This window comes from Oryctolagus cuniculus, chromosome 3, assembly GCF_964237555.1.
Source record: "Oryctolagus cuniculus chromosome 3, mOryCun1.1, whole genome shotgun sequence".
Taxonomy (NCBI): domain Eukaryota; kingdom Metazoa; phylum Chordata; class Mammalia; order Lagomorpha; family Leporidae; genus Oryctolagus; species Oryctolagus cuniculus.
In genome coordinates, this window is record NC_091434.1 from 69,344,260 (window position 1) to 69,488,438 (window position 144,179).

The 144,179-nt window shown below is 41.4% G+C and overlaps 1 protein-coding gene across 7 annotated transcripts; it reads right to left on the minus strand.

Moving 5' to 3' along the window:
• Positions 1–17,992: 17,992 nt before the first annotated feature.
• On the minus strand, positions 17,993–86,300 carry DYNC1I2 (dynein cytoplasmic 1 intermediate chain 2). Of its 7 annotated transcripts, none has more exons than XM_017342926.3 (17): positions 86,090–86,300; positions 82,986–83,102; positions 77,866–77,983; positions 55,856–55,946; positions 51,493–51,552; positions 49,477–49,592; positions 35,530–35,625; positions 35,153–35,315; positions 34,942–35,041; positions 34,337–34,462; positions 33,304–33,450; positions 32,826–32,939; positions 32,381–32,514; positions 31,440–31,584; positions 22,715–22,855; positions 20,797–20,922; positions 17,993–18,621 (listed from the first exon to the last, which is right to left on the minus strand). In XM_017342926.3, exons 2-17 carry the CDS (start codon positions 83,091–83,093, stop codon positions 18,508–18,510), a joined length of 1,899 nt encoding a protein of 632 aa, XP_017198415.1. In that variant the 5' UTR covers positions 83,094–83,102; positions 86,090–86,300; the 3' UTR covers positions 17,993–18,507. The 7 variants fall into 7 exon arrangements, with proteins under 7 accessions (XP_017198415.1, XP_008256965.1, XP_008256961.1 ...); XM_008258743.4 differs by lacking the exon at positions 86,090–86,300 and adding an exon at positions 85,846–86,048 and having other exon boundaries at positions 17,993–18,618; XM_008258739.4 differs by lacking the exon at positions 86,090–86,300 and adding an exon at positions 85,846–86,048.
• Positions 86,301–144,179: the final 57,879 nt, after the last annotated feature.

Genomic DNA, 144,179 nt, shown 5'->3' on the forward strand with positions numbered 1-144,179 from the left:
CCTCTGCCAATCCCAACTCGGCTGCCCACACGCCGAGTACGCTGCTCTCCTCCAATCAGGAGCAAGTCCTACAGTTTATTGGTTGAACTGGAGGCACCTGTGTAGAAGCTGTTTACTTCTCTCCCAGCGCCATATTGTGGGAGAGCAGATGCATAGAATAAGTCTTAATTCCAGTAACTCAGTCTAGTCCGGATTGCTCCCCACATGTTGACTCTGGATTCCAAGCCATCCTCCTTTTGTTGTAGTAATATTTGCCTGCTTTGAGTTATGATTTCCTCATTTTATTTTCCTATAGCTTCGATCCTGTTTTGTCTTTTTAACGTGATACTTTAAAAGTTTATTTATTTATTTGAAAGGCAGAGTTAGAGAGAGAGAGGGAGGGAGGAAAGGAGAGAGGGAGGGAGAGAGGGAGGGAGGGAGGGAGGGAGGGAGAGAGAATGATTATCTTCCATCCTCTGATGTGCTTCCCAAATGACAACAGCTGGGGCTGGGCCTTACCAAAGCCGGGTGCCGAGAGCTGCTTCTGGGTCTCCCACGTGGGTGCTGGGTCCCAAGCACTTGAGTCATCTTCCATTGTTTTCCCAGGCACGTTAGCAAGTAGCCAGGACTCACACCCGTGCTTATATGGGATGCCAGCATTGCAGGTCGCAGCTTAACCTGCTATGTCACATTGCCAGCCCTGATCCTTCCTGGTTTCTACCTTTCTGGAATTCCTCCAAACTTATATTCAGTTGGTAGCCCTCTCATTTTTCAGTACTGTAGCAGATTTTCTTCTGCTTTAGCACTTTATAGGATTTACGGTTGGAAAGGGGTAGTAGATACTTCTGTCTACTATCTTAGCTCCAGTCTAATGCCACTTTAAAGCAAACAAAACAAAACAAAACAAACCCCCCCCCCAAAAAAAATAAAACCACCTCTTTATCCTGTCCTAGTTAGTTTTCTTTGAAAGAACTAGTGTGTAAATGATTCCTGGGATGGTCCTATAGATACTAAGCTATTCACAGAAAGTATTATTTACAACCTATTTTTTTTTTAATCAAAATAGCAAGCTCCTTGTATCCTAATTGTGATGACTCTGTCAATACTAGTAACCAATCTCTAGAAGGCAATAATACACTGAGGGTTCATAAAACAGTCTTCAGTGATCATTAATTTTATTTGCATTGAAAATACCACAGATTAAGTTTAACAAAGCTATCTTAAAAAACAAAAACAAAAAAAAACAAAAACAAAAAAAAACCCAAAACTCAGTTGACTTCAGGAGAAGAGGAAGCCCAGAACTGCCAGTAGCTAACTGACCAATTTTAGAGGACCTCTTGAACCATGAACTCTGAGCCTTGGCCTTCTTGTAGTTTTGTCTTTCCCAAGGGGGAGAGTCTACAGCATCAATGGGATATGGCCACCTGGAGCCAGTTTCATTTCCTTCTAGGTCATGGTCAAGGCACCTGTGACTCAGAATTTCCTACCTAACAGTTCAGCTTGCAGGGCCTGTCCCCTATGTGCACAGTCCCCAAAACTCAACCTAAGTTGAGAAGGTGGCCAAGGGTTGGCTGTTTATAGGCGTGTGAACAAAACTTAGGCATGTATGCTAACGAGTCAGCAAGTGTCACTCTGAGGCTCTGCAGAGCACTGGGGGTGCTGGTGTGAGCCGGCCAGAGGAGGACAGTGGACTGCAAGCTGTTTCCCCTGGCTGCTGCCTTCTCACATGGAATTCTGAGAAGTCTGAAAACTCTAAAATCCAAGCAGAATTGGCACATTGTTAACATCGCTTTTTTCTAGATTTATAACATTGACATAGTTGGGCCTACTGCCTCAGTGCTTATAAACTTTAATGGAGAGCCAGGAAAGAGAAAGGTAGTGATTTCTCAGTGGGTTCAGGCAATACACTTGCTAAATGAGATGCCATAACTGAGTTCTGTTTAGTTGTAGGTAAGTCACTTCTGGCTACCACTGTCTTTTTTATTTTAAAGATTTATTTATTTATTTGAAAGGCAGAGTTAAGAGAGGCAGAGGCAGAGAGACAGAGACAGAAAGAGAAGTCTTCCATCCACTGGTTCACTCCCCAAGTGGCTGAAACTGCTGGAGCTTCGCCAATCTGAAGCCAAGGAGCCAGGAGCTTCTTCCAGGTGCAGGGGCCTAAGGACTTGGGCCATCTTCTACTGCTGTCCCAGGCCATAGCAGAGAGCTGGATTGGAAGTGGAGCAGCTGGGACCTGAATTAGCGCTCCTATGGGATGCCAGTGCTGCAAGTAGAGGCCAAGCCCGCTATGCCACAGTGTCAGCCCCCTATACTATTCTGAGTAAAAGGTGAACTAATCTGTATTCCCACTAACAGTGTACAGGAGTTCCCTGTTCTCCGCATTCTCACCAGCACTTGTTGTCTTTTTGATAACAGCCATGCTAGCTTGGGTAAGATGACATCTCATTATGATTTTAGTTTGCATTTCCTGATACCTAATGATGTTGAGCATTTTTCATAAATTTGTTGGTCATTTAAATTTCTTCTTTTGAAAGATATTTGTTCACATTGTTTGACATTTTTATTTGATTTTTTAACTTGATTTTTCTGCTGTTGAGTTTTTTGGTGCCTGTTTGTTCTAGATGCTAGCGCTTTGTAAGATGAATAGTTTGCAAATATTTTCTTCCATTCTGCAGATTGCCTATTCATTGTTTCCTTTGCTGTTGTCGCTCCCCAACTCGCGGAGGAATGACACCGGACCCTGTGCTGTTCTTTTTGCCCGGCCCTTCCTGGGTTTGCTGCCGTTCCCCCACTCACGGAGGAAGGACGCCATCCCAGGTTTGCTGCCGGTCCCCCCCACCCCCCGCCTCCGCGGAGGGGCGGCACACTGCCGGCTGGCTCTCAGGGGTTCCTCAGATGTTTCCCTCAGATGTTCCTGGTGCATGTTGTCTCTCTCCTCCTTTATAGTCCTCTTCCACCAATCCCAACTCTGCTGCCCACACGCCGAGCACGCTGCTCTCCTCCAATCAGGGACAGAATCAGCTCCTGCAGCTTGTTAGTCAAATTGGTGAGGCAGCTGTGTAGAAGTTGTTTACTCTCTCTCAGCACCATATGGTGGGAGATCAGATGCATAGAATTAGTTCTAGCAGTTCCAGTAATTTAGTCTAGTCTTGGTTGCTCCCCACAGCTGTGCAGAAGCTTCTTGGTGTGATTTAATCCTGTTTGTCTATTTTTTGTTTTTAGTTGCCTGTACTTGTTGTCTTACCCAGAAATCATTGCCTGTATGAATGTCCTGAAGTACTTTCCCTGATTTTTTTCTAGTATAGTCTTAGGTCTTGTATTTAGGTCTTTGGCCCATTTTGAATTCACTTTTGTATAGAGAGATAGCATGTGTCAAGGTGATCCATGTGTGTTGATTTTTGTAGTGACAGATCGGGATCAAGTTTCAACCTTTCGCATTTGGGTGTTATTTTCCGACCACCACTTACTGAAGAGGCTGTCCCTTTTCCCAGGAATGTTTGGTGCCTTTTTTTAAGCTATTGATTGTAGATATGTGGATTCATTCTGGAATCTCTGTTCATTGGTGTATATATCTTTTTTATGGCAGTACCAAGCTATTTGGGTTACTATTACTCTGTAGTAGTCTTGAAATTAAGTATTGTGATACCTTTAGCTTTGTTGTTTTTGTTTAAGATTGCTTTGCTATTTGGGATCTGTAAAGAATGTCATTGGTATTTTAATGGGGATTGCACTGAATCTGTATAAATCACTGTGGATAGTAATATTCTTCCGACCCATGAAAATGGATGGTCTTTCTACTTTTTTTGGTCTTGTTCAGTTGCTTTTAGTGTTTTGTAATTTTTTTTTAAATTTATTTATTTGAAAGGTAGAGCTGGGGGAGGGGGGATGTTCCATCTATTGGTTTACCTCTCAAATGACTGCAACAGTTGGAGCTGGAACAGGCCAAAAAAAGGAGCCTGGAAGTCCAGGTCTCTCATGTGGGTTGCGGGGCCTAAGTACTCCAATTATCTTCCACTGATTTCCCCAGTGTGTTAGCAGGGAGCTGCTTTGGAAGTGGAACAGCACTTATATGGCATTTATATGGGACGCTGGCATTGCAGGTGGTGGCTTCACCCACTGTGCCGCAATGCCAGGGCATGTTCTGTAATTTCCATTTTAGAGGCCCTTCACTTGGTTGAATTTATTCCAGTTTTGTAGCCATTGTGAATGGGATTGTTCTTATTCATTTGTCTGTTGGAGTCTGGGTTTTTCTTCATATAGAAATATGCATTTGCAACTGGATAATTCAACTCCCCTCTCCTATTTGATATGCCTTCTATTTCTTTCTCTTGCCCAGCTACTCTGATTCAAACTTGCAGTATTATATATTGAAAACAAGTGGTGAGAGTGGACATCCTTGTTGGGTTCTAGATCTTAGAGAAGAAGCTTTTCCCAATTCAATGTTTTTTTTTTTTTTTTTTTTCCTGTGGGGTCTGTCATAACTTTATTATGTTAATGATGTTCTTTCTATACCTAATTTGTCCAGGGTTTTGATTATGAATGGATGTTGAATTTTATTGAATGCTTTTTCTGCATCTACTGAGATGATACAATTCCTACCATCCATTCTGTTGATGTGATATGTTGATATGCATATGATCTCTGCATGCCTGAAGTAAGTCACAGTTGAATGATCTATGTGCTGTTGCACTTGATTTTCTAGTATTTTGTTGGGAATATTTGGATTTATTTTAACAAGGGACATTGGTATATAGTTTTACTTTTTTTCTGTATTGTTGCCTGGTTTTGGTATCAAAGTAATGCTGGCCTTATAGAATGAGTTTGGAAGGGTTCTCTCCCAATTTTTTTGGAATGCTTTGAGAATTAGTACTTTTTTAAAATTTTTATTAATTTTTATTTGACAGAGTTAGAGAGAGACAGACAGAAAGGTCTTCCTTCCATTGGTTCACTCCCCTAATGGCTGCTACGCTGATCCAAAGCCAGGAGCCGGGTACTTCCTCCTGGTCTCCCATGTGGGTACAGGGACCCAAGCACTTGGGCCATTCTCCGCTGCCCTCCCAGGCCACAGCAGAGAGCTGGACTGGAAGAGGAGCAACCAGGACTAGACCCCGTGGTGCCAGTGCTGCAGGCAGAGGATTAGCCAAGTGAGCCACGGCGCCAGCCGAGAATTAGTACTTTCTTAAAAGCTTGGTAAAATTGTGCAGTGTGGCTATCAGGTTCCAGGCTTTTCTTTATTGGGAGATTTGGGATCACTGATTCATCACCTGTGATTGGTTTTCTGTGTCTTCATAGTTTAACTTTGGTAGTTACATGTATCTAGAAATTTATCCATTTCTTTTAGAGGTTCCAGTTTGTTGGTTGTTCATAATAGTTGCTCCTAATAGTTCTTAATGATTTTTTTTATAAAAAAATGGTATCAATTATAATTTTTCCTTTTTAATCTCTAATTTTGATTTATTGATTTTATCTTTTCAAAAAACCAACTGTTTCAATGATCATTTGCACTTTTTTTTCTCCCTTTTATTTATGCTCTCATCTTTGTTATGTCTTTATATTAACTTTAGGTTGGCTTGTTCTTGTATTTGTAGGTCTAAGATTAGGTTGATTTTTCTTTTTGCTTTCTTGATGTGGACACTTATTGCTTTAAACTTTTTTAGTCCGGGTTTGGGTACATCACATTCTATTTTCATTAGTTTCAAGACATTTTTAAATTGCCTTTTGATTTCTTCAGGAACCCATTTTTATTCAGTAGCATGTTGAGACTCCATGTATTTGTATAATTCCTAAAGTTTCTTTTTAGTTTTATCACATTGTGGCCAGAAAATATACATGATATGATTTTGTCTTAATTTGTTGAGACTTATTTTGTGGCCTAAAACAATCTAACCTAGAGAGTGTTCATGTGCTACTGAAAATAATTTGTATTTTACAGCTGTTGGATGACACTTTCTGTAAATAACTGTTATGTCCATTTGGCCTTAAATGCAGTGTAACACTGATTTTTTTTTTTTTTTGGATGTTCTGTCCATTGATGATGGTTGGGTGTTAAAGTTTCCTGCTATTATTGTATTGGAATCTATCTCTATTTAGCTTTAATATTAATCTTATAAAATTGGGTGCTTTGGCATTAAGGTGCATATATAGATTTACAATTGGTATACCTTCTTGTTGAATTGATCTGTTGATATAACAACTTGGGTTCTTTTTATAATTTGTTTTAAAGTCTAATTTGTCTTAACAATTAGTTATTCCTGCTTGCTTTTGGTTTCTATTTGCAAAGAAAATCTTCCCATCCTTCTACTTTGTCTATGTGTGTCTTTACTGAAGTGAGTTTCTTGTAGGCAACTGGGTCTTGTTTCTTTTTCACTCAGCCAGTCTTTTTCATTGGGAAATTTGTCTTTACATTTCCAGTTACCAGTAGGTAAAGACTTAGCGACGTATTGATTTTCTTCTGTATGTTTGGGATATCCTTTCTTCTGTTCTTCCTCTATTGGCAATTTTCTGTATTTATAAAGGTTTAATTTTTCCATTTCTTTTGTGTACCTGCTCTTCTTGTGGGCTGTATCCTTTCACATTTTCATATGGTAGTTATCTCTTTTGTTTCTGGAAGTAATAGGACTCCTTTATAAGGCCAGTGTGATGGTGATGAATCCTGTTTTCATCGGTCTTGAGAAGTCTGGAATTCTCTTTCATTCACGAAGGATAGCTTTATGGGGCCTGGTATTCTTGGCAACTGTATTTCTTCAGAACTTCTAATATGTCATTCCATTCCTTTTTGTCCTACTAGGTTTTTGCAGAGAACTTTGCTGTTAGGCCAGTAGGGTTCCCTTACATGTCAACTGGCACTTCTGCGGTTTTTAGAATTCTCCTTGTTGTGTGGTTTTGGTAGTTTTGACTTTATATATATATAGGATCTTTTCTGGTCATGTTTATTTAGGGTCCTGTGGTCATTATGTACATAATTGGACATCCAAATCTTTCCAAGATTGGGGAAGTTTTCAATTATTATTTCATTGACTAGGTTTTCTATGCTTCTTCTCTTCAGGTATCCCCAATTTTTAAATATTTTTAATCATGTTCCAAAGGTCTCTTTTTTTTCTATTTTAAGACCTGTCTTGAAGTTCTGATATTGTTTCTTCAGCTTCATCTGGTTTATAGAGTATTTCAGTATTTTTTTTAATTTCAACTCAAGATTTTTTGGTCCAAGAGCTCTCCTTGTTGAATTTCTCATTCACATCATGTAGTGTTTTCTTGGTTCTCTTAAACTATCTCTATGCATCTCTTTCAGTATCCTTATCAGACATTTCATCTATCTCATTTTTCTCAGGAGTCTGTTATGGAAGCATTATTGTGTTCCTTTGGAGAAGTGATAATGCCTTGCATCTTCGTATTTCTTGTGTCCCTATGTTGATATTTGTGCATCTGGTGGACTAGCTATCACTTAAAAGGTGGCTTTTGTGGTAAGAGGCTTTTTCCTGAAGATGTGCCTTCAAGTCGAGGTTTAGCAGGCTATTTTGGCTTTTGTCCCAGTTAAATGCTGTAGTGTAGTCTTCCATTGTTAATTGGCAGTGGTGGGGGTTTTTTAAGTCTTAGCTGGGGCATGTAGATCCCAGTGATCAGACATGGGGTGGTACTGAGGTCACAGAAGCATCAGCCCAGAGTGTGAGAACTCGTCTGAAGTCTGGCAGGGGCACACGTGGGTCTCCGCAGCAGCCCACAGTGGTGGTGGTGGCAGGGCCGGAGTCCTGGTAGCACCAGCCCCAGGTTTCTATGAAGTTCTTGGCATCTACCTAGCTTTTCTTCTCCCCAGTTATATTCTTTGTGCTACCTAGCATTGGAGGAGGAATGAAGTGGGTCATTTTTCTACTGCTCAGGTGTTACTTGTGACCTGAGGCCACAATATGTGATACTGGCTGGGATATAAGTCCACAGGTCTCCACTTGGCACTGAGGCAGATTCAGAGACTCTACTCACAGGTACAGGCCTGGGAACAGGGACCATTAGCATCTGCCCAGTGTTGGGCACTAAGATGAAGTCTTGTGATTTTTGTGTCTATACCTCAGTAACTGGAGTATGGTTCTTTGCTGTCTGCCCTAGGTTGGAGGAAAGGTAGTCCCTTGGCCACTCAAGCTCAGTAACACCAGGGTCTCAGTCACCAGGGTCTGCACAATCTCAGGCCCACGTGAGGCTGGTAGTTGATACTGGACAAAATGAGTCCCTCCCACCAGGGTGGTCTTCACCCAGTGGCCAAGGCAGAGCTTGAGGCTCCCTCTGTGCACAGTGGCCTGGAAATACAAGCCTTTTCTTCTGGTGCTTTGTCTCAGTATCTAAGCTCCAAGGCAGTCCTGTCCTGCTCCCTGTGAACAGCAGCCTTCCTCCACTGTTACAGCAGGGTGGAGGAAGGGTAGGAGACGAACCTTGGCCACCTGGCAAAGGAGGATCCAGAAGCTTAGGCTGCATATACTGGCCTGGGGAAAGGGGCTATAGGGCACTGCCTGGTAGACGATTTAAAATTTAGACTTAATTCCTTCTCCTTTGTTCTCTCTATGCTACTGCTACTTGAAAGAGATGACATGGGCAACTCTTTTCTTACTATATAAAACTAGGCACTGTGATCTCTCACCTGACTTTCTTTGCTGTGGTGAAGGTAGTTTGGTATGTGAAGAGGTGTTCAAATCAGTGTCTGACTGCTAGTGTCTTATTTAGCTGTCGTTTTGCTCTGCCCTCTCAAATCAATTTTGTCTTTAGTAATTAATAATCAGAAGAGTTTCAACATCATAGGGAGCTAGGATAAATGAGAAAAAATATACAACCATTTAGTAAATGCTAGCAGTTACTACTGCTTGGTCAGAGTATACATCAGGTTGAGGTTGGCATTGTGGCATATATATTAAAGCTACTGTCTGCAATGCTGGTATCCCATATGGGCACTGGTTCAAGTCCTAGCTGTTTCATTTTTTTTTTTTTTAAGATTATTTATTTATTTGAAAGTCAGAGTTACACAGAGAGAGAGAGGTCTTCCATCCACTGGTTTACTCCCCAGTTGGCCGCAATGGCCGGAGCTGTGCCGATCTGAAGCCAGGAGTTTCTTCCGGGTCTCTCACGTGGGTGCAGGGACCCAACGGCTTGGGTCATCTAACACTGCTTTCTCAGGCCAAAGCAGAGAGCTGGATCATAAATGGAGCAGCCGGGACTCAAACCAGCACCCACATAGGATGTTGGCACTGCAGGTGGTGGCTTTACCCACTACACCACAGCGCCGGCCCCTGTTTTACTTCTGATCAAACTCCCCTGCCAATGGCCTGGGAAAGCAGCAGCAGATGGCCAAGTGCTGGAGCCCTGCCGGGCCCCAGCCACTGCAGCCATTCGAAGAGTGAACCAATGGATGGAAGATATCCCTCTCTCTCACCCTCTAACTCTGCTCAAATAAGTAAATAAATCTTTAACTAAGGAGAAAAAAAGAAAAGAATGTACACTGCTCTGTTCTTTGTAAGGCAGAGGATATGCTAACTCTGGAAACAGAGATAAACATTTCCATTAAGTAAGACCTTTGAGTAGGTACTCATTTACTCCCCACTCTATTTCTTTGAAACTTACCTTTTTTATTCTGCTTCCATGAAACCAGTGTAAGAAATTGTTCACAAGGGACTCGTAATGGGTCAAGGTGGCCTGTATTAGAGATCTCTGAATTTCTAAGAGCCAATGTTAAATCTCTAACAGCCAGGACATAGAGTCTGTAACTTGTGGGAGCTATGGAAGATCAGTTGCTAAATCTCATGAATGTTCTTTACTCATCACCCCCTCCACCATTAAAATGCCTCATATTTGTATGGTGCTTTATAGCTTCTTATCCATTTTTATATATACTCTGGTTTAATATTCTTAACTGCCTGAGAATCAGCATATAAGGAAATAGGCTTAGAGGGGGTGAAGCCATTTGCCCAAAGGCATGATTAACTGTTTCAACACAAGTTGACGCTTAAGGTCCAAGGTTCTTAGCACTTTGAAATAGAATGTTCAGGAGCCGGCGCCGTGGCTCACTAGGCTAATCCTCCACCTAGCGGCGCAGGCACACGGGGTTCTAGTCCCGGTCGGGGTGCCGGATTCTGTCCCGGTTGCCCCTCTTCCAGGCCAGCCCTCTGCTGTGGCCAGGGAGTGCAATGGAGGATGGCCCAAGTGCTTGGGCCCTGCACCCCATGGGAGACCAGGAAAAGCACCTGGCTCCTGCCATCGGATCAGCGCGGTGCGCCGGCCGTGGCGGCCATTGGAGGGTGAACCAACGGCAAAGGAAGACCTTTCTCTCTGTCTCTCTCTCTCACTGTCCACTCTGCCTGTCAAAAAAAAAATAATAATAATAAATAAATAAAAAAATAGAATGTTCAGGACCACCATATTTTGAAAGGGTTTATCTACCAACCAACCACTGAGGGTGAGTCAAGGCTTTCCTCTAGCTGTTAAAATTCCTACTGAAACATAGCATCTTGCATCAATTAACCTTTTAGAGCTTTTAGATCCATGTGGATGTATTATTCCAGTTATTCTCTTGTTATTCTGGTATTCTACAGGATTCACTTTACACCAAAAGGATGAAGGTCTGGAGAGAAGAACTCCCCTGAGCTGAGGACCAAGAGACCCAGGGGCAGGGAAGTCTTCTTTGTATCACACTGTGCTCCTTTTCTGCTTTCCAGCACAACATGCAAAGGCCTTTTTCTCATTTGATACACCTAAGTAGCTCCTGACTTTCATGACAACAAAGGCATTTCTCATTTCTTGACCCAAGTTTTTTGTTTTTTTTTTTTTTTTTGAATAATTGAAAAGAGTTCTAAGCCTTCACATGTGACACTCCAGGTACTGCCTTGGAAATATCTTGGAAATTCTGAGTGGGTCATTTGTTTTTTATTTAGTGTAATTTGCAACTTTACAATGTAATGAGAGAAAATATCCCTAAGAAAAGCAGCTCTTTTCAAGGGCAGTTAATATTTTTTCTCTCAATTCACTATTGCAAATATCTGAAGATGCTGAAGGTTGAAACTGATATAAAGTGAGAAATGATTCCTTGAACACCAAGCCACTTAGAAACTGAACTCTTGTAACACTGCACAGGAAGCTACAGAGAATGGCCCTCTCTATTCTGTATTCTTTAATAAAAAATCCCTTATTTGTATAATACTTCTAACGTAATTTACAAAGGTCTCCACATACACATTCTCTCTTGTAACTGTCACCGAAAGCAAGTATTTTCCTCATTTAACAGACAATATTACTGCTCCATGTCCCAGATAACGTTATTGGGGTTGTGGAGAATCAGGAATAGAACTTGGATCTTTGGATCCCACTGCTCTTTTCTCTTGTATACCAGGCCACACTTGAAGTCTAAGAGATTTTGTTCCAAAGCATTTCTGTTACTTTCTTTTTTTCTACTCCAAAGTTTTTTTTTTTTTTTTTTTTTTTAAATTAGTACAAAAGTTCACAAAAGATAAAATTACTTGCTCTCAAAGCCTTGCCAGTGGTATACCTGATTTCTGGAGTCACAGTGTCGGGTCTCTGTATGCTCAGTGCAATACAGGTGTATTCTACACCCCATACAATTGCTGCCCCACAGCTTTCTGACCAAATCGAGTATATTATGAGAGAGGCAGGATAATACATTACCAGAGACCTGCATAAGTGACCTCACAAAGTGAAACAGACCTTTCAGAAAGCTTACCTGGGTGCAAGCTGTTCCATCCTCCGACTGGGAACTGGTAATGGAATATTAAGAAGCCAAAACTGAGACTCCTGCTATGAAACTAACAACACAAAATACTGTAATTTTATAAAAGTTTGTAAAAGGTTGCTGATTGGCTATGTTGAAGCTATCAGTGGCTAGAAACTACATACTGAAAACTTAAATACCTGACATCCACTCAAACTTGTAGAAGTTAGGGAATTCTGAAAGTGGGGCAGGCGGAAAGAGAATCTAAACACCTCAGATCTAACAGGTCTGAGAGCACTGGCCTGCTGTGAAAAGCACTGCACTGTGCTGACTGCTCAGAGGCTTGCACTTGGTATTCTGCTTAGGAATGAAGGCTCTCCAAAATGGAGTCTATAATAAGGTTCCCTACATATGAAATTAATTTCAAAGTTATAATACAGTAAAAGCAAATTATCATTTGTGGAGAGGAAGACTATAAATTGATTAAAACAATGTTCCTAATTATAATTCTCCACTTCAAAAGAAATAGTGAACATGAATATTCTGATTTGGGGACAGCCTTCCAGTTCTTTAGTAGCACAAGACGACTCCAGATCTGTATTCCGTATCTTAAGTAAATCATTTCCTAGCACTGATAATTTTTAATGAGTCAAAAATCCATGCATCTATAGCCAACTGATTCTTAACCAATGAACCAAAAACATACATTGGAAAAAGATAATCTCTTCAGTAAGTGGTGCTGGGAAAACTGGATGTCCACAGGCAGAAGACTGAAACTTAACCTCTGCCTCTCAACCTAGACAAAAATCAACACAAAATGGACCAAACACCTAAAAGTAAGACTTGAAGCTCTGAAACTACTAGAAGAAAACATAGGGGAAATACTTCAAGCCATTGGCATAGCGGATTGAGCCGCTGCCTGTAGCACCAGCATCCCATATGGGCACCAGTTCAAGTACCGCCTGCTCCACTTCTGATCCAGCTGCCTGCTAATGTGCCTGGGAAGACAGAGGAGGATGGCCCAAGTCCTTGCGTCCCAGCACCCACATGGGAGACCCGGAGGGGGCTCCTGGCTTTGGCCTGGCCCAGCTCCAGCCTCAGCCGTTGTGGCCATTTGGGGAGTGAGCCAGCAGATGGAGGATATCTCTGTCTTTCCTTCTCTGTAACTCAGCCTTTCAAAATAAATAAAATAAATAAATAAAAAATGGTGTAGGTGATAATTTTTTGGATAACACTCCAAAGGCACAGGCAACTAAAAGCAAAAATAGACAAACAGGATTATATTGCATCAAGAAGTTTCTGCACAGCTGAACAGTGACTATAACCTACCTACCCAATGGGAGAAAACGTTTGCAAACCATTCATCTGACAAATATATAAGACACCCAAAAAGTTCAATCAAATGCACTGAAAAAATGGATAAATTATATGAATAGACACTTCTCAAAAGAAGAAATTACAAAGGCAATACATTTATGCAAAAATTATCATCATCATTAGCCATCAGAAAAATGCAAACCAAAACCATGAGATGTTTTAATACCCCACATGGAATGGCTGCTATCAAAAAGACAAAATATGACAAATGCTAGAGAAATGTGGAGAAAGAAGAACTCTTGTATACTGTGGTTGGGAATGTAAATCAGTACACTCATTATGAAGAACACTACGGAAAGGTTCCTCAAAAACTAAAAATAGATCTACCATGAGGCATCTAACTACAACTGAGTATATATCCAAAGTAATGAAATCAGCACAAAGAGATACTTGCACTCCCATGTTTATTGCTGCATCATTCAGAAAATGTACACACACACACACACACACACACACACATACACACAGGATTATTATTCAGCCATAGAAAAGAATTATCATTTGCAGCAAAATGTCTGGAACTGGAAGACATCATGTTAAGTGAAAATTCAGACACAGGAAGACAAATACGCACACACATACAAAAAAAGTTGATCTGAATGTGGAATTGTGATTACCTGAGGCTGAGGAGGGACAAGAGGGACAGGATGGGGAGACAGGGGTCTTGGATAACACATCAAAACACAGAAGGAATAAGTTCTAGTGTTCCACAGTGGGGTGACTATAGTTCAGAGTAGTCTATATATATTTTATAGGAAGAACTGAAAGGGAGGAGCTCAAAGCTACCAAAGATAAGGAAGTGAAAAGAAGATGGAAATGCTAATTACCCTGATTCGATCAGTAGCTTCTGTATACATGTGGCTAGCAGGTAAAGCTGCCGCCTGCAGTGCCAGCATCCCATATGGGTGCTGCTTTGAGTCGCAGCTGCTCCACTTCCTGTCCAGCTCTCTGCTGTGGCCTGGGAAGGCAGTGGAAGATGGCCCAAGTGCTTGGGCCCTGGCACCCACGTGGGAGACCCAGAAGAGGCTCCTGGCTCTGGATTGGTGCAGCTCCGGCTGTTGCGGCCAACTGGGGAGTGAATCTGCAGATCAAATACCTCTCTGTTTCTCTGCCTCTCCTTCTCTGTTTAACTCTTTCAAGTAAATAAATTTTTTTTAAAAAAGAAATATATTATACCCTGTAACTATAAATAATTATTCCATGTTAATAAAAAATGTAGAGTCCTACCTGGGAGTATTTTCCCCAAACCTGGAAGTTCCCTTAGGTGGCTACCAATCAACAAGGTGCTAGCAGGAAAGCAAGAACTCCTTTCTTCTTAAAGCTTGGGTAAAAACAAAAATCTCAGTGGGAACTCCATCATCAAAGGAAGCAAAGCCCTTGGCTTGGTAACTGAGTTATGCCCAGGATTCAGGCAAGACACCACCAGTAGGGATGGCAACAAGCAACTGGAACTATAATTGTAGTTTCATTACATATAATACAGCTTTTCTGTTTAGAAAATCATTACTATGACAACACTGGAATATTAGGGTTGTGGAAGACATTTAAAAATGTATTTTTCAATAGAAAGGAGAGAACAGCAGATCATATTTTCATCCATTCATTCAAGACCTTCCTTTCCACACATTACAGGTGCTGGAGACTGTAGTCTATCTGTAGTGCTGTGGAACACAATGGAACAACACTGCGTGACTAGGACCAGTCACTCCTAATACTACGAGTCCTCCCCCTAAATGTTAATTCATGCATTCCTTCAAGACACAGTACCTCAGTATTACTGCAACAACATGTTATATGAAGAGATTTTCCAAGCTTTGTTTGGAACTGAATCTGTTAAGAGAAAGAAAGCTTCTAGCAATGAATATTTGGTTTAAACGGCATAAACATGATTATTCTGGGGATTTACTGCAAGTTAATATCTGCAAAATGAAGTGTTCTTTCTCAACACAAACAGGAGTAATCATCTTTAACTTTCCTTTCAAAGGAGAGAAATACAGAAATTAGAAAGCTATAGTTTCCCACTCAGAAAAAAAAGCATAAATGAAAGAAAATAAGGTGTAAATTCTATAACTGACTAGTTTCCAAAATTATAAGGCTTCCATTTCTAAAAATATAGACACTTGTAGTTATTTTCATGTTACCAGCAAATTCCACATCAATTTTAACAGTATTTTCTGTTCTGCTATTTTATACAGTCTTTTTTTTTTTTTTTTTTTTTTTTTTTAACAGGCAGAGTGGACAGTGAGAGAGAGAGACAGAGAGAAAGGTCTTCCTTTGCCATTGGTTCACCCTCCAATGGCCACCGCGGCCGGCACGCTGCGGCCAGCGCACCGCGCTGATCCGATGGCAGGAGCCAGGAGCCAGGTGCTTTTCCTGGTCTCCCATGGGGTGAAGGGCCCAAGCACTTGGGCCATCCTCCACTGCACTCCCTGGCCACAGCAGAGGGCTGGCCTGGAAGAGGGGCAACCGGGACAGAATCCGGCGCCCCAACCGGGACTAGAACCTGGTGTGCCGGCGCCGCTAGGCGGAGGATTAGCCTAGTGAGCCACGGCGCCGGCCATACATAGTCATCTTTAAAGACAGTAAGTTTGTGTTCCAAACTAAAACTGAGTATCAGTCCACATTTACATATTTTTAAAAAAGACTTACTTATTTGAAAGACAGAGTTACAGAGGTAGAGAGAAAGAGAGGGAGGGAGGTCTTCCATCTGGTGGTTCACTCCCCAGATGGCTGCAATGGCCAGAGCTGTGCTGATCCGAAGCCAGGAGCCAGGAGCTTCTTCTGGGTATCTTGGCCCAAGGAGTTGGGCCATCCTCCACTGCTATCCCAGGCCATAGCAGAGAGCTGGACTGGAAGAGGAGCAGCCAGGACTAGAACCAGTGCCAATTTGGGATGCCAGCGCCTTAGGCCAGGGCATTAACCCACTGCGCCAAAGCGCCAGCCCCCACATTGACGTTTCTGAGGGCAGAAGTTATTTCCAGAAGGTGAAAACCCTTTGGTGTTAATTATTTTGCAAATACTTACCAATTTTTTTTTCATAAGTGAATACAAATTGAAGTCAGTTGTTGGTTTTTTGTTTTGTTTTGTTTTGCTTTGTTTTGACAGGCAGAGTTAGACAGTGAGAGAGAGAGACAGAGAGAGAGGTCTTCCTTCTGTGGGTTCACCCCCTAAATGGCCGCCATGGCAGGAGCTACGCCGATCCGAAGGCAGGAGCCAGGTGCTTCCTCCTGGTCTCCCATGCGGGTGCAGGGCCCAAGCACTTGGGCCATCCTCCACTGCACTCCCGGGCCACAGCAGAGAGCTGGACTGGAAGAGGAACAACTGGGCCAGAACCAGCGCCCCAACCGGGACTAGAACCTGGGGTGCCGGCGCCGCAGGCAGAAGATTAGCCTAGTGAGCCATGGTGCCAGCCGGAAGTCAGTATTTAATGTCATGGCTGTTGATTTCCAACCTAAGTCACCATTATGTTTTAACATTTATGTTTATCTTCTGTTTAGTCATTTTTACAAACTGAGGGCAAAAATACAATAACTTTATTATAAGAAGTATATGAATTTTTTAAAAGATTTTTATTTGAAAGGCAGAGTTAGAGAAAAAGAGATACCTCTTCCATCCTCTAATTGACTTGCCAAATGGCTGTGATGGCCGGATCTGGGCCAGGCTGAAGCCAGGAGCCTGGAGCTCCATTCGAGTTTCCTACATGAGTGGCAGGGGCCCAAGCACTTGGTCCATCATCCACTGTTTTCCCAGATGCATTAGCAGAGCTGGATTGGAAGTGGAGCAACTGGGACTCGAACTGGTCCTCATATAGGATGCTGGTGTTCCAAGTGGTGGCTAAACCCACTGTGCTACAATGCTGGCCCATGAATTTTCCTACGTATCAGTGTGACACTGCTGAACTTGAAATTCTGACTCAGGCATGGCTACCATGAAATGTCTTTGGTTTATAATGGGCAATTATTCGGGGGGGGGGGGGTGTCCATTTAGGAAAATATAGTATGTAAACGTGGAGAATTACCTGATATAATTAGAGATAATAATTTTAGAGCTGTAAGAAATTCAGATACCATCTAACCCACACTTAATTCCTAGATAAAAGCACAAAGCACAGATGGGCCAAAATCACATTTCTCAGAAGTGCCAGAGCTAGAACTTGAGTTTGAGTCTAATATTCCCAGTCAATTATTCTTTACTGCAAACAGTACTCATAGTTAAGTTTTTTTTTTTAACTTTTATTTAATGAATATGACATAGTTAAGTTTTTAACAAAACAAAAATGCTCAAATTCTGATTTCGAATCTTCCTAGTTCATTTCTTTTGAATTATGATAGTTAAACTTTAGAAGGACAAAACGCTCAGGATCAAGGAATGGACAATTTAAAGTGGGTAAAATCAAGATCTGATTATGGCCTTTTCCTTTAGTCCTCAAGTCAGCTGACTTCAACACTAATTCTTAGATATTTGTCACCTACCTTTCAGAGGTGTAGATAAGGTTGTGCTAACAGATCAAGATGTGGAGTTGATTTGATGGCAAACTGAAGGTTCATTTGAGCACTTTTCATGCATAGTTACTGCAGCCATGAAGTCAGCTTCTCCTAAAGGAGGTTTTACTCTCAGAGAGCTCACAAAAATAGTAATCTCCATCAGTGACAATAATAGGCAGCTTTCTACTTACTCTTTAAAGTACGCATATCTTAGGTGAAAGCAAACAAGATGGTAAAGCAAACACTACCCCAGGGCGCATTTTTTCACTGACGGATTAGCTAAGTATCAGTTCATAGTGTACTGGGAGCTCTACAGTATCCATGGATGGTATCTTTAAAGCACAAAGCTTTACAGGGTTTCAGGTGGCTGTTCACATTCGGAGCTTAAAGAATAGCAAAGAAAGACACTGTATAAGAGAGATGGAAAATTTCAAATTACAGAAAGTCAAAATGAAAATTTGAAAAGTTAACACATATTTGTTTTTATTTATGGATAACTATCACATGAGTTATAAAGGCGAAAAAAGATGTCATAATGGAACTTGGATGGGTGTATACATGCCGTGGTTAAGAATAAACTGCTCCTACATATTATGGATAGTGAGAACCTCAGTATTAACCGAGAATTGTGATTATTTAAAAAGTATGCAGAACTCATTTAATCTGTGCTTTAGAAGTAACTGCACATAGTGTTAGAAGGAGAAAAGAATGAAAAAGAATACTACCACAGATATACCTGTGTCAAATTCAGAAAAAGCTGCATTCTGTAAAGTCAGTCAGCTGTATTAAAAATGACACAAATCCAAAACAAGGTGTATGTTATATAAAAAGGGACATTGTTAAGAGTTCCTTGCTGCATTACATCCATGGTTTAATCCACAAAATTCCCTTTTAATAATCATTTGGACAGAAGCATGCAAATAGCTTAAGAGTCTTTCCCAAATCCTCTAAGGCTACCCTCTTTTTCAGGAACTAAGCAGGTATTCGGGTAGCTGCTTCCTCTTCTGCATCAGCTCGATTTGCATTAATTTCTGCAAGTGTCCGGCCGAACCGTGCCCATTCATCATTGCGGGGAACGGCAATCTGCTGTTAGAAGAAAGACAATATTTGTGTACTCTGAAGTAAAAGATCATCTTACCACTATTCACTTGGTTTTCAAATAGTTTTCCTATCCATTAAAAAGTAATAATTGACCTGAATGGCCTTTCCATAATTACAGGGAATATAACAATGATTTACAACATTTCAAAATGAAAGACGGTGTTTGTAAAGTGTGTTTTGACAGCATCAGAAAGGACTTTGCTGTTATCACCATCAGTGCAGGAGAGTATAACAATGATGCTTTGTAAATACAGCTGCTGTGCACCGTCACACGGATTCTGCTGGTGGGGAAGAATTCCTGAAGAAAAAGTCTTCCTTATTCTTGCACACTTCTTAGCATGAAACTGTTTTTGAAGCATGGTTCATAACAGCTGGTTTCTAAGTGCTTTTGTTTGGAACCTAAGACAAGCTCTCTGATACCTTCATTTCTTCAACAGAAGGGCATGCTGTTCTCTTCAGGGTTGTACCCTTAGCAAAAGGGGAGAAGCAGCTTAGGGGCTTTGGCTCCACAGAGGCAATCCCATGATAAAAATGGGTGATAACTGCCATTATAATATAGGAGCTGGACACTGCTAGTTAGGGCACAAATCACTCAAGTGCGGCAGATGCATATGCCCGCTTCTAAATCTATACTATCCATTAAGGTGGCTTACTAGCCATAAGGTGACTATTTATATGTTAATTAACTAAAATTAAACTAAAAAATGCAATGCTTTATTTAGCTGTCTCAACTACATTTTAAGTATTCAGCAGCCGAATGCAGCTAATGGCTACTTCACTGGATGGTGTGGATATGGAACATCTCCAGCTGTGTGGTTCTACTGGCTGTTCTAAATAATTCAATCTACCTCCCTCCAAATCCAACTGATAGAGGCTGTGGGGTATCCAGGCAAGATGAGAGATCATAAGACATCACAAAAGAAAAAGTAACTAAGGCACTAGGTAGGGTTGAAGAGGAGGAAATCAGTCTAGGCGTTGTGTACAAAGTCAGAGCCCCAAACATGAGAGCTCTAACTTTTGCTGGATTCAGTTAATATTGATATTGGCTTTGCAACAAGGATCAAGACTCACAATTCTTTTTGTTTTTCAAGTAAATAAATAAATATTTAAAGAATTACAGTGAGAAAGGGAGAGACAGAGATCTTCCATCTGATGGTTTACTCCCCAAATGGCCTCAATGGCTAGGGATGGGTCAGGCTAAAGCCAAGAGCCAGGAGCTTCTTCAAGGTCTCCCACGTGGGTAGCAGGAGCCCAAGCACTTGGGCCATCTTCTGCTGTTTTCCCCAGGCCATTAGTGGGGAGTTGGATCAGAAATAGAGAAGCCAGGACATGAACTGGTGCCCATAAGGGATGCTGGCATTGCAGACAGCAGCTTTACATGCTACACCACAATGCCAGCCTCAAGATTCACAGTTCAAGGACAGGCATCTGGTGCAGCCATTCAGACGCCAGTTAGGACGCCTGCCTGTCTGCCATATCAGAGTACCTAGGTTCGACCTCTTAGTTCCGTTTCCAATTCCAGCTTCCTGCTAATGCATACCCTAGGAGGCAGCAAGTGATGGCTCTAGCACTTGAGTCCTGTCGCTTCTGTGAGAAGCCTGGATAGAATTCTGGGCTCTTGGTTTTGGTGGGGCCCAACCCTGACTGTTGCAGGCATTTGGGGAGTGAACCAACAGTTCGAAGATCTCTGTGTCTGGTCTCCCTCTGTGTGTCTCTGCCTTTCAAATAAACATAATGTTTTTAAAAAGATTCATGAATTACATTGAACATAGTTATCAGGTAACAAAGGACAGTACTTTTTGTTTTTACCACCTGGCCCAAACAAATCTACGTATAAAGAAAAATAAAACCTCAATATCAATTATGTGAAAGCCTAAAGTCCATCTATAACTCCCAATTTCTTCTTTTGCCTAAAGAATTGACGTCTAGCAACACAAGCTTCAAGAAACAAGGTACTTCCAACATATTATATTACCCTCAAAATCTGTCATACAGGGATGCAAGACATCTAGTGCATAAAGAAAACTAATCTCAAGGTATGCCTCTGTGGTGGAAAGTATGGTTTACACAATTCATGAACTTCTAAGATTTAGCCACAGAGCTACTTTGACTACAATGCCACTAAACAGATGTCAAAATTAGAAGCAGCGAGCCCCATACCTCTCCCACATCATATATAACAATCTGTCCTTCGGAATCGCCCACGGCAATCTCTCTTCCCGAATGGGTCCATCTTACGCGATTAAGAGCAGGATTACCTTCCACAGAAATGCTGGCTGTTGGTACCTAAAGTCATTTAAAATACAGTGCAGTGTTAAAAGTTTCATCAAGATTTCTATAAACATGTAAAACAGTAATTCTTATTTCAATCTGGCTATGTTTTTTAAAACAAAGATGGAAACAGATAAAAAATTTTCCCAACTTCCTTGCTGTACAGTGATATATTTTGAATGGCATTTATAGTCAATTCTTGAAAAAGGTCTGGGAAAATAACTTAAGCCCTTACATAAGAAATTCTCACATGACTGGATACATCGGCTTGAAATTTTTTCTCTTTAATAAACTTTAAGAGTTGTTTTAACTTCTTTAAGAAGTCAAGCTGTTTGAAAACATGGCCAAAACTCATTTAGAAGAAAACATGTCAAAAGCTCCCATAAACAGGTTATGTTTCAATTTCACAGGAAGGGAATTACTTTTGTACATAGTATCTCTGCCAGCTGAAATCTGTATTTTATGCACACTTGCTGGAAACACAGTGTACTGAAGGTGCAGTACGAGTCTCTAAAGCCCCTTATTCCCATGAACTGGCTGGAGGGAGGCAGGGTGATGGTGCCAACACAATGGAATAAGGCCTCTGAAATCTGATCACGCCTCTCCTATGCTCAGGGGAAAGACATATTTGCCACACGTGAAGCAAACACTCAGTGTATAATTCAGACTAAAGGTACAACAACATTAAAAAAAAATTTGAAATGAGGCAATAGTAGTCCATAGAACTGACATCATTCAATCCCAAATGACTGAATTAACCCTCTAAAATACCAGTCCTGTTATAAAGAAAACTATTTTGATACATTTTTTGAGTTCACTATTACCAAAATCATCCACATTTAATCGTAACCAAAAATTTCTAAGACCAAAATCTAAACTAATAAAACTGGTACCATTCTAGCTAACTGGAAAATGTATAACCAAGTCCAAACATCTGGCTAGGACTTCTTACCTTTTCCTGGCTATATCTGAATGTTCCTCCCCAAACTGCTACACTAGTAGTTACAGTGTTAAAATTCTTACATTCCAATATATCACTTCCTTGACCTTATAACTTATACTTTAAGGAATTTGGAGAGATGCTACCAGAAGAGACACGGGAGGAGGCACCAAGTGACTCTGTCCTCCACAACTGTTAACAATAGAAATGTTAACTTCACTCCCAATAGCAACAGGGAATCCCAAGAACATTTTAAGTCTAAGTTAGTAAAAATATACATTACTAAAAAAAATGATACTGTTAAAGTTCACTGCTAATGATTTTAGGGTAACGATTAGAAAATTTGATGGCTTCCATATTCACTTTAAAGTGACAACACTGATTTCAATCCTTCACTGAAATAGTCATCAAATATATTTTTCCTTCATTCAGACAAGTCAGGGTAAGCCTAATGTTTATGGATGATAAGCAATTCTATCAAGGCTAAGAGATCATTTAAAAATTCAGAATTAAAAATAAGATACTTCCAGCAGTCTCAAAACTGCCTGTTTCCTTGCTTATAAATGCAAACTGTTTCAGCTCCAGCTGCCTTATGACGGAGACTTTAGCAGGACATTAGAGATGTGACAGAGCTTGTCAGAAGGAACAGGAAAGGCCCCAGTGCTCTTGGCAACATTATTTCTCCCATCAGCTCTACACAGCACACTGCTATTTAGGGTACAAAGCTGATTTGGTTCCTTTGTGATGAAGCTACAATCATACATACAGCCCTTTTACATTTCTTGGGATAAAAGGAATTTCACAAATTATTCAATAAATCTCCAATTTTCTATTTTTCAGTACAGTTTTTGTTATTTTCCTGCTCACCTCTGTATCATTATTGAGATTCCACAAATCCAATCTCCCCATGCCATCCACACAGGCAAATAGGGCTGGATGGGTGGGTGACCACATAACATCATAAACATAGTCTGAATTGTCTTCAAATGAGTATAAAGGCTTGTTATTCTGAAAGGGAAAAGTTGATTCTTAGCATAGTCAAAATATGATATACACATATATCATTAACTTACTTATTGAAAAATATGATACACATTCAATATCTGTAACATTTTATGATATTTAATTCAGCCTAGAAGTTCCTATACTTGGTTTCACTACAGAATCACTGGGAGTTATAAACTAAGAATTGACTAGTGAATTTCATTTTTTTTTAACTTACAGATGATTTAATGTACCAATTTTCTTTTTTTAAAGATTTTATTTATTTGACAGGCAGAGTTACAGATAGAGAGAGAGACAGTGAGAGACAGAGACAGAGAGAGAGAGAGAGACAGAGAGAGAGGTCTTCCTCTCCGTTGGTTCACTCCCCAAGTGGCCACAACGGCCGGAGCTATGCTGATCCGAAGCCAGAAGCCAGGAGCTTCCTCCTGGTCTCCCATGCAGGTGCAGGGCCCAAGCACTTGGGCCATCCTCCACTGCCTTTCTGAGTCACAGCAGAGAGCTGGACTGGAAGAGGAGCAGCTGGGACTAGAACCGGCACCCATATGGGATGCTGGCGCCGCAGGCAGAGGATTAACCTAGTGCGCCATGGCGCTGGCCATACCAATTTTCTTAAGAAAAAAATATAGCATACTTAAAGGGCCAGTGCTGTGGCTTAGCAGGCTTAGCCTCTGCCTGCAGCACCAGCATCCCATTCGGGTGCTGGTTCAAGTCCCAGCTACTCCACTTCCAATACAACTCCTTGTCAATGTGCCTGGGAAAGCAGTGGAAGATGGCTTGGGCCCCTGCATCCATGTGGGAGACCCAGAAAAAGCTTCTGGCTCCTGGCTTCAGTATGGCTCAGCCCTGGTCTTTGTAGTCATTTGGGAAGTGAACTAACAGATGGAAAATCTTTCTGTCTCTGCCTCTCAAATAAATAATTTTTTTAAATACTTCAAAAAATTGTCAATGAGAGAGTTCTGGAAAGACAATAGTGGTAGCATACTTTTTGAATCATCTGTAACTCTCTCCACACACCAGATAGAGAACAGTAAAACCCAAAGATTCACAGACAACGTCTAGAACATGGGGAGATAGGCCTCCAGAGGTAAACAGGTGGAAACCTCTGACAACTGTATCAGCATCTGTGGGGGAAGAAGTGGTTAGGAAGGTAGGACTGACAGCTGGAGAACTGAAGAAGCCCACCCCCAACAAGCAGATGTTCACAGGGCAGCATAGCAGGTCAAACTCAGAATGGCAACAGAAATTGAAAGGAGTGTGGCACAATCACACTTATAAACAAATGCAAGCAGACTGCAATGAGACAGAAGTAAGGTCTGACGATTCAGGCTGGGCTCTAAAAACTCTCAATACTGCCAAACCAAAGCTCCTGTCTAAGCCCAGGTCTCCTTGAAGAGAAACTGCAAGGAGTAAAACCCAAAATGTGAAATAAAGGACCGGAGGAACAAAGGAACAAGAAGGCTTGAATAAAAGTGGTGGAGGGGAACGGAAAAGGCATATCTCAGAAAGTATAAGGTATTTTACAGATATGTTGTCATTCAGAAAGTACAATACACACACACACACACACCACCACCACTCTACAAGATTAATCACTGAAGAAAGAGTTTAACAAAGACTCATACAAGGTAAGCCATTCTTCCCATTCCATCCTAAAAATACAGAAAAGCCTATTTCACCAGCAGACGATAAACAACAGTAAAGGATCTCAATCAAATCCGATACAAAATTAAAATTATTGTGATATCAGAAAAAGTAAATGGAGAAAGAAAAATCTTTTCAACAAATGGTACTGAAACAACTGGTATTACACATAGAAAAGAATAATGGTAGACCCCTCTTTCCTCAAACCATACACAGAAATTAACTATAACATCTAAAGAGAAGAGCTAAAACTATAAAACTTACAAGAAAGCAAAGAAATAAACATTTGTGACCCTGGTCTTGGCCATGATTTCTCAGATATGAAGCTAAAAACACAAGTGACAAAAAGTAGACAAACTGGCTTACATAAACGAAACACTTTTGTGTTTCAAATTGTACCCTCAACAAAGTGAAAAAGCAACCTACCCAATGGGAGGAAATATTTGCAAACCATAATTTATTTGATCAATGAGTTGTATCCAGAACTCTAACAAAAGCCATTAAGCACATGGCAAGATGCCCAACATCACTGGTCACAAGAGGAAGGCCAATCAAAAGCACAATGAGATACCACCTCACACCACTGGGATGGCCAGAATAAAAAATAACAGTAACAAGTGAGGCTATGAGAAACCAGAACCCTCAGACCTTACTAGCAGGAATGTAAAATGCTACAGCTACTTTGGCAGATCCTCAAACTGCTAACTGGTTATCATAGAACCCAACAGTTCTACTCCAAGTATATACCTAAGAAACATGAAAATGTACACATAAACACTTATATATGAGTGCTGATCACAGCATTATTTATAATAGCCCAAGAGTGAAGCAATCCAAATAATTCATCAACTGATAAACAAAAGGGAGTATATTTATACAATGGGATGATATTCAGCCATAAAAAGAATGAAGTTGATGTTTGCCACAATGCGGATGGCCCTTGAAAACATGTGTATGTAAAGTGATTCCATGAGATGTCCATGAGTTGTCTGTAAAGCCTCATCTACAGAGATAGAAAGATTAGTGGTTTCTAGGAAATGTATAAGTAGAAATTAGGAACAACTACTACTGAATATAGAATTTCTTTCTGAAATTTGGAAGTGTCCTAAAATTAGATACTAGTGACAGTGTATACATCTATGAACACAGTAAGAACCACTGAACTCTACATGTTAGAAAGGTGAGTTGTAGGGCCAGTGTAGGGCGTTAAGCTGCCGCCTACAACACAGACAATCCATATGGGTGCCAGTTTGAGTCCCAGCTGCTCCACTTCCCATCCAGCTCCCTGCTAATGGTCCTGGGAAAACAGCAAAAGATGACCCAAGTGCTTGGGCCTTGCACCCATGTGGGACAACTGGATAGATCCAGACTCCTGGCTTCAGCCTGGTCCAGCCCTGACTGTTGCAGCCGTTTGGGGAGTGAACTAGCAGGTAGAGATCTTACCCTCTCTGTCTCTCCCTCTCTCTCTAGCTCTGCCTTTCAAATAAATAAACTTTGAAAAAGGTGAATAGTATAGTATATGAAAATCTCAATAAAGCATTTTTCTTAAAAAAAAAAATGAAGTGAATTTTTAAAAAAGTGATAGAAATAATTAGCACTGACACATCTATAAAGCCACTTTAGAAAACTGCTTGGTGTTATCAACTTAAAGCTTAATATATGCATAGCCTGTGACCAAGTATTTCCACATCTAGGTACATGCCAAACAGAATTAAGTGTGTATAGTGATCAAAAGACAAATACAGGGGCCGGCGCTGTGGCGCAGCGGGTTAACACCCTGGCTTGAAGTGCCGACATCCCATATGGGCACTGGTTCTAGTTCCGGCTGCTCCTCTTCCAATCCAGCTCTCTGCTATGGCCTGGGAAAGCAGAAGATGGCCCAAGACCTTGGGCCCCTGCACCCGCATGGGAGACCTGGGAGAAGCTCCTGGCTTCGGATCAGCGCAGCTCCAGCCATTGCGGCCATCTGGGGAGTGAACCATCGGACGGAAGACCTCTCTCTCTCTCTCTGCCTCTCCTCTCTCTGTGTAACTCTGACTTTCAAATAAAAAATCTTAAAAAAAAAAAAAAGACAAATACAAGGGTGGCACTCTGGTGCAGTGGGTTAGGCTGCCATCTGCAGTGCCAGCCATCAGTCCTGGCTGCTCCACTGGTGATCCAGAGGCTGCAGTTGTAGCTCAAGCAATAGGGTTCCTGCCACCCACAAGGGACACCTGAATTGAGTTCCCAGCTCCCAGCTTCAGCTCCTGCTGGGGGCCATCAGTGGCACTTGAGGGACTGAACTAGCAAATGCATAAGTAATGGTTTTAAAAAGCATGGAAATACAAAGTAGTCAACTCACAAAGACAGTACCCATTCAAGCATTGTCCAGGAGAGGGGAAGTGTCAGGCAATCGCTTTTGAGAATTACTATCCCAGGACAAGGCTCCGTCTATTCGAATGAATCAAGCTATCTTAGCTTGATGCTATTAAACATTCAAATTATAAAACTTCTTTTGTTCTAATTCCTTACTCCCTAAGCAATCTACTGATTATAATTTGCTTCCCATGTGGGTTGTCTACAGGGTAACAATGAGCTGGGCAGGTCAGCATTGAGTATCTGGGCCTTCTGGCAGTTATGTTTCTCATTGTAAATTAATAAATTGACATTCTTCAACATATCAATGTCCTAGGAGCCTGTTAGTTCCAGTCAGCACTCCCTGTTTAATCAACTCTAGTGGACTGATGAAATTAGGCTTCTCACTATGCAAAGGAGAGGCTGGACACTCGCCAGGGGCAAGCTGTTGAGATAAGTGCTACTTTGTGGGACTGGGTCCAGTTCAGTCCCCAAGAGATACCCCAACTTCAAAGCATTCATTTTAACTTGTCTAATAAATGTACTGTTGGAATTTTACCTCTCTTTTAATGCTGGTACCCTCTAAGAGTTAAACAAGTAAGCTATTTTAGGAGGGGCTTTGAGACATCAGATTGTGGAAAATTTAAAGGTACTTATGAACTATGAAATTCTGAAAACTGCTTATTATAAGAAATTGTAACATCAACCATCTTGTCTTCTCTGAGACCAGAACATACTATATATACATTAAAAAGTTTTGTCTCCCGGCCGGCGCTGCAGCTCACTTGGCTAATCCTCCGCCTGCGGTGTCAGCACCCCAGGTTCTAGTCCCGGTTGCCCCTCTTCCAGTCCAGCTCTCTGCTGTGGCCCGGGAAGGCAGTGGAGGATGGCCCAAGTGCTTTGGCCCTGCACCTGCATGGGAGACCAGGAGGAGGCACCTGGCTCCTGGCTTTGGATCGGCGCAGTGCGCCGGCTGTGGCAGCCATTTGGGGGATGAGCCAATGGAGGGAGGACCTTTCTCTCTAACTCTGCCTGTCAAAAAAAAAAAAAAAAAAAAAAAAAAAAAAAAAAAAGGTTTGTCTCCCAAATAAATAATTCCTCCATTTTAAGAGTTACCTGAAAGAAGTATGGGTAAATGTAGGGGAACGCTGAGCTAATTTACCAAGTCTACCTGTACTCAAACTCTTTTAGAAGCTTCAAGGCTATCCTGAAGAAACTTCCACTCTTCACTTTTTTGTGCTACCATTTTTCAGACCTGCTGAAGTATCTTTGTTGTGAATTTTTTAAATTTGCTATTTTGAGATGATAACAGTGTCTTCAAAAAACTATTAGATAGCAATGTCTTGATTGGTATAAACTTGACCTATATGTGAAAAATAATCTATTGTTTGCTTTCTACACTAAAAATAGCTGAGCTCAATAACGTAGTGAAAATAATTTGATGAACTAGAACTCTGACTGTTTTAAATTCCTGAGCAGATAAAGATTAGAGGCTGGCCACAGATGTAGGTTCCTTTAAATTTGAGAAAATGCCAAATCGAGATTTCTAGGGATTTTCAATGAACATGCAGAAAGGATTTCTAGAGGCAGGTGTTGAGTCTAGCTATTAAGATGACTGGTCCCTTATTGGAGTACTTGGATTTGATGTCTGCCACTGGCTCCAGCTTCCTGCTAATGCAGACCTTGGGAGACAGCAGTGGCTCAAGTTATTATGTTCCTGCCACCCAAGTGGGAGACCTGGATTGAGTTCCCAGTGCCTGGCTTCAGCCTCCCAGGACCATCTGTGGGCATTTGAGGAGTGAAGCAGTAGACGGGAACTCCCTCAAAAAAAAAAAAAAATAAAATAAAATAAAATAAAAAATAAAAAATAAAAATAAAAAAAAAGTTTCCTTCTATTCATTATTACCATACAGAGTCTTCATCAGGTTTTTAGCAGGGCAGAAATAAACAACACAACTAACCAGGATGTGCAAATTTAGGAAGAATGTCAAGATGCAATGACACAGGGGCCATGGGATAGCCAAATATAGTTACTTAGCAGATTATTGCTGCTTTACCTCTACCTTTCACAGAGTGGAATTATTTGTGTACAGAAAAGTCAGAATAAAGTAAAATTCTTCTAATAAAGTTGTACAGGGAACCTGGAGCCTAATTCTAGGCTGTTCCATCCTCTAACCTCCACTGGGAAAGTGGTCAGAGGGAGCAGAGAGGCATATTTCACAACTGAGCGAACATATGGATAAGGTTCAAGAAGAAAGCAATGCCTAGCCTAATTAGTAAGGAAAGAGATACACTTGTCTGTCATTCTTATTTGGAAGGCACTTCTATGTTGAGATACAGTAAAACACAAAAGGAAAAGTATCAACCACTAATCTACTAGCTATATAGTTCCACAAAAGCAAGTACTGATCAGTCTGCCAACACAGAGAAGTTATTTTCTTGATTAGGCAAGATGATCTTCAAATTTTTAAATCCTGTTGTTAATGTACATAAAGATGGATGCCGCCAATTCAAATCAAAAGGAATCTGGCAAACAAAATCCTTGACATTTTTTTTTAAAGAAATCTACAAATAAAAAAAGATTCTTTTCAATTTTTTAAAAGGAAAGCTGGCCAAAAGCTAACAGAGATGCAGTGTCTCCTGTGACTATACATAGGACTGCTCAGCTGATGGCATATCCAGAAATCTAATAGGTTACATGGCTCTTTGAAGACTATCAAGAAATAGTAGGCATCGCCTTCCCAATTCTGTATCTTGCTTTGGGTTGACCAGCTGGATGGTGCATTTCTTAGACTGTAGTTTTGACAATCTTCTTCTTCCTCTACCTTTGTGAACTTATAAATCTCATTAAAAAAACAAAAAATTCAACAATCCAAGAAACAAAACAGATGACTTTCTGAATACACTTGGGTTCTGATTCTCATTAAGAGTAAAAATGGCAACTGAACACTGGTAAGTCTACTATATCCTGGACACTGTTAAGTACTTTTCTACATGTCCCTTACATTAGACTTCAGGTAAGTACTCTTTTTATGCTAATGCCAAACCTGCAAATACTCAATTGTAAAAGGCAAGCTTTTAAAGGTATAGTTTTCTAACTCACTTTGTATTCAACTGAAAGGAAGCATCAAGAAAGAACAAGAGTAAACAGTGAGCTCATCCCAGATTTCTGATGCCAATACTTGATAAATAAATAGTAGTTCACTTTAACAGCCAAGAACATCTCTGAAGACCACTAGGTAGGTATTTTCAAAGAAACTGAAGAACTAAAGATGGTCTCTAAACTATGTTTCAAGATAAATTATTCAAAAACCCAGTATTTAGGATGAAGTAAATAAAAATAGGGGAAAAGAGAAGCTTAACATTTAACTTAATTTAAATAGAATTAAAATATACTGAGTATGTTGTTTTACCAGCAACAGTGTGATACCGCCAACAAAAAAACAAAACAAAACAAAACAAACCCCTAGATAGCAAAGTTAAGGTGCTTTGACTATATAATGGAGTCAAATGAAGCCACCAAGTTTCGCACAAGAGGTAACGTTCCCTATTTGGATTTGTTTGAGACTTTCAATGGGGCAGGGCAATGTCACATCTATCTGGAATTGCTAGAGAATCAGGAAGCATTTTGTATCATAAACGAGTTTTTCAAATAACTTAATTTTATTAAAATCAAAACTATTTAAATTCCTTATCACAGATTAACAATGCATCCATACCTTTACACGCAATGCTTTTTTTTTTTTTTTTTTTTTTTTTTGCCAGGCAGAGTTAAACAGTGAGAGAGAGACACAGAGACACAGACAGTGAGAGAGAGACAGAGAAAGGTCTTCCTTCCATTGGTTCACTCCTCTAATGGCCGCTACGGCTGGTGCTATGCCGATCCGAAGCCAGGAGCTGGGTACTTCCTCCCTGTCTCCCATGTGGGTGCAGGGACCCAAACACTTGGGCCATCCTCCACTGCCCTCCCGGGCCACAGCAGAGAGCTAGACTGGAAGAGGAGCAACCGGGACTATTATCTGGTGCTCCAACCGGGACTAGAACCCGGGGTGCCAGTGCTGCAGGCGGAGGATTAGCCTAGTGAGCTGCGGAGCTGGCCTACACAATGCTTTCTTAACTATTCAAATTTATTATGTATAACTTTATTGTGCAGGACTTATTGTAAGTCAATTTCTCTCTTTTCTCCTATTTTCCATCAGCCCTGTGAACTACTATAGTTCTGAATAAGCCCCTAAAAACTCTCCCAAGAGCAAACACATGGCTTTTGCGTTGGGCTGAATGACAACTGTACGAGGTGCTATGTGAGACATTCAGGGGCTTTTTTTTCCCTAACCTAGTTCAGGGTAAACAGTTCTGTGTTGGAAAAGCCTGACTGGTGGGAATAATGATCTTTGATTATGTCTGGACTTTTCATATTTGCCAGCATGGTTTTACAAAAACTACAACATCTAGTAGCTTACCTATGTTCAGTGTAACTTCTAATCAGGTTTAATTTAACAGTGAATCATTCTAAGCTCTTTAAAAAAGCTTTTTATCTTTCCTTTGAAGTATTAGAGCACCACCTTGTGTTAGAAACCCTAGCAAATGAGCAGACATCTGTATTTTTAGGTACCTTAGTTGTCCAAAGTTTTACTGTCCAGTCAAATGATGAAGTGACAAAAAGATGCGAGAAGTCTACTGCTCCAACAGCTGCATGACAATGGATGCCAGTGATTGGTCCTTGATGTCCCTCAAACATCTCACTGATTCCAGCTTTGCTGTTTCATAAAAGAGAAAACATTAGGGAAATCTGTTATAAGCAGACCACTTACAGACACATTTTATTACAGGTTTTTATATTGGATCCTGACTTAATTTAACTTTGTGCTCACGGCACATCAGGATAACTTAAAATCGTCCAATATGTAAGTGGTGGAATAGAGACAAAGGGATGCTACATGTATGAGACACAACCTGGGAAACTTTTAAATCAAAAAATCAAGAGCAGTGAAGTGAAGGTGATCTGTATCTGAGATGAAATCCAGACACTCGATTTTTTTAAGGAAGCAATTGATAAGGTACAGCTAGACAATTTCAAAACCGATTGAACAGCAGGAGAAATGAGGTCAATTTAAACGTGGCCGTGACACTGCTGTGCAATTATCAGGAGAACTGAACTAAAGCTCACAGAACAAATAAGCTGAAATGGGAAAACACTTAAAAATATTATTTACAAGTCTGAGGATCAGTATATGGTATGTACATATTATATGTATCACTGTGGATGTATGTACATATTATATGTATCATTGCTGAATGTTCCCTTACCAGTAACTTCTATGAGTGTGTGCACACAAAAAACCACAATATACCACAACCTACAAAGTCCAGCACACATCATGAATCCAAAATGATGAAAAAAAAGTGTAAGTTTTAATTTATATGCCTGAACTCAATCTGTCACAAATAACAAGTGGCTCCAGCACAGATTTCTACTTAAATAAGGGGCAATTTGTTTCAATGAGATCACTCAAGGAGAATGTTAAATAACTATAAATTCCAGTTGGGGTTTACCTGCCATGGCGGCAAGCTGTGTACACAGAACCTTCTTCACTCCCAACAACAAAGTTGTTGACATCTCCAACAGGGAAGGACATGGATGTCACAGCTACTGCTTTTGACTGTTTATGAACCAACTCCATGCTATCCTAAATGGGGAAAATACAGGAAGTCATTTTGTAAACTTGCAACCTAATTGTTGCAGAAAAAACTTGTAGTTTTAAATGGTTTGTAAACAATTCTTTCATTAAACTATTTATAGAGTATCTACCTTAATTAAATGAAGCAAGTTTAAAAATAAAATATATGTATGATAAACTGCATTTAACATGCATTTAGGTTTATAAGCTGTTACAAATAAACTTATAATACTATCACAAAACATAAGCTGCTGTTTATATACACACATTTTTAAATAAAATTTTCCTCAAAATCTGACAGTTTTCCAAGTTTAACCTACCTGTGGATGAGAAAGCATGTCCAGACTCCATGAACAAATTTTTCCATCAGTGGAGATACTAATTAGATTGTGAGCATTTTGTGTTCCAACAACATTTACACAATATACAGGGTGCTAGAAACATTAAAGAAGGTTTTCAGAAATTATTTTACCAAAAAGTAAAATAAAACTTTCAGTCTAGTCACAGGCAATCTATTCCATATCAAAACAGATTCCTAACTTAAGGACATTTTTAATGTGAAATTGCTGCTATTCTGTTGATTAACAAAAGGTAGGTCTCAGAAGAGAGAGGAGTTCCTGATAAGCTCATCTGTTTTTATCTCTAAAAATACAGAAAAAAGATCCTGGTTCTTGTTTGCTAAGTGGGGAATTCAGACATCAAAGGAAGCACTTTCTGAGACTACTCTGAGGACTGACACTAAGTAGTTAATGGTGAAGGTTCACAGAAGTCTAATGGAAAACAACTTTATTTACTCACTGTGTGTGCAGCAGCTGACAGTGGAGTTCTTTGCACAGGAGTCCTTTTATTGCTACGGTTATCCCAAAGCACAATTTGGCCTGAATATGTACCACCAACAACAAGATTTGGATGAAATTTTGCAAATGTAGCAGACATCACAGCTGACTGCAAGAAAGATTTTTACACTTAAGGTTCAAATGACAAAAGTATGACAAGCTATAAATATAAATCTGTTCCCCAAAATAATTCCCTCTTCACTGTAGGATATTAGAAGTTACAAAAAGAAATAAATTCATTAAGAGTTTTCATTTTGTTTCCGAAATATATATCTTAAGAAAACTTTAGGCTTAAGAGTCAGATATAATGACTGTCGACATAAATTTATTTAAGCAATTTATCAAAGAAAGCAAACAATTATTTCCTTTGATTATAATATTCAAGTGATACCTGAACCTGCTTTGGCCTCTGACTGTAATCTGACAGTAGAGTATGTACTCGTTTTGATTCAGTTAAGTGTTTATTCAAGATTATGATACCATTTTAAAATTTTAACTTATGTTAAAAGAAAAGGCTTGCAAATTCTAAGCATCTAGAAAGTCCACTTAAAAAATCTGCATCTGCTTCCTACTTCAGCCATATGTTTCTACTTAAAACTATCTAATTCCAACTCCTCAGGCCATGTATAAGTAACCCAGTGGGCCAACATCTAATTGTGTATTCAGCAAATAAGTTCCTGGGAAACTCCCTGAAGAAAAGACATTTTAGAAAAGATGCCTTTTATATAATCAATCACAATAACAGAAAATCACAACTGCAAAGGACTTTAGGTGTGATTAAGCATTTTAAGAGATGTCAGAAAACCTACAAAAGACAGATCATGTTGAACTAAAAAGTCTTCGGTTTTCTGTTAACATCTGTTTGCAAATATGGAGTTGTGTAGTAAATGCCAATCCAATGAAATCATTATGTTGACAAGAAAAGAAAAAAGGCACTTGTCTAAATGCATTAATGTTTCTTAAACTTGAGAAAGACTGTTAAAAGACCATCTTACCTGGCAGTGAAACACATACTCTGGGGTAGTTTTTTTGTATTTCATATTCCATACCAGGGCCACGCCATCAGGCTCATGAGGAGCATCTTCATTGTTATTATAGGAAGCCACGAGTAACTCTGGGTACTGCTCACAAGAATTAAGGCAAAAAGAAATGCCAAATGTAAGAACTGTTGTATGTTACTACTTGTTCAACTGTCTTTATCAGTATATTCTGAAAATGGAAATATCTAACGCTTTACCAAGAAAGGATCTCTCTAGACTTATGCTCATTGGTCTCATGCAGTTATTTTACATGCTTTAACATTCAAATATTTAATTGAATTACATTTTCAAATTTTACACAAAGGATGGTATATAACTGAAAATTGTAACATAAGGCTTGGGCACAAATAGAGTTCTAAGTTTTAAATGCAAAGAATGCTGCCAGTCCTTTTTTGCAAAGTACACAAAACAAAATGAATAGGGTAACTAGAACCATCAGTCATCATTATTTTATTTTAATAATATATATTGACTTCATTACACAAAGTTCTATAATTAAAACTACCCACTAATTATAATATAAAAACAAATAAATAGTAACCAATTTTGTTATATTTTACCTGAGAAGACCAATCCAAACAACTAACCACCCGATGCTTTGACCAACGTTCATCAAAAAACTGTCGACTTAGTGATAGTTTAGCACCTGCTTGAATCTCTCTACAGCAAAAGATCAAATCCAAAAAAGGTGATGTTATAACTTATATGTCAGTCTTAATCTGAAAGTAATTTAACACTGCTGAAGCTATAATCTTTGCAATTAAACATTACCCTTCCTTGTCTTCCAAATCTCTCCCACTGTAGTCAAAGAAGATGTTAATCTGCTCAGAAAGAGCTCTTTCTACAATTCTTGTGGAATGGTCAAAGAAACTTAAAAATTCCTCAGAGTGCAAGATTTGTTGCTTTTCTTCTTCAGTCAGTTCATGAGGGGGTGCTGGAAAACAAACGTTTTGGTTTTTTTTTTTAGATCTGATTTATGTCAGTCAAATCATGTCAGCTCACTTTCAGAGATGAGATTAGGGAATGCCACTCATTTTTCTATAACCAGACTTACCTCTGATGTAAAGCATTACTACTACTTTAATACATAAATAAGAAATCTTGCTAGAAAGCACCATGATTTCTAGAGTTAAATCATTTAAGATAACCTTTATTATCGTTTTCTTCATCCTTCTGCACAATTTTCTCTTCCTCAGCTTCAACTGGTGGTTTAGGAGTTACTACATCATCTTCTTCCTCTTCATCTAAAAAAAAAAAGAAATTATTTTTATGAATACAACCAATAATTTGAGGTAGTATTTCGAAAGGCATCACAACTTTTAAGATAAGAGCAAAGTAAACCAGTGATAAGACACAAGCACAAATAACATGATTTTACTAACACAACTGTAAAGAAAGAATTAGGTGGAACCTCCTGGACCTCATCAATTGTCATACTAAATTCTGTGGTTATATAAATTGAAGTAAGATACACAAGCAACTAGGATGAATTCCTCATGGAAGTCTCCAAGAAGCTTGTAAGCATTCATCGTTCTAGACAGAACATTCAACTCCTGCATGGTTTCATATAGCATGCTGACACATTAGTGCTGTAGAATGAAGAAAATCAAACGTCTAAAATAGCACACAGAGCTGGCTACTTACTTGTGATCTGACACCATCAGTGTCTAATGGGTCTTCATATGGCATAAAGACAGTGTACATTAACTCAGGTTGCTATCTGAGAGGCAGATTTTAAAGATAATATCTATGAGCCCACATTTTCTATTCTGTCATTTTAAATGAAAGTCAATTATTAACTACCATATATGATATGGTAATATGGTAGTAAGTACATAAAATAATGTTTTCTTAATTTGAGTAAAAATATACATTGAAATAATATACAATGTTTACAAAGGCTTTATAAATTATTAAATCTCTTACATCCCCAAACCAGGCAATAACAAAATAACTTATTTTAAAATGTCATGGAACATAAAATCCTGCTAATCTTTTCTTTCACTATATACTTAAGAGGATTTTGATGCAAAGACAAAAAACAAACAAAACCCAAAACCAAGCGTGTTTTTATTGTCCACACACGTGTTATCTGTCTATAAGGGACAGGCAGCAGGCATCTAGAGCAGAGTGCACCTCAAGTAATGAGTCTATTCACTAAGGAGACTTTACTTGTTATAGTCATTTCCCCAGCCCATGTTCAAAATTATCTAAAACACACATACATAGGACATTCACAAAAGAATGGTCAAGGATGGGAACCAGCTGCCAAGTCATGGTCCCAGCAGCCAGGCCAGCTGACCAGACAGCAACAACCAGATGGCACTGCTGCGACTGAGTCTTTCTGCTACAAGGTGGCAATGGGATGGCATAACATTCTTCCGCCTGACTGCTTCCAATCCTGCTTCTCTCCCCAATGGCGAGCCCGTGCAATTACCCGCACTCCAGGAGGCCTACAGACAAGTCTTTACCCTGCAAACAAAATGCAGCTTGTAGGCCACACCAGCTGCCAAACCACACACATAGTGTTAGGTTTAGAGAGCTATGAAAATCTTTCTAACTCTATAGTATAAGCAATAAAAATATAACTGTACCTGTGGAAAGAAAGCAAGCTTTAAATGACACCGTATAATGCACACAATGATACAACCTCCAACTTAATCAAAATGATAATGACGTATGCCAATCCTGCATTACTTGAAATTGAGCGATTTTTACGTTCTGACAAGTTTACAGAACTAGGATAAATGGCACGAATGATTTCAATATATGCTCATACTTTTGAACCAAATGGTGAAGGTTAAAATTTTTCCTTTCAAGGGCCTCAATCAGCCACAAAGGAAAACAGTAATCACTGTCTTTTCAGCCAGCCCAACCGCATTTGTCAGCCCTTTCTCCGTCAATGCAGCCAGAGCAATCAACCTGCCAAACATTCAGAATGGAAAAACAATCTGAAAATACAGGGTATAATGCACCTGCCAGTGAAAATGGCCATTTCAAGAAAAGCTAGTGATCTCAGTGACCCTGCTGAGGAGGCGGTGGTGCAAAGGGGAAAGAACACGTAAAAGAATTCTTGGTGATCGCCACTCTCTTGCACATTGACACTTCCTTACAAAGCATGCCAATTACAGCTTTTGTGCTACTTAAAAAAAATGAAAGCTTTTTGGGGCAAAATAATCACATAGAGAAACAGAAAGACACTACTCCTTTTTAGATGAATTCTCATACAACGGGTTATTAATCTGAAAACAATATAACTGGTGGCAATTCTATATTGTATTGTTCAAACATTAGCATGAAATTTTGCCATAAGTCATCTGCAGGTATAATGTAATACAATGATTTAATGACATTTAACTTCAAAGTTGACTTTTAGAACAGGACATTTCAATTAAAACTCAGTATGAGAATATATATATATATTTTTTTTTTCTATTTTCTGCTGATACTCTGTTATCCTAATCAATTTTGTTTGCTAGTAGGGTTCACTGAACATAAATCCTAAAATCAAGGATAGAGTTTGAGTCACCCTGGACAGGTCATTCTTGAACACTGTGAATTACAAATTATAGCCTCCTACCTCTTATTCCCGTTTCTTTTTTTTTTTTTTTTTTTTTTTTTTTTTTACAGGCAGAGTGGACAGTGAGAGAGAGAGACAGAGAGAAAGGTCTTCCTTTTGCCGTTGGTTCACCCTCCAATGGCCGCCGCGGCCGGCGCACCGCGCTGATCCGATGGCAGGAGCCAGGAGCCAGGTGCTTTTCCTGGTCTCCCATGGGGTGCAGGGCCCAAGCACCTGGGCCATCCTCCACTGCACTCCCTGGCCACAGCAGAGGGCTGGCCTGGAAGAGGGGCAACCGGGACAGAATCCGGCGCCCCGACCGGGACTAGAACCCGGTGTGCCGGCGCCGCTAGGCGGAGGATTAGCCTAGTGAGCCACGGCGCCGGCCATTATTCCCGTTTCTTAACTTTCTTGTATTATATGGCTTCCAAGTATCACTGCCAATGACAGGTGTCAAATTCCTGTCATAATGCATATGGGTCAGTACTTTAGTGCTAAGTGACCTCATAATCTACATATTTAACAGTAAAGATCTTGTTTATAAGACAGTCTTCCTCTTAAAATTTAAAATGTAGATGAAGTATGTAAGACAGTGATCTGTATCTGTCTATATACAGCATTTGCTCTATTTGTACATTGAAATTATTTTAGTTGTAGGTGGATGATGAGTATCAATTATTTAAACACTCTCAGTATTTTCTTATAGAATATTTGTACATGGATTAAAAGGTTTTTTTTCAAACTATAAATGGCACTTAAGCCCAAGCTTCCTAACAGTGATTAAGGTAAGGGATATGAAAACAAATGGTATGCTTTCTTAAAAACTGAAACAGTATTTGTTATAAAGTTGACCATAAACAATTATCAACATAAACCAAATATTTGGCATAAACGCCTAATAGCAGATTAAACAATGTTCCTCTGAAGCAAATACACTTCTCTTATTATAAACTGATATGACAGCTACTAAGGAACTATGAACATGGCTAACACCGTACTCTCACAGTTTCCAAGATTTTCTAAGCTAGTCCTGATTACATGTGTTTTTTTTTTTGGACAGGCAGAGTGGACAGTGAGAGAGAGAGACAGAAAGAAGGGTCTTCCTTTGCCGTTGGTTCACCCTCCAATGGCCGCCGCGGCCGGCGCACCGCGCTGATCCGATGGCAGGAGCCAGGAGCCAGGTGCTTTTCCTGGTCTCCCATGGGGTGCAGGGCCCAAGCACCTGGGCCATCCTCCACTGCACTCCCTGGCCACAGCAGAGAGCTGGCCTGGAAGAGGGGCAACTGGGACAGAATCCGGAGCCCCAACCGGGACTAGAACCCGGTGTGCCGGCGCCGCTTGGCAGAGGATTAGCCTAGTGAGCCGCGGCGCCGGCCCTGATTACATGTTAAGCTACAGATACCTAAAACTGGAAGAGACTAACAGAGCAGGAAGACTGAAAAATGGGACCGCCATGTCTCTTCAGTTTATTGATACATATTCATTACAATATGCTGAGTGGTTAATTCCATGTATTTTTCTGATGGGGATTCTAAAGTTATACATTCAGCAGTAAAGAGTGCAGAAAAGTAGCAGTTTTAAATGACAAATCTCTTGTCAATGAATGCTAAGACTAGGTTTAATGAGCCATTGCATTTTTACTTTGAGTTAACATCAAAATTGTAATGTATCTTGGTAGGATGGGAAAAAATGCTGTTCTGTAAATTAAGCTGTACCTGGATACAAAATCAAATAATGAAATTCCAGTTGTTGGAATACTCTGCTACAATGAAGTAGGTTAATCAAAGTTAAATCTTCTGTGAAATGGGTGGCTTTTGTTAAACTGAAGGAAGGAGTCTTCAGAACAAGTTTTCCCATCTATATTTCACATTACATTTAAAACACATTTATGCTAAGATTAAGTATACTTTGAGTTATTTTACAATATTACAACACATTTAAAAGATATTGGGGCTGGTACTGTGGTGCAGTGGGTTAATGCCCTGGCCTGAAGCACCGGCAACCCACATGGGCACCGGTTCAAGACCCAGCTCCTCCACTTCTGATCCAGCTCTCTGCTATGGCCTGGGAAAGCGGTGGAAGATGGCCCAAGTCCTTGGGCCCCTGCACCCATGTGGGAGTCCCAGAGGAAGCTCCTGGCTCCTGGCTTCAAGTCAGCGCAGCTCTGGCCGTTGCGGCCAGTAGGGGAGTGAGCCATCAAATGGAAGATCTCTCTCTAAATAAATATATTAAAAAAAAAAAATTCTCACCCCATTACCTACTACTTTCTCTCTAGCTCACTCTATTGCAGTCATAAGAACTTTGTTAAAAAAAAAAAAAAAAAGATGTGCAAAGTCTTTGAAAATTCTTACTAAAATACGGCTACTTATCAATCACTCACAGGATGTTTAATATGAAATGAAAAACAAATCACATCACTAGTGCACTGTTGTTTAGGAAATATATTTATCATCTATCAATTCATTATGTAGTTTTATTTTCATGGTGTAGGTATCAATGTTTTAAGATAATTCAATATCCAATGAAGAATTCTTAACTTACAAAGTAGCCTGATTATTCATAATACAAAGGAAGTTGAGGCTGTGTTCTATCAATCAGGAAATTTCCTGCCATAAAATATGATTTGAGGGGCCAGTGCTGTGGCACAGCGGGTAAAGTTGTGCCTGCCATGCTGGTGTCCCATATGGACGCTGGTTCAAGACACAGCTGCTCCAGTTCTGATCCAACTCTCTGCTATGGCCTGGGAAAGCAGTGGAGGATGGCCCAAATGCTTGGGCCCCTACACCTGCATAGGAGACCAGGAGGAAGCTCTTGGCTCCTGGCTTCGGATCGGCCCAGTTCCGACTGTTGCAGCCATTTGGGGAATGGACCAGTGGATGGAAGACATTTCTCTCTCTCTCTCTCGCTCTCTCTCGCTCTGCCTCTCTGTAACTCTGCTTTTCAAATAAATCAATAAATCTTTAAAAAAACATGATTTGACTTACAGAAACTCAAGTTATGAATTACTTCATGAATACCTATGAGAATATTAAGGGAAAGTGCTTCAAGCATTAACTTCAAAACACTGACTGTATAGGAATTATTTTCCTTATCATCTCCCAAAACATTCTTAATCAGTCTGTTTGTCCATAACTGCATATTCTTATATTTATTCTTTAAAACCAACTGCATATTTAGGAGAATCCTCATTGTGACAGTTTTATGAACATGTCAGTGAAATCCATTTCCATTCCTTTTTTTTTTTTTTTTTTTTTTTACAGGCAGAGTGGACAGTGAGAGAGAGAGACAGAGAGAAAGGTCTTCCTTTGCCATTGGTTCACCCTCCAATGGCCGCCACGGCCGGTGCGCTGCTGATCCGATGGCAGGAGCCAGGTACTTCTCCTGGTCTCCCATGGGGTGCAGGGCCCAAGCACCTGGGCCATCCTCCACTGCACTCCCGGGCCACAGCAGAGGGCTGGCCTGGAAGAGGGGCAACCAGGACAGAATCCGGCGCCCCGACCGGGACTAGAACCCGGTGTGCCGGCGCCGCAAGGCGGAGGATTAGCCTAGTGAGCCACGGTGCCGGCTGAAATCCATTCCTTTTAAGACATTTAGAATGGATGCAAAATCATTTGGAGTTCCTTAAAATGCTTTATCTTTAACAAGGAAAATTATGTAGCTGATTTTTTAATCAGGAAATATTCTGAATACAAATGTGATGCTAAATTGGAGGAAAATAAGAAAAGGATTAATAGTTTAACTGTACCATTCAGTTTACTTTAACATGCATTTTGTCTCTCTAGTCTTTATATAAAATTTGGACCTTTTTTTTAGCACTACTGACATTGTTTATGGATTCTGTTATCTGTGATTCCATCAAATACAAAATTTTCTGAGGCCAGTTTAAGATACGCTGATCAAAAAGTCTTATTCAAGGGTAAGAATGAATGCTTCAATTTTTAATTATATTTATATTCTTATAGGGTTTTTTTTTTTTTTTTTTTTAACTTTGAAAGTTAGAGTTACATTGAGAAAGGGAGAGGGAGAGAGCGAGCGAGCGAGCTAGCGAGAGATCTTCCAACGGCTGGTCCACTCCCCAGACGGCTGCAAAGGCCAATACTGGGTGAAGCCAGAGCCAGGAGCTGCATCCAGGCCTCCTGTGTGGGTGACAGGGGCCCAGGGACTTGGGCCATCTTCCACTGCTTTTCCAAGCCATCAGCAGGGAGCTGGATTGGAAGTGGAGTAGCTGGAACGCACAGTGCCCATATGAGATGCCGGCATCAAAGGCACCACGTTTACCTGCTATACCACAATGCCAGTACCTCTTACAGATTCTTGCAGGGTTAAAATTTATTAAATTTTCTTTTTTTTAAAAAATTTTTATTTACTTATTTGACAGGCAGAGTCACAGACAGTGAGAGAGAGAGACACAGAGAGAAAGGTCTTCCTTCCGTTGATTAACTCCCCAAGTAGCCGCAATGACTGGAACTGTGCCGATCCAAAGTCAGGAGCCAGGTGCCTTCTCCAGGTCTCCCATGAGGGTGCAGGGGCCCAAGAACTTGGGCCATCCTCCACTGTTTTCCCACACCACAGCAGAGAGGTGGACTGGAAGAGGAGCAACTGGCACTAGCACCGGTACCCATATGGGATGCCGGCGTTGCAGAGGATTAACCTAGTACACCACGGCGCCGGCACCTAATTTATTAAATTTTCTTTCAAAATTGTCAATCCATTTCAGACACAGGCAATACTGTATTAACCAGAAAGCCCACAAAGGTAGTTTAATTGGGAAGTGTAGATTCCAGATGATCATGCGATAAAAGATGAAAAGCTTTTATATATAATTTTCCACACATTATAAATGCTAATCATCCTCTTCCGATCCAGCTCTCTGCTGTGGCCTGGGATAGCAGTAGAAGATGGCCCAAGTCCTTGGACCCCTGCACCCATGTGGGAGACCTGGAAGAAGCTCTTGGCTCCTGGCTTCAGATCGGCGCAGCTCCAGCCATTGCGGCCAATTGGGGAGTAAACCATCAGATGGAAGACCTCTCTCTCTGCCTCTCCTCTCTGTGTGTAATTCTGACTTTCAAATAAAAATAAATAAATCTTTAAAAAAAATAAATGCTAATCAACAGGTACCAAGGAAAAATTTCTGGTGACCAAGCCAACACTAATTAACACCCCCCTCATAGATAATAAAGTGGAGTAGAATAAGGAAAATGGCACTGCTTGGAAACCATGCAGGGGTCTGGTTGTAGCTCCTGAACTTAGGCTTATCAATCAACTTCCCCGGACCTCAGTTTTCTCAGATGTAAATAAGCTGATTAAATAATCTTCTTCCTTTAAAAAAAGAAAAGGAAAACCCACACCAAAGAGGTGGAGAAAAATAATGCCATTTTCAAGAGTTAAAAATTTTAAGAGGTACTGGAATAAAAGTAACTTTTCCAGGAATACATCTCTGGGCACCAGCTCTTGCCAGAAGCTGTTTACCTACTGTGAAGGAAATTGACTGAGGTCACATGGTCCTAGTCAATTTCATTCACGGTAGGTGCTTTAAGACAGCAAAGCACTTCAGTTCACAAACAGTACTACCAACTTAGAGAGTAAATGTGAAAGCAAGCAGATAGCTAGAATAGAGAAAAGAAAAAGTGGAATAAAACTTCCTTTTAAAAGCATAGGTTTAGCCGGTTTTTTGTTTTGTTTTGTTTTGTTTTTTAAGACAATTATTTTATATTTATTTGAAGGGCAAAGCAACAGAAAGGAAGTGAGCTAAGAGATCTTCCATCCATTGGTTCACTCCCCAAATGGCTCTAACAGCCAGGAGCCAGGAACTCTATCCTGGTCTCCTTCATGTGTGGCAGGGGCCCCAAAACTTGGCACACAGTCATCTTCCTTTCCAGTCACATTAACAGGAAGCTGGATCAGAAGTGCAATAGCCAGGACTGAAACCGGCACTTCTGATATGGGATGTGGGTGTAGCAAGCAGCATCTTAAGCGATTATGCTGCAAAGCAAGTCCTAGCCATTTTTTTAATGGAAAAAAAGCCTAAGATCAATTTTTATCCTTAATTCAGTAACTCATATTACTTCTGCATTCATTTTACTGCCTAAGTTTAATTTACTCTGTTACACTCCAATTGTGGTTTCTCCAGTTTTTTTGATGTGTTTTCTGTTACACAATTCTTAAATGAGAACCAACCAGACTGACTTAAGAACTATGACATTAAAACAATGGGTTTGAAGTGCTTTCATTACAAGAATCTTAAAGATTTTTCTTTCCCTCTTCCAAAAACTTCCACAAATTGAGAAAATAAATTGTAGAGCCCCAGATGTGAAAATAATTGCAATGATCTAGAAAGGAAATTATTTCATTTCTATAAGTAGTTCCAAAAGTCAAAGATGGCCCCACAGTATCAGGATACAATTTTCGTTGTCCTTTGACTTACATATGTCAACCTGTAACTACCAGGACCACAAAACCAAAGAAAATATAATCTAGCACCTTCTTATTTAGCATATAATCAATATACTTGTAGACTCAGACTACTTGCTAGACTACAAGTGAACATACCAAGGCCTTTAAAAAATTAACATCAAAGTCCAGACTACCAGGAAAATATAGAAGATAGTGGTGCTGACGTAGACAAACCAAGTAGACACTGGGCTCCGGTCATCAACCTTATGGCTTTCCCTTTCTGTCAGTGAGGAGAAGAAAAATCCCGTGATGATGTCCACGACATACTGTGCAGGTGTAGATATGCTCTTTTGTGCTCTCTGTACCCTTCTGTATGCTGTGAACAAACTGAACCTACCGGCATCTGCTAAATACATTCTCTCAGTGTTTCTAACCATTTCCAAACTTCATGTTTAAAATGGTGACCAAGAGTGCCCACTCCGTATTGGGTATATCGTGAGACAATTTATCCATAATCCTCTCACCAAAGGCCTGAAAGCTAACTCTACACATGAAGAAGCGGAACCTGACGTGCCTTATCCAGGGTCACCTAGCTGGTAGCTCTGATGCTACACCAAGCCCCTCTGGTTCCTTCTCAGGTGTGTTTTTCTCTCCTGCTTCCACAGAAGCAGCAACTTTCATGCCTTTGTGGTAGGAACCCAGAACAAATAAGTAGTTCAGTTTGGATTACAGTTCTGCCCAAAGAGGTGCAGATGTGTAAATGAAATACTGCATTCCCTCCTCTTAACCTGTGTTTCATTTTTAAAAATGCAGATCATAGCACATTAAATTTATTGCTTTAGAGCCACAGATTGAAAAACACTTCAAAAAAGAATAGCATGATTTGGTTAGCTTATCGACTGGTGTATCTACATGAGGAAAATACTTTTAGTGATAGTCTCATAATAATGAATAGCTAAAAAGAATATATTTAACAGATGCTGGTAGGTTCAGTTTTGTTCACAGCATACAGAAGGATACAGAGAACATTAAAGAGCAGGTCTACATGTATGCAGTATATCAAGGACATCATCATGGAATTCAAGTCAGCAATAAAGGTGATCTATAATGGTTTCATTTCTGAACCTGAGTAAATAATGATTAAAATGTTACAATTGGGGTCCAGAGCCGTGGCTCACTTGGTTAATCCTCTGCCTGCAGTGCCAGATTCCCATATTGGCACCAGGTTCTAGTCCCAGTTGCTCTTCTTCTAGACCAGCTCTCTGCTGTGGCCCACGAAGGCAGTGGAGGATGGCCCAAGTGCTTGGGCCCCTGCACCCACATGGGAGAACAGAAGGAAGCACATGGCTCCTGGCTTCGGATCAGCATAACTCTGGCCGTAACGGCCATTTGGGGAGTGAACCAACAGAAGGAAGACCTTTTTCTCTTTCTCTCACTGTCTGTCAAATAAATAAATAAAAAATTAAAAAAAAAATGTTACAATTAAAACCAAGAACTGGGGCTGGTGCTGTGTCTTAGTGGGTGAAGTCGCCACCTGCAGTGTTAGCATCCTATATGGTCGCTGGTTCGAGTCCCAGCTGCTCCAATTCCAATCCAGCTCTCTGCTGTGGCCTTGAAAGCAGTGAAAGATGGCCCAGGTCCTTGGGCCCCTGCACCCACATGGGAGACCGGGAGGAGGCTCCTGGATCTTGGTTTCAGATTGGCACAGCTCCAGCTGTTGCGGCCAATTGGGGAGTGAACCAGTGGATGGAAGACCTCTTTCTCTCTGCCTCTCCTTCCCTCTCTGTGTAACTCTGATTTTCAAATAAATAAATAAATCTTAAAAAAAAAAAAAAAGAACTGAGGCTAATTATCTTTTCATCCAATTTCATCAAATTATACTGTAGCATTAATACTTGAGAATAATCTGTTTTCCCAGTAGTTCCAGAGTAAAAGCATGAAAATAAATGTCCTAAGTAGACAAAATCATTCTCTTGAGTAGGGAAAAGCACTTACTTTCTTCACCAAGTATTTACTGAGTACTTACTAAGACTAGGCCTTAAAGCTATGAAAACCAGTCCTGATGTGCATACAAAATTTGGCAAAGATGTATGATAATGCTAAAAACCTTACTTTGATCAATTTTAAGCCAAAAAAACTCCACAGTTTACGTTTCACTTTTGGCTTAGCAGCTTATCTAACAAATCATGATTTTTTTTTTAAGATTTACTTTATTTATTTGAAAGAGAGTTACAGAGAGAGGTAGAGAGAGAGAGAGAGAGAGAGAGAGAGAGAGACAGAGGTCCTCCATCCCCTGGCTCACTCCCCAATGGCTGGAGCTGAGCTGATCCAAAAGGCAGGAGCCAGGAGCTTCCTCCCATTCTCCCACGTGGTTGTAGGGACCTAAGGACCCAGAACATTCTCTGCTGCTTTCCCAGGCACATCAGCAGGGAGCTAGATCGGAAGTGGAGCAGCCAGGACTGGAACCCGCATCCATATGGGATTCAGGTGCTGTAGGCTGGGGCTTTAACCCACTCTGACACAGCACCAGCCCCCAAATCATGATCTTTTTAACAATTACTCACAAATAAAAATGGAAAACCAATTTTTCTGAAAATGTGTCTTATATCAGCTATCCACATTCAAATTAGCTCAAAGGTAATATATTACATGCTCACATTTAAAATTTTTAGGCATCTCAAAAAATAGGCAATTAAAAATGCAAATTTCTTTTTTTTTTTTTTTTTTGACAGGCAGAGTTAGTGAGAGAGAGAGAGAGACAGAGAGAGAAAGGTCTTCCTTCCGTTGGTTCATCCCCAAATGGCTGCTACAGCTGGCACGCTGCGCCGATCCGAAGCCAGGAGCCAGGTGCTTCTTCCTGGTCTCCCATGCGGGTGCAGGGCCCAAGCACTTGGGCCATCCTCCACTGCCTTCGTGGGCCACAGCAGAGAGCTGGACTGAAAGAGGAACAACCGGAACAGAATCTAGGGTGCCGACACTGCAGGTGGAGGATTAGCCTAGTGAGCCTTGGTGCCGGCCAAAAATGCAAATTTCTAACAGTACATGTGTAAGTACATATACACATACATACGTAGGGTTTTTGAAAAAAATACATTGATTGCAAAAAAAAAAAAAAAAAAAACATTAACAATGGGTAATGCAGAGCTGTATCAAACATTTACTCTTTTTGGCCTGTCTGTACTTTCTGAATTCTCTATGACATACTACTTTAACAATTAGAAAAAATTATGCTAAAAAAATTAAAGTCATCACTGAAGCTGAATATAGGTATATCACAATAGGCATTACCTAAAATACCTTCATTTCAAGCAAATCACATTTCGTGAGTATGATGTTAAGACTGAAAATACAATTTCCAAATTATTTGATGAGGAAAAAGCCCCATTTATTTTTTAAAATGAATCATTGTGCCCTCATTCTGGCTATTTTGCTCACCTTCTAAGTAAACATATGTAATATTGCAGCTCCAAAAGACAGACATGAATACTACTCACCAAATTAATGTATTACTTAATATTTTCTGGAAATTACATGTATAAGTCAATTTTTTCCCCTTCTTTCTTTTTTCTCTTAAAAGTTGCTTAAGCTTCGAGTTTACCATCCATGGTTTTTTTCCATCAGGATAAAGAATTTTACAATGACAAAAATCTTACCAACAAACCAAAGGTATAGCCAAAGTGAAAAAAAAATCCATAGAAATGAACATTTACAAAAGCAAATAAAAAATAACTTGGACTAAAGTATTACCCTGATTTCCTAAAAATTTTCAAAGCATTTTTGTATCTGGTATCAACTCCTTTTGGTAACAAATGAAAGGAAAAGTTTAAGTATTTATTTCATTTCCATCCTTAGAGGGCAGGAAAAGGAGAGTTGTACAAGTCATGATCCGCTATTCAATCAAAAGGTTATAAATATTTATAATCCTAATTTTCTTTTGAGGTATAAGCAAATATGAAACTTGAAAGACTGTCTTTTGTATTAGCTAGGAATTTCACTGCCCCCACCTTTTGCTTATCCATCTTTTCTTGAGTTTCTGCAGTGAACATTATTTTTGTTTCTTCAATAGTAATTTAATTGAAATTTTAAAAATAAATCATTTGATAATAAAGTTTTCATGATGGGTTTTCTATAATTAAGTAGAAATAAATTTTCTTAGACAAGTAGGAAAAAAATGTTCCTTATGCACAGACTATTACAAGCCAAATTTACTATGGGCCTACAATATCTTAACTACAATTCCGAAAGTGTCAACATTTCTAAAACCCAAAACTCATTTGATGGTAAACCCTGACATGACCAGAGATAAAGCTATTTATAATCATTACTTCACTTGTGTTCATATTTTTTGCTGCAAAAATCTGCATGTCCATGATGTTGAACAATTAACATATGGCACATACTTTATTATTTTTCTCATACATAAATGGCTTCAGGAATAGAAAACTAACAGGAATCTCATGTAAACATATTTTATGTATGATATAAACTCATTAGCCTTGTTGAGAAAGATCAGAACTATCATATTACTTTATGCTTTAACATTGCTGTATTTTAAAAATCCATCCTCAGCCTAAATGGTAAGAATCAAAGAACTCTATATTCAATAAAATGTCTGTGCATACCTACCGGAATCATACACAGATTAAAGGCCACTATGTAATCAACAGCATCTATACATCATAAAGCGGGAAGTTTGAGAATTAGATCTAGATTTGTTCATTATTATGAAAAACTACAACAGCTCTTGAGAACACAGTATACTCTCCAGAAAATAATTTACATTACTTTATTTACTCTGGGAACACCTTCTCATTTGGGGAAGAATTATACTCAATGACAGGAATAGAACATTCTTAAGCTGCTCTACTTCTAAAAGGAATGCGTAACAATAACAAAATGAAGACTGAAAGTCTTTGTATCAGCAAAATTAAACAGCATACACATAGCTTATACTGTTAACTTCTAAAGGAAGAACATTAAAATTAAAAAAAGGGCTCAAATACAGAAATTATGACATTATTTTAATGTTTTCCCTAAGAAAATATGCCAAAAAACCAAAAAATTGAGAGAGACAAAGAGAGAAGAAATTATCCATTCATTTAACATAGAGGCTTAGCGACAATCATCATGGAGTGATACTCACCTTCTTTGGGCTGAGCCATCACTGGAGTCTGAGTTTCCTTTGTATATGTCACAATTTCTCGAGGAGGAAAGTCAACTTGTGTAATTTTGGCCATTCCAAGTTTAATAGGTCCTCGTCTAAATACAAATGTTTTTAAATATAACAAATGAAACATTTTAACTACATCAAACCATGTTATTTCTTAAAAATTAAACATTCATGTGCAGCCAATATTATAATTTAGATCTGTTTTATTCAGATATTTTAGATAAATAATGAATTTGATTTATTTTAAAGCAAGAGTTAAAAGGTAGAAAAAAACAAGATATTTCTGAATCATCCAGGGTGTTTATTTTTCACTTTAAAAAGACAAATAAATAGTTTCATAGAGTAAATGCATGGGCAATAACAGAGTGAGAAGACAGAAATTTTATAATGGATTGCTAAATGAGGCTGGTGATAAGAACTGTTTTTAGCAAAAATATGACCCTGGACTTTTCCAGATTTGTTTATATGGATCTCATTCAGATCACATTTAGTTCCCTTCACCTTGACAGATCTTTTGAATATCATATAACCACTAAAGTCACTTCTGTTTCAGTTATATGGAGGGACTATATTTATATACATATATATATATATATATATATATATATTTTAAATAGAAGAAAACAGTCATGGCTGAGGAAACTGGACCAAAATAATAATACCTCTTATTGGCCAGATATTTTTACTCGGCAATTGTATTAGCTGTTTAAATTATAAACTAAAGTATGCTTCCAAACTTCCAAAGATCTGTTATGAAACTGTCTTAAGAGGATATCTAAGAAGACATTATTACAACTTCTAGTATATCAAATAAGATATCTGAAATATATAATTGATAATACAGTAATTTTTAAAATAAACATTCTTTTCAATTATTTAGTAACTAAATCCAAATCCTGTACAAAAGAAATTATAATAAAGTTAATACATTTAAATCTTTTTCTCTAAAATTTAAGGCCCTGAGTGTGGATGTAAGTTTTAATTATGTTTTCAACTTTAAAGAATACCTTAGCCATAAAGAAAAAAAAAGCATAATCAAAGAATTACTGAGAAAATTTAAGTATATCTGAATCAATCAAACATTATAAGAATAAAATCTAAAATAAGAACTTCATGTTCTGGTTGTCAAAATTCAAATCATATGAAAAATAAATCACTCACATATCTGGAAAAAATAATCAAGCCAACAATATTAGGAACAAGTTACTAACTTGTATGCATACAGAGTCTAGTAGACAAAACCACAATATTAAAATTGAATATTCTAAAATTTTAAAGGAAGAGTAAGGTAGGAAGGTAATACCTAACTTATCTAAAAGCCACTTTTACTTAAAACAAGGAAATATTGGGAGGGGGTAACAGAAAGCCTCAGGACATACAAAAGAGAGGCTTTCCTCAGTTAAAGTATAAGAAGCTCACATATTTTTCTTATGTGCCCTAATTCAAGGCTTATTTACTCTTATTTTACATGCAGTTCCAAAATACATGGTCATATGTTTTAGAAGTCGAAAATTATCAGGGGAAATGAGCAACAAAAAACATTTATATGTATTAGCATCTAGGTAAATGAATGAACCTGGGGCCATAGTATAGAGATCAACATCTCAGTTTCCATCAAAATGTTAGAAATCATCAGTGAACTGAATACAGGCAAATACATTTTCACATCAAGTAAGCCAGAAAAGGCTTAATTACATATACTGTATTAGAAAAAGTCTGAAGACTTTAAGGCATCTTAAAAAACAACAAAAATGGAGAACTAATAAAAGGAATTGGGACACTGAAGAGAGTAGACTTAGGGTACCTAGAAAATCACATAAACAGACTATTTCTTTTACTAATGATACAGGATAAAAGAGGTATCACAGTAAAATATAAGTCTTGTCTATGTATTACAATATCAGGAGCTTAACCAAAAGCAAATTAGGACAATTTCACATTCAATAAAATTAATTATAAAAGAGGGTAGGTAATAAATCTATTCAATACCCCAAATCGGAATCTGAGTGAAGCTGAAGAACTGATGGATCTGTATCCCAATGCAGCGTCCTAAATGGTTGTAGGACAACCATGAAGCATTAGTAAAAAAGGCCATAAGTTAGTCAAGCAAATACATTCTATGAATAGCTAAAGCTAAAGTACTGTTCACAATTAAAAACCATATGTTCTGGTTAGTACAAAAAACCCACGAAAACACCAGGTATCACTCATGCATGCCATACGCACAACATGGTTAAAGATGCAAGCATATAAAACCAGAACAGTTAAATATATTTTCAGATTCTGAGAAACTAGTAGTGCATCATAATGAATATAAACTGCTAAAGCAGACAATAATCCAAATATTACTTATGGATGGTAACAAGCTTGGCTGTAAAAGCGTTAACATTGCAAGATTTCTAATGAAAAAATTAGTAGAAACATCTCAGTTAACATATTCTAATCTTGCCCAAAGCATTAAATGTGCACAGGAAATTGTCATATTGGTAAAGGAAATGAGTCAACACATAAGCCTCCTAGTAAGAAAACCAAAGACTATCCCACTGGGATACAAAATAGCTAAAGTTTCTAAAATGTGACCCTTCTATAATTTGTGGGTTAAGCACTGCCTTGGGCTTACATGTCATCTGCTTTAGAAAACAACTAAAGATTTTTATCTCTAGGAAAAAATAGATTTTTTTTTCTGAAAAAAATATTTTATGCTTAAAGGATTTACCTAATATTTGGAAAATATCAATCCTTATAAATAAATATTTGGTGGTGTTTTAGAATTGCCTACTGGGTAAATAACTTGTATGAGATCTTTTACACTTAAGCTATATCTAGCTATTACTAGAACAAAAGACATTTTATCACACTGGCATTAGTATAGGTTAGCAATATATAGCTATGTATAGTACTGTTATAGTCCATATAGAAACATTAAGTACAGCACTACATTTAATACTATCATATTTGTCAAATGTTTCTCATGTTATAAAGCAAAACTAGTTCTAATTACTATAATATTTTAATACAATAATTTTCCATTTCTCCTGCCCAAATAACTTAATAAACACAATCTGATGAATTCAACTTCAGAAATATCCTGTTTTAAAAATATAAAGAGCAATCGCAGAATTCAAATAGGGTTGTGTATATGGAGGGGAAAAAAAGAAGCCACAGTGAAGATCTACTCTGTACTAAGCAACGAACAGTGACAAACTTAGGCTTTGTTAACCCAAAAGGAGTTCCTATGAGATGGTCTCCAAGGAATGCTCTATCAACAGCCTTTACATTATATAAGAGCTCCAGCTGTTATCAACGACATAAAGTTCCTTGTTGAGGCTATTATTTAGTCTAAAATTAAGCAAGACTTTACTTCAAAATACAGTCAGTACTTAATGCACATTACAAAACATACGTGATTATACTTATTAAAGTCATCTTCCAACATATAAAATAAAATTCCAATGTAATCCAAACCCTGAGAAAGAAACTGACCAAAAAATGGGAAAAAACACCAAGAGGAATGGATTACCCTACTGAATAACTTTCACCTACATTTTAGAGACAACACAAGTAACTGAGACAGTGAAGCACAAACTTCATGACATGCAACTTCCTAACCTACAAAGAGAAATAACATTTCTCATGGCCTTTTATATTTATTCACAAATATCCACCAGCCCCAATGGAAATTCTTGGCATTTAGAGTGATACAGACATGTTTAGATATCATATTTTGTAATGCCTCATCAATCTTATCCTGTTCCTTCAGTGTGCTAATCTTTGATTGTCTTGGCCAACTAATGGATCTGAGTGGCCAGGATCATATGCCTTACACACTTCCATGCATTTTCCTATGATCAATCTTATTATTCTTCCATTAGCATCATGCCTATTCATTATTAAGTTAACTTGGGCATTCTTTTTAAATGTTATGTATTTAGAAATGCATTTTTCTCATTATCAGTATCACCATCAACAGTGTAGTTCTCCACTATGAAATCTGGAGATGATATAGTGGAATTTATAGTTTCCTGTTTGTTTGTATGTGTGTATATAAAATAAATATACTCAGCCCTCTTGAAAATTAGTGTTTCAAAGTGACTCTGTAATCTCAAAGGAGACGATGTAGGTATTCAGATTAAAAAACTATAAGGTCACCTCATTCAAGGATTTTTTTTCTCCCATTAAACTTAGAATTAATTTTGTATTCATTTTTCTAATTAGAACAAATATCCCTTGAAATACATTATGCATTTTCTTATCTTACTATTAATGGTTAAACCAAAACCAAACATAAGTTAGCATATTAGTCTTATAGCTTCTCAATAAAGTGAGCAGTTATCTTTAAATTAGTGCACTAGACTACAAGCAACAGCCCATGAACATTTTCTTTTCTGAGGTAACCCAGAGTGCTCAACACAAAGTTGATAATTTGTTGAATATTTGTTCTAAACATGAAAAGATATTTTTGTTAGCAGTTTTTAATTTCCCTGTACCCAGTTAAAGGTCCTCTAATAATCTCTAGATTGCCCAGGAAACTCAAGAGGGCACATCATAATTTATAATAATTTTAAAATCAAGTAGATGTTACATAGTACTTTTGAAAGCAAATTTGCTGGCAATGCATTAAAACAATTTTTCTCCTATCAAAATCAGCAAAAATGAATTCATAAAGTATCTATAAAAATCACATATAATGTCAAATAAAGAAACTTAATAAATATTATACTCTTAACTTTGGAAATATTTTTATTATGGTAATATTTGTTATAGAAAGAAAAAGAACCCCTCACTTGAAAATACCAGTTGTTTATAAGGTATTTAAAGGAATACAGACATATCTGTATAAAAATACAAATGTAAGAAACAAATTTATCCATAACAATGGATTTAGACTAGTCTTTAATCTGTAATACACACTATCTTACAAGCTATTATTTTATTTTAGATTACTTCTGAAAAGGAAGTTTTGATTTTTCTTTTAAATAAATTGTCACTTATCTACAAGGGCCGGAGTGCTTAGATTGGTAATTTTGCTTCTGGGTGCAGAATACCTTTGGGAAGCACACCTTAAATTCAGACTGGCATCTTTACCGACCTTTTCACTGTTAACAATCTGATTATTCAGAAACTGATTAGATATTGAGTTTATAGATCATCCAGTCCCCTTGTTTCTTTTTTCTTGCCTTCTCTTGTAGACACTCATTACTTATTTGTAGTGTAGATCAAAGGGGTTCAAGCATAAAAAAGATAAACCTTCTAACTTCTAACCTCATGAATGTCACAAAAAAGATAATGCTTCAGTCAGTGGGACTCGAGAACAAAAACGATATGTTAACCAAAATGCTTTATGAAAAAAGGCTGAATAGTAATTCTACATATATAAATACATACATTACCCTGGCCAGTTCTGAAATGAAAGTTCAGAAAGAAAGAAAAAAAATCAAGAGGGTGATGCTATCAAATTATCAGAATTAACTGGCCAAACAGAGGCAAAATAAACCACAGTGTCTTCAAATTGGTAATCAGTTCTGAGATGGAGATGTTAATCAATATCTCCTTAATTTCTAAGTATGTATTAGTTCTCATTAAAAGGTGTGTTAGGAGACTTTCTTGGAGAGGAAATTTTTCCTAGTCCAAACTAGCTATATTTAATTTCATTCCAGCTGTAAAGTCAAAAAGTACAATGATGTTAAGTGAAGATTTGCTATTATTGTGTGTCTGTGAGACAGAGAGAGAGAGAGAAAGTAATAAAACTTTCCAATATATCTTTGGAAGAAAACTGATTCTTATTAAATTTTTGAAAAATTTTTGAAATATAGTTTTACAATAAAGATGCAAACTCAGCGTAACTTGGCAGTAAACACTCCATATTTTCTTAGCATTTAATTCTTATTCTTGGTATTTTATAAATTAATAGTTTCTATCTTAATTAGCAGAACTAATGACTTAACAGAACAGAATTGGGCTATTTAATTGAAAATGTTTAGACTTTCCAATTACTGTATGAGGGATTAATGACAGCAGAGAGGTTTTACATTATTTATACACAAAATATTCACACACAATAACCAATATAAAGTTTGCTTAAGCAAAAAAATTAACACATTGGCACTTTTAAAAAATAAATAATTTGTGTAAGATCATTCAACTATGTAGTACTAAGTTAACTATGATAGCTAAAATACTGTAAAAAAAAAAAAGCCCCTCATTCAATTTACAATAGAGAACTTCTATGCTATTTACATTTTAAAAATGTGGGATCATGTACACACAACTATTTACAGTCCCTCTAAAGCATCAGCAGTATACAGGCACTGACTGCATCCTACAATGAAACATTACAAGGAAATTACTGTACCTGGATCCCACGGCGCCATCTCCAGAGTCCTGGCTTCCAGCTTCACTTGGCGTGCTCACAGATTTGGAGGATGGAGACATAGGAGGAGGGACTAAATAGTGAAATAGACAGGTATCCGCTGTTACTACACGGAGAGGCTGCTCAGCTTATGACGTTTCAAAAAATAATTTACGTGAAGTAATCAACAAAAAAGAAAATAATGGCAAACCAAAAAATGAAAATACATGGATGAAAATGAATAGTAGAAAAAAAGGGGAAAAGACAAAGTTAACAATGCATGCTGAAGATTTGTGCAATTTCTCTGGCAAAATGCATTTGGGATCTATGTTAAAAAAAAGAGGGGATGCAAAATTATGGAAGGATGCATCTTTATCTCATCCATCACCAAATGTGGCCACTAATTTTCAAAGGAGAACATTCCTTTTTCCCCTTTCTAATTTCTTACTTTTAAGACCACCAGGTTACAAGCATTATTTACAACTGCTGACAAAAATTAAATCCCCAAAATATGATTCATGAAATCATTTCATCTCCGGTTTCCCAAGATTAAGTTTTAAATGTTAATTTTTGTCTAAAAATTTTTTCCTTCAAAAAATAATGTCTAAAATTACTTTGTTTCCTCCCTCCCCCAAACCAAAGAAACAGCAATTTAGAGAATGAACAGAGCTAAAGGAATGGCTCCTTTAAAATGCCCATTAGTTTCCAGCAATTTGGGTGAAAAATGCAAACAGGCTATAAAACAGCATGCCTTCTAGACATGATGCACAACATAAAGTGATACATGCAAATTAAACAAGGCAAGACTTATGGTAACTTCCTTACCCCAGTATTCAGAAAAAACTGAAGTGTACAGACAAAGATACAGACACCCAAAATATTCTTAATCCCTTCTTATAGAAAAATACATTTTTCATAGTACATAAAATAAACAGCAAATGCTTTCCCCTAAACTGCCAGCTTTTAATATTATAGAATAACAGCTAAAACGTGCACTTTTCATGCTACGACATTTATAAAACTTTTTGATTACCGTTAACAGAGAGGATAGGAGGATCATTACTGCCATCTTCTGGTTAAATTTTATCATACATGTCCCCAATCCCAAGTATCTTTTTAAAATTAATTTCTCAATGTGCAATACTGTAACTAATAGAACTTATAATAAATTAAAATTCTTCAACAATCTACTGAAAAGAAGGTCCTAGTCATGTATGAACTGAAGAAATACACATTTAAAGTGTTTTTAGAATACTCTCATTCACTAAATCCTTTAACTTATGTTTAAATGTCTATACGTGCTACAGCTAAAACAATGGATTTGGTAACCTAACAAAATATACTCGTATGATGAACTGAATCTTAAATAGATACAAAACTTATCCTCATTTTTTTCAATGCCAAATTCTATTGGTAGCTAGTAAGACTAGAAGAGGAAAAAAAATCCTAGTTAGAATGTTTATTTCCTGAGACAGGATTTGATTGTTTAAATTTCAAGACTATAAAACATTATCAATGTTTCTAACATTCTGATTAAATCTATCAGAAACAATAACAAGACCAAAGAGTCTCACATAGTTGCGTGGGGATGGCACTGTGCTAGCTGCTGTATGCCTAATTCAAAAGTGCCTAAAAATGACATGGATCTGAACTGGAGGAATATTAATGTCCTCTAACTTTCCTTAGCTTAAATTTCCCCGTCTTCAGGTCCATGTCTCCCTGTAAGGCTTCCCTTAGGCCAAGATCCAGCTACAGGAATAAAGAGTAATACCTAAGAATGGCTTGCGTACTGTACTACAAACACAAATAAATGTATATTAAATTACAGTGAAACACCATGTTTTCATATTAAACATTTTTAAGAAGAAATTTTGGATTCTTTACATTATGTACTTCATTTTCACATTCAGAAAAATAATTTTTCCAAGTATATTAGATAGGAATTTTACTATTTCCTCCTATCAGTTTAATCATTTGTGATAAACTACAGCATTCTTCTCCAGTCTAATATTCTTTTTCCCTTTTCTGGTGACTTCAAGTACCAATAATTCCACTCAAGAAGTTCAAAAGTATCTTACTTGATTAAGACAACATTAAAAAAAAAGTTTATCACAATTCTTTAGGGAAATAGGCTAAATAATAATCATATATATATGATACTTTAATCTAGCCAGTTCTGAAATTAAGCTTTAAAAAAAAATAAATCAAGAGAGTGATTTCACCAAATTATCACAGATACTCAGCCAGGAGCAAAATAAATCAACAAGATTCTAAACTTGTAATTAGGTAGATATCTCCATCCCACACCTATGCTTGTTCTGCCAAAAGATTGTTTCAAGTCAACTAATAGAGAGGACTCATAAAGAACTCTTGGTTCTGACCTACCAACTTTATCTTGCAATAGTTATATATACCACACAAGGAACAAATTCAGTAAGTGGAAATCACTATCACTGCAAAAGGAGAAACGTTAATTTTTTAAATTCAGAACAATCGAAAAAGAGGGAATCCTCCCAAATTCTTTCTGTGAAGCCAGCATCACCTTAATCCCTAAGCCGGAAAAAGATGCAGCATTGAAAGAGAATTACAGACCAATATCCCTGATGAACATAGATGCAAAAATCCTCAATAAAATTCTCGCCAGTAGAATGCAACAACACATCAGAAAGATCATCCACCCAGACCAAGTGGGATTTATCCCTGGTATACAGGGATGGTTCAATGTGCACAAAACAATCAATGTGATTCACCACATTAACAGACTGCAGAAGAAAAACCATATGATTATCTCAATAGATGCAGAGAAAGCATTTGATAAAATACAACACCCTTTCATGATGAAAACTCTAAGCAAATTGGGTATGGAAGGAACATTCCTCAATACAAACAAAGCAATTTATGAAAAACCCACGGCCATCATCCTATTGAATGGGGAAAAGTTGGAAGATTTCCACTGAGATCTGGTAACAGACAGGGATGCCCACTCTCACCACTGCTATTCAATATAGTCCTGGAAGTTTTAGCCAGAGCTATTAGGCAAGAAAAAGAAATCAAAGGGATACAAATTGGGAAGGAAGAACTCAAACTATCCCTCTTTGCAGATGATATGATTCTTTACTTAGGGGACCCAAAGAACTCTACTAAGAGACTACTGGAACTCATAGAAGATTTTGGCAAAGTAGCAGGATATACAATCAATGCACAAAAATCAACAGCCTTTGTATACACAGGCAATGCCACGGCTGAGGAAGAACTTCTAAGATCAATCCCATTCACAATAGCTACAAAAACAATCAAATACCTTGAAATAAACTTAACCAAGGACGTTAAAGATCTCTACGATGAAAATTACAAAACCTTAAAGAAAGAAATAGAAGAGGATACCAAAAAATGGAAAATCTTACATGCTCATGGACTGGAAGAATCAATATCATCAAAATGTCCATTCTCCCAAAAGCAATTTATACATTCAATGCAATACCAATCAAGATACCGAAGACCTTCTTCTCAGATCTGGAAAAAATGATGCTGAAATTCATATGGAGACACAGGAGACCTCAAATAGCTAAAGCAATCTTGTACAACAAAAACGAAGCCGGAGGCATCACAATACCAGATTTCAGGACATACTACAGGGCAGTTGTTATCAAAACAGCATGGTACTGGTACAGAAACAGATAGATAGACCAATGGAATAGAATAGAAACACCAGAAATCAATCCAAACATCTAGGCAACTTATATTTGATCATGGATCCAAAACCAATCTCTGGAGTAAGGACAGTCTATTCAATAAACGGTGCTGGGAAAATTGGATTTCCACGTGCAGAATCATGAAGCAAGACCCCTACCTTTCACCTTACACAAAAATTCACTCAACATGGATTAAAGACTTAAATCTATGACCCGACACCATCAAATTATTAGAGAGCATTGGAAAAACCCTGCAAGATATAGTTACCGGCAAAGACTTCTTGGAAAACACTCCAGAAGCACAGGCAGTCAAAGCCAAAATTAACTATTGGGATTGCATCAAATTGAGAAGTTTCTATACTTCAAAAGAAAGTCAGGAAAGTGAAGAGGCAACCAACAGAATAGGAAAAAATATTTGCAAACTATGTAACAGATAAAGGGTTGATAACCAGAATCTACAAAGAAATCAAGAAACTCTACAACAACAAAACAAACAACCCACTTAAGAGATTGGCCAAGGACCTCAATAGACATTTTACAAAAGAGGAAATCCAAATGGCCAACAGGCACATGAAAAAATGTTCAAGATCACTAGCAATCAGGGAAATGCAAATCAAAACCACAATGAGGTTTCACCTCAACCCGGTTAGAACGGCTCACATACAGAAATCTACCAACAACAGATGCTGGAGAGGATGTGGGGAAAAAGGGACACTAACCCACTGTTGGTGGGAATGCAAGCTGGTTAAGCCACTATGGAAGTCAGTCTGGAGATTCCTCAGAAACCTGAATATAACCCTACCAGTCAACCTAGCCATCCCACTCCTTGGAATTTACCCAAAGGAAATTAAATTGGCAAACAAAAAAGCTGTAAGCACATTATTGTTTATTGAGGCTCAATTCACAATAGCTAAGACCTGGAACCAACCCAAATGCCCATCAACAGTAGACTGGATAAAGAAATTATGGGACATGTACTCTATAGAATACTATACAGCAGTCAAAAACAATGAAACCTGGTCATTTGCAACAAGATGGAGGAATTTGGAAAACATGCTGAGTGAAATAAGGCAGTCCCAAAGGGACAAATATCATATGTTCTCCCTGATCAGTGACAACTAACTGAGCACCAAAGGGGAAACCTGTTGAAGTGAAATGGACACTATGAGAAACAGTGACCTGATCAGCTCTTGTCCTGACTGTTGAAATACAATGTAATACTTTATCCATTTCAGTATTTTTTTTGTTCTAGTACTATTGGTTGAACTCTGTAATTAACACACAATTATTCTTAGGTGTTTAAATTTTAACTGAAAAGTGATCCCTGTTAGGAATTTGGAAACATTATGCTGAGTGAAATAAGCCAGTCCCAAAGGGACAAATATCATATGATCTCCCTGATCGGTGACAACTAACCGAGCACCAAAAAGGAAACCTGTTAAAGGGAAATGAACACTACGAGAAACGGTGACTTGATCAGCCCTTGCCCTGACTGTTGATGAACAACTTAATACGTTATCCCTCTTAGTATTTTGCTTGTTCTACTTAATACTTTTGGTTGAATACTATAATCAATACACAGTTATTCTTAAGTGTTGAAACTTTACTGAAAAGTGATCGGTGTTAAATGTAAGAGTGGGAATAAGAGAGGGAAGAGATGTACAATTTGGGACATGCTCATTTGGACTTGCCCCAAATGGTAGAGTTAGAAACATACCAGGGGATTCCAATTCAATCCCATCAAGGTGGCATGTACCAATGCCATCTCACTAGTCAAAATGATCAATTTCTCTTCACAATTGATCATAATGATAAGAGCCAAAGGGATCACATAAACAAGACTAGTGTCTGCTAATACTAACTGATAGAATCAAAAAGGGAGAGAACGATCCAACATGGGAAGCAGGATACACAGCAGACTCATAGAATGGCAGATGTCCTAAACAGCACTCTGGCCTCAGAATCAGCCCTTAAGGCATGTGGATCCGGCTGAAAAGCCCATGAGAGTATTTCAGGCATGGAAAGCCAAGACACTCTGGCAAAAAAAAAAAAACAAAAAAACAAAAAAACAAAACAACAACAACAAACAAAACAAAACAACAAACCTAAATGAAAGATCTCTGCGAGTGAGATCCCAGTGGAAAGAACGGGTCATCAAAGAAGGAGGTACCTTTCTCTGAAGGGAGGAGAGAACTTCCACTCTGACTACGACCTTGTCTAAATATGATCAGAGTCGGTGAACTCAAAAGGCTTCCATAACCTTGGCAACTCATGACAAGAGCCTAGGGTGATTACTGAGGCCATAAACAAGAGTGTCAATTTGTGAAGTCAACAACAGGAGTCACTGTGCACTTACTCCTCATGTAGGATCTCTGTCCTTAATGTGCTGTACATTGTGATTTAATGCTATAAGTAGTACTCAAACAGTATTTTACACTTTGTGTTTCTGTGTGGGTGCAAACTGTTGAAATCTTTACTTAATATATGCTAAATTGATCTTCTGTATATAAAGAGAATTGAAAATGAATCTTGATATGAATGGAATGGGAGAGGGAGCAGGAAAGGGGAGGGTTGCGGGTGGGAGGGAAGTTATGGGGGGGGGGGAGTCATTGTAATCCATAAGCTGTACTTTGGAAATTTATATTCATTAAATAAAAGTTAAAAAAAAAAGGACCAGTTCTGTTATTTGGTGGCTATTGCATTTTTAACCCAATTAGTCTAGAAAAACTGAAGAATACAGTAATTACGAAGCAATGCCAGTATGTATGTATGTGTGTTTTATATATATATATATATATATATATATATATAAAAAAAACAGGAGCCAGGAGATTTCTCATAGTGATATTTATATATATATATAAATGGAAGTAAAAAAATGAACTCATGGGCTCTCAAATCTAACAAAAGATTCATTCTGAAATTAATTTTCAGAATGGTTTGAGTCCAATCAGCTTTGAAAATAACATAAGCCATTAATAGTTTTTACGAAGTATTTTAGATATGATTTGCTCAGTAAGAACAGTGATTCAAATTAACTTCACAATTCTGAATGTAAAATAGCCTAACATCAGGCTTTAAATGGTATAAAATAATGGAATTAATATAAACATAGGAGAGTATGCTGAAAAAGTTAAACCCTGTAAAGTTCAGAGCAAAGATACTTAATCCCTTGAGAACCAAGGGAGAAATATGAAGCAAAAGGGCCAGGGTTGGGGGATGGAGGGCACCCTACACCACAGCATTCAGATCCTAGGAGAATGGGGTAGGAAACATCCAGCCTGCAGGTAGGCAAACTCGCTGTCTGGCCCTGCCAAGGTAAATGTTAGCATGACTTGAAATTCAATAAATCTGTAACAGGTTAATTTTTTTTAAAGATTTATCTTTATTTATTTGAAAGATGGAGTTACAGAGAGAGGTAGAGACAGAGAGAGAGAGAGGTCTTCCATCTGCTGGTTCACTCCCCAAACAGCTGCAAAGGCTGGAGCTGCGCCTATCTGGAGTCTGAAGCCAGGAGCTTCTTCCAGGTCTCCCACGTGGGTGCAGGTGCCCAAGGACTTGGGCCATCTTCTACTGCTTTCCCAGGCCATAGCAGAGAGCTGGATAGGGAGTGGAGCAGCCAAGACTTGAACCGGCGCCCATATGGGATGCTGGCGCTGCAAGCCAGGGCTTTAACCTGCTGTGCCATAGTGCCCACCCCACAGATTAATATTAAAGTTGACAATTGTGTATGTCCCATGAATGATGTTATAAATATACACATGGCCCTTGGCAGAAAAAAGGTTTCCCACTCCCGAATTGTCAGTAATATTGCAAGACTATGATTTTAATTTTCTACGACTAAAAGCCAATCATAAAGCCCTAACCTGTCAGCTAAGATCTTGTCCTCTAAGGACATAAAATTTACATTGCTGCCTTTTGGCCTATGGTGAAACAATGATAATATTTTAAAATAAAGGTCCTAAGAATGAAAGACTCAGAATTAGCATTACATCTGGGCCAAACACTCAGAACTGCACAGAAGCCAAGGATGAAGCATGGCACAAAACCCAACTATTTTTCAGGAGCACAGGAAAGTCTCTGGCTTGTATCAAGAAGAAGGACCCACACGTGGCAGAGAGCCAAGGGAAAGTGAATGCAGAGAACCAACTGCCAGTAGATGTCAGGGAGAAGGAAGGAGTGACCTTCCAGAAGACCTCAAAGTTGTGAGGTCTTTCTAGCTCCTCAAAGACAGGCAGTGCTCACACGGCCTGTATTACAATAACGCCCCCTTGTGGATGTAAGTGCTCCTAGCCTGGACTACTAACATTCAAATAAGTAACTGTTTTGCAAATTTTACTTTTGTCCTCTTGAAAGATATTGCTCTAAATCTTAACTCCCTGAAACAATCTCTCCCTTTTCTAGGCTTTCACCAGATAATGAAGTTTAAATACCCTTCACTTATCTCCCTTAAATGTTTCCTTTATTCTCTTCTTCAATGTAATTCAGGGCATTAATTCTTTAGAGTAATAAAAATTAACTTTTATAGTATTAAAACATGACAATGGGGGCCAGTGCTGTGGTACAGTGGATTAAGCCACTGCCTGTGAAACCAGCCATCTCGTAATGGAACGTCAGCTGGTGTGTCTGCTGCCGTGCTCTGGATCCAGCTTCCTGCTAATGAGCCTGGGAAGGTAGCAGAAGACAGTCCAAGTACTTGGGCCCCTGACACCCAGTGGGAGACCTTGATGGAGTTCCTAGCTTCTAGCTTCCACCTTGTCTAGCCTTAGTCATTTAAGCCATCTGGGGAGTAAACCAGCAGACAAATGATTCTGTCATTTTGCCTTTCAAATTAATTAATTTTTAAAAATACTACAATGAGAGCCAGACTGTGGCATTGAAAGTCAAGCCTCTGGCTGCAATGCTGGCTTCTCATATGGTGCTGGTTAGAGTCCCAGCTGCTCCACTTCCAATCCAGCTCCCTGCTAATGTGCCTGGGAAGGCAGAAGATGGCCTGGGTACACTGGACCCTTCAGACCCAGCCCCAGCTGTTGTAGCCATTTAGGGAGTAAACCAGAAGACAGAAGATCAATCTTTTTTTTTTTTTTTTTTTTTTTTTTTTTAGAGAGAGCTTTTATTTAATGAATACAAATTTCATAGGTACAGCTTTAGGAATATAGCAGTTCTTCCCTCCTGATCTCTTTCTCTCCCTTTCTCTCTGCCTTTCAAAAAATAAAAATAAATGAATCTTAAAATGACAACAAGGAAAGCATTCTAGCTAAAATTCAGATTTAAAATATTCAAAAATTACAATATGGGGGAGGAGGAATGAAGCAATACATATGTTGACTAGCAAACCTATTTTTCCTTAATAACAGAAAATTCAGATAATAAGTTATCACAGTAATCAATGTATACTGCCCCACTGAGACAGACTAAAGCTACAGGGTAACTGACAGTATCTACTTTCATTTCTCCCCAATATTGTCAAACAGTAGTTATACAAACATAAAGATATGTAACTGTAAGAAAGGCATCTTCCTTCTCCTTCCCTACTTTTCCAAAAACTAATTACTGATATTGTGAGTTACCTGTGACTAGTCTGGTGAATAACGACATTTGCAGTAAAGGGGAGATGACTTGGAATGGCAGACTTTTGACTGAGCTCACAAAGAAGCCTCCACTCAACTGACGCTGAGCCCCACTGCCAAGAGGACTCCACCTGGCTGAGGCCCTGGACTTCTGGGATGTGCCTGATGGACCAGCTTCAGAACAAAGTCTGGATATGTGCATAATTATGTATTAAGTAGACTCATTATTTTATTTCTAACCTCACCCTGAAGATACCTTGTCCTTTAAAGATCCCTCTTTGCTGGCTTATTGTGTGGAAAGAGCACATTTTGGATCAAAAGACCTCTCTCTCTCTCTCTGCAAGATGCTGGCTTCCTGAAATAAACACTTTTCTCTTACCGACACTCTTCTCTGGAGCACTGGCTATCCTGGCAAGCAGCACCGGTCTGATTATTTGCTCGGTAACAGATACATTTTACCTTTTTTAGGTTATTCATGGGACAGAACTCCACATTTGACATAACATATATTTAAACTTGTGCCTAAATTCACTTTCTTAAGATTGGCCACTTAGAAGACTTATTTTAAGAAACACTGAAATTTCAATTTCTACTTTGTATTTTCTTAATATTTGAAGAAAAAGATCTGGTTGGTGGTGTTGTCTTAACAGCAGAAGGCTTTTATGTGGCCTTAGCAGGTACAAAGACATAAAACCTAATAATAATTACACAAACATTTGTATGTATAGCTTATGCTAGCTCCAGGGATAAAAATGTAATATATTGTCCCTGCTCCCAAGAAATTCTGACAAGAAAAGCAGTCAAATGACTAAAACAGACAGGGATCTAATAATGAAGATAAGAGGTTTTATTAGCTGCATCCTTTTAAAATTTTACTAGAAGGAATTTGTTTAAAAAAGAAAAAATTTTAGGAAAACCATAGATCAATGCTTTTAATAAATCCTTATGTTTACTACAGCAATACTGTTATACTTTACAATTTAAAATACCTAATTTTTACACAAAGAGTATTTTTATATTGAAAAGAAAAACAGGTAGTCAACCCGGGTCATAACAAAAAGATTTTACTGTAGGTTACTGTCAAAAAAAAGTTTAACGGTCATGGCATTCATTTGCATCCTGAATCCTTCAGGCCAAATTATAAATAAATACTGGAGTTTCAGGCATAATGTGTTTAAGGATTATGAAATGTACTTAGCCTAATTTTCTAACAGTTGGGGGATCATCATAAAGCCTTTAACCCTTCACAAGGTCCAAGGTAATGGTAAATCTGCCACTAACATACAGAAAATGGTCAAGAAATAAGAGCCTCAAACACAGGAAAAGACGTCTAGAAACTGACTTGGGAACTTAAATGCTAAAATCTTAAACACGTTAACATAATCCAAGCAGACCCTTTGTTTATTTCCCTAGCTTCAGGAGACTCTTAGTTCAATGTTCATTGGCTCATGCTGCTTTGATAAACAATCTTACATGCCTCTACATTATTTAAAACTTCAAGCTAACATCAAACTCAAATGAAAGCAATGACATTTGGCTTTTTTTTTTTCCAAAGTACTCTTGTTCTCTGTTTCCAGGCACTGTTCTATCTTGACCAGAACTGAATCTCTACTCTTAATTGCTGACAGCTGAAATCTCAAGAGTCAAACAGTTAATAACCATTAAGGTGATATTCAATCAAGAGGAAGATAATATCTCCTCCCCCAAATGCCTTTGCTGCAAACTAAACCACACCATATATTCTGTAAAAAGTTTTATTAATAACCTATATTTAGAAAATGATAGGACATGAAATATGATTTCCCCACTCCCTTTAGTAATTAACCCAAATATACAACATAGTTTAAATTACATATAAAATGTTGTTTAAAGATTTTTTTTATTTTTATTTATTTATTTATTTTTTATTTTTTGACAGGCAGAGTGGACAGTGAGAGAGACAGAAAGAAAGGTCTTCCTTTGCCGTTGATTCACCCTCCAATGGCCGCCGCAGCCAGCGCACTGCGGCCAGCGCACCGCGCTGATCCGATGGCAGGAGCCAGGTACTTCTCCTGGTCTCCCATGGGGTGCAGGGCCCAAGGACTTGGGCCATCCTCCACTGCACTCCCTGGCCACAGCAGAGAGCTGGCCTGGAAGAGGGGCAACCGGGACAGAATCCGGCGCCCCAACCGGGACTAGAACCCGGTGTGCCGGCGCTGCTAGGCGGAGGATTAGCCTAGTGAGCCGCGGCGCTGGCCTAAAGATTTTCAATGGCTAATCACATTTACAAAATATGTATTTTAATTCAAAACTAGCTATTTGCTAAATTCTCTCTGCATAGTTTAATTTAGCAATAACATCAAGCTAATAGCTTGAGGTTTAATAATCTTTTCTTCTTTCATTCTCCCTCCCTCTCTCTCATATGTACATTCACAGACCAAGCCAATAAAACAAATGGTGGCATAAAGAAAAACAAGCGAATGATCTCCATGAGAGCATCCTTCCAAAGCAGGGGTAGGGAATGTCTGGCCTGCAGGCTGGGGTCCTACAAGGCCATTTGGTCCAGCCCTGCCAAGGCAACCATAGGTGGGACTAAAAATTCAGAAAATCTATAGCAGACTAATTTTTAAGCTAATAATTTTGTATAGCTTGTGAATGTTATAAATATCAAAATGGCCACTGACAGAACAAAGTTTCCCACCCTTGTTCTTTAGTCTAAACAGCACATGCTATGTGAATATCAAAATGCAATATCAATACTACAATATTTACCTCAGCTAAAAATACTTTTTCTCTCCAGTTATCTTTAAAAGGAAATCAGTTTGCTATTGGCTGGAAATGGTTGAAAGAGACATTTTTATCTTAATCTACTTTTTTTAGACCCAACACTCAAAAATTCAGTTATCTAAATGAGATGTTTTTAAGCTCTGATAATTGAAGGCTAGTTATAGCTATAATTGAACAAAACAGTTTTTAGTCTCTATAATAATTTGGTTTAATGACCCATCTAAGACACTGTGCTTAAAACCCTTCCATTGGGGCCAGTACTGTGGCATAGCAGGTAAAGCCACTTCCTGCAGTGCTGGCATCCCACATGAGCTGCAGTTCGAGATCAGCTGCTCCACTTCAAATGCACTCTCTGCTATGGCCTGGGAAAGCAGTGGAAGATGGCCCAAGTCCTTGGGCCCCTGCACTCCTGTGAGACTCCAAAAAATCTCCTGGCTCCCAGCTTTGGATTGGCCCAGCTCTCGCCTTTGTGACCATTTGGGGAGTGAACCAGCTCAAAGATCTCTCTCTGTCTCTGCCTTTCAAATAAATAAATAAATAAATCTTTAACAACAACAACAACAACCTTCCATTGGCCCAGCCAAGGCTGTTGTGGCAATTTGGGGAGTGAATCAGCTGATGGAAGATCTCTTTCTTGCTCCCTCTCTGTTATCCTGCCTTTTAAAGACTTACTTGCTTATTTGAAAGAAAAAAAAAAACCCTCCCATTAAAACTCCTACTATTGGCTATGAGGCCCTATATAATCTGGTCTCTGCCCCATTTTTGCTCTTCTCCCTCGCACACATAAAAATGGCAACTACACCAGCCTAACTAAAACAAAGGTCTATTCCTTAGGAACAGTGTACTCACTATTTCCTCCACTTGGAGTGTTCTTCCTCTCAATCTTAGCAGGCCTGGCTCCTTTCAATCTTACGTTATACGCCTGCTTCTCCAAGAGGCCTTCCTGAACAGCCTCCCTAAAGCTGCTCCTTGAAATCTCATTCTGTATCACTAGAAGAACTTAAGCTCCTAAACAGCAAGGCTCTTGTCTGCACTGTTCAGAAACCCAAGTCTCGGTTACAGAGGTACTCAATATTTTTAACTAATGAATGGATAAATGTTTTTTCTAAGCACTATAAATAACTAAATATGAGTATTAAAATGAGTTTCAGAAAGCAATGCTTCAAATTGTTCTAATTAGCTCAAATGGAAGTCAAATTTACATGATATTTCAAATTGTATGAATTTAGATAATGTAGTAATCCCATCTTAACTTTATGATTAGATTATGGATATAAACAATATCTATGCCGGGGGCTGGCGCTGTGGTATAGCAGATTAAAGCCTTGGTCTACAGTGTCGCCATCCCATATGGGCGCTGGTTCAAGTCCTGGCTGTTCTTCTGATCCAGCTCTCTGCTATGGCCTGAGAAAGCAGTGAAGATGGCCCAAGTTCTTGGGCCCCTGCACCCATGTGGGAAACCCAGAAGTAGCTTCTGGCTCCTACCTTCAGATCGGAAAAGCTTTGGCCGTTGCAGCCATCTGGGGAGTGAACCAGTGGATGAAGACCTCTCTCTCTCCCTGCTTCTGTCTCTGCCTTTCTGTAACTCTACCTTTCAAATAAATAAATTTTTTTTTTTTTTTTTGACAGGCAGAATGGACAGTGAGAGAGAGAGAAACAGAGAGAAAGGTCTTCCTTTGCTGTTGGTTCACCCTCCAATGGCCGCCGCGCTGCGGCCGGCGCACTGCGCTGATCCGATGGCAGGAGCCAGGAGCCAGGAGCCAGGTGCTTTTCCTGGTCTCCCATGGGGTGCAGGGCCCAAGCACCTGGGCCATCCTCCACTGCACTCCCTGGCCACAGCAGAGAGCTGGCCTGGAAGAGGGGCAACCGGGACAGAATCCGGCGCCCCAACCGGGACTAGAACCCGGTGTGCCAGCACCGCTAGGAGGAGGATTAGCCTAGTGAGCTGCGGTGCCGGCAAATAAATAAATCTTTAAAAAAATTCTATCCCAGTCCCCATTTTTTTCTGCAAGATTTTATTTTATTTATTTGAAAGACAGAGTTACAGAGAGAAATAGAGACAGAGAGAGGTCTTCCATCTGCTGGTTCACTCCCCAGATGGCCGCAAGTTGGAGCTGCGCCGATCCGAAGCCAGGAGCCAGGAGCCTCCTCTGGGTTCTCCCACATGGGTGCAGGGACCCAAGGACTTGGGCCATCTTCTGCTGCTATCCCAGGTCATAGCAGAGAGCTGGATCAGAAGAGGAACAGCCAGGACTAGAACCAATGCCCACATGGGATGGCGGCACTTCAGGCCAGGGCTTTAACCCATTGTGCCACAGCACTGGCCCCAGTCCCCATTTTTTTTTTTTTTAACTTTTTAAAAAAAATTTAGTTATTTATTAGAGCCACAGACAGAGAGAGGAAGAGGCAGAAAGAGAGATCTTCCATCCACTGGTTCACTCCCCAGATGGTCACAAAGGCTGGAGCTGGGCTAATCTAAAGCCAGGAGACAGGAGCTTCTTCCAGGTCTCCCACATAGGTGCAGGGGCCCAAGGAGTTGAGCCCTCTTCCACTGCTTTCCCAGGCCATAGCAGAGAGCTGGATGGGAAGAGGACAGGAACCAACACCTATATGGGATGCCAATGCCACAAGAGACGCCCGACCCACTACGTCATAATAACAGCCCCCCCCCCATTTTTTTCCCCAAAGATTGATTTATTTATTTGAAAGGCAGTGTTACAGAGAGAGTGAGCGAGCGAGCGAGCGAGCGAAGTCTTCCTTCTACTGGTTCACTCCCCAAATGGCTGCAACAGCGTAGTTGGACCTATATGAAGCCAGGAGCTTCTTTTGGGTCTCCCACGTGAGTACAGGGGCCCAAGCACTTGGGTCATCTTCCACTGCTTTTCTTAGGCCATTAGCAGGGAGCTGGATTGAACTGGAAGTGGACCAGCTGGGAGCAGAACCAGCAGCCATGGGATGCCAGCAATGCTGCTGGCTTTGCCTACTACACCACAATGCTGGTCATTTTTTAAAATTGTAGCTAATCCTACAGCTTCTTCATATGTCTGAATAACATACTTGCTATTACATACAGGAAATGTGAATTTTATTAGGATAAAGATTAAAGAAATAAAGTTATGCAAGAAAAATGCAAAAGATCAATTAGCCTCCCTTAAGATTCATTTGTCTCAACACAAAACTGGAGTTTTTTTAAAAAAATATTTTATCTATTTATTTGAAAGACAGAGTTACAGAGAGAGAGGTAGAGACACAGAGAGAGGTCTTCCATCCACTGGTTTACTCCCCAGATGGCCGCAACGGCCGGAGCCGAGCTGATCCGAAACCAAGAGCCAGGAGCTTCTTCTGGATCTCCTGCATAGGTGCAGGGGCTCAAGGACTTTGGGCTATCTTTTACTGCTTTCCTAGGCCATAGCAGAGAGCTGGATTGAAGAGGAGCAGCTGGGATCAGAACTGGCGCCCACATTTCTCAGGCCAGGGCTTTAACCCACTGCACCAGAGCACTGGCCCCAAAACTGGAAATTTAACATGCAACCTGAATACCGAACTCTCTGAACCAAATGTGATCTATATCCATTTTTAAGTTTTGGCCTTTGTCTTCTGTAAGACTTGTAATAATGTAATCTATTTGAAGTTATATTCACAAATCACTCAGTCTTTAGTACCTACTTATAAATACCTTAAGAATAAGAAATTTGTTAAGAACAAGATGTTTTAAGACATCCAAGGGTAAGTCAAAAAAAGGATAGCCTTCTCCTGGTGCTCTTTTTCTCTTTGGCTACTCCTTCTAGGAGAATTCGGCAACCATGCTGCAAAGATACTCAAGCATATCTGTGGCATGGTGCATGTGGACAGGAACTCATCCTCCCCCTAACCAACATCAACTTGCCAGCCAACTGAATAAGCCACCTGGAAACCAAGTCCTCTGGCACCAGTCAACCTGTAGATGGCTACAGCTCTGATTGACGCCTTGACTTCAGCTCCATGAAAGACCGAGCCAGAACCATTCAGCTAAGCCATTACCAAACACTTAACCAGCACAAACTATGAGATATAATAAATGTTTACTATTGTTTTGGGAGAAAAAGACTGACAAAAGCAGGGGGGAAATGGGTAAAAAATGAAATAGAAAATTTGAATAAACTATAACTAGTTTAAAAAGAACCTTGAAATGGTGAAAAAACCTTACTCTTTATTCCCTGGAGAAATAAAAAAGAATCAAAGCAGTTGTACAAGATTCTACCAAGATTTTAAAAAAACAGGAAGTACCATCTATCTTTCAAATTGTTCCACAAACTAGCAAAAGGGAAAGCCACTCAATTTATTTTAAAACTGTTACCATGAGGACCTTTGAACAAGAACAACATAAGAAAATTACAAAAAATCTTAAATATTAGCTAATCTGTTTTTAAAATATGTGCAAAAACTCATCTGCCAAGCCCTTGGAGGTGAATACTAGTAATTAAACATGTCTCCTGATTTCCAAGTAGGAAATACACTTAGGGTAATCAAACAGCCCCACGTATCAAGGAAAGTTCCCTTTTACAGAAGAACTTCAGCCAGTAAACAAAAAAGGAATGAGGGAATTACAAAAGCAATTTTGCAGCTCCTAATCAAACAACTGAGTTAGATAAGGCTCATCAATGATTATTAAAACTATTAGGAAAAAGGTTGGTGGACAAATGAATGGTCATATGTTGCCAAAGTTTCACTTATCAGTTACAAGGGTAACTATAATGGAGAGACTTGTATATCACAATCATAGCCCAGTAATCAATCTTAGCATCATTAATAGCTCAACATCCAGTAATGCACATTACTGATTCAATTCAATATGAAAGTATATAGCATCACTAATGAGCTATTCTTGCCAAAGATGTTCAGCCTGAAGTGAACCAAGTTTTTTGTTTGTTTTAACAGATATTTGAAAAGCAGAGTGACAGAACAAGGAGACACACACACAATGAAAGAGATATCTTCCTTCTGTTTCACTCCCTACATGGTCTCAACATTCAGGACAGGCCAAAGCCAGGAACTCCATCTGGGTCTCCCACAATTGTGGCAGGGGCCCAAGCACTTAGGCCATCATCCGCTGCATTCCCAGCTGCATTAGCAACTGAGCTAGAGAAGTGGAGCACATTTGACCTGAACTGGCACTCTGATTTAAGAAGCTGGTGTCGGCTTAATCTGCTGTACCACAATGCCAGCACCTGAATCAAGATTTTTAATCTAATTTCCAGTTTAGAGGAAACATAAGAGATAAAGGATCAAAGTTAAACGTAAAAAAGCCATCGCATAACCCTAGTAAGTGGAACATTCTATAGACCGACTAGCCTATTCTCCAACAAGTAGATATCATGAGACAAAAAGTAGTACGCATACGGAGGATGTTCTAGATTTAGAAAAAGTAAAAGCTAAGTACAATGTATAGCGCAGCAGGATTATGAGGAAACAATTAACTTTTTTTTTTTTTTTTTTTGACAGGCAGAGTGGACAGTGAGAGAGAGAGACAGAGAGAAAGGTCTTCCTTTGCCGTTGGTTCACCCTCCAATGGCCGCTGCGGCCGGCGCACCGTGCCTATCCGAACAATTAACATTTTTTGAGGACAATAAAAATGTTTGTGAAGGTAGGCTGATTTTAAAAGAGGAAAGGGGTTGAAGGGATACTTTTCTACACCAAAAATTAGGATATTAATACAAAGTCAAAGTAATTTAATTTGGGTTTAAAATCAGACAAATATATCTATAGTGCAAACAGCCCAAAATGCCCATGAATATATAGGAGCATACTATATGACAAAGTTGGCAACAGACATGAAGGAAAAGACTAACAGTGAGAAAATTAGTGAATAAAAAATTAGTAAATTATAGGGAGAAAAATTAAGTTGGATCCCCACCTCACAGTTTTTAAAAATATAACACAAATCTAAATTCAGAGTAAAAAGATAAAACAGAAAAAATGTTGCCTCAACATAAAACTTGTTCTTAAAAAAGATCTAGAGCACTAAAAAAGGGGTTATAAATGGTCAATTTGACCATATCAAAATGAAAAATTCTGTCCAATGAAAAACACTATAAACATAATAGGTAACATACAAGAGACTAGAAGAAAGTATTTTTTAAAGTCTAAAACAAATAAAAGTCCTGCCTGAAATATCCAAAATGTAACATGAACATCTACAAATCAACAGGATAAAGAACCTCAATAGGAGGTTATGATATGCAATTCATAAAAAGGAAACCTGATTAGTTAATAGATATGTGAAAATATCTTTGCTGTAATCAAATGTGTATTAAGATATTTTGCAAAATACTGTATTTGTGGAGCTAGTGTGGTGTAGCAGGTAAAGCTGCTGCCTGCAATGCCTGTATCCCATATGGGTATCAGTTCATGTCCAGTTATTCTGCTTCCAATCCAGCTCCTTTATAATGGTTTGGGAAAAAACAGCAGAAGATGGCCCAAATGTTTGGGCTCCTGCCACCCATGTGGGAGACCCGGAAAAAGCTCCTGGCTTCTGGCTTCGGCCTGGCCTACCCCTGGCCATTGTGTCCATCTGGGGAATGAACCATGGGGAAGATGATCTCTCTGTCTCTCCCTATTTCTGTAGCTCTGACTTTCAAATAAATAAATAAATAAAATTAAAAAAAAATACTGTATCTGTGTTCATGTATATTAAAATATTCTAGAATACAACTTTATACCCACCAGAGGGAAAAATCAGAAAGTTGGATAATCACCAGTGATAAAGCAGACAGGGTAAAAACAGCCCTCAGTTTCCCCTGGGGATTCTTCCACAGTCCTCATGGGAAAGAATGTATTCTCTGTAGTGTTGTTTACGATAGTAAAGCAAAGAGACAAAGCAATCTAAGTGCGTAGCACTGGTGAAAACAGATATGTAAAATATAGTACATGATGGAATGTTACACATCAGTCAGGAATAGATTTGTATGCAGCAACATGGAATAAACAGAATAAATGGACATAGATATATGCAATCTTGAAAAATATAAACACATGGATGATAGACTAAAAGGATGTATGTTTGTTACAAATACAAAAGAGGGTACTTAAAGCATGTGAGGGAAGAATAGAATTGGAGATGGGAAATAAAAGGAAAAGCACATACCCAAACAGATACAACTAAATAATGGCATCTTAAGAATCCATGATTGGGGATGGCACTGTGGCGTAGGGGGTAAAGCCACTGCCTGCAGCGCTGGCATCCCACATGGGTGCCAGTTCAAGTCCCAGCTGCTCCACTTCTGATCCAGCTCTCTGCTATGGCCTGGGAAGGCAGTGGAAGATGGCCCAAGTGCTTGGGCCCCTGCACCTGTGTGGGAGACCCAGAAGAAGCTCCGGGTTCCTGGCTTAGGATAGGCTCAGCTCCAGCCGTTGCGGCCAACTGGGGAGTAAACCAGTGGGTAGAAGATTCTCTATCTCTCTCTTTCTGCCTCTCCTTCTCTTTGTGTGTAACTCTTTCAAATAAATAAAAATAAATCTTAAATAATCAATGATTGAGAAACTAGCATTGTGGCACAGGGGTTAAGCTGCCACATGCAATGTCAGTATCCCATATGAGCACCAGTTCCCTTCTGATCCAGCTCCCTAAAAATGCACTTGGCAAGCAGCATACTTGAATTCTTTCCAACTGTAAGAGAGACTTGGACGGAATTTTAGGCTTCTGGCTTCAGTCCGGCCCAGCCCAGGCCATTGCAGCCATTTAGGGAGTGAACCAGCAGATGAAAGATTTTGATCTGTCTCCCCTCTAACATTGCCTTTTAAATAAATAAGTAAGTAAATAAAAAAATATCAATGATTGAGGCTGGGCATTAAGAAATATGAGCAAGTGAGTTCAATGAAATTGAAGTCCTAAAAAGGACCCCCCAAAAAAATCCCATAAGAGAAAAACAAAAGCCAATGGCATACAACTAATAAGCAACTTGGTTTAGTTACTAGAGTAACAAGAAAAAAGTGGGGGCTGGTGCTGTGGCATAGTAGGTAAAGCCGCCACATGCAGTACCAGCATCCCAAATGGGTGCCAGCTGAGTCCCAGGCTGCTCCATTTCTGATCCAGCTCTTTGCTACGGCTTAGGAAAACAGCCGAAGATGGCCCAAGTCCTTAGGCACCTGCATCCATGTGGAAGACCTGGAAGAAGCTCCTGGCTTCAGATCAGCCTAGCTCTGGCTATTGCAATCATTTGGGGAGTGAACCAGCAGATGGAAGATCTCTCTCTCCCTCTGTTTCTCTCTGCCTCTGTATAACTCTGCCTTTCAAATAAATAAATAAATCTTTTAAAAAGGAAAAAGGTTTTCTGATTCACTTACTTTTTAAATTGTTAATATACAGGGGCTGGTGCTATGGTGTAGCAGGTTAAGCTCTGCGGCACTGGCATCCTACGTGGGGGCCAGTTTGAGTCCCGGTTCCTCCATTTCTGATCCAGCTCCCTGCTGATGGCTTGGGAAAGCTATGGAAGATGGTCCACATGTTTGGGCCCCTGCACCTACATGGGAGACCTGGGAGAAGCACCTGGCATCGGATCGGCCCAGCTCCAGCCATTGTAGCCATTTGGGGAGTGAACCAGCATATGGAAGACCTTTCTCTCTCTTCTTCTGTAACTCTGCCTCTCAAGTAAATAAATAAATCTTTTAAAACAAAATAAATTGCAATATACAACATTAAATAAAGACATAAAATTTAGTATGTGAGTCTTCAAATTCTACCAAACAAGAAAAAGGAAAAGGAACTGAAATAAATAACAAAGGGGACCAGTGGTGTGATACAGCAGGTAAAGCTGCTGCCTCCGTTGCTGGCATCCCATATGGAAGCTGATTTGAGTCCTGGCTGCTGCACTTTGGATCCAGCTCTCTGCTAATGGCCTGGAGAAGCAATAGAAGATGGCCCAAATCTTCGTGTGGGAGACCCAGAAGAAGCTCCTGGCTCCTGGCTTCAAATCAGCCCAGCTCTGTCGGTTGCGGCCATTTCGGGAGTTAACCAGTGGATGGAAGATATGTCTCTCTCTGCCTCTCTGTATTTCTGTCTTTCAAATAAATAAATGAATCTTTAAAAAAATTTCCCCTCACTACTAGTTAAAAAAAAAAAAAAAACAGGATGCAAGCAAACATTGCGCACTACATTTGGTGTTTTGTTTTGTTTTTTAAAAAAGATGTAACAATGAAGCAGACTATGAGAGTGACTAGCTCTTTCATCTCGAAACCTTTTGGATGTATTAGTGGTAAAGGCAGACAACGAGTGTACAAGAGTTATCATCTCTAGTATTTTTCCCTTGGACTAAATGGAATTAGCCCATAAACTAACTATGAAATTTTGTCTCTAAAAGACAAACTAAAATACTGTAACAGTACTCAGCACAGAACTATTTTAACTAAACATTTAACGTTTTCTCATATGTAACTAAATTGGCCTGAACCTCTACTGTATCAGCTTTTTGGTTTAGTACAACTATCAAAATGAATAACCCAGAAAATAAATGTAATTAAGTCAAATCACTGTCAAAATAAGGTACCAATAAAATCTCCCTTATTGGTATTGGGAGCAGGTTATATGCGTCCCCTTCCACTATAATACCTTTCAAATACTAACAATGTAACTGATTCATTACATATCTCTCTAACCTACAGAAAGCAATATAGAGTTAAGGAACCACAGTCATCTTAAGGCTTAACACAGTATGACTCATAAAACTCACTTATGTTTAATAAAATTAATTACTGATTTAAACAGAAGCCAATTGGTGGTTTGGTATATGTTAATAATATTAATCTTGCAGTTCTTTTCAACAAATAAAGTAACCATGCACCAGCACATCTGAAAAAAAGATAATTCCAAATAACTTATAAAGTTAATGATTTTAAGAGATGCAAATAAGGAAAATATGCAAACTATCAAATCATCTCATTCATCTCAGCTATGTCTGAGCTGACCAGACAGATGCCTATCTTCTCTAAGTGGATGTATTCTTCTCCTTACCAATGGGGGATTCTGGAGTTAGTCCCATGCTTTGAAGCAGTGCTTCAGCTTCTCTTCTCTTCTTTTCAAGATCTGATTCTTCTTGCACAGGAGCAACAGCTTCCTTCTTCTGATCGGTCTAAAATTTTTAAATGAAAAACTTAACTTTAGGAACAGGCATTTGGCCTAGCAGTTAAGATGCTGGTTACCACACCCATGGGCCTATACCAGAGTGTTCGGGTTTGATTCCCAGCTCCAACCTCAATTCCAGCTTCCCGCCAATGCTGACACCGGGAGGCAGCAGAAGACAACTCAAAATACCTGAGACCCCATCACCCACACGGGAAATGGGACATCTGAGGAGTGAACTGGTGATGGGAGCACACTTGTGCACACTCACTTGTATTCACTCTCTAACTCTGAAATTAAAAAAAGTTAATATGTGGTTTGAAAATTTTGCAAAAAATCTTTCAAATAATATTCTAACACTATTTTTAGGAGGTACACTTAATTTTTAATCTAAATTAAAGTCATTTTAATAGTAAGTAAATGAAAAATGTTCTTAATAGAGTTCTAGTAAATAATCTCTATATGATATAGTACCAAACTCATCCATCTTTATAGGTAATCAAAGAGGTTCCACAAAATTTTCCTAACATTAGGGCTGCTATTGTGGCACAGTGGGTTAAGCTACATTCCACGATGCTGGCATCCCATATTGGAGCCCTGGTTTTGAGTCCCAGATGCTCCACTTCCAATCCAGCTCCCTGCTGGAGGAGCTACAGAAGATAGCCCAAAGACCTGCACCCCTGCCAGCCACATGAGAGACCCAGATGGAGTCCCTGGCTATTGGCTTTGGCCTGGCTCGGTCCCAGCTGTGTAGGCATTTGGGGAGTGAACCAGCAGACAGATTTCTCTCTCTCTGTAACTCTGCTTTACAAATAAATCAACCTTTTATTATTATTTTTAATAAAGTGGCAATCTCCCCCAGTGTGGCAAAAAAGCACTAAAAAATGAGGTGGAATTATTAAAAATTTAACAAATTTTAAATAAGTTGACAATTTTTGCCTTATAAAAAAAGTATGGAGTACCTCTAATATCTGTATAAAGTCTTCATTTTATTTATACAATTTTATGCAGAGAACATCAAAAATTCATGTGAAGATTTTTATTTTTTTACATTACAAGTATTTACTTTTTTATTTGAGAGACAAAGACACAGAGAAACAGAGCTCCCATCCACTGGTTCACTCCCCAAATGCCAACAGTGAGAACCACCAGAAACTCAATCCAGGCCTCCCATGTAAGTAGAGGAACCAGATTACTTGAGCCATGACCAGATCTGCACCAGCAGGAAACTGCAATCAGAAGCCAGAGCCAGAATTTAACCAAGAACTCCCAGCGGGTCACAGGAATACCAATCACTAGGCCCAATGCTCTCCCATTGGTCTTTTTTATGATAATAAAAACATATGATTGTATTTGGTAAAATTAAAACTCACTTTTACATAGCACAAAACATTGTTATGAAAATTTGACAGCTGTTATTTCAGCTATGTATAATTCTAGCAAAACCTTCTAATTAAACTAGATAAACTTTAAAACAGGTTGAGTATCCCTTACTTGACTGAGACCAGAAATGTTTTAGATTTTGAATTTTAAATTTTGGAATATTTGCATGTAAATATTAAAGTATCTAGGGGAGGGGATCCAATTCTAAACATGAAATTCATTCACATTTCATATATACTTTACACATAGCCTGAATGTGATTTTATACATTTTTAGTGTGCATGTGTTTCAACTGCAACTGTTACATAAGGTCAGGTACAGAATTTTCCACTCATGAAGCAGGCCACACAGCAGACTCACAGAATGACAAATGCCCTAAACAGCACTCTGGCCTCAGAATTAGCCCTTAAGGCATTTGGATCTGGCTAAAAAGCCCATGAGAGCATTTCAGGCATGGAAAGCCAAGACACTGTGGCAAAAAATGGCCTACATGAAAGATCTCTGTGAGTGAGATCCCAGTGGAAACAAGGGGCCAAAGAAGGTACCTTTCTCTGAAGGGAGGAGAGAACTTCCACTTTGACTATGACCTTGTCTAAATAATGATGGAGTTTGTGGACTCAAAAGGCTTCCATAGCCTTGGCAGCTCATGACAAGAGCCTTGGGTGATCACTGACATCATAAATAAAGAGTGTGGGGCCGGTGCCATGGCACAGTAGGTTAATCCTCCACCTGCAGCACCAGGATGCCATATGGGCACCAGTTCTAGTCCTGGCTGCTCCTCTTCCAATCCACCTCTCTGCTGTGGCCTGGGAAAGCAGTGGAAGATAGCCCAAGTCCTTGGGTCCCTGCACCCATATGGGAGACCAGGAAGAAGCACCTAGCTCCTGGCTTCGGATCAGCACGACTCCGGCCATTGCAGCCCTTTGAAGAGTGAACCAACGGACAGAAAACCTTTCTGTCTCTCCCTCTCATTGTAACTCTACCTCTCAAATAAGTAAAATAAAATATATATATATATAAATAAGAGTGTCAATTATTAAATCAACAACAGGAGTCACTGTGCACTTGCTCCTCATGTAGGACCTCTGTCCTTAATGAGTTGTACTATGAGAATTAACAGTAAAACTAGTCTTCAAACAGTACTTTATACTTTGTGTGTCTGTGTGGGTGTAAACTGTTGAAACCTTTACTTAGTACAGAGTTGATCTGTATATAAAGATAATTAAAAATGAATCTTAATGAAGAATGGGATGGGAGAGAGAGAAGGAAGTGGGACAGGAGTTGGGGGTGGGAGAGCGGGTATGGGGGGAAGAACCACTATATTCCAAAAGCTGTATCTGTGAAATTTGTATTTATTAAATAAGAGCTTTCTGTTAAAAAAAAGAATTTTCCATTTATGGAATCATGTTGGTACTCAAAAAGTTCCTTCTTTTTTTGAGCATTTCAGATTTTGGGTTTCAAGATTACAGATCCTCAAGCCTATATTCTCAGATCATTCACAACATTTTAAGAAAAATTTAAGCTTTTGAGGGAAAAGTTTCATGTATACACCTTAATACATGTGACAGTATATTTGAGTCAACCCCATTACTCATATATTGTCCGGAGTGAATTTTGTTACTCACAATAGTCTATGATACCTTTTTAACTTAAAGTCATCAGAAAATTTCATCAAAATAGCAAAACTGAATATTTTACCAAACTAACTTTAATGCATGTAACAGTTTATCAGCAGACTCCTGAATTAGAAAATGATCAAATTCACTCTCAGAATTGAGGAGTTGAAGACTATAGAGACTATTCTGGAATGGGTCTGCTAATCTAAAGCATGCTTCCACCAGTTAGCTTTTAATCAAGTAGCTAATATAAAGTTCTAACCCTTTTATGAAAGTGTAACAAAAACTGTTCAGCATTAACCAGCAAATTCTTCAGTTTTAGGCCTTAACAGCATCACAGCAATGCTGCATATAAACTGTCTCTTCATTTATTTAGGCTATCACACTGAAAAAAAAAAAACTTGGTACTAAAGTCACACTTAGGACCAACTACCATACACTGGCCATTTAAAACACATCTGTGGTAAAAGTATACATATCTATCCAAAGAGTTTCCATAGGAGTAAATGTGTATCTCATGCAGGAATAAGTAAAATATCTCCAGCTCAGGGTCAATGAATATTTTCTGCATTTGATAAAACAAGTGATGTCAAAACTCAGAAGACAGAAGTACCTGGTCCAACTTTATTACCTCATCAAACCTACAACTCAATAAAAATATAGCCTTTCAATAAGTAACTCATGATAAAATACATAGGAACAAGTCCTCTAATCAATTATGTCATCTATTATACATTTGTTTGCCATTAACATTACCAATTCTGACAAATTACTAGCAGTTCAGACTAGCAAAATGTTCAGAAATAAAACTTCATAAGTCTAAACTATGCTAAAAGTATCATCTTATGAGCTAATAGATTTTTACATAAAATTATCTTTTTTAGAAAAGGATTATTTATGTATTTTATTTTAAAGGCAGAGCAACAGAGAGACACGGAAATACAAAAAAAGATATTCCATCCGCTGGTTCACTCCCCAAATGGCTGTAAGTCAGCAACAGCTCAGGCCAAAGCCAGGAGCCAAGAACTCTATCCTGGTCTCCCACATGGGTACAGGGGCTTCAGTACTTGGGCCAACTTCCATTGCCTTCTGAGGCACATTAGCAGGAGCTGGACTGGAAGTAGAGCAGCCAGACTCAAACTGCCACTCTGATATGCGATGCTAGCGTTGCAGGTAGTGGCTTAATCCACTGTGCCACAACACTAGTTCTGCAACACAGATTACAAGGGGTGGAGGAGGCCTTCAAAAAGCTTATGAATAAAGTGTATTGTGAAATAGTTATATATTGATTTCAAAAATTATTATACCAAAATAAACTTACCTTCTTTTTTTCTACAAATTTTTTGAAATACCCTCATATAACAAATACATTCTTAGATTAAATATGTAAATTGAAATTCTTAATCAAATCTTAGAAATGGAATCTATATGCAACATTTTCATTTAGTTAAAAATAATCACATTTTGGCCAGCGCCGCAGCTCACTAGGCTAATCCTCCGCCTTGCGGGGCTGGCACACCGGGTTCTAGTCCCGTTCGGGGCACCAGATTCTGTCCCGGTTGCCCCTCTTCCAGGCCAGCTCTCTGCTGTGGCCAGGGAGTGCAGTGGAGGATGGCCCAAGTGCTTGGGCCCTGCACCCCATGGGAGACCAGGAGAAGTACCTGGCTCCTGCCATCGGATCAGCGTGGTGCGCTGGCCACAGCGCGCTGGCCACGGCAGCCATTGGAGGGTGAACCAACGGCAAAGGAAGACCTTTCTATCTTGTCTCTCTCTCTCACTGTCCACTCTGCCTGTCAAAAAAAAAAAAAAAAAAAAAAAAAAAACAACACCACATTTTAATTTACCAGTTGTGTAATTTTCACATATTAGCCTGTTTCTTTAAAGTAGGAGCTGATTATAATACATCTACAGTCGTAAGTGCTAGATTTTTTCTATTTTGGAATTATTACATAAAAATATGTACTAGGAATAAACTCTACTTATATTGTTATTCTTTAAAAAAATTAAACATACTTCTTTCTTTTTCCTTTCTTCTTCTTTTCTCTTCTTCTCTTCTCTGATTTGTGCCAACCGCTGTTTCTTTCGTTCCAATTCAGCCTTTAGTTCACTTTTGTCCGACATGTTTGTGACCTTAACAAGCATACAATGAATTCCAATAATCAATACATTGGCAAAAGTAGCACACTTAAAAAAAAAATCAGTTCTTAGCAAAGATAACCATCCCGAGAGGCCCTGCAGTTCAATACTATATAAAGAGAGCATGTAATCTCCACTTTAAAAATATAAGCATAGGGGCTGACATTATGGTGTAACGGGTTAAGCTGCTGCTGCAATGCAGGCATACCATATGGGCACTGGTTCAAGTCATGGCTGCTACACTTTGGATCCAACTCCCTGCTAACGCGCCTGGGGAAACAGCAGAAGACAGGCCAAGTGCTTTGGTCCCCTGGTCAATGTGGGAGACCAAGATAATGTTCCACTGGCTCCTGGATTTGGCTTGGCCCAACCCTGGTCATTGTAGCCATTCTGGGAGTGAACCAAGAAAGCATGTAATAAGTTCTTTATTGTTTACATGCCCCCAATTAAAAAAGAATTTACTTATTTGAAAGGCACAGTTGCAGAGAGAGGGAGAGACAGTGAGATCTTCCATCTGTTGGTTCACTCCCCAGGCACAGCGGCTGGGGTTGGGCCAGTCTGAAGCCAGGAGCCTAGAACTCCACTGGGGTCTCCCATGTGGGTGCAGGGCCTCAAGAACTTGGGCCATCTTCTGCTGCTTTCCCAAGAGCATTAGCAGGGAGCTGGACCAGAAGTAGAGCAGCTGGGACTCAAATAGGCCCTCATACGGGAAACATTGCAGGCGGTAGCTTAACCCACTGCACCACAACAACATCCTCCCCACCACAAGTTTTTGAAAACTTTGTTACTTTAAAAAAAATTAAATTTATTTATTTTCATTTTATTTGAAAGGTGCAGGGAATGGGAGGGGGGGCATGGATCTTCCATTTATCAATTTATTCCTCAAATGCCCCCAACAGCCAGGGTTGGGCAAGGCTAAAGCCAGGAGTGGGAAACCATATCTAGTTCTGTCATGTGGGTGGCAAGAACCCAAATACTCAAACCATCACTTGGTGCCTCCCAGGATGTGCATTAGCAGGAAACAAATCCAGACATTCCTATACAAGATGCAGGTATCCCAAATGGGGTCCCAACCACTGTGCCAGATGCGCACTCCCACATGCCCAGATTTTCTATGACAATATATTCCTACTACAGCAATGAAGATAAAGGTAAAGACGGGCTCTTAAGATATGCGCTGGCATTAAGAACTCTCAAGTAATGTGACACAGATCCAAACTACTACCGAGTGTTGCACTCATTCCTAGAAACCTGCTAAAAACCATGAGGACAAAGAAAATTTCTGCAAATTTGCAAATTCTAGAAGGGCCATGGTAGCAGTAATATTAAAGACAGCATAGTGCAAAGGGCACCATCGTTATCAGTCCGATCAACTTCTTTGTTTCTCCACTCACACCTTACCTTACACCTGTTAGGACACTTTTTATACAATTACTTGTGAACACACTTGAAATGTTCCAGATTAGACTGTAATCTACTTGAAATCAAGGCCTGTGTTTTAGTCATTTTTGTCTCCACAGTCTACAGCACAGTGACCTTAACATTGCATTGATACTGGCTAAATGAATAATGAATAAGTTAGATAACATTACAAACAGAGGTTTAAAAACAACTACATGAACATTACTTTATCCTCAGTTTTAGGAAAAAGTAATGATTCGAGGGTTTTTAAAAATTGAAAAAGTATCATAGGGATAAAGCAAAAGGTAACTTATCATCTTCATATTTTGACTTAGAATGATCAACGTCTCTGCGTGTACAACTGAAGTATCAAATTATGCTTCAGACCAAGAAAACTGGGAAAACCAACTTCTGGAAAACTGTATGTAGGAGGAATCTCCAAAAAAGCTCAATTGTTACATCAAAATAAAGAGGGTTAGAGAGGGGGAAAAACCCTATCTTCCAATAAACACATAAAGGAAATTTCTCTTATAAAATAGTCCAGAGACACTGACATCACAAGTCGATAAGTTCCAAGCGTACAAAAACAGTGACAAGCTGCCTCCACCGACCCTTAAAGAGACTCACTCTATCCACCGGGACAAACGCCGCCCTTGCTACCCAGCTGCGCACGGTAGAAGAGAACTTCCACACCTAACTCTGCAGGTGCAGCTAGCTAACCGCGTTATTTTTGCTCAGTGTCAACCGTAAAATGGAGGTACTACCGCTAAGGGACATTAGAGTAAGCATATTTTTAGGCAAAGCCCAACAACACAGGTTGACCGGCTCTTACTGCAGCTGACCCGTCCGTCTCTCTCTCATCCTGAGGCCAGAGCCTCCATGACGACGGATCGGTTCCTTTTCTGAAAACTCCGGGGAAGAGAAGTCTGCAGAGTTCGGCGCTACAAGCCCCGCGTAGGGACCTTCCCAACACACACGAGGTGCGGGGAAACGCTAGCAATGACCTATATTTGTAAAACGGAGCAAGCAGAAAAGGAATCACTTTTTCCCCCACCCCGGGGTCACCGCCAAGAAGGCGCGGTCCAGGTCAGGGAATCCGGAGGAAGGGGCCGGCGGACGCTGGCCGAGCCTCTAGGCTCCACAGGCCGCCTCTTGAGGGTCAAGAAGGGAAGGGAGTGGACTCCTCTCCGCCGGCTGCCCTGAGTCACGGCACCCGGTTCCCCCCGCCTCCTCTCCCCAGAGCCGGAGGGCGCTGTCAGCAGGACCTGCCTGGCCGCCCTTCGAGTCCCGACGCGGGACAGGCAGGAGGGCCTTCGAGGCAGAGCAGCCAACCCACCTGTGAGGTGGCGGGACGGGGAAAGAGTCTTCCCGTCGGCAACTTCCCGGTAACGTCCCTCGCCTAAGCCCTCAACGACAATCGCCGCCGCCACCAGCTCAGCGGCTTCCCGAAGCACACAAAGAGGGATGGGCGGCGGCTGCTACGGCGAGAGCTTAGGGACACAAGGCTCCGCCAGACCAAGCTTGCGCTCAGGAACACAGGGTGGGGCCCTGCGACGCAGAGTAGCTCCCCCATGACTTACCCTGTTGCAAAGCAGATAAGACAGCGCAGCTCGCCCTGAGGCCCGAAGCCTTTTCGCTTTGCCAACCGCTGGAAAATCACGCCTAGTATCTTGGGGCTGAGTCCGTACGCTCCGCCTCGTGGTTCAAATTGACACCACCTGGGAGAACTACAAGACCCAGCACCGATGGAAACCTGCGTGCGGGGAGCAGTGCATTTTGGGAGTTGTGGTCGCTGGTAGTCGCAAGGTCTTCTGGGAGACGTAGTATTGCGAGCCTTTGGGGCGTCTACTTGGACGGCTTCTTCCTGGAATATGCCAGTGAGAGGGTATGTGCTCTTCATCTTTTGGCGTATTCCTGTCGTTGTCCGGGGCGCCTGACGTTCAGTGTGTTGGATCTTCAGATGTTTGACTCAACAGTGGCAGAATTTTAAGGAGGGTTATTTTCCAGTGGATAACACTGCACTTTAGGATATATGAAGAATATAGGTTTTTTTCCCCCAGTATTTACTTACTTATTTGAAAAGCAGAGTTACCGAGAGCGAAACACACACACACACACACACACACACACACACACAGAGAGAGAGAGAGAGAGAATATCTTCTACTGGTTCACTCCCCAAACGGCCACAACAGCCAATGCTGAGCCAGACTGAAGCCAGGAACCCGGAGCAGTTCTCCCACATGGGTGCAGGGCCTCAAGCACTTGGGCCATCTTCTACTGCCTTCCCGGGTACATTAGCAGGAAGTTGGATTGCAAGTGGAGCAACCAGAACTGGAACAGGTACCATATGGGATGCTGGCATCACAGATGGAGGCTTAATATGCTTTGCCAAAATGCCAGCCCCAAAAGTATGTAGTTTTAGAAAACAAAGCCTTACTGAGGATTCATATGACATCTTGGGCAGAATCTAAATAAAGATATGTTAATCATAATAAATAATTCTATTTTGTTGCAGTGTGGGAGCATTTTGGTTTTCTCTGAAAGAATTTTTGGTGAGAAAGCATTTGATACTGTTGAAATCTAAATAAAGCAAGAATAGTTTCCACAGTTGTTAGATATTTTTAATATACAAATAAAGCAAAAATTGTCAAAACATGAAGTTTCCAGAAATGTCTGGGTTGATATACATGTTTTGAAAATAAGAATTTAGGGGCCAGCGCTGTGGCATGGTGGGCTAAGCCTCCACCTGCCTGGCACTGGCATCCCATATGGGCCATGGTTTGGATCCCAGCTGCTCTTCTTCCGATCCAGCTCTCTGCTATGGCCTGGGAAAAGCAGTAGAAGATGGTCCAAGTCTTTGGGCCCCTGCACCCACGTGAAAGACCCAAAAGAAGCTCTGGGCTCCTGGCTTCGGATTGGTCCAGCTCTGGCCGTTGTGGCCATCTGGGAAGTGAACCAGCAGGCAGAAGACCTTTCTCTCTGTCTCTCCCTCTCTCTGTCTGTAACTCTACCTCTCAAATAAATAACTAAATCTTAAAAAAAAAATAATTTAAAACAATGGCAAGATTTAAAGCTAACACCAAAGCAGTATCTTTTCCATGTTCTAGAAAATTGATAGAAAACACATTGCCCAAGTTTAGGATTCACCTTTAGTGTTCAAATTCTAAGTCCTTGGGCTGTGGTCTTCTCTGTATCTTTGTCTGCCTATAAAAAAAACAAATGTAACAGAAATGAATTGAAAAAGAAAACCCTTTAGATTCTGAGACGTTCCCCCATAACCTAAAATTTCCAAGAGCTTTATTGCAATACTGTTTTCTTGCCTCTTTCCTAATATTTAGTTTCCATTTATTCATTTGAAAAAATGCTTACTGATTACAGCATTGTGCCAGGAATGGTGCTCTGTGTTACATAGTGAGCTAAAATGTACATGTCTCTTCTCAAGGGTAAAAGGGCACTTGGTTCAACTAAGTACTATGATGAAGGTAAACAAGGAAGTAATGGGAATACTCTGGAAATGAAAACTTTCTGTATGAGTTAATTCTACAGCTACATTTTGGTTTTTGTTGTTTTTTGAGAGGCAGAAAGGGAAGGAGGGAGGGAGGGAGGGAGGGAGAGAGGGGGAGGGGGGGGAGAGAGAGAGAGAGAGAGAGAGAGAGAGAGAAACACTCCTATCTACTGGATCATGATTTACTCCCCAACTGCATATGACAGCAGCCAGGGCTAGGCTAGGGCCAAAGCCAGGAGACAGGATCTTAACCCAGGTCCCAGGAACTCACCCACTTGAGCCAACACCTTCTACCCTAAAGAGTACACATTAGCAGGAAGCTAGAATTGGGAGCAGAGGCAGGACTCAAATGCAGATACTCTGATATGAGATCTGGACATTTTAATCACTTGGCCAAATGCCCTCCTCCAGAGTTAAGTTTTTAAATTTGCACTTATTTTTATTTGAAAGGCAGAGAGACAGACAGAGACATACAGGCAGAGATCTTCCCCATGCTCATTTACTCCCCAAATGCTTGCAGCAGTGGGGCTGGGCCAGGCTAAAGCCAGGAGCCTAAAACTCAGTCTGTGTCTCCCACAGGTATGGCAGGAACCCAAGTACTTAAGCCATCACTTGCTGCCTCCCAGGTGTGCATTAACAGGAAGCTGGAGTTGGATACTGAGCCAGGACTTAACTCCAGGAGCTGTGAGATGGGATGTAGGCATCCCAAGCAGTGGAATATTGACTGTTTCCCTCCACACAAATGCCCACCCCTGGAGCTAAGTTTTTGATTCTGAAAGGTTGAGTGGAAGTTGACCAAGCAAGGAGGATGCAGAAAGGTGGCTTGGGAAGAAGGAATATGGCCAAAGTGCAAAGCTGTGAAAGCATGGGATACTGGGAATCCTGGAAATGATGTAGAATGGTTGTAGACCAAGACAAGAACTGGGGATTGAAGCTATAATCAGGGCAACATTAAACATCCTGGTTTAGGTGGTTTTTTTTTTTTTTTTTTTTGACAGGCAGAGTGGACAGTGAGAGAGAGAGAGACAGAGAGAAAGGTCTTCCTTTGCCGCTGGTTCACCCTCCAATGGCCGCCGCGGCCGGCGCGCTGCGGCCGGCGCACCGCGCTGATCCGATGGCAGGAGCCAGGAGCCAGGTGCTTTTTCCTGGTCTCCCATGGGGTTCAGGGCCCAAGCACCTGGGCCATCCTCCACTGCACTCCCTGGCCACAGCAGAGAGCTGGCCTGGAAGAGGGGCAACCGGGACAGAATCCGGCGCCCCGACCAGGACTAGAACCCGGTGTGCCGGTGCCGCTAGGCGGAGGATTAGCCTAGTGAGCCTCGGTGCCGGTCTGGTTTAGGTTTAGTCCTACAGATTCTGCAAATCTACTGGCAGGTTTTATGTTGGAGGATGGCATGATACGGTTGGTTTTTGACATTGAACTTAGGAGGTAGTCTGGAAAAAGACTGGTGTGCTGGTTATTTTCGCTCTCTTCCCCCGATTCTTTCCTGCCCTTCTCTGCCAGGCTGCATGATGCTAGGGGTTGACCTTGGCTTCTTTAAGGACTGCCTTGTTGTGTGGGCCGAGGTGAGGACATCAGAAGGCAGGTGCAAAGTGAAGACTGAACATCTCTTCCCTACTCCTTCCCTCTTTTGATGCTGCCTCTCCAGCGACAGCTCTATCCCTCCGTGACCTTGGTTCATGCCGGTGCTCTTCTTCCATGGCTCTAGTTTCCATGGCCCTGGGAACTTCACCTTCTTCCTTTGTCTCCTTACCACCTCCTGCATAGCTAGTTTGAGTTCTGTGTCTTTTATTTGCTCCCTGCTACTACTCTCCTCTCTGTAACTGGTCCTTCGATGAAAGTATTTTCACATATCTTGGGTGAATTCTGTTTCTTTCTGAGACCCTTACTGATGTAACTTACTTAGGGGAATGGGAAGTGGAGAGAAGAAACAGCAAGTAGAGGTAGAAAACAGGCATGTAGCTGGAAAGCTTTTGAATGGAGCCAGAAATTATAAGTGCATGAACTAATGCATTATCTGTGGGAATTAAGTAAAGTACATGGAGAAATGTTAAGACTCTGTATGATTTTTACAATAATAAAACAGACTGGGTGCCCCACTGACATTCCCAAGGAAAATTACTAACAATGCTGGATAAAACACCTTCCTTCTTACTACAAGGAGCTGTCAAGAAAGTAAATAATACTTAGGACAAAAGAAAATGGGCACCAAGGGATCATTTGCTACCTGGTGAACTTTCACAGCCTTAAGAGGTCAGAGCACAAGAGACAAAGCCCAAGGCCTATCCTGAACTGGATTTTGCAGCATGGTGTCGAGTTGAGGGTAGAAGGAAAGGGGTTTAGTGATGAAGTTAGAAATCAGCTCTCCTTATGCCATGGTGTGAGTATTGCAGGGCAGAGCTTCAGGTATCTGAAAATTTTTAAATTGAGATCTGGCCTTTGTCAAGGTAAGAGGATGAAACGTTTTTTATTTAATTCTGTCTCAGCTTGATTTCTAACATTAATATATTTATTTTCCATTTTGTATTTTCCATTTGTACTCTGTCCCAGTGTCCTAGAAATAATAGAGCAGGCATAGAAGAGAAAATTTGTATTTTGGAAGGTCATATTAAGGAAATTATCTAGAACATTATATAAAGAGAATGAAAGATAATATGCAAGAAATGTTTAGAGAGCTGAAGGATAGGAGGAGAAATTCTAATAAGAATCTAATCTTGGCCGGCGCTGTAGCTCACTAGGCTAATCCTCCGCCTAGCGGCGCTGGCACACCGGGTTCTAGTCCTGGTCGGGGCGCCGGATTCTGTCCCGGTTGCCCCTCTTCCAGGCCAGCCCTCTGCTGTTGCCAGGGAGTGCAGTGGAGGATGGCTCAAGCACTTGGGTCCTGCACCCTTGGGACACCAGGATAAGCACCTGGCTCCTGCCATTGGATCAGCGCGGTGTGCCGGCCGCGGCAGCCGTTGGAGGGTGAACCAACGGCAAAAGGAAGACCTTTCTCTCTGTCTCTCTCTCTCACTGTCCACTCTGCCTGTCAAAAAAAAAAAAAAATCTAATGCCATGTTAGAAGGGAAGAGGAGAGAGAATGAAGCAGAGGCAATATCTGAAAAGCCACTTTTCCACCACTGATAAAAATCACCAGTCCATAGATTCAAGAATTCCAATTAGTTTGCAAATAAGATAGATGAGAAGATATCTAGACCTTGACACAGCAGAATGAAACAAAGGAAAACTAAACAAAAACTCTGGAAATAATCCAAACACCTACCAACTAGTAAATGGCTAAAATTGAAATATATTTATACAATGGATAATAGCAGAGAGAAATGAGCAATAGTATGAATTAATCTTGAAAATCCCATGCTAAGTGAAAGAGACCAGGCATAAATGACTACACACTGTATGACTGCATTAATCTGAAATCCTAGAAAATGCAGAACCATAATGACATAAAGCAAATCAGTAGTTGCCTGGGGCTGGAACGGAGAGGGGGATGAACTGCCAATGGGAATTTTTTGGAGTGATAGAAGTTGTTTGATTATTGTGGCTTTGCAATTTTTTTTAAAGCTTTATTTTATTTATTTGAAAGAAAGAGTTACAGAGAGAGGTAGAGACAGAGAGAGAGAGAGAGAGGTCTTCCATCTGCTGGTTCATTCCCCAGATGGCCACAATGGCTGGAGCTGAGCCTATCCGAAGCCAGGAGCCAGGAACTTCCTCTAGGCTTCCCACGTGGGTGCAGAGGCCCAAGGACTTGGGCCATCCTCCACTGCTTTCCCAGGTGCATCAGCAGGAAGCTGGATTGGAAATGGAGCAGCTGAGACTTGAACCAATGCCCTTGTGGGATGCCAATGCTACAGGCTGGGGCTTTAACCCACTGTGCTGCAGCACCTGCCCATTTATTTATTTATTTATTTAAGATTTATTTTGTTCATTTGAAAGGCAGAGCAACAGAGAGAGAGGGAGAGACCGAGACAGAGCCAGATCTTCCATCCGCTGGTTCACTCCCCAAATGGCTACAACAGCCAGGGCAGGAACAGACTGAAGCCAGGAGCTAGAACTCCACTAGGGTCTCTCACGTGGGTGGCAGGGACCCCATAGGTGGGTCAACTTTCATTGCTTTCCTAGGCACATTAGCAGGGAGCTGGATTGGAAGTGGAACAGCTGGGACTTGAACCAGTGTTCATGTGGGAATGCCGGCATCACAGGTGGCAGCTTAACGAGCTGTGCTACAACACTGACCCCATTCCATGTCTTTCTTACTTCTTAAGTTGGCAGGGGAGTCATGGCAAGCATTAGTGCTGAAAGTTTTTTGGGGTGTGAGTGAGTTTGCATCTTTTAGAATGGTTTGTAGGAGAGGGTAGAAATAGATACAATGGTATTTGTTGAACAAATTCATATCTAGAATTACACTTGAAATCAATATGCCAACCTACACAAAATTTGATAGACGTAAAATATTGGCATACTGCAGGACTAACCAGGTGCTCCTCAACTTCCGAAGCTGTCACATTCTGATTAATCCATCATAAATTGAAAATATCAGATGTGCCCTAAACTCCCCAGCATCCTCACTTAGCAACAGGGCTCACTGGAGAGTATGGGCTGCTTCCCCTCGTGCTCAAGGGGCTGCATGGGTGCTGCTGCCACCCACATCACGACAGATGATTCTACTGCATGTTGGAAGCCTGGAAAGGATCCAAAATTCAAAATTCCAAGTGCAGTTTTTACAGAACACATATTGCTTCCACAGCATTGTAAAGTTAAACCATCATAAATTAGGGAGTAGATCAAAAGCAGGCAGAATTAGTCTAATGACAGGTCAGACTAGGAGCTATGAAAGGATTAGGACTACTGAGTGAAACGGGACATGGAGAAGTTTCTTGTTGAGAGTGCTCCATCTCTTGATCTGATGAGGATTACACAAATTGACATTTCCATAAGAAACTCATTGTACTCTCTTTAAATGGGTTCTCTTTACTGGGTATATGTTATATTCAATAAAGAACTTAAGAAAAAATAAGTAAATTTAAGTAAAAACACAAAGCATCCGAAAAATGTAATACACACTCAAATAGAAAAGGAAAGAATCTGTAAGGGTTAAAATGAGTTCTAGGCCGGCGCCACGGCTCAATAGGCTAATCCTCCGCCTGTGGTGCCGGCATACCAGGTTCTAGTCCTGGTCAGGGCACCGGATTCTGTCCCGGTTGCTCCTCTTCCAGGCCAGCTCTCTGCTGTGGCCCAGGTCCTTGGGCCCTGCACCTGCATGGGAGACCAGGAGAAGCACCTGGCTCCTGGCTTCGGATCAGCGCGGTGCACCGGCCTCAGCGTACCGGCTACAGTAGCCATTGGAGGGTGAACCAACAGAAAAAGAAGACCTTTCTCTCTGTCTCTCTCCCACTGTCCACTCTGCCTGACAAAAAATAAAAATAAAAATAAAAAAATGAGTTCTGGAGCTGGCACTGTGTTGTAGCGGGTAAAGCCACCGCCTGTAGTGCTGGCATCCCATATGGGCATTGGTTTGAGTCCCGGCTGCTCCACTTCTGATGCAGCTCGCTGCTATGGCCTGGGAAAGCAGTGGAGGATGGCCCAGGTCCTTAGGTCCTTGCGCCCACGTAGGAGACCTGGAAGTAGCTCCTGGCTCCTGGCTTCGGATCAGTGTGGTTCCAGCCTTTGCAGCCAGTTGGGGAGTGGACCAACGGATGGAAGACCTCTCTCTCCGCCTCTTCTCTCTCTGTGTAACTCTGACTTTCAAATAAATAGATAAATCTTAAAAAAAAAAATGAGTTCTCTTACCCAAGTAGTTGGCTTATAGCATTTGTGTTTGTTTACAACCTTGTGAAATGCACCCTCCTCAAAGTTTGCCATGAATTTACATTGTTAAAAAAAAAGTTGCAGCCCCTTAGCAATGTATGAAGCTTCTCCTAATTATACTTTTTTTTTTTTTTTGACAGGCAGAGTGGACAGTGAGAGAGAGAGACCGAGAGAAAGGTCTTCCTTTGCCGCTGGTTCACCCTCCAATGGCCGCTGCGGCTGGCGCGCTGTGGCCGGCGCACCGCGCTGATCCGATGGCAGGAGCCAGGAGCCAGGTGCTTTTCCTGGTCTCCCATGGGGTGCAGGGCCCAAGCACCTGGGCCATCCTCCACTGCACTCCCTGGCCACAGCAGAGAGCTGGCCTGGAAGAGGGGCAACGGGGACAGAATCCGGCGCCCCGACCGGGACTAGAACCCTGTGTGCCGGCGCCTCAAGGCGGAGGATTAGCCTAGTGAGCCGCGGCGCCGGCCCTAATTATACTTTTAATATCCTGTAACTGTCACTTGTTGTGGTTATAACTTTACTATCATGAAATGTACTAAAATCCAAAATATACTCTCCTTACCAAAGAACATATTTCTCAGGACCTTCTCATAAATAGCAGATCTCTCATTTTTTTTCCATGTGTTAATGAGAGGTTCTCTCAGAATTCACTTCGGTTATCTGAGTTCATGAGATTCCTAACACCTGCCTCTGGGCCCCTCAGATTGTTCATCCTTTGCCTGTTAACAGCTCCTTCGAAACCACTTGGTTTTTTAAAAATTCATTCTAAACATTTCCACTTCACCTTCAGGAAATGTATTTGGCTCTTACAAACATGGGCACAAGGAAATATTTTCTTCCAACTTTTAGAACTATCTTAACTTTCCCATTTCTTCTCTTGTCTAAGAGAAGCTCCTGAAGACCAATCTTCACTTAGGGGAGTGTTCATGAGCTGACCAGCAAATCTCTCATAATTTAACAGCATTACTTCTCTATTATCCTTATTATTGTTCTAGTCTGTATTTTTCCCTTTGGAGTGTTTGCTGCATTGTTAACTTAATATAGGTTTTTTTTTTCATTATTTCCTCTACTTGTCTTGATGCACATATTTTCTCTCTCAGTGTCAAAATAAGGTGATGGTGAATTATGAGTCCCTTCTGAGCCAAGAATAGTTTTGTAATCTGGTAACCTTTGGCATGAAGCACATATCCTAGTGAATGATGGAGCACTTAAGAGTGATTCACCACTGAACATTACAGAAAATAGGCTGAGGGGCTCAAAAATCCAAGGCAAGTTCCTTCTACTCAGCGTGGTGTATATACTGTACTCTCACTTTTCTACCCCCTATTATGTGGTTAAGAGAGAGGAGATAATGATGGCTTCTTAAAGTTACCTATAATGCACTCAAAAAACTCTGTTAGGTGTAATGGTTTTAAAAGGTAGAATGAAAACACAGCTAGGAGATCAACACAAAAGGAATCATTTTCTGATAGAGACAGTGAGCCTGTACACTCTGATACACACACACAGAACTTCCATTAACTATAATGGGAATTATGAGTGGTCCATTAAAGGAGCATATAAACCCTTCCCCAGTGTGGTAGGGGCATCATCTTTCTCCCCCAGAGTTTCTTGTGTTGATTTAGCTTCTTGTGGTAGAATAAAATCTCATTGTTTTTTAAAGATTACTCCTGTGTATATTGTTTTTTGAATGTGAGGGTATAAAACAACAGTTACTAATTGGCAGGTGAAATATAGTGAACTACAAACCCTATGTCAAGTCCAAATCAGACTCAGATTGATTAGCTTTCAGGTTAGAAGCACTGACCTGTACTATTCATCTTTGAATAAATATTTGTTCAACATTTGACCTTACTGACTTCAGATAAATTCCAGGATGGTTAGGATTTTCTACATTAACATGGAAATGAGCTTCTAATTATACAGATCTGTTGATTAACAAAATGTACAGATTTGCATAATGGGGAACGAACTGTGGTTTGCTCCATGTTCTTTCTAGCTATTCACAAACAGAGCAACCTTGATCCCTGGCAGATGTTGAGCTTTGTGTGTGTGTGTGAATCTACGCCTATGTATGTGTATACACACATATGTTTACAACCTGAGAAACAGTCACACAAATGTGACACTGTCTCCTGAACTTCCAAACTGCATATGGAACTCTCCACCATATAGCTCCCGGAAATCCTGCAGGCACCTCAAATCCAACATTCCAGAACTGGAATGTCATCTTCCCCACCAAGACTGCTCCTCCCTTCTTCCCAGTCTCGCTGATTGACACCATTATCTCCCCTCCCCCCATCAGAGCCACAATCCTGCACCTCCTCCTCCTCTAGACATCCTGTCCCCATCTATCAGTATTGATGCCATCTCCGAACCAGTTTCCCCAGGCACAGGCAGATGTGTTGGGGGGTGCCGAGTGGGCAAGTTGCAGCAGGCATGAGTCTAGCATCAGATCCGGGTAGATGGTCTCCCTGAGACCACGGCAGCAGGAAATGAGACGTTGGCCACAGGGACTGATAGTGCTGAGAGTCAACCCAGATGGCCCAATACCCTGAGGGCTAATAGGTAAGGGGGGAGGATGAGGATGGAGTGAGAAGATGTCAGGAGTAGAGACGCAAGATAAGGGTGTTATCCTGGAACTGGGGTGGGAGGTGGGAACTTGGTCACACATGGCCTAAAAAAGAGTCCATTTCTAGAGGACAGAGGTCAGAGCTGGACCAGCAGTAGATGCCTTTACCAGCAGAGTCACAGAGCCGTGGAGTCTGTAGTTCTCACATTCCCCTGTCCTTGCAGCCAAGTTAACCTTAGAGGCTGGAATAGAACGCATAAGCCTGCAGGAGTTAAATGGTCCCAAGTGTCATTTTCTAGGGCCTTGGGGCCAAAGAGGTCATCACATCTATCACTGCATGCCAGACATGAATCTGTCCCTAGGAACCCTTTCAGACCAGCGCTGTGGCATAGCGGGTAAAGCTACCACCTACGATGCTGGCATTCTATAGGGGTGCCAGCCTGAGTCCCACCTGCCCCACTTCCAGTCCAGCTTCCTGCTAATGTGACTGGGAAATCAGCAGAAGATGGCCCAAGGGCTTGGACCCTTGCTCTCACATTTGGAAACCTGATGGAGTCCCAGGCACCTGGCTCTGGCCTGGCCCAGCCCCAGCTGTTGCAGCCATTTGAGGATTGGATGGAAGATCTCTTTCTGTCTCTTTATCCTTGTCTGTCACTCTGTTTTTCAAATAAATAGTAAATCTTAAAATAAATAAAATCAATGCATATACTACTTATTAATTACTTTTTGACCTTCAGAGAACTCATGTAAATCATGAAAAAATATGAATACACTAGGAAATAAAAGGAAAAGATAGTTTACAACAGAGTAAGTACAAATGACTAATATGTGTGAAAAATGTTCAATCTCTTCACTGTAAATACAGGTAGATTTAAACAAGGAAATATGACTTTGTAATAATTTAGTTAAAACTCCTAATCAGATGCTGCAGTAAGTGTGCACATTGTTGTCAGTATTTAGGAAAATAATTTGCAACACCTGAAACATGTTCCCATCCTTAAACAGTTTGTTCAACAACTGAGAGCCCATCCAAGAAAATACATTGTTAAAGGATATTTGCAAAGATTTATTGCACCATTATTTGTCATTGTAGATAATTAGAAGCCATCTGAATGTCTGACTATATCGGAATATCTGACTATAGAGGAAAGCTGTAGTCAATTAGGATACAGGTAGGCTGGTGGAAACTTACCCCTGCTAAAAATTGTATTTCTGAAGATTTTGACATAACAAAAAATCTCTGTTATAAAGGTAAATTAAAAAAATAAGAATATGCATTTGTATATAGAGCCTGTTTCAATTATTTGTAAACTTACTAGGGGGTCTTCCAAAAGTTCGTGGAAAATACATGTTAGGACAAAGCTATGCATGGATTTCAAAAATATTTTGCAGCAGAATAAACTTCATTTCATCTTCCCGCAAACTCCTATTGAAGAACCCTCATAGACAGAAAACACACCAGAGGGAAATTCACCAGGATGTCAGTAGTGAGTGCCCGTAGGTGGAGAGAAACGAGTGCCCAGAAGAATTAGATGGTCCCAGCGGGAAAAGTGTTCCTCAAGCACAGCGTGGGGATAGAAAGCCAGGTCTGGAGATCCACACCTCAGGCCCCGTGGTGTGACATCTGCTGCAGAACCAGCGAGCACGGCATCTGCAGCAGCCTGTGAACAGCTGAGGCCGAGAAAGGCCCTCCTCCCGGGAAGAGCTTGCCGAACCCCAGGCATCCTGTGCAAGCAAGTCAGAGCGCTGAGCCTGTGACTCAGATGCTTTCAATGTTTTAATTGCTGTGACGGCTACAGTGGCCACCGATTACCCCCAGTTTTAAATATAGGTGTTTATCAAAATTGTGCATTGGATAAATGTTAGAAAGCTGAATAAAACCCAGGCTGATCAAATTCTGGTCTTACCTGTTTTCAGTATTGGGATTTTAAAGACAATTTTATTTATTTGAAAGAGAAAAAAAGAAAACTGGTTCGATGGTTAAGAACAAAAGTGACCACTGTTCCCTTTTGTTTCTCAGGGCTCCCCCTGCCCACAGTGCACATCTAGGAGCTGCCCAGCATGCCTGCCTGAGCCCTGCCCTGCAGCCTGAGCCTGTGCAGCTGTCTCACCACTGAGTTCCTCTGCTAATGCCGGATGCCTCCCAGCTGCCTCACCTCCAAAGCTTTTCTCTCCATATTCTCTGCAAGGCTGGCCTTGGATCCCACTCTCCTCCTTAGCTTTTCCCCTCACTCTCTTGCTTTATGTTCAGCCATACACAAGGGATGGGGGAGCTGTGAATGACTGCCAATTTAAAACCTGGATTTCCTTCATAAGATTTTTCATTCAATGTTCATTCAAAAACATGATAAAAGCATTTATTAAGTAGTAGGCACTAGGGTACACAGAGAGCTTAGAATCTAGTGGGAGTGCAAACCAAATAGCATGAAAAGATAAAGTGCTTTGAGTGGAAAAGTTAAGAATGATTTCCAAAAGCCCATGGCACCTGAGCTATGTCCTACAGGATTACCTGGAGTTAGGTGAACACGTGAGAAGGAAGTGTTCCTAGCACAGGCAGAGTTGGGTATAATGTGCTAAGGAGGCAGAAGTTGAGGCCAGTATTGTGGCACAGAGGGTTAAGCCACTGTATGAGTGCTGGTACAAGTTCTGGCTGCTCAACTTCCAATCCAACTCCCTGCTAATGTGCCTGGAAAGGCAGTGGAAGATGGCCCAAGTACTTGGGCCCCTGCTGCCCCACATGCGAGGCTTGGATGGAGTTCCAGGCTTTTGGCTTCAGTCTGGCCTAACCCTGGCCATTGCAGCCATGTAGGGAGTAAACCAGCAGATGGAAGATATCTCTCTTTCTCTGCCTTTCAAATAAAAATTTGTTTTTAAAAAGTGGCAGAAGTTGAATCAGAGTCCCTGTTGCACTTGCTAATGAGTGCATTGTATCTTGATGGTACTAATGCATTTTATTTTATTTTTCTCAAAGATTTATTAATTTACCTTAAAGGCAGATTTAGAGAGACAGAGACAGAGACAGAGAGATCTTCCATCTGCTGGTTCACTCATCAAATGACTGCAACAGCCAGGGCCGGGCCAGGCAGAAACCAGGAGCCAAGACCTTCTCCCAGGTCTCCCATGTAGGTAGCAGGGGCCCAAGTACTTGGGTCATCTTCCACTGACCTCCTAGCTACACCAGCAGATGACTGAAAGAAGTGGAGCAGCCGGGACTAAAATAGGCATCACATGGGATGCTGAGGCACGGCAGTGGCCCAAGCCACTGCACTAAGGCGCCGGCTCCACTAATGCATTTTAAAGTAGAATGGTTACATGTTCTAATTTAGATTTTTTAAAAAGATTTATTTATTTATTTAAAAGGCAGAGTTACAGAGAGAGGGAGAGACAGTGATGAGAGATCTTCCATCTGCTGGTTCACTCCCCAAATGGCCACAATGGCCAGTGCTGAGCCAGATCAAAGCCAGGAGCCAGGAGGTACTTATGGGTCTTCCACGTGGGTTCAGGGGTCCAAGGACTTGGGCCATCTTCCACTGCTTTCCCAGGCACATTAGTAGGGAGCTGGATCAGAAGTGGAGCAGCCAGGGTGGGGTGGGGTTTGGGGGAGCCGGTGCTGTGATGTAGTGGGCTAAAGATTCTGCCTGTTGTGCCAGCATCCCATATGGGTGCTGGTTCAAATTCTGGCTTCTCTTCTTCCAATACAGCTCTCTGCTATGGCCTGGGAAAGCAGTGGAAGATTGCCCAAGTGCTTGAGTCCCTGCACACATGTGGGAGACCTGGAAGAAGCTCCTGGCTCCTGGCTTCGGATCAGCCCAGCTCCAGCCACTGCAGCCATTTAGGGTATGAACCAGCGGATGGAAGACCTCTCTCTGTCTCTCCCTCTCTCTGTCTGTAACTCTACCTCTCAAAATAATAGTAAAAAAAAAAGTGGAGCAGCCAGGACTCAAACCAACACCCATATGGGATGTCAGCATCACAGGTGGGACCTTTACCTGCTAGGCCACAATGCCAGCCCATAATTTATATTCTAAAAGATATTTTTGGTAGTTGTATGGAAGTTAGGTGGGAGGGAAGCCTAGAGCAGGGTTAGGGAGACTAGTTAGTAATTTAAGTGAGAAATGATGAGAATGGATTTGAGAAATACTTATAAGTAGAAGCAGTAGGATTCCATGGCTAATTTAGGGTATGGCACACCTGAGAGTTATGAGAAGTATGACAATTTGGTTAAACATTTATTCAATGGATTTAGGAACAAAATGATTTTCTATTAATACAATTTGAAAATAGAAACAGTTGAAAACAGAAATTCACACACTAATTAACTTTTATTGATTAAATCAGAGTCAATAGGCTCAGAGAGATGGCATACTCAAATTAGGTGATTCAAGGAGAGCTTTTTTACCCAAGGGTCTGTAATATCCCATGGGAGGGCTGTGGGAGAACCATAAGGGACACTACAGGGACCAGCTCAGGGCCCAGAGCTGCAGAATTATCACCACTCCCAGGCCTGAAAGATGAAGTTATGAAGAGTAACAGAAATCCAGGAGCAGAAAAAAATCCTACACAATGAGTTAGGCTGTCTTAAACCCAGGCAGCTCCACATGATCTCATAGGAAGGAAATCAGGGGAATAAAAGTCAGTACTCTCTCTAATCTCCTACAAGGGCTCCTGATGGCCAAACCAACCCAACCAGAAGCCAGAGGACACAGGAACTATACAGGGAAGTCAGCCTCCTGAGACACGGAGCAGCATGGAGAAGGGCAGAAAAGCATTTGCAGAGGGATTTTGGATTTCAACTGATTACACCTGCTTCAGGTGCATAGTACCTCATGCAAAGATAGTTGCATGTTACAAAACACTTAATGGAGATTAGATCAATGCCTGCAAGGAATGTGTGTGTTTTACTATTCAAAGGCAATATTTTCCAGAAGTGAGACCAATGTATACTTTGCTGCCTAACTAAGAAATTGCATGAGAAAAGCTGAGTTAATTGTACTGTGTTTCTCATTAATTCTAAGAGTGGTGAGGATCCCTTATTGGGCATCCTGAGCAATGGATCAACATCGCCCATTGTTTTAAACTACGAAGGACTTTAGAATTTTTTAAAGGCATTGCAGTTGATAGGGTAGATACATAACACTGCTTTTTCTCCGCCAAAATTTAAATTTGAAAGGGAGAGAAAGAAATAAACAAATAAAGTAAATAAAGTCCGGCAAGTCTCTTTGCAGGGCCTGCTTCTGTAAAAGTCATGGCAGAGTGGAATAGCGAGGAATGCAGATGTGCATTCTCCAGCACACAGACGCCGACAGAAAGAAAGAAAGAGGAAAGATGAAGCTGCCTACACCCATGCTTTTTCTCCCAAACTCACCAACAAATAATTCTTGCAGGGAGGAAAGAGGAAGGGGATGGAGTGAGACCAAAGGTGATATTCTGGAAGAGATCTCCTCACAAGAAAACATGAGGTGAGGAGAAAGGAAGTGCTTCTCTAATAGAGGACAGTATCTTGGGTAATTGGGTGCTCTGAGGGAATACAGGAGGGAGAGTACAGTGACTTAGTTTGGTAAGTGATTGACTTGAGAAACCCCTGGCATCAAGAAAGGGATATACAGTAACCACTGCATATATGGAGGTAGAGTCCAAGAGAGAGGTTGGGCTGGAAATGTACAGATCAATGATAGTTGAGATGGATACAGGTAACAATGCTTTGGGTTTAATGTACATAAAGAGAAAGAAAGGGCTCTATCTGGAACCCTGGAGAACACCAGAATTCAAGAACAGGTGTTATGGTTGGGTAATAGTTTGGGTGTACTTCGAGAGGCCAAATATTGAAGGATTGCTCCCTAAAGTCTTATGTTAATGGTTGACAGCTCAGTGTTAATGGTCAATGGGCGGCCGGCGCCGTGGCTCACTAGGCTAATCCTCCATCTTGCGGCGCCGGCACACTGGGTTCTAGTCCCGGTCGGGGTGCCGGATTCTGTCCCGGTTGCCCCTCTTCCAGGCCAGCTCTCTGCTGTGGCCAGGGAGTGCAGTGGAGGATGGCCCAAGTGCTTGGGCCCTGCACCCCATGGGAGACCAGGAGAAGCACCTGGCTCCTGCCATCAATCAACGCTGTACGCCGGCTGCAGTGGCCATTGGAGGGTGAACCAACGGCAAAAGGAAGACCTTTCTCTCTGTCTCTCTCTCTCACTGTCCACTCTGCCTGTCAAAAAAAAAAAAAAAAAAAAAAAAGATCAATGGGCTAGGGGTAGAGACTTGATGCAATTATGGTGTCTGGAAGGTGGGTGCATGCCCTCAGAAGGTAGTTATCACAGGAGGGTTGGTTATATAAGCCAAGGTCAGCCCAGCTGTTCTCTCTGTGCTTACTGGTCCAGCATGTGATCATCTCTCTACATAGCTCCACCACCCACCGCCTTCATCAGATGCCAGACTGATGGCGCCACCTGTTCTTGACCTATGAACTTCGAAAACCATGAGCAAAAACAGACCTTCTCCTCTACAGGTTAACTCCTCTCAGACATTTAGTTAAAGCGATGAAAAACTGACTAATACATGGTGGAAGAAAGTGATTATTAAAGTAATAGAGAAAGGTAAGTTAAAGAAAAACTAAGAGAAAATGGTGTTCTGTAACTATGTATTCCTGAAGAAGGAAGCTACTATATGCTAAACAAGGCGGCTGAATGCTGTGAGGCCGTCTTAGACTATGCTTTTTTTTTTTTTTAATTTGACAGATAGAGTTAGATAGTGAGAGAAAGGTCTTCCTTCCGTTGGTTCACCCCCCCCCCCCCAAATGGCCATCACAGCCGGCACGCTGCGCTGATCTGGAGCCAGGAGCCAGGTGCTTCCTCCTGGTCTCCCATGCGGGTGCAGGGCCCAAGCACTTGGGCCATCTTCCACTGCCTTCCCGGGCCACACAGAGAGCTGGACTGGAAGAGGAGCAACTGAGACTGGAACCCGGTGTCCATATGGGATGCCGGCGATGAAGGCGGAGGATTAACCAAGTGAGCCACAGTGCCAGCCCCCAGACTATACTATTTTTATCTAACTTGAACAAAGTTAACTTACTGAGCTAGTTTTTTTTTTATGATTTATTTATTTGAAAGGCAGAATTACAGAGAGAGAGAGGGAGAGACAGAGGGAGGTGTTTTCCATCCTCTGGTTCACTCCCCAGATGTCCACAACAGCTGGAGCTGCGCTGACCCAAACCCAGGAGCCTGGAGCTTCTTCCAGGTCTCCCAAGCAGGTAGAGGAGGGGCCCAAGCACTTGGGCCGTCCTTCCACTGCTTTCCCAGGCCATACGCAGAGAGCTGGATCAGAAGAGGAGCAGACGGGACATGAACTGCCGCCCATATGGGATGCCAGTGCTGCAGGCGGAGGCTTAGCCTACTATGCCACAGCACCAGCCCCGTCAATGTTCTTTAAATAATAATGTGTTTCTGGACCTATATTGAGTTTATGGAAAGCACAAATCTATAAGAGAGGGGCCTAGCCATCTGTGTCCCAGACTCTTGTCACAGAGAAGTACTAGATGAGAGTTATGCTCCCAAATCCAAAAGTACAGGACTGGGAGCTGGCTTGCTGGCAGTGGAAAGTAGCCAGGCTCATTGTGGTGAAGTTGATGGTGAATTAAAAACATTTACTGAGATGCTGCAGTCAATAGAAGCGCCAGTGAGGCACCATTAAGGCACTTAATGGTGTAATGGCAGAGAGCCATTCATTAAGGGGTTAATGACCCCGGATCCCAGAGTGGAAAGCCATGGTCATTAATGCTACTTCTGGATCACAGTTATGAAGCAGTCTATAAGAAAACATTTGGCATGTAATACCACCTAAGATGATAATATTTTATTTGTAATGGGGAGCAGCCTTTCCAAAGGCATTTTTAGCCCTCATGTTTTCTACTTTTCAAACACAGACTGAGGGTTCATGCATGGTGATTTATCACACAGTGCCCACAACGTGGTAGGCACCCATGCAGGGGGACTCTGTAGATATTAGTTCCTTTCTGTCCTTTGTAGCATTTCCTTGAATTCCATAGAATCTTCAACAGTTAGGAAGATAATATACAACCCATACTTTTCATGTAAAGTGCTGAATTAAAATAATGTAGATTAGATTGTTTTCTGAGGTCAGAACTTAATCATGAAAAGTTCCTTTTTCTTATAAACGTCCCATAAGGAGTTATAACCATTCATTCAGTTCACTCTAGAAAAGTTAAAAATCAAGGGGGCAAGAGGCAGGCACTGTGGCATAGAAGGTTAAGCCGCCGCCTGCCGCGCCAGCACCCCAGTTCGAGTCCCGGCTGCTCCACTTCTGATCCAGCTCCCTGCTGATGTGCCTGGGAAAATGGAAGAGGGCCCAAGGGATTGGGCCCCTGCACCCACATGGGAGACCAGAAGATCCTCCTGGCTCCTGGCTTCGACCTGGCCCAGCTCTGGCTGTTGTGGCCATTTAGGGAGTGAACCAATGGACAAAACACCTCTCTCCCTCTCTGTAACTCTGCCTTTAAAATAAAATAAAATAAATTGAAAAAAAAAAAAATCAAGGGGCAGATGTTTGGGCTAGTGGTGGACTCTGGTTATGACAGCTGCATCTCTCACTTGGAGTGGCTGGGTTGGATTCCTGGCTCCTATGAAGGCAGACCCTGGGAGGCAGCATGTGATGACTCAGGTAGTTGTGTTGTGCCATCAGACCTGGACTGATTTCCTGGCTCCTCGCTCCTGGCTTCTGGCTCCTGGCTTCAGCCCCAACCTCTCCCTGGCTGTGAATCATGGGTGCTCTTTTTTTTTTTTTTTAAAGATTTATTTGATTTATTTGAAAGACAGAGTTACAGAGAGAGGCAGAGAAAGAGAGAGAGAGAGATCTTCCATCTGCTGGTTCACTCCCCAAATGGCCGCAATGGCCTGAGCTGAGCCCATCCAAAACCAGGAGCCAGGAGCTTCTTCTGGGTCTCCCATGTAGGTGCGGGGACCCAATGGCTTGGGCCATCCTCTGCTGTTTTCCCAGGCACATTAGCAGGGAGCTGGATAGGAAGTAGAGCAGCCAGGACTTGAATTGGCGCCCAGGAGGCTGGCGCTGCAGGCCAAGGGCTCTAACCCGCTGCACCACAGCACTGGCTCTCCCATGGGAGCTCTTTCAGTTAGCTTGTCTCTCTCTTTCTCTCTCTCTCTACCTCTCAAATAAACAAATACTTTAAAACAAAAAAATTTTAATTCCTATATTCTGATACTGTTGTAGTGCCTCTGGTAATGAGAATACTCAACACAGCTCTGGTTGGAGCCTTGAGTGAAAGCATTATCACAACTTCCCACAGAGGGAAGGAAAGAACCTTTTGTTGCATCTAAACACAAATGTGACAAATAATTAACCACTGAAGAATATTCTTATGGAAAACCAGGCCCTTACAGGCACTTCTTAGCATGTTTGTCTTGCTATTCCAATCACAAACAATAGTTTAGTTTCTCAGAGAAAACATTACCTGTGAAGACCATAGGCAGGACATAGCCACTACATAGAGAAGAAATACATGGATGAGCATTGCTGTGGCCTTTTCATGTTGGTCTTAATATGTAATTGTTTTAGGAGGATTGTTTAAAAAATTTATTTATTTCATTTGAAAATCAGAGTTACAGAGAGGGAGAGAGATCTTTCATCTGCTGTTTCACTCCCCAGATGGCCACAACGGCCAGGAACCAAGATCTTCCAGGTCTCCCACATGGGTGGCAGAGGCACAAGCACTTGGGCCATCATCTACTGTTTTTCTCAGTAGAGAGCTGGATCACAAGTGGAGCAGCTGAGACATGAAGCAGTGCCCATATGGGATGCAGCATCAAAGGTGGCGGCTTAACCCACTACACTGCAACACCAGTCCCATTTTAGGAGGATTTCAGCAAGTCAATGTTAAAAGCATCTGGTCCTTGTATGGTTAATCTTGTCAAATAGGGAGGAATGAATACATGGTCCAGTTCTTTGTTGTAGGATTTATACCCAAATAAATGAATGATTTCCAAATTTCTGAGACTAATTTTAGATAATGAGAGCAAATAAAACCGCTGATCAACAAAGAGATTCATTTAAGGGACTTGAGTAATTAAGCTTGTCCCTTTTAATATAGGCTTTATCTGGTATGCATTAATGGCTAAGAGAAGATATGCTGGCATCAAGAGCTACAGATGTATTTGTTCACATACTTAAAGCAACCAAGGGCAAGTATTGTGGTACAGTGGGTTAAGCCACCATTTGTGATGCCTACATCCCATATTGAAGTACTGTTCCAAATCTCAGCTCTTCTGCTTATGATCCACTCTATAATAATGCATTCTGGAAAGCAGTGGATGATTGGTCAAGTGCTTGGGCGCCTGCCACCCATATGAGAGACCTGGATGGAATTCCTGGCTCCTAGCTCTGGCCTGGCTCCGCCCTGCCTGTTGTAGGCATTTGGGGAGTGAACCAGTGGATGGTAGAATGCCTGGGTTCAAGTTCTGATTCCTAGTTCCAACTTGCTGCCACTGCACACCCTTCAGAGGCAGCAGGTGAAGGCTCAAGTTGTTTGGTTCTGGCCACTCACATGGGAGACCCAGGTCATGCCCCAGCTTCTTGCTTCAGCCTGGCCCAGTCCTGGCTATTGCAGGCATTGAGAGAATGAACCAAAAGATGGGGAATCTCTCTCTCTCTCTCTCTCTCTTAAATAATTATTAACAGTAGACCAAGACTAGAATTGGGGGCCAGTGTTGTGGTGCAGCAAGTTCAGCCACCACTTGGGTTGCTGGCATCCCATATCAGAATGCTGGTTTGAGTCCATGATGCTCTCCAGTGTCCTGCTAATGTTCCTGGGGAGGCAGCAAAAATGGCCTGAGTGCTTAGGGAAGGAAAGAGAGATCTTCCGTCTACTGATTCATTTCCCCTGCAGCAATTGGAGCTAGGACAGGCAGAAGCCAGGAACCAGGAATTCTAGCCGGTTCTCCCATGTGGATGGCAGGAACCCAAAGACTTGGGCCATCATCCGCTGCTCCCAGGGTGAGAGTTAGCAGGAAGCTAGACTGGAAATGGAGTAGCAGGTACTCAAACAGACTGTCCGATATGGGATGCAGTGGCCCAACCCACTGTGCCACAATGCCTACCCTGATTTTCTTTGAAAGAGCCAAATTTTGGGGGCAAAATTATAGATTCACAGATTATTTTTCTTTTTCTTGGTTTCTGGGTGAAGAGGCCATAGTCCTCACTATCCTTTTTCCCCATGAAGTTGCACGGTTTGATTCATTGGTTCCAGAAAAGAAAGCAGAGGAGCTGGAGCAAGCAGCCCAAGGAAGCCTGTCAAAGAATGGGAGGTTGTTCATACAACCTGAAGCAGAGCCACAGCTAGCTAGCTCCTCGCCTAGCCTGAACACTGACAATGGCTCTGTTCTGCTGCAGTCTGTTCTGCAACACGCATCCTCGTGCCTGCACTGCTCTAAATGCTGGGGACACAGCTGTGGACATGCTGACATACTTTGTAAGAAGCAGCCATGGAGAGGAAGGGTACGGTTGAGTTTTCTACTCCCTAGTCAAAATCCTAGCCAGAGCTCCTACTTGGCAGCCCTTGACCAAAGTTTCACAGGAAAGAGACTCTCGGGAAGTTTGTGACCTTCCTCGGCTCTGATCCTTCTGGGAAAACAAGCTTCACTTCTGCAGTAGTTGGCCCTCTCCGCGTTCCCGGCCCCCACCTCACCCATAAAGTAGTAAATTCCACAAAAAGCCACAACTCCCTTATAGCAGAAATCAGTCCCTAATGACATTACACTTGCACAAATTGAAATGGGGTTAAAAGCTCAGATTGTGGATTCTTAGGTTTCTTGCTAAGCTGGAAGCTTTTATGGGACTCACTTTAAATTGAGAGGCAGAGTTTAGACGCTTTTGTTACTTAAGAGACTGAGCAAATTAGCAAGTCGGAGGCAAATCTTTTTTGATTACTGAACTATTACAAATGCCTCCTGGCCAAAGAATAACCTCTCTCCAGAGAGAAATGTGCAGCAGGACCTTTTGCTTAAATTCATAAAATCTGTTAAAGCAAATCTCTCACATTTCCATTAAGTCAGTAAATTACTTCCAGGGGAAGAGGATAAAATGCCGGCAACGAAATGGCTGGACCATATTAATGATGGGAGGTGGGGCTGCAGAGGTGGCAGAATGGATGCCACATTTACAGTGCACAGAATTTCAACCTTTTTCACGCGTTGGGCTAAATGTAAATGATGTCACCTTCTCCTCCCTGAGCGAGAGGCAAAGTTATCAGGCCACACAGCCTTCGCAGAATGCGTTTTGTGGCTGACATTACAATGACTACGAGGTTATTTCTTTCCATATCTATTCTCTTGGAAATTTTTTCAAGATTTTATTGTAGATGGGGAAAATGCATAATGCTACGGGTACTGGATTATTGCCATTCTATCTCGATGCTGATTGAAATCCAAGACTTTGTATCGAAGCCTTAATGAGATGCTGGCAAATATCTTTCTGCCCCACTGGAAATGTAATCTTTCTATTGAACACTTTGTCCCAGTGAATTTCATCTGCAGGAGCATTTTGCATTTGAATCAGAGAGGTCACTGCTTGAGAGCAGAACGTGTGGTGCTGGCTCTGTTCACTTTTGGGTGAAATTGATCCCCCAAGGTGTGGAAAGTATAGCAGTGAGGCATGATAGATAATTAGCTCATTGTTTCCTTCAGATGATCAGAGTCATAATACCACTGTCCAATTTGTTATGTTTCTAAATATCCGGTTTTTCTAGAAAACAACATGTCAGTTTTCATGTCCACCATTCTGCCCAAGTATATTCAATTAGTGTGTTGTCTCAGCGCATCTCCTATACTTGTGTTACATTTACTTATAAAAACTTGTGCAGGTCCTGACAGTTGTACTTAAAAAGGCTGTGTTTTTCTATATTTTTCTCAGATTTGTGTGAAAGAAGTAGTGTATGCTGTGAATCTAGGCTAAAATTGGGAGTTGAAATACTCTCTTCCTTACCTAACCATTAGCATTTTCTGAGCTTTTGAACAGAATTAACCATCAAGCAAAGTGCTAAATTGTACTATTGTTTGCTAAGGTTGGGATAATAGAAAAGGCAACATTCTGCTAGTGTCCTTTAGACAGATAAGAAGCCAACACAAAACACATTTGTAAATATTTGGTCCACTAGTTAAATAATTCATTTCATGTCTGTAAGCAGCAAAGCGTATCACAGTAGGAAATGTACATACGCACACACACGGACATATGAAGTGTTTTCAAAAAGTTGATGGAAAATGCATATAAAGAGAAAACTATGCATGGATTTCAAAAATGTTTTGCACCAATAAATTTATCTTTTGTTTCCATTTTCCATCAACTTTAAAAACTGTCTCTGAGTGTAAGCATGTTTTTAAAGTAAATGTATGCTACCAAAATATAAAAACTATTGCTTTTCATGCTGTGCTAATATCAAAAGACTGAGCATTTAACTGCTATCTGGACATAGCTTTTACGAGCGAATTTGTAAATCAAAAAGGCCTACCATAGGCTACTTTGAATTCACTTAAATAGAGGCAGCTTACTGTTCTATGAAATATGATCAATTTAATCAAAAGATTATGAATAGAGCTGTTCAAAAAGATGAATAGAACTACTAGAAACATTTACTTATGTTAATAGGCTAGAAGATTGGGCTGCAAGCCCAATTATTTGAGATTCCAAGTGTGGAGGAAATTCAAGAAAGTGAGTAGCTAGTAAATAATGGAAGAATTGTAACTTAGAGTAAAAATAAGAACCTATTACAATTATAGAAAAGCAAGTTCACTACCATCGTAATGAACCTTGTTATGATGCTGCAAAGTATAGAGAAAGAAAGTGAAAATTTTGGTGTGATCATTTAGAAAGCCAATAGAATCTTTTGTCAGTAGAAAATATCATTTATAAAATATTTAAATGTGACAACTGAAATGTTTAAAACTTAACATTGATTAAACAATTCTACTTTTCAGAAATTATACTAAAGAAAATAGGAATCTGTTAAGAAGCTTAAAGGAATTTATTTACAATGATCATAGTGCTTTAATTATAACAAGAAAAACATTGGACAAGCCAAACAAATCCATATTAATAGTTTGGTTGTTAAGATATAGAACAAATAAATTCTATAAAATGGAGTACCATGTAGCTATTTAAAATTATGCTGCAGAAATACAATTGCGGAAATATATTTATTGACACAGAAACATATTTGCAAGTTATGCTATGTAAACAAAAAGCACAGTTTACATAATAATAGAGTATGACCCCACATATATAAATAGGTATGGTGTGTATCTGTATTTTCAGAGGGAGTCACCAAAATATTAAGAATGGTGGATGGGTGTTGTGGCTCAATGGATTAAACCACCAGCATCCCATATCAGAGTGCCTGGGATTGAGTCCTGCCTCTGCTTCCAATCCAACTTCCTGTTAATGTGCCTGGGAGGCAGCAGATGATGGCCCAAATACTTGAGGCCTTGACACCCATTTCAGAGACCCAGTGTAGTTTCTGGCTCCTGATTTTGGCCTGACACAACCCTTGCTCTTGCAGGTATTTGGGGAATGAATCAGCAGATGGAAGATCGATCTCTCTCTCTCTTGCTCTACCTTTCAAGTAAATAAGAATAAACAAACATATAAATATATATTAAGTAGTGATCTCATAGTGGTAGATATGTATGATTTTTATTTTCATTTACTTTTCTAGTTTTGGTTTTCATAATTTAAAAGATTATAAGAACAAGGGGCTGGCATCACCATATGCCCACATCCCATATCAGAGCACTGGTTCTCACTCTCAGTTATTTCACTTTTGATCCAGCTCCCTCATAGTGTACCTGGGAAGCAGTAGATGATGGCTCAAATATTGGAGCCCCTGCCACCCATGTGGGAGAACTGGATGGAGTTCCTGGCTCCTGGTTTTGGCCTGGCCCAGCCCTTGTTGTTGTGTCCTTTTGGGAGAGTGAATTAGTAGGTGGAAGATAAATCTCTCTGTCTTTGTCTCTGTCTCTCTCTTACATCCTTCTTCCCTTCCCCTCTCCTTTCCTCCTTCTCTGTAACTCTGCCTTTCAAACACATAAATAAATAAATTTTCAAAAATTGGTAATAACAGGAATTAATTGCTCCATGGAGCCAGAAATGATATATAATGTATTATTCTAACTAGAATTAATCTGACTCCATAATTTTCTTTTTTTTTTTTTTTTTTTTTTTTTTTTTTTTTTTTTGACAGGCAGAGTGGACAGTGAGAGAGAGAGACAGAGAGAAAGGTCTTCCTTTGCCGTTGGTTCACCCTCCAATGGCCGCCGCGGCCAGCGCGCTGCGGCCAGCGCACCACGCTGATCCGATGGCAGGAGCCAGGAGCCAGGTGCTTTTCCTGGTCTCCCATGGGGTGCAGGGCCCAAGCACTTGGGCCATCCTCCACTGCACTCCCTGGCCACAGCAGAGGGCTGGCCTGGAAGAGGGGCAACCGGGACAGAATCCGGTGCCCCAACCGGGACTAGAACCTGGTGTGCCGGCGCCGCTAGGCAGAGGATTAGCCTAGTGAGCCGTGGTGCCGGCCTAATTTTCAATCCCTTTCATTTTCTTGAGACGCTAAAGGAACTCCCAGGGAACTGGCGAGGGGCCTCTGCTCTTCTGTTAGCTGTGGTTGGCACTCCTGATCATCCTTGCCAAGGCAGCACCATCCATCAGAGGGTGGACGGCTCTGCTGGTGACCACATGCTCTGTGGCCGTGGGAATCTACAGAGGTTTTGTGCTATGACTTTAGTCTCCTGGCACCCACTCATGCCTTCACCTTGGTGTTACTGATGCAGGCTTGAGAAGGACAATGTCTTCCTCCTTTTCTAATTTAACTGTATCGAATGATGGCAACAAAAGCAAAAACTATTAGCTAGCATTTAAATTTTTAAAATTTTTGATTGACACATAATTATATATATTTATGGGGGTAATATGTAATGTCCTCATACATGTATATATTGTGTAATGATCAAATTACAACAATTAGCATATATATTACCTCAAACATTTAAATTTCTTTGTGGTGAGAACACTACAGATTCTCTCTTCTACCTACTTTGAACTATATAATACATTTTGTTAAGTATAGTCACTCCACTTTGCAATAAACCACCAGAACTTGGTTTTCCCATGTAACTGTCATATTACGCACATTGGCCAGCCTCTCCCCCTTCCTCTCTCCAGCCTATGGGAATCATTATTCTACTCTAAACTATTGTGAAGTCAACGTTTTTAGATCCCACATATGAGTGATATCACGCAGTATTTGTCTTTCTGCACCTGGCTTATTTTCAGTTAACAGAATGTCTTCTAGGTTCATCCATGTTGTTGTAAATGAAGAATTCTAATTATTACTTGTGAGGCAAGAGACACAGAGAGGCAGACAGACAGAGAAAGAGTTCCCATAGGCTGGTTCACTCCCACAAATGCCTGTAACAGTCAGGACTGGATAAAGAAGAAGCCAGGAGCCGAAAATACAATCCAAGTCTTATATGTAGGAGGCAAGTACCCAACTCCCTGAGCAGTTACTCTTACCTCCTAAGGTCTGCCTTAGCAGGAAGCTGCATTCCATAGCCACAGTATTCCAATACAGGACACAGGCATCTTAACTAGTGTCTTAACTACCAGGCCAAATGCCTACCACAAAACTTTTTTTTTTTTAACAGATGAAAGGTATCCCCATTTGGACACTTAGGTTGATTACATATGTTTGCTAATGTGAATGGTATTGCAATATACGGGGGGGGGGGGGGTGCAAGTATATCTTTGATAGACTGATTTTATTTCTTTAGGATGTACACCAAATAGTGAAATCACTAGATCGCAAGGTAGACTTATTTTTTTTTAAAGACTGTCAAGCAATTTTATACCAACAATTTTGGCAACATGTGCAACACACATATTTCTTCAAAAACACAAATTCAGAAGGCTGACATAGAAAAAATGTTAAATAGCTCAATTATATTTAAGAAATTGAATTCAAAGTATCTTTCCCTAAGGAGAACTAAAGACCTAAATAGTTTCACTGGCGAATTCTACTTAAAATCTAAGGAAGAAATAATAATACAATAAGATGTTCTTCAGAACATACTGAAAAATCAAATGCTTTCCAACTCATTTTAAGAGTTTAAAAACTCATTTTAATGAGTTTCCAAATCATTTTAAGTCCTGGCATCAAAACCTAATGAGTTGGCCAGTGCCACGGCTCACTAGGCTAATCCTCCGCCTGTGGCGCTGGCACCCTGGGGTTCTAGTCCCGGTTGGGGCGCCAGTTCTGTCCCGGTTGTTCCTCTTCCAGTCCAGCTCTCTGCTGTGGCCTGGGAGGGCAGTGGAGGATGGCCCAAGTGCTTGGGCCCTGCACCCCGTGGGAGACCAGGAGGAAGCACCTGGCTCCTGGCTTTGGATCGGCGTGGCGCACCAGCCATAGCGGCCATTTGGGGGGGTGAACCAACGGAAGGAAGACCTTTCTCTCTGTCTCTCTCTCTCTCTCACTGTCTAACTCTGCCTGTCCAAAAAAGAAAAGAAAAGAAAACAAAAACAAACCTAATGAGTGGGCCGGCACTGTGGCGCAGCGGGTTAAAGCCCTGGAGCCCTGGCATCCCATATGGGCGCCAGTTGGAGTCCCGGCTGCTCCTCTTCTGATCCAGCTCTCTGCTATGGTCTAGGATAGCAGTGGAAGATGGCCCAAGTCCTTGGGTCCCTGCATCCACATGGGAGACCTGGAGGATACTCTTGGCTACTGGCTTCGGATCAGCACAGCTCCTGCCATTGCGGCCATCTGGGGAGTGAACCAGTGGATAGAAGACCTCTCTCTCTGTCTCTACCTTTCTCTGTAACTCTGTCTTTCAAATAAATAAAAATAAATAGTTTTTTTTTTTTAAAAACCTAATGAGTAAAAGAAAAAAATTGCAGAACTATATTCCTGATTAACACAGGAATATATAACAAACCAATTCTAGAAAAAAAATATTTCTTTCACTTCTGTGTATCTGCTCTACTGTTCAGACTTACAATTTCATGTGTTTAAATGACGGTAGTTATCCTACTCTCACTTCCAACGTAGGAATCCCTTGTTCATTTCCTGTGTTGCTAGTCTGTTAGTGATAAATTCCTTCAGGTTTTGTCTAACATGAAAAGTCTTTACTTCTCCTTCATTTCAGAGGATGGCCTTTTTGGGTATAACGTTCCTGGCTGGCAATTTTCTTTCTCTTTTCAGGACTTTGAGTATTTCATTCTGTTCTCTCCTGGCCTGTAGGGTTTCAGTCAAAAAGCCTGCCATTAATTTCATGGGGATTCTCTTGTAAGTGGCTTGATGTTTTTCTCTTGCTGTTTTAGAATTCTTTGTTTTTTATACTTTTGACAGCTTGACTGTGCTATGTCTTAAGGAGGGATTTTTTTTTTTTTTGGTCAAATCTATTAGGAGTCCTTTGGGCATACTGGACCTGGATGTACATTTCTTTCTCAAGGTTTGTAAGGTTTTCAGCCATTGTTTAATTCCATTGAATATGTTTTTCTATGCCTTTTTCCCGCTCATCTCCTTGAACATCCACAATGTGATACCTGCTTCCTTAATGGTGTCCCATACGTCTCAGGGCCTTTCTTTGTTCTTTTACATGTTTTCTTTTTTCTTAAAATTGTTTTTTGTCTGTGTGGATTATTTCAAAAGACTTGTGTTCAGGTTCAGAAATTCTTCTAGTGCTGAATTCTGCTGTTGAGGTTCTCAGCTAAACTTTCGTTTGTTCATTGGCTCCAAGACTTCTGATTCTCTTTTCTCATCTCTGTCCCTCTGCCTAATTTCTCACTGTGAATTGTTTTCCTAATGTTGAACTCTCTGTCTGTATGCTGTTGTATTTCATTAACTTTCATTAAAATCATCATTTTGGGACTGGCGCTGTGGCATAGTAGGTTAAGCCTCTGCCTGTGGAGGAAGCTCCTGGCTCCTGGCTTCGGATTGGCTCAGCTCCGGCCATTGCAGCCATTTGGGGAGTAAACCAGCAGACCAAAGAACTTTCTCTCTAGGTCTCTCCCTCTCACTGTGTGTAACTCTACCTCTCAAATGCATAAATCTTTTAAAATATCATCATTTTGAATTCTTTGTCAGGGAAAGAATTGAGGATGTCTGCAGGTGTCTCAGTGGCCCAGGCTATAGGGGTTTGTGGGACTGCATCACTAGCTGGGATGCAGTTCCTTCAGGGAGTGCAAGTTCTATGGCAACTCTGGACATAGTGCATCCAACTGCAGAGATGAGATGCAGGTAAGTGCAACAATGCATGCCCAGCGCAACATCCCATGCGGTGGGGTGCCTGTCAGTGTCTGACGCCTGAACAGGGGCCAAACTGACCCAGTAAGCCCAGACAGGGCACCTATGTGTTTGAGGCTTGCATTGGTAACTTCAGAGGATCTCAGGGAGCTAACTTGTTCACAGTTCTGCCTTGCTACTTCCTGGGATGAGGGTGGGTGGCTGAGGACAAGTGGCTACTTCCCAGGACCTAAGTGGGCTGAGCTTCTAAGAAAGGGCAGCTCAATTGCTTCTTGGAACCACAGGAAAGTAGATGAGGCTGCCTGGATCCTTCTCTGGATATATATGCTCTGGGCTCCTCAGGATTGGTTGTTTGGTTGCTTTCCAGGGCTGAGAGTGTGTGGGTGTGGCCACTGGGGTAGCAGGAGGATGGGTAGGGCTGCACAGTGGTCTTCCAGGTGCATCTGCAGGCCAACCTGCTCAGGGGGCCCTACTCAGCTTCTTCTCAGGAAGGTGGGTGGTGCCTCCTAGCCGTCTCACAAAGCTGAGTCTGTGGAGCATCCGGTAGCAGCTGCTTCACGGGCCCCTCAGGAGGTGGGGTCTCAAGGCGGCTCCATGCAGCTTTCTCTGGGGCAATGCAGCAGTATAGTAACCTGACAGCACCCAGCCTGGGCTCAGGGCCTGTAAGGGCCACAGGGTTCTCCAGCAGTAAATGCCTCAGGTGTCTATGGTGTGAGTGGAGCAGCCAGGGGCCTCCTGTTCGCCCCTTTCTCACTGAGCAAAATCCTTCTTGGTCCAGCATTGATCTCAAGAGACAGAAAGACAGGTGCTCTGTGCTTTGTATCTCCACGCTCTGCAACATCTAGTCCTGTGCTCACTTTCCTGCCCCACTCCCCAGTGGGTGGGGTCTTTCTCCACACTGTGCTGCCCAAGGTCAGGGGAGGGGTGGTGAAGGCAGTCCCTTGGCCACCACAATGTAGTCTGTGGGTTCTGGCTTGGGGCAGGGGCCATGGGGCACTGCCTGACACTGGTGGACTTGGTTCCAGGACTGGTACTGAGGCCTGGAGTTAATCCTCTCTCCCAAACCAGAGATGTCTGGGGGGTGGAATGGCATAGGCAATGCTTTTCTTCCTGCCTTGTTTAATGCCTCTTCTCCTATTATACCAAAACCAGGCACTGTGCTCTCTTACCGGCTCCCCCAGCTCTTACGAGTGGCACATGAATAGCTGTTCCAGTCGGTGCCTCTGTGGGGAGATGATCTGGGCAGGATCTTACTTAGGCACCATCTGGGCCAATTTTTAAAATAATTTTTATTTATTAATTTGAAAACAGAGAGACAGAGAAAGATCATCCATTTGCTGGTTCATTCCTCAATGCTCACCACAGCTGAAGCTAGGCCAGGCCAAAGCCAAGAACTGAGAACTCCCTCTGGGTCTCCCATGTGGGTGTCAGGGACCCAAGTACTTGAGCCATTACCTGAGCTATCACCTGGTTCCCAAGGTTTGCACTTTTAGCAGGACGCTGGAATTGGGAGCAGAGCCAGGATTTGAACCCAGGCACTCTTGATAAGGGATGTGAACTTCTCAAATGCTGCCCCAAATGCCTGTTCCTCACCAATTTTTGAAAGAATAAATTATCTTGTTATACCCTTTATTTTTAAAATGTGCTTATTTATTTATTTGAGAGAGAGAGAGAGAGACAGGGAGAAATCAAATCCACCAGACACTCTAAAAATTTCCTCAACACTTGGGGATGGGCTGGGGCTGGGCTGGGGCTGGGCTGGGGCTGGAAACAAGAACTGAGAACTCTCAAGGTTCCCATATGGGAATCAGGAACCCAAGTACTTGAGTTATCACCTGCTGCCTTCCAGGGTTGGCATTAGCAGAAGACTGAAGTCAGCAGCCAGAGCTCTGATGTGTCTATCCTAACTGGCACTTTTTTTTTTAATTTTTATTTTTTTTAACTTTTATTTAATGAATATAAATTTCCAAAGTACAACCTATGGATTATAATGGCTTCCCTCCCATACCGTCCCTCCCACCCACAACCCTCCCCCCTCCCACTCCCTCTCCCCTTCCATTCACATCAAGATTCATTTTCGATTATCTTAATATACAAAGATCAGCTTGGTATACATTAAGTAAGGATTTCAACAGTTTGCTCCCACACAGAAACATAAAGTGAAAAATAATAGATGATGTTTTTTAAATGATGATGAAATCAGATCAGACCTATTGTCATGTTTAATCCCAGTGAGAGTCAAGTTGGGAATTGATAATTTCTTTTTTTTTTTTTTTTACAGAAGATCAGTTTAGTATGCATTAAGTCAAGATTTCAACAGTTTGCACCCCCATAAAAACACAAAGTGAAATATATTGTTTGAGTACTCGTTATAGCATTAAATCTCAATGCACAGCACATTAAGGACAGAGATCCTACATGAGGAGTAAGTGCACAGTGACTCCTGTTGTTGACTTTACCAATTGACACTCCTGTCTATGGCATCAGTAATCTCCCTATGCTCCAGTCATGAGTTTCCAAGGCTATGGAAGCCCTCTGAGTTCTCCGACTCTTATCTTGTTTAGACAAGCTCATAGTCAAAGTGGAGGTTCTCTCCTCCCTTCAGAGAAAGGTACCTCCTTCTTTGAAGACCTGTTCTTTCCACTGGGATCTCACTCACAGAGATCTTTTTGCCAGAGTGTGTTGGCTTTCCATGCCTGAAATACTCTCATGGGCTTTTCAGCCAGATCCGAATGCCTTTAGGGCTGATTCTGAGGCCAGAGTGCTGTTTAGGACATCCACCATTCTATGAGTCTGCTGAGTATCTCGCTTCCCATGTTGGATCACTCTCCCCTTTATTCTATCAGTTAGTAGTAGCAGGTACTAGACTTGTTTATGTGCTTCCTTTGACTCTTAGTCCTTTCATTATGATCAATTGTGAACTGAAATTGATCACTTGGATTGGTGAGATGGCATTGGTACATGCCACCTTGATGGGATTCAATTGGAGTCCCCTGGTATGTTTCTAACTCTACCATTTGGGGCAAGTCAGCTTGAGCATGTCCCAAATTGTACATCTTTTCCCTCTCTTATTCCCACTCTTATGTTTAACAGGGATCACATTTCAGTTAAATTTCAACACTTAAGAATAACTGTGTATTAATTACAGAATTAAACCAGTCATATTAAGTAGAACAGACAAAAAAACTACTAAGAGGGATAATGTATTAAGTTGTTCATTAACAGTCAGGGCTATGCTGATCAAGTCACCATTTCTCATAGTGTCCATTTCACTTCAACAGGTTTCCTTTTTGGTGTTCAGTCAGTTGTCACCGATCAGGGAGAACATATGGTATTTGTCCCTTTGGGACTGGCTTATTTCACTCAGCATGATGTGTTCCAGATTCCTCCATTTTGTTGCAAATGACTGGATTTCATTGTTTCTTACTGCAGTATAGTATTCTAAAGAGTACATATCGCATAATTTCTTTATCCAGTCTACCGTTGATGGGCATTTAGGTTGGTTCCAGGTCTTAGCTATTGTGAATTGAGCTGCAATAAACATTAGGGTGCCCACCGCTTTTTTGTTTGCCAATTTAAATTCCTTTGGGTAAATTCCAAGCAGTGGGATGGCTGGGTCGAACGGTAGGGTTATCTTCAGGTTTCTGAGGAATCTCCAGACTGACTTCCATCGTGGCTTGACCAGTTTGCATTCCCACCAACAGTGGGTTAGTGTCCCTTTTTCCCCACATCCTCGCCAGCATCTATTGTTGGTAGATTTCTGAATGTGAGCCATTCTAACCAGGGTGAGGTGAAACCTCATTGTGGTTTTGATTTGCATTTCCCTGATTGCTAATGACCTTGAACATTTTTTCAGGTGCCTGTTGGCCATTTGGATTTCCTCTTTTGAAAAATGTCTATTGAGGTCCTTGGCCCATCTCTTAAGCAGGTTGTTTGTTTTGTTGTTGTGGAGTTTCTTGATCTCTTTGTAGATTCTGGTTATTAACCCGTTATCTGTTACATAGTTTGCAAATATTTTTTCCCATTCTGTCAGTTGCCTCTTCACTTTCCTGACTGTTTCTTTTGCAGTACAGAAACTTCTCAATTTGATGCAATCCCAATAGTTAATTTTGGCTTTGACTGCCTGTGCCTCCCGGGTCTTTTCCAGAAATTCTTTGCCTGTGCCAATATCTTGAAGGGTTTCTCCAATGTTCTCTAATAACTTGATGGTGTCAGGTCGTAGATTTAGGTCTTTAATCCATGTTGAGTGGATTTTTGTGTAAGGTGAAAGGTAGGGGTCTTGCTTCATGCTTCTGCACGTGGAAATCCAGTTTTCCCAGCACCATTTATTGAATAGACTGTCCTTACTCCAGGGATTGGTTTTGGATCCTTGATCAAATATAAGTTGGCTGTAGATGTTTGGGTTGATTTCTGGTGTTTCAATTCTGTTCCATTAGTCTATCCGTCTGTTTCTGTACCAGTACCATGCTGTTTTGATTACAACTGCCCTGTAGTATGTCCTGAAATCTGGTATTGTGATGCCTCCGGCTTTGTTTTTGTTGTACAAGATTGCTTTAGCTATTCGAAGTCTCTTGTGCCTCCATATAAATTTCAGCACCATTTTTTCCAGATCTGAGAAGGTCTTCGGTATCTTGATTGGTATTGCATTGAATCTATAAATTGTTTTTGGGAGAATGGACATTTTGATGATATTGATTCTTCCAATCCATGAGCATGGAAGATTTTTCCATTTCTTGGTATCCTCTTCTATTTCTTTCTTTAAGGTTTTGTAATTCTCATCGTAGAGATCTTTAACATCCTTGGTTAAGTTTATTCCAAGGTATTTGATTGTTTTTGTAGCTATTGTGAATGGGATTGATCTTAGAAGTTCTTCCTCAGCCATGGCATTGCCTGTGTATACAAAGGCTGTTGATTTTTGTGCATTGATTTTATACCCTGCTACTTTGCCAAACTCTCCTATGAGTTCCAATAGTCTCTTAGTAGAGTTCTTTGGGTCCCCTAAATAAAGAATCATGTCATCTGCAAAGAGGGATAGTTTGAGTTCTTCCTTCCCAATCTGTATCCCTTTAATTTCTTTTTCTTGCCTAATAGCTCTGGCTAGAACCTCCAGAACTATATTGAATAGCAGTGGTGAGAGTGGGCATCCATGTCTGGTACCAGATCTCAGTGGAAATGCTTCCAACTTTTCCCCATTCAATAGGATGTTGGCTGTGGGTTTTTCATAGATTGCTTTGATTGTATTGAGAAATGTTCCTTCCAAACCCAGTTTGCTTAGAGTTTTCATCATGAACGGGTGTTGTATTTTATCAAATTCTTTCTCGGCGTCTATTGAGATAATCATATGGTTTTTCTTCTGCAGTCTGTTAATGTGGTGTATCACATTGATTGTCTTGCGCACATTAAACCATCCCTGCATACCAGGGATAAATCCCACTTGGTCTGGGTGGATGATCTTTCTGATGTGTTGTTGCATTCTATTGGCGAGAATTTTATTGAGGATTTTTGCATCTATGTTCATCAGGGATATTGGTCTGTAATTCTCTTTCAGTGCTGCATCTTTTTCCGGCTTAGGGATTAAGGTGATGCTGGCTTCATAGAAAGAATTTGGGAGGATTCCCTCTTCTTCACTTGTTCTGAATAGTTTGAGAAGAATTGGAGTTAGTTCTTCTTTAAATGTCTGGTAGAATTCAGCAGTGAATCCATCTGGTCCTGGGCTTTTCTTTGTTGGGAGGGCCTTTATTACTGTTTCAATTTCTGTCTCAGTTATGGGTCTGTTTAGGTTTTCGATGTCTTCCTGGTTCAATTTTGGTAGGTTGCATTTGTCCAGGAATCTATCCATTTCTGATAGGTTTCCCTGTTTGCTGGCATACAAGTCCTTGTAGTAATTTCTGATGATTCTTTTTATTTCTGTGGTGTCTGTTGTTACATTTCCTTGTTCATCTCTGATTTTATTGATTTGGGTCTTTTCTTTTTTTAGTTAGTTGGGCCAATGGGGTGTCAATTTTGTTTATTTTTTCAAAAAACCAGCTCCTCGTTTGGCTGATTTTTTGTAATGTTTTTCTTGATTCAATCCTGTTGATTTCTTCTCTGATTTTAATTATTTCTCTTCTCCTACTAGATTTGGGTCTGGTTTGCTGTAGGTTTTCTAGATCCTTGAGGTGAATTGAAAGCTCATCTATTTGGTGCCTTTCCAATTTCTTGATGTGGGCACCTATTGATATAAACTTTCCTCTTAACACTGCTTTTGCTGTATCCCATAAGTTTTGGTAATGTTGTGCTGTTATCCTCATTTACTTCCAGAAAATTTTTGATTTCTCTTTTAATTTCTTCTATGACCCATTGTTCATTCAGGAGCATGTTGTTCAATCTCCATGTGTTTGTGTATGCTCTAGGGATTCCTGAGTTGCTAATTTCCAACTTCATTCCTTTATGGTCTGAGAAGCTGCATGGTATGATTCTAATTCTTTTGAATTTGCTGAGACTTGCTTTATGGCCTAGTATGTGGTCAGTCCTAGAGAAGGTTCCATGTACTGCTGAGAAGAATGTAAAATCTTTAGCTGTAGGATTGAAAGTTCTGTATATATCTGTTAGATCCATTTGGGCTATAGTGTCGTTTAAATCTACTGTATCCTTGTTGATCTTCTGTCCTATTGATCTGTCTATTTCTGAGAGTGGAGTATTGAAGTCCCCCAGTACTACTGTATTGGGGTCTAAGTCTCCCTTTAAGTCCATTAACAAATCTTTTAGATAAACTGGTGCCCTGTAGTTAGGTGCATATACATTGATAATTGTTATATCTTCTTGTTGTATTGATCCCTTAATCATGATATAGTGTCCCTCTTTGTCTCTCTTAACAGTTTTTGTGGTAAAGTTTATGTTGTCCGATATTAAGATGGCTACGCCCGCTCTTTTTTCATTTCTGTTGGCATGGTATATCTTTTTCCAGCCTTTCACTTTCAGTCTGTATGGATCTTTGTTGGAAAGATGTGTTTCTTGTAAGCAGCAAATAGATGGGTTTTGTTCCTTAACCAAATCAGCCAATCTGTGTCTTTTAACTGGACAGTTCAGGCCATTAACGTTCAATGTGACTAATGAAAAGTGGTAACTTTGCCCTGCCATTTGCCAAAGATAAGTTCTAATATATGCTTTGAATTCCCTGTGATCTTTTGCTGTGAGGTTTCCTTCCTTTATCTTCTTTCATATTGATGACCGTGTTTCTGTGTTTCTGTGTGTAACACATCTTTAAGCATCTGTTGCAGGGCTAGAGGAGTGGCAACAAATTCTTTCAATTTCTGTTTGCTATGAAAGGTCTTTATTTCACCTTCATTCACAAATGAGAGCTTTGCAGGATATAATATTCTGGGCTGGCAGTTTTTCTCTCTTAGTACCTGGGCTATATCTCGCCATTCCCTCCTAGCTTGTAGGGTTTCTGATGAGAAGTCAGCTGAGAGTCTGATTGGAGATCCTCTGAGAGTAATCTGACGTTTCTCTCTTGCACATTTTAGAATCTTTTCTTTATGTTTCACTGTGGAGAGTTTAATTACAATGTGTCGTGGTGAGGATCTCTTTTGGTCGTGTTTATTAGGGGTTCTGTGAGCTTCCTGTACTAGGATTTCTCTGTCCTTCTCCAAACCTGGGAAATTTTCTGCTAATATCTCACTAAAAAGGCCTTCTAATCCTTTCTCCCTCTCCATGTCTTCAGGAACTCCTAGAACCCGAATGTTGGGTTTTTTAATAGTATCCTGAAGATTCCTGACAATATGTTTTAGATTTCTAATTTCCTCTTCTTTTTTTTGGTCTGACTGTATCCTTTCCTGTTCTCTGTCTTCTAAGTCCGATATTCTCTCTTCTGCTTCACCCATTCTGTTTGTAAGGCTCTCTATTGTGTTTTTCATTTGATCTATTGAATTCTTCACTTCAGTCACTATCACAGTTTCCTGTTCTACTAGTTATTTCGTTTCATTTTGATTCCTCTTTAATATTTCATTTTCACGAGAGAGACTTTCTATCTTGTCCATTAAGGATTTCTGTAGTTCAAGAATTTGTTTTTGAGAACTTCTTAATGTTCTTATCAATTTTTTGAGATCTGCTTCTTGCATTTCTTCTATGTCATCATCTTCATAATCTTGAATTGGGGTGTCTTTTTCATTTGAGGGCGTCATGGTGACTTCTTGTTTTTATTACCTCGGTTTTTGCGTTTGTTATTTGGCATATTGGAGATATTTGGTTTCTTCACTGTGGTGCTTTTTCTTGTTATACTATGACTCTAGATTAAGTGGACTGTCTGTTTTTGATGGAGCCTTAGGGCTTGAGATGGGTGTGGCCTGAGAGCTCTGTTTGGTGTGCCAAAGGTGACACTCCCAGGTTAGGCATGGTAAATCTCTCTCTCTCTCTTTCTTTTTTTGATTCAAAAGGGAAGTAATTCCGCACAGCTGAACGAAGTTGGAAGTAGTTAGCAGGCAAATGATATACCCACAGGAGCCAGAGATCGGAAGCTCTTTCCCAAGGACCACACAGGGAATCTGTTCTGCCCTCAGAGTGGGCTCAAATTCTCCTTCAGTCTCCCACTGGGTTGCCAAAGTTATGGAATTGTAGCGTCTCTGGAGAGTACTCAAGTGAATTCCGTGAGTTCTCTCCCCCACCGTCTCTTTTTTCACAGTCTCAGTTCAGTAGCACCACAAATTTACTAGGTCCTAATCTCCTGTTAATTCGCCCCGCCCAGAGTCAGGTTTTTCTGCTAGGCTCAGGGCCGGTGCAGACCTGAGGTTGCTCTGCTTATGACGTATGTCCAAGATGGCGCCTGCTCTGTCTTGCTCGCCCTTGAGAGGTGAGCGGAGAGAGAGAAACCCGTGTCCGTACCAGTCACCTTTTTTTTTTTTTCTCTCTCTCTCTCTTCCAGTTAGCCTGGTGAACTCCCCCCCCCCCGGGGGTCGTTCCCTCTAGTCTCCTCTCTCCGCTTGCCTGCCGGTGTCTCGGGCTATTGAGGTTCGGCTCACCTCGCGTTCCAGCGCTGGTGTGTTGAGTCTGCCGCTGGTGTCCCGAACTGTGGGCTCCCACGCTCTCCACGCAGGTCCGCTGTGAATCACGCATTCCGGAAGAGTTTCTTCTGCTGTTTCCTCCCCTACTCTTCCTTGAACCTGCAGTATCTCCACTTTTATTAAACTATCACTCCCCGGACTATCAGTGTGCTCCCTTCCTATTCCGCCATCTTGCCTCCTTCCTCCAAAACCACTGATTTTTGTTTTAAAAAGAAAAGTTGGTTGGGGCTGATGCTGTGGCAGGTTAACGCCCTGGCCTGAAGTGCTGGCATCCCATATGGGTGCTGTTCTAGTCTCAGTTGCTCCTCTTCTGATTCAGCTCTCTACTATGGCCTGGGATAGCAGTGGAGGATGGCCCAAGTCCTGGGCCTCTGCCCTAACTGGCATCTTACCTACTAGTCTACATGCCCACCCAATGCTTTCACTTTATTTGCTTTTCAAAGGTACAACTTCTAAATTTTATTTTCAAGTGTGTAAGAATAATAATAGCAACTATTCTTAATACTTTTATATAGGGGCTGGCGCTGTGCCATAGAGGTAAAGCCACCGCCTGCAGTGCCGGCATCCCATATGGGCGCCGGTTCGAGTCCCAGCTGCTCCACTTCCAATCCAGCTCTCTGCTGTGGCCTAGGGAAGCAGTAGAAGATGGCCCAAGTCCTTGGACCCTTGAACCCATGTGGGAGACCCGGAAGAAGCTCCTGGCTCTGGATTGGCCCAACTCCAGCCATTGCAGCCATTTGGGGAGTAAACCAGTAAATGATCTCTCTCTTTCCTCTCTCTTTCTGCCTCTCTGTAACTCTTTCAAATAAATAAATAAATAAATAAATATTTTTTAAAGATTTATTTATTTATTTGAAACTCCGAGTTACACAGAGAGAGAAGGAGAGGCAGAGAGAGAGAGAGAGAGAGAGAGAGAGGTAGGTCTTCCATCCACTGGTTCACTCCCCAGTGACTGCAATGGCTGGAGCTGCGCCAATCTGAAGCCAGGAGCCAGGACCTTCTTCTGGGTCTCCCACGTGGGTGCAGAGGCCCAAGGACTGGGCCATCTTACACTGCTTTCCCAGGCCATAGCAGAGAGCTGGATTGGAAGTGGAGCAGCTGGAACTCGAACCAGCAGCCATAAGGAATGTCAGCACTGCAGGTGGCAGCTTAACCCGCTACGCCACAGCACTGGCCCCTCAAATAAATAAATAAATCTTTAAAAAATACTTTTATATAACAGATGTTACCAAATAAAACAATCATTATTTCCAAGAAACATAATTAAATTAGCCTCATTATTATTATTGCTTCCTAGAGAAAGGTAAAAAGAAAAGATGAGAGACTGGTTCAGGGGAGTCAGTTAAATTCTTCCTGTAGCCCCCACATCCTCCCTCAGCCTTGCTGCCCCTTTCTGATGGCCTGGTAGTCAGCTTTTCCCTATAACCATAGAGGAGATCCTTGTCTAGCCAACTGGTCAGGGTCTAATCTTGGCAGACGCAGACCTTGGGCCGGGCTGGCGATGATCTGGTGACACATCATCATGGGTCTGCAGAAACAAAGTCAACCAATTGCTACGGTTTGAGCAAGATTTGGCTCCAAAGCTCATGCAGGACTTTAAACCTCCAGGTCATGAGTGAATTATACCGAGAAGGCAGAAACGTAATCCAACTCTCGTGGAAGGTCCTTCGTTCACTGGGAGCACTCTCTTGGAAGGGAGTTCTCGCCAGAGGGTTCCAGAGGCCTGAGTCAGGCCCTGCCATTCTGTCTGCTTCCTGGCTCATTACATGGTCTTCTGCACTCCGTGCTCCACCATTGCCACCCTCATCAGAGGCCAAACCAATGGGGCTGCTTGCTCTTATCTTGCAACTTCCAAATCTGTGAAGTAAATAAACGTTTTTTGTCTGTAAATTTAGTTTCTTAGGGTATTTTGTTGCAGTGACAAAAGGCTGACTACTGCCTCAGCATTTCCCGAGTGTTTTAAAGGACTGACTGTGAAGGATTTGTTCTGAAGCACCCGAAGGAAGGAACCTTTATACCAAAGGCTTCTGGCATGGGAAGCACCTGCCAGCCCTCTGCAGGGGTAAGGAGACTGTCCCTGGGAGGAGCTGACCCAGAAAGGACCATCTTGGTGACCGTTTGCTTGGACACTTGGTGCCACTGAACCCCACCCTTGTCACACTACTGTCTCCCTTCAGTCAGAGTGTAAGTTAATGGAACAAAGGTCCATTTGTTTCTACTTTTGTTTATAGAGATTTACTGTAGTTGAGATGAACAAATCTGACACAATGTGCAATAGTCTGTTTTACAACAAAAGTGATCAGCTGTCTCCCGTCCTCAGCAAGAGCAAATTGAGAGTCTGAATCATGCCTGAGAAAGTTCAGTTGTCACTCCAGAGCCAGTCACTTGTGTATTGATTATCTGTGTTTTCCCTTAATGTCACGTCTTCTCTTTATCAAGTGTCACTATGTATCAGCTTCCGGCCTTAACATTTTAGGTGCAATTTTCTTCCACTAGATTTTTAAACCAATGAATCTGTCATCTGCTTTTACTTATCTATACTGAATTTTAATAACACTAACAGATGGGCCTAAAGCAATGCAGAGAGCACAGAATCTGGTCAAACCTTGAAAGACCAGGACCCTCAGGCCGGTGCCGAGGCTCACTAGGCTAATCCTCCGCCTCGCGGCGCCAGCACACCGGGTTCTAGTCCCGGTCAGGGCGCCGGATTCTGTCTCGGTTGCCCCTCTTCCAGGCCAGCTCTCTGCTGTGGCCAGGGAGTGCAGTGGAGGAGGGCCCAAGTACTTGGGCCCTGCACCCCATGGGAGACCAGGAGAAGCACCTGGCTCCTGCCTTCGGATCAGCGCGGTGCGCCGGCCACGGCGGCCATTGGAGGGTGAACCAACGGCAAAGGAAGACCTTTCTCTCTGTCTCTCTCTCTCTCTCTCTCACTGTCCACTCTGCCTGTCAAAGACCAGGACCCTCTACTGATGGGTTTTGTGGATACCTCTATGGTGAAACGGCAGATTACATCAAAATCAGGTTAGGACTTACTCAAAACAAAAGAAAACTTCCAGGACAAATTGTGAGTTCCTCTTCTAAACCCTTGGGATCTACCATTCCCAAATGAGGGTGGTCAGTTTGAGGCACTGCGGAATCCAAGCATGCTCACTGTGCCCCACTTAGGAGAGAAAGCTTCTGGCACACCTTTGATGTGCAATGAATGCTTAATTAATTAAATACATTGAGGGAGTGACTGATTTTTCCTACGGGTTTCAGGCTGGCTTCTCAGCGAAGCCCACTTGGAAGACCCAGTCACCCGGGAAGGGGAGGGGGCAGGAGAGAGGCCTGAGCTCCACTGCTCACTGTGGAACCCTGGGACAGAAGCTGTCTGGCAGTGTCGTTCCAGGTCGTCCCCAGGTTCAGTTGTGGGCTGAGCTCGAACAAGGCAGCTTTTTTCAGCAGAGGCAGTGCCCAGGGAAGGCTGACAGGCAGCTCTCTCAGCAGCCGAGGGAATGAGTCCGCAGTAGGCTGAACGGCGGAACTCAAAAAGCTATGCCTCCAGTCTAACCCCCAGAACCTACAAATGTGGTCTCCTTTGGTAAAAGGATCTTTGCAGATATAATTAAGTTAAAGATCTTGAGATGAGGTCATCCTGGGTTACCCAGGTGGCTCTCAGACCCATTGACAAGTGTGGGGAGCAACTCGGACTAGACTGTTACTGGAATTAAGACTTATTCTATACATCTGCTCTCCCACAATATGGCGCTGGGAGAGGAGTAAACAGCTTCTACACAGCCGCCTCCAGTTCAACCAATAAACTGTAGGACCTGCTCCCGATTGGAGGAGAGCAGCGTACTCGGCGTGTGGGTAGCAGAGTTGGGATTGGTGGAAGAGGACTATAAAGGAGGAGAGAGACAACATGCACCAGGAACATCTATCTGAAGGAACACCTGTGCAGCCCCCGAGAGAGCCGGCCGGCGGTGTGCCGCTCCCCCGCGGAAGTGGGGAATGTGGCAGGGGGAACTGCCCTTCCACGGAGGTGGAAGGGACGGTAGCCAACCCGGGAAGAACCAGCAGCAAACCCGGGGAGGGCCGAGCAGACAAAAGAACAGCGCAGGGTCCTGTGTCGTTCCTCCGCGAAGAGGGGGAGCGACAGACAAGTGTCCTTACAAGAGACCGAAGGGGAGGGGCAGGCACTGTGGCACACAAGGTTAAACCACTACTGCAGATGCCCGCATCCCATATTGGAGTTCTGGTTTCAGTCCTGGCTACGCCGCTTCTGATCTAACTTTCTGGGAGATAGCAGATGACACAGCAAGTACCTGGGTCCCTGCCACTCATGTGGGAGACCAAGATGGAGTTCAGGCTCCTGGCTTCAGCCTGCCCTACCTCTGGCCGTTGTTGGCATCTGGAGAATGAACCAGAGGATGGAAGACCTTGCCTCCACCCCCTCACCTTTTTTTTTTTTTTTAAGATTTATTTTACTGGGGCCAGTGCTGTGATGCAGTGGGTTAACGCCTTGGCCCAAAGTGCAGGCATCCCATATGGGTGCCAGTTCTAGTCCAGGCTGCTCCACTTCCAATCCAGCTCTCTGCTATGGCCTGGGATAGCAGTGGAAGATGGCCCAAGTCCTTGGGCCCCTGCACCCACATGGGAGACCTGGAAGAATGTCCTGGCTCCTGGCTTCAGATCAGCGCAGCTCTGGCCATTGCAGCCACCTAGGGAGTGAACCAATGGAAGGAAGACCTCTCTCTCTCTCTCTCTTTCTCTCTCTCTCTCTCTGCCTCTCTTCTCTCTATGTTACTCTGACTTTAAATAAATAAATAAATATTTTAAAAAAGATTTATTGTATTTATTTCAAAGACAGGGTTACAGAGAGAGGTGGAGACACAGAGAGAGGTCTTCTATCTGCTGATTCACTCCCCAGATGGCCGCAACGGCGGGAGCTGCACTGATCTGAAGCCAGGAGCCAGGAGCTTCTTCCAGGTCTCCCACGTGGATGCAGGGGCCCAAGGACCTGGTCCATCTTCCACTGCTATCCCAGGCCATAGCAGAGAGCTGGATATGGGATGCCAGTGCTTCAGGCCAGGACGTTAACCCTCTGCGCCAGAGCGCCGGTCCCCACCCCTCACCTTTTAAAGCAATAAAATAAATGAAACTTTAAGACACAGAAATATAGAAGGGGAGAAGACACAGAGGAGAACCCCATGTGAAGACGAAGACAGAGGTTAGAGTTACAGGGTCGCTGGCCAAGGAATGCCTGGAACCCCCAGAAGCTGGAAGAAACAAGGAAGCTTCTCCCTGCAGCCTGCAGATGGCGCACAACCTGCCTCTAGCTTAACTTTTTTTTCCCTCCCACAAAAGATTTGCTTATTTATTTGGAAGTCAGAATTATAGAGAGACAAGGAGAAACACACACACACACACACACAGAGAGAGAGAGAGAGAGAGAGAGAGAGGGAGAGGGAGAGAGCTTCCATCTGCTGTTTCACACCCCAGATGGCTGCAACAGCTAGGGCTGAGCCTGGTCAAAGCCAGAAGCCAGGAGCTTCATCGGGGCCTCCCACAGGGTGGTAGGGACCCAAAACACTTGGGCTATCTTCTGCTGCTTTTCCCAGGCCATCAACAGGGAGCTGAGTCGGAAGTGGAGCCTCTGGGACACAAACTGTTGCCCATGTGGGATGCCAGTGTCCTTACTTGCTACACCACAATGCTTGCCCCTCTACCTTAACTTTGAACTTAGCCTCCTCAACTATGGAAAAAATAAGTTTCTGTTGTTTTCAGCCATTCTATTTGTGATGATTTTTCTGCAGCAGCCTAGGAAACAAATACAGACTCCAAGCTGGTAAGTGAGCATCTGGCTAACTCACTACAGTGTCTACCAACACTGGGAGGGAGAAAAATGGGACTTGTGGCCAAAGCTAAGAAAATTCAGAAATCTCTCTTTTGAAATATTCTCATTCAGTTGGTTTGCTATTATTGTTGTTTTGTGGTAGGAGGGGAGGCTGCTCACAAGAAGTGACACAAAATGGATGCTGACAATGTCAACAATCACTGTTACTGGCCCCAGAGTTAATCAAGAATCTGAGCTTGTGTCTGTTCTCATTGCAAAATGACCTCACTAGCTGGCAGGACCTCTGCAGAATCCCATAGAGGCAGGGCTTAATTGGGGTTCTTTCAGAAAGACCTACACTACTCACTTTATATTCTACCTAAACATTATATTAAAGTATAAGTGTGCTAAAGTAAACCACATTTCCAAAAAGAATGTCTTGATGCTAAGGTAGCAGCTGTGCATGTACAGACTTTTTAAAGCATCCTAATTATACACATTATATGACTCTAATTGCTCATAAACTATTTATTCGGTAATTTAATTATATTTTGAAAAAGATTTTATAAAGCACATTTTATAAAGCACATTGGGTATTTAATCACTAAGTCACTAGAAGAAAAGAAATCATACTGATATGGAGGGTTCTTAAATATTTACATTTCAACTAAAATAAGGGGAGAAATGTCCCAGGTTCTTCTTACAAAGAATTAAAGTAATCTTTACTATTCAGAAATAATGCTCCATCAAGAAAATTGCATTGTGCTATTTGAAAGGAGAGGATATCTATGAACTATAAAGCATAGAACTGAAGGTTTACAGAACAAGTTGGAAAATCATCGTCACTTATTTGTGAAAAGGCTCTTGCTCCCTTGAAATTCTGATGTGTTCTTTACAGAGACGAATTGTTTCCTTCATGCTGAGTGTCACAAGGCAGAGGTCTAGAATTACCGTGTTATGAATGTGCCTGGATTGGTTTCACAAATATTTCAAAAAGGTGGTTAGGAACAGAGCATTGAAATTCTCATTTAACAATCAGTGTTATTATAAATGACAGTGAGATTTTTTTGACATCTAGGCAGTATTAATTAGCTATACTAAACACAAAGAAATGTTATATTTGGGAATGTTAAAAAGATGGATTATAATAACAATGCTGATGCCTGGGCCTCTGCCTAATATTTTTGAAGTCAAAAGGGCTCTGGTGGAGAAAAGGAAAGAGAATGTGAAGAAGGCAGGAGAGACCGGACAAGATGGAGCGAGGAGGAGGAGATGTGGGAGAGGAAGATTGAAACTGCAGGAGGGGCCGGCGCCGTGGCTCACTAGGCTAATCCTCCGCTTTGTGGCACTGGCACACCGGGTTCTAGTCCCGGTCGGGGCGCTGGATTCTGTCCCCGTTGCCCCTCTTCCAGGCCAGCTCTCTGCTGTGGCCAAGGAGTGCAGTGGAGGATGGCCCAAGTGCTTGGGCCCTGCACCCCATGGGAGACCAGGAAAAGCACCTGGCTCCTGCCATTGGATCAGCGTGGTGCGCCAGCCGCAGCGCGCCGGCTGCGGCGGCCATTGGAGGGTGAACCAACGGCAAAAGGAAGACCTTTCTCTCTCTCTCTCACTGTCCACTCTGCCTGTAAAAAAACAAAACAAAACAAAACAAAACTGCAGGAGGAAGCAACAGAGACTTCCAGCCTTAACCTCTTCTGGGGAGCAGGAAGATAAAGAACACTACTTAATTCATGTTGTGAAGCTAGTATCGCCTGATCCTAAAAACGGACAAGGACAGTATAAGAAAGAAAATTTACAGGACAAATTTTCTCATGAGCATGGATGCACAAATCACAGATAAAATATTGGCAACCTTGATTCTGCTATGTATAAAAAAAAAAGACAATAAGCCATGATGAGGCTAGGGTTATTTTAGGAAGGCAGAGTTGGTTTAACATCAGAAAATCTTTTTCTCATTACCCTATTAACAAAAGAAAGGAGAAAAAGTATATGGATATTTTGATCAGTGTCACAAAAGGGTTTTATATACACCAGGAAGAATTAACGATTTTTAAAATGTATGTATTCGAGAGGCAGAGAGAGACCCATAGAGAGATGTCGCTCCCCATCTTCGTGGAGGAACGACACAGGACCCTGCGCTGTTCTTTTGTCTGCTCGGCCCTTCCCGGGTTTGCTGCTGGTTCTTCCCGGGTTGGCTACCGACCCTTCCACCTCCGTGGAAGGGCGGTTCCCCCTGCCACATTCCCCACTTCCGCGGGGGAGCGGCACACCGCCGGCCGGCTCTCTCGGGGGCTGCACAGGTGTTCCTTCAGATAGATGTTCCCGTTAGATGTTCCTGGTGCATGTTGTCTCTCTCCTCCTTTATAGTCCTCTTCCGCCAATCCCAACTCGGCTGCCCACACGCCGAGTACGCTGCTCTCCTCCAATCAGGAGCAGGATCAGCTCCTGGAGGTCAGCACTCAAGTTGGCAAGAGGCAGCTGCGTAGAAGCTGTTTTCTCCTCTCCCAGCGCCATATTGTGGGAGAGCAGATGCATAGAATAAGTCTTAATTCCAGTAACTTAGTCTAGTCCGAGTTGCTCCCAGTTGCTCCCCACAGAGAGAGAGCTCCTATCTGCCAGTTTATGCCCCAGATGCCCACAATAGCTAAGGATGAGCCCAGGGCCAGAGCTAGGAGTCAGAAATTCAATCCAGGTCTCCCACATGGGTGATAGGGCCCCAACTACTTGAGCCATCACCTACTGCCTCCCAGGGTATTCAATAGAAGGAAGCTAGCATCAGATGTAGAGCCAGGACTCAGACCCAGGCACTCCAGTATGAGATGTGGGCATCCTAAGTGGCATCTTAACCAATCACCCCTGAATTCATGATTTTAAAGATATTTAGCAAACCGGGATGGAACCTGATAAAAAGTCCACTAACATAATGTGAAATGCTACCATTCTCTTTGTTTTTTAAGATTTATTTTATTTATTTGAAAGGCAGAGTGATGGGGTGGGTGGCTTGTGGAGAGATCTTCCATCCACTGATTGATTCCATAAATGGTCCTAGGGCTTGGCCAGGCCAGAACCAGGAGCCTAGAACTTCATCCCACATGGGTAGCAGGGGCCCAAGCACTTGGGCTACCATCTGCTAGCTTCTAAGGCACATTAACAGGGAGGTGGATCATAAGTGGAGCAGTCAGGACTCTAACTAGCACCCTACTATGGGATGCTGGCACTGCAGGCAGTAGCATAGCTCACTGCACCACACAGTACAGGTCCCTGTTATTTCTAGATTGTAATAGAGTGGCCAGCACTGTGGCTCAGCAGGTTAAAACTGCGGCCTGCAGTGCTAGCATCCCATATTGGTGTTGGTTCAAGTCCTGGCTGTTCTACTTCCAATCCAGCTCCCTGCTAATGTGCCTGAGAAAGCAGCAGAAAATGGCCCAAGTGCTTGGGTCCCTGTACCCGCATGGGATTCCCAGAGGAAGCTCCTGGTTTTGGCCTGGCCCAGCCCAGTTCATTGGAGCCATTTGGACAGTGAGCCAACAGATGGAAGATTTTCTTTCTCTCTCTCTCCCTCTCTCTCCCTATGTCTCTGTAACTCTGCCTCTCAAATAAATAAACGAATCCTAAAAAATATGTACTAGAGGTACACAGGGAGTAAGGAAGGGGAAAAAAAGAGTGGAACTCCGTGTTTTCTTTTTTCTTTTTTTTTTTTTTAAACTTTTATTTAATGCATATAATTTTCCAAAGTACGACTTATGGATTACAATGGCCTCCCCCCCATACCGTCCCTCCCACCCACAACCCTCCCCTTTCCCACTCCCTCTCCCCTTCCATTCACATCATGATTCATTTTCGATTATCTTAATATACAGAAGATCAGCTTAGTATACATTAAGTATGGATTTCAACAGTTTGCTCCCACACAGAAACATAAAGTGAAAAATAATAGATGATTTTTTTAAATGATGATGAAATCAGAGCAGACCTATTGTCATGTTTAATCCCAGTGAGAGTCAAGTTGGGAATTGATAATTTCTTTTTTTTTTCTTTCTTTTTTTTTTTTTTTACAGAGGATCAGTTTAGTATGCATTAAGTAAGGATTTCAACAGTTTGCACCCCCATAGAAACACAAAGTGAAATATATTGTTTGAGTACTCGTTATAGCATTAAATCTCAATGTACAGCACATTAAGGATAGAGATCCTACATGAGGAGTAAGTGCACAGTGACTCCTGTTGTTGACTTTACCAATTGACACTCCTGTCTATGGCATCAGTAATCTCCCTATGCTCCAGTCATGAGTTTCCAAGGCTATGGAAGCCCTCTGAGTTCTCCGACTCTTATCTTGTTTAGACAAGGTCATAGTCAAAGTGGAGGTTCTCTCCTCCCTTCAGAGAAAGGTACCTCCTTCTTTGATGACCTGGAACTCCGTGTTTTCTAACGTTATGATTGTCTTCATACAAAATCCGAGAATATGCACATAGTCTAGAAATCCAAGCCTATAAAGTCAACACATTTCTAGAATCCGGGGACAAATACAAAATGCAATTTTAAAAATATTTATCATAAAATACTGTCAAAAATAAATCAAACAAAAACTGTGTAAGTCTTGTATAGAGACAATCACAAAATGTAATCAAATGTGGTGTAGTGGGTTAACCTGCCATCTGCAGCACCGGCATTCTGTACTGGCGTCTGTTTGAGTCCTGGCTATTCCACTTCTGACTCAGTTCTCTGCTCATATGCTTGGGAAAGCAGTGGGAAATGGGCCAAGCCCTTGGGCTCCTGCACCCACGTGGAAGACCCAGATTGAGTTCTGATGTTCGGCTTGGCCCAGCCCTCGCTGTTGCAACCATTTGGAGAGTGAACCAGAGGATAGATCTCTCTCTCTTTCTCTGTTTCTCCTCCCTATCATTCTGCCTTTCAAGCAAGCAAGCAAGCAAATAAATAAATAAATAAATCTTTTAAAAAAAGAATTCTCATAAAAAAGGCATTAATGATGACTTAAATAGATGAAGAAGTGTACCATGCTCATACATCAGAAGGCTCAACTTTATAAAATGTTTACTGTACAAAAATTAGATTAACAGAGTATCATGGTTTCTCAATATCAAGAAAATATCATAGCATATCAACAGTTGGAAAATTCAATAAAATTCAGCATTTATGTATGAGTTAAATAAATAAATCTCTCAGCAAACTAGGAACAGAAGGAGGGGCAGGTATTTTGCACAGTAGTTAAGACTCCTCTTGGGGATCCCACTTGCCATACCAGAGCACTTGAGTTCAAATCCCTGCTGCTTCTGACCCTGTCCACCTGCTAATATGCACCTGGAAGATATCAGCAATGGCTCAAGTAGCTGGGTTCCTGCCACCTACATGGGAGGTCCAGGTTGAATTCAGGCTTCCCAGCTTAGGTCTAGTCCAGCCAGGCTGTTGTGGGCATCTGGGGAGTGAGCCAGCAGACTGAAGATCTCTCTGTGTCTTTCTCTACCTCTCTCTCTGTCTCCTTGCCTTTCAAAAAATTTTTATGAATACAAGGAATCTTCTTTAATACATGGCAAACCCTCTACTCAGTAGTAAACTTCAAGTTGAGTGCATACCTAATATAAAAATCCAAAATGCAAAATGCTCCAAAATCCAAAGTTCTGGAGCAGATGTTTAGCTTACTGATTTAGATACCCCCCTTCCACATCAAGTGTGATTTCCAGTTCTGGCTTCTGATTCCAGCTTTGTACTAATATAGACCCTGGGAGGCAGCAGTGATGGCTGAAATACTTGGGTGCCTGCCACCTATGCAAGAGACCTGGATTGCTCCTAATTTTGGCGCTGGCCCAGCCTTGGCTGTTGCAGGCATTTGGAGACTTATCCAGCAAATAAGAGTCAGTCTCTCTCTCTCTCTCTCTCTCTCTCTCTCTCTCTCTCTTTCCACTCACATATCCAGAACCATGTCTCATACCCACCTAAAAACTAATCAAAGGACATGGATTACCATGACTTGATGTAGACTAATTAAGACCTTTTCTAAAAGTTTTTTTTTTTATTTGAAAGCCACACACACACACACACACACACACAGCTGAATGAGAGAGAGGGAGAGCTCTTCCATCTCCCCAAATGCCCACAACTGCCCAAGTTGAGCCAGGCTGGGCGAAGCCAAGAACTCCATCTGGGTCTCCCATGTGGGTGGCAGGAACCAGAGGACTCAAGCCATCATTTTCTGCCTTCGCAGGTGCATCATCAGGAAACTGGATGATGAACCAGGCACTCCAATATGGGATGTGGGCATAACCCCCGTGCCACAATGCCTACTCTAGGATTTATTCTTGAGTCAAGCTGGGAAGAGGGGGTTGACAAACAAAACCAGGCTGCAGTTATGCAAGAAGGGAGGAATGGTGAGTAAGAAGGCCTCCAGCAGTGTCTGCGACATCAAAGAATTTACAGTTTGAGAGTTGTTAGGGCAGAATTAATTTGTCTAAAGATAAAGGACTCTCTTCCTCATAGATGGAAACATCTAGTGGCACTCTCACAGGAAGGAAGGGGCCAATGATCTCCCTTGATAGTCTTTTATAAAGGTACAAACCCTATTCATGAGGGCTCTGTTCCCATGGTCTGATCACTTCCCAGAGGCCACATCTATTAATAATATCACATTGGATATTAGCTGACACAAATATTCAGACTGCAGCACTAGTTCACTAAGCATGTTACAAATTAGTTACATGGTAAAAAAAAAGTAATATTTTGTAAATAGAATAAATAGAGAAACGAAAACCTCGGGCCAGTGCTGTGGCGTCATGGGCTGAGCCTCTACCGGCGGTGCCAGAATCCTATATGAGCGCCGGTTCTAGTCCTGGCTGTTCCTCTTCCAATCCAGCTCTCTGCTATGGCCTGGGAAAGCAGTGGAAGATGGCCCAAGTCCTTGGACTCCTGCACCCACATGGGAGACCTGGAAGAAGCTCCTGGCTCCTGGCTTTGGATCAACCCATTTCCAGCCATTGTGACCATTTGGGGAGCAAACCAGTGGATGGAAGACCTTTCTGTCTGTACTTCCCTCTCTCTGTCTATAACTCTACCTCTCAAATAAATAAATCAAATCTTAAAAAAACAAAAACAAAACCTTGTATTCAGTTATGGAATATCAGGTGGCATGGATTTGGAATAGACCAGTTGATAGGCTATTTGGGCTCATGATAAAAAAATTGTAGGTGTACTTATAAAGCAGAATATGTGAAATCATCTGGACATGAAAAGTGGATATGTGGTTGCTACAATTATCCAAGATTAATGACATACTACCTAGAATAGTGCTTCTCAAAATTTAGTGCATGTAAGAATTATCTGGGGGTGGCGTTGTGATGCACGCAGCAGGTTAAGCTGCTGCTTCTGATGCCAGCAGACCATATGGGCACCAGTTCAAGTCCTTTTTGCTCCTCTACCCATCCAGCTCCCTGTAAATGCACCTGGGAAGGCAGGGGGAAGATGGCCAAGTACTGGGGGTCCTTCCTGGCTCCTATGGCTGTTCTGGCTATTTGGGGAGTGAACCACAATGCCTTTCAAATAAATAAATAAATCTTTTAAAAAAGAATTATCTGGGTAATGTTTTGAAAATACAGATATCAGGCCAAATCCTAGAAAGCCTATTTGAATGGGTATAAAAGGAAGGCCAAGGAGTTTTAAGTCAGCACTGATCTGAAACGTCTGCATCCCAATGGACCTCTGTGTTACTGTTATATTCTTTCTTTTTTTCTTTTTTTTCTTTTTTTTTTTTTGACAGGAAGAGTGGACAGTGAGAGAGACAGAGAGACAGAGAGAAAGGTCTTCCTTTGCCGTTGGTTCACCCTCCAATGGCCGCCGCGGCCGGCGCGCTGCGGCTGGCGCACCGCGCTGATCCGATGGCAGGAGCCAGGTACTTATCCTGGTCTCCCATGGGGTGCAAGGCCCAAGCACTTGGGCCATCCTCCACTGCACTCCCTGGCCACAGCAGAGAGCTGGCCTGGAAGAGGGGCAACCGGGACAGAATCTGGCGCCCCGACCGGGACTAGAACCCGGTGTGCCGGCGCCGCAAGGTGGAGGATTAGCCTAGTGAGCCACGGCGCCGGCCTGTGTTACTGTTATATAGGCTTGGAGGAAAGGGCATAGATAGTTGTACACATGACTCTGTCATGTACTGAACTCCAGAAAGTTCTGCAAACCAACTCCTTTGGAGCACCTTTGTTTTTTTTTTTAAAGATTTATTTATTTATTTGAAAGTCAGAGTTAGAGAGAGGGAGAGACAAAGAGAGCTCTTCCATACATTAGTTCACTCCCCAGATGGCGGCCACAGCCAGTGCTGGGCCAGTCCAAAGCCAGGAGCCGGGAATTCCATCCAAGTCTCCCACATGGGTGGCACATCACAAGTACCTGGGACATCTTTCACTTTTCCAAGCATATTAGCAGGAAGCTGGATCAGAAGCAGGGCAGCTGGGATACAAACCAGCACCCTAAAGGGATGCTGGCATGCAGGCGGTGGTTTTACCAGCTATTCAACAATGCCAGCCCCTTGAACATCTTTAAGTACTGTAAAATATAGACCAATCTTAAAACAGTCTGGAACATTTTCTGTCTGAGCCACTTCATTAAATTGTCAGCCACTGACCCATTAATAAGCCCCAAGCAGAAATACTCTTATTTTATGTGACAAAACACAAAAACGTAGTTGGATATGAGGGGAGAATTGGCATCTGGGTTTCTTTTTAGCCACACTCAACGTTACTTTATTAAATACTCGTAATTTTGAAGACTGCAAGAAAAAACATTCATAATGAGTTCTAGAATTGAATAAGTTATTAGAATAAATTTTACAAAGCCACTCTGGGGTGCTTTTGCAATTTTTTTCAGAAACTCTGGCCCTCCAAGTAGGTAAAAATAAAACCTGGCAATGTAGCTCTATGATTAATGTGAGTAAAATGAACTCAGCCTTCATTGTCAAAAGAATTAGAATAAGCCTTTAAAAAAAACTCACATCCAATAAGATTGTCTAAAGCTGAAATACATTTTGGCAAGAATAAACATCTACTGAAAATCTATGTAGAATTCTGTGATACTGTGGTTTGGGTAGTGGCCTGTTTCACCAGCTACTCTTAAGGCAGAAATGTCAGTTCCATTAACAAAATCTGGGACCACAGTTGAATAATTGATGAGTAATCTCTGAAGTTATCCTCTGGTAAGGGTGAGTGACCTGGCCCTCAGTTACGGTAGCCAGTATTCATCTCCTGCGAAGCCACACACTGCCGAGCGGTCTGCTTGTACCGTGCAATGGCTGCAGTGCACACGAAAGGACCAACACAGAAGCCCTACAGAGGGCGCGGCCCAAATATATCTGGGTAGTTTGGAGGCTCTCGAACACGGCCAAAGAATAGAATTCTAACAGTTTTATTTGTTATTCTAGAACCAGCCAACGCCTCATTCCATGACATGGATGAAATAGTTCCATGAGCCAAGTAGAGGGCGTTGGTTTTAGAATCAGAAAGGTTCAAGAAAGCAAAAACAAAGAACAAAAGACAATTGCTTGTTTCAAACTTTACTTGTAAGGTGAAAACAGGAAAACGATAAAAAAGTACAGTGGGGCCTACACCATGGCATTGCTGGGTAAGCTGCCGCCTGCAACCCAGCATCCCATCTGAGCACCTCCTCACCACTCCACTTTCTGACTTGCAGCAGAAGATGGAACTTGGGCCCCTGTCACCCATGTGGGAGACCCCAAAAGAGTGCCACAGGACCAGCCCTGTCTGTGGTGGGATGGAAGGTATCTTCTGTAACTTTGCCATTCAAATTAAAAATACATGAATCTTTTTAAAAATAACAGTAGAAAGTATTGGTTATTGTCACGTTACTTCAGGTTACCTTTATAACGTAAGGATTAAAGTAGAGAAAACCTCATTAGTACACCAGTTGAAATTTCCCTTTGGGGCTGGTGCTGCAGCCTAGCAGGTTAGGACGCTGTCTGTGGTGCTGGCATCACATATGGTTGCCTTGGTCGAGTCCCAGCTGCTCCACTTCCTATCCGGCTTCCTGCTACTGTGCCTGGGAGAGCAGCAAAAGATGGTCCAAGTGCTTGGACCCCTGCACCCATGTGGGAGGCCCAGATAAAGCTCCTGGCTCCTGGCTTCCCCTTGGCCCAGCCCCAGCCATTGTGGCCATTTGGGGAGTGAACCATCAGATGGAAGAATCTATCTCTCTCTCTGTATATTTGACTTTTTAAAAAATATTTATTTATTTGAGAGTTAGAGTTACAGTGAGAGAGAGATACAGAGAAAAAAGCCTTCTATCCTCTGGTTCATTCCCTGGATGGCAGCAACCCCTGGAGCTGGGCCGATTGGAAGTCAGGAGCCAGGAGCTTCTTCTGGGTCTCCCATGCAGGTGCAGGGGCCCAAGTGCTTGGGCCATCTTCTGCTGCTTTCCCAGGCCATAGCAGAGAGCTGGATCAGAAGTGGAGCAGCCGGGACTAGAACCAGTGCCCATATGGGATGCCAGCACTGCAGGCATAGGATTAAACTACTGTGCCACAGCGCTGGCCCCTATTTGACTTTCAAATAAATAAATAAGTCATTAAAACAATTTTACCTGTTTGTGTCTATTATCTCTCATTTCTCCTGTTTTTTGTTTGTTTGTTTAGAAGGTCAGATAAACAGCTTAGTTTTGTTTTGGTGACATGGAACTTTGGAATGGGTGACTCCACTTTTTATTTTCAGTGTGGTCTCTGGGGGCTCAGCACAGAAGCCTAGTCCAAAGACGATGGCCTCTTGCAATGTTTTACAAATCCTTAAACCAGATGGGTGTCCTGGCACTAGAGGCCAGCAGGAAGCACAGCCCAACAAACAGAGCTGGAAGAGCCAGGCACCATTTGAGTCTGTGCGCAGGTTTAAGCTCTATGCTTGGCAGTTTCCACCATCAACTCCGACGCCTCACGGGACTGTGACTTCAGGTGAGACAGCAGGGTTTTCTCGGGCTGCTCAGTTATTGCCTGGTATGTCGAAGAGTGCTCATTTTTGGTTCCAGATCAACATTTTCTAAATTGGCTCATATATCTGATCTGTGATTTCTACTGAGTTATTGACCATTCACAGTCATTGTTATCTGCTTTCCATATAAATAACCATCATTTTTTTCTCTTTCTTTCCCAAAGAATGTAGCTACACTTGGGAGAGGAGCCATCGGGATCCACACTGTGACACAGCTGCTTGCCCTGCTGCCATCCCTTATCAGAGTGTCAGTTCCAGTCCCAGCTGTTCCACTTCTGCTCCAGCTTCCTGCTAATGAGCCTGAGAAAACAGGAGGAGATGGCCCAGGTACTTGGGGCACTGCCACTCACATGGGAGATCAGGATAGAGTTCCCAGTTCCTAGCTTTGAACTAGCCTAGACCTGGCTGTTGTAGGCATTTGGGGAGTAAACCAGTGGATATGAGAGCGCTTGCTGTCTCTTCTGCCTCTTTTCTCTCTGTCACTCTGCTTTTCAAATAAATAAATAATCAAAAGGGAGGGAGGGAGGAAAGGAGAGAGAGAGAGGAAGGAAGGAAGGAAGAAAACATGAATATATTTTAAAAAGTTATTGGAAAACAAGGAATTAAAAAATAAAGTTTATGGGGCTGGTGTTGTGGTGCAATGGGTAAAGCTACTGCAGGTGCCACCGGCATCCCAAATGGGCACTGGTTTGAATCCCAGCTGCTTTACTTCTAATCCATCTCCCTGCTAATGTGCCTGGGAAAGCAGTGGAAGATGGCCCAAGTGCTTGGGCCCCTGTACCCATGTGGGAGACCTGGAAGAAGCTCCTGGCTCCTGGCTTCAGATCAGCCCAGCTCCAGCTGTTGCAGCCATTTGGGGAATGAACCAGTGGATGGAAGATCTCTCTCTCTCTGTAACTCTGCCTTTCAAATAAATAAATAAATAAATATTTTTAAAAGTTTATTTTAGTGTAAAAAAGTTTGAAATCCATGCATAGATTTTTCATCATGCATATTTTAATGAGCTTTTAAAAATTATTTATTGGCCGGCGCCGCGGCTCACTAGGCTAATCCTCTGCCTTGCGGCGCCGGCACACCGGGTTCTAGTCCCGGTCGGGGCGCCAGATTCTGTCCCGGTTGCCCCTCTTCCAGGCCAGCTCTCTGCTGTGGCCAGGGAGTGCAGTGGAGGATGGCCCAAGTGCTTGGGCCTTGCACCCCATGGGAGACCAGGATAAGTACCTGGCTCCTGCCATTGGATCAGCGCGGTGCGCCGGCCACAGCACACTGGCCGCGGCGGCCATTGGAGGGTGAACCAACGGCAAAGGAAGACCTTTCTCTCTGTCTCTCTCTCTCTCACTGTCCACTCTGCCTGTCAAAATTTTTAAAAAATTATTCATTTATATTTGAAATGTTTATTTTCATCTACTTGAAAGGCACAGCAAAAAGGGAGGGGGGAGAAAGATCTTCCACTGTTTCAATCCCCAAATGATGCCGACAACAGTCAAGGCTGGGCCAGACCAAACCAGGAGCCGAGAACTCCCATCCAGGTTGCCCATGTGGGTAGCAGGGGTCCAAATACTTGTCCATCCTCTACTGCATTTCCAGGCCATAGCAGACAACCGGATTGGAAGTGGAGCATCCGGGACTCGAACCAGCACCCATATGGGATGCTGGCACTTAATTCAGGAGGCAGCTTTACCTGCTTTGCCACAGCGCTGGCCCCAACTGTTTATGGTTTTAAAACCAAGTTGTCTTCTCTGTTCTGATATTTTAAAATTGCAGTTTGTGCTTTTTGTGAGATGTTACCTCTTCCATTCCCCAGCAAAAAGTCAGAAGTATTTATTTTAGAAAGGTTAATTTCAATTCAAACTTCATTTTATGTTTTAAAATAGGTTTTAGGAGAGTACTTAAATGTAGCCTCAATTTAATTGGTTTAGCACCCAAGAAGCTCATGTTAAAATAAGGCCATTTATAACAAAGAGAAAATGCCATGGCAGAGAAATTATTTCATCCCCTGTTCCGTTTCGGGTTTTAATTCTTTGTTTTACAAGCCCGCCTCAGCGTAATTGCTTTTATTTTCCTTCCTTTCCCGCATAAGATTATGGTCTCAGCCCAGGAAACCGCTGCCTTCTCTGCAGCTGGCAAATAGGTCATCCTAGCCCGTGACAGCAACCAAGAGCGGGTTCAAAAGATGTAATTTCAAAAACATAGGCTTTTAAAAGAACATAACATTTTCCTCCTTGCTGAGAGAGCCTATCAATGTCAGAAACAACACTTAAGGTGAAATTCTCTGTGGTCCCCATCCTGATTCCTCATTCCTTAATTTTTGGAAGAGATAATTGAGTCCCAGGTCGTTTAAGCATGGTCGACCTTGGCAAGAAGAAGGATGCACTCCAGCCCTTACTTTCTCACTGACGACTTCTTGAATTTATCGCTGCCTCCCTAGGAAATCCCCCTTGTGGCTCTTGGTTTCCCAATTTCTTTCATCCTCTGTGACACAGGGATGGACCCAGATCAAGTGGGATGCGCAAGACCTGAGTCACTCAGGATCTGGAGAAAGTTTGAACCCATGTTCCGAAGAGCTGGGACGAGAGGTGCGGGCGAAGGGCAGCCTCCCAAGTTCAGAGAGACTCCCAGGCCAGCAAGAAGGTATTGTGCG

What these genes read in the sequence shown, in the direction of transcription:
- DYNC1I2 (XM_017342926.3), bottom strand. Translation starts at nt 83,093, where the DNA reads ATGTCGGACAAAAGTGAACTAAAGGCTGAATTGGAACGAAAGAAACAG. An exon ending in GATGGCTCAGCCCAAAGAAG is followed by an intron (nt 35,626 to 49,476) that starts GTGAGTATCACT and finishes TTTTTTTTTTAG; the next exon opens with ATGAAGAGGAAGAAGATGAT. An exon ending in ACATGCTTTCTCATCCACAG is followed by an intron (nt 32,515 to 32,825) that starts GTAGGTTAAACT and finishes TTCCCCATTTAG; the next exon opens with GATAGCATGGAGTTGGTTCA.